The 121,896-nt window shown below is 42.1% G+C and overlaps 1 protein-coding gene across 4 annotated transcripts; it reads left to right on the top strand.

The window, feature by feature from the left end:
* The first annotated feature begins 7,632 nt into the window (after positions 1-7,632).
* On the top strand, positions 7,633-109,726 carry PHF21B (PHD finger protein 21B). 4 transcript variants are annotated; one of them, XM_073567673.1, is made up of 13 exons: positions 7,633-8,316; positions 41,965-42,258; positions 81,674-81,766; positions 86,736-87,080; positions 87,685-87,807; positions 88,143-88,194; positions 90,973-91,049; positions 95,170-95,221; positions 100,077-100,099; positions 101,929-102,087; positions 106,525-106,597; positions 106,915-107,018; positions 108,221-109,726. In XM_073567673.1, the coding sequence occupies exons 1-13, from the start codon at positions 8,299-8,301 to the stop codon at positions 108,443-108,445; spliced, it is 1,638 nt and encodes a 545-aa protein (XP_073423774.1). In that variant the 5' UTR covers positions 7,633-8,298; the 3' UTR covers positions 108,446-109,726. The 4 variants fall into 4 exon arrangements, with proteins under 4 accessions (XP_073423774.1, XP_073423773.1, XP_073423775.1 ...); XM_073567672.1 differs by lacking the exon at positions 7,633-8,316 and adding an exon at positions 8,345-8,565; XM_073567675.1 differs by lacking the exon at positions 7,633-8,316 and adding an exon at positions 41,461-41,844.
* The last annotated feature ends 12,170 nt before the right edge of the window (positions 109,727-121,896 follow it).

Below are 121,896 nucleotides of genomic sequence, written 5' to 3' on the forward strand. Positions count from 1 at the left end.
GAGAGGGTAGAGCAGGTCGTGTGGTGGTTCAGTAAACCGAGGATCATTGCAGGCTGTAGGCTTGTCGGAACAGGTGGTTGCCATAAAAGAAGGGGGGGCCAAACACATTTCTTGCACAGGGGCTCCAAGCTGTCAAAGTCCGCCCCTGATATATATATATATATATATATATATATATATATATATTATTTTTCCTCATTCTACTCTTTTTCTTGCAGTTTTTAGCCAGTTTAAAAAGTTGTAAAAAAAAAAGTTTCTTGGATTTTTTTTAGTTTATGAAGCTTTTCGAGCCAAAGTCAGAATATTTCCCACCTTTTATGAATCCACCTCTGGATTTGGCTCAAAATAACTCCAGCAAAAATTACAGCCAAATGGTACTGATAGTCCTGCAACTTGGCTTTTCTTTTCCCCATCTATTTAGATAAACGTTGCATATTTTACATTATATAATTGATTTGTGACTTATTTTACGTGTTATTATTTTTTAAACTTTTAGTTATTATACATTGAAAGCATTTATTATACTATTTTTTTACTTAATTGTTTCTTTATGTTTTTTTTTATAATTTTTTTTCCTGTACGGCTAATTCTTCAGACACTTTCACACGCTGGTATTTTGGCATAAAAACAGGAGTGGGTCCAAAATTCCCATTATGTCCTTGTCTCTGCGTACTTTCCTTTCCTGTTTTTTTTTGGCATACAAATTGTAATGCAGAATCCTGCCGGGTGAAAGTGGCCTTAATTTGAGCCCTAGATTTGATGGCGTGGGGTACAGAACATCTCTTCCCTGCAGCTTCCATCTAAACGGATGAAAAGAGTACGGGCCGAAGCGCGTTAGCTCTTCGGACAATAGGGACGTCCGTGACCCTCTTAGGGGCCAAGTTTTTGCAGCCAGAGAGAAAAAGGCTCTCTGGCTTTTCTTCCTGAATCCATTGTGACCGCAGTGCATGCTGAAAAGTAGTAATTCTCTCACTGGTGGAGGGGGGGAGGTGGGGATATTGAAGTAGTAGTTACTTGCAGTACGCATGACAGATGGGAGGTCGCTCACAGTGTTTAGCTCCAAAGTGGTCCCTAAGGCATCACGGGGGGGGGGGGGGGCAGCCATCACTGCCGTTAGATTGTGAATGTTTGCTACAAAATTGGGGAAAACAATTTCCCATCAGGCGGCTAAATCTATAGATATGAAGAGAACACGCAAAAAGGTAAAAAAGAAGAAAAAATAAATAATAAGAGAAAAATAAATATCCCAAAAACTAAAACTGTAACTCTTTTGCATTTTCACCTGTTTTATTTTCTATTTTTTCCTTAATACACGCCTAATTCTTCTTTTCATTTGCGTCCTTTTTTAAAGTCTACTGAATTTTATGTGTTAGCCTGTTTTTGTTTTTTTTTGTCTTCTGTTCGCCACTGTGTCCTTTCAATCATCCCTACAGTCATCAGATCTCTAGTCTGAATGGCTGATAACAGAGAATAATAGAGTGTCTTCATAGGCTGAAATAATGATAAAAAAGCTGATGTCAGGTGACAATGAATTCAGGGATGCACTTTTTTTTAACCCAAACACAACAATGGCACAAAGTTCTCTGCTGTCCTGTTTTTTTGTCTTATGTTCGCCACTGTGTCCTTGCAATCATCCCTACAGTCAGCAGATCTCTAATCTGAATGGCTGATAACAGAGAATAATAGAGTGCCTTCATAGGCTGAAATAATGATAAAAAAGCTGATGACAGGTGACAATGGCTTCAGGGATGCACTTTTTTTTAACCCAAACACAACAACGGCACAAAGTTCTCTCCTGTCCTATTTTTTTGTCTTATGTTCGCCACTGTGTCCTTTTGATCATCCCTACAGTCAGCAGATCTCTAGTCTGAATGGCTGATAACAGAGAATAGTGTCTTCATAGACTGAAATAATGATAAAAAAAGCTGATGACAGGTGACATTGGCTTCAGGGATGCACTTTTTTTTTAACTCAAACACAACAACAGCACAAAGTTCTCCCCTGTCCTGTTTGTTTAGCTCACAGAGGATTTCCTACGTTGGGTGCAACCCTTAGCTCAGAGAAGTATTGAGTTTCTACAAATGTTTTAGACTGGTCCAATATTCACAGTCCGGATCAGCCATGGGGCTCCTGTAGTGATGAGCAAGTGTGCTAGGATAAGGTGTTATCTGAGCATGCTCGGGTCCTAACCGAGTGTCTTCAGCGTGCTTGAAAAATACATTCAAGTCCTCGCGACTGCATGTCTCACGGCTGTTCGACAGCCGTTACACATGCATGGATTGCCTGACAAACAGATGTTGTGTCTGTCAGATAACACCTTATCCCGGCACATTCGCTCTTCACCCGTCTCCTGTCCATATATGCGACCAGTCCGGCATACTACACAAGCGCGACATCATATGTGATCCACAGATCTATGCGAATCTTGAGTCCAAGTGCAGGTCTGCGCAAGTGTCCTTTTCTCCACCCTACTTAGTGCACTAGTAAGCAAAGCGCGACTGTGCAGAACTGAGCTTCAACAAGATTAGCTGGGATATGCGGACGACGCATCATCCACATAAATCAAGCCAGGGGTACGGCAACGGCAGGGATTGAGGAGCGCCAAGAAAAGAGAAAAAACATTAATTGGACCGGACCGTGCCATATACCAGAAGTATAAAATGTATTTTTTGGCATATGCAGAGGGCGTCAAGTCAATGGATTGTGATAGTAGCGTAGCTAAAGGTGGTGTTTTTAGCTTATATTGGGAAAACCTGGTAACAAGTTCCCTTTAAGGGGGTCCTCTCTCCACTGGGAATGTCATAAATGTCTGCTTCCACCTCTGGAACCCACAATCAACTCAAAGAAACATCTGGACATCTACATTGACTTTTGCCTTCCTTTAGATACAGTGATATCAGAATGTACTCATTAGGAGTACAGCTGATGGCAGTGAAAGTGTCAGCAGCATGTGTATCATTCTCTGAGTCTCCTGCTCATCATATCAATCTCCTGTAGTCTCCTACTCAGGGTTAGTAAGACACAGGGGCTGAGCTGACCCGATCACTGCAATCATCTGTACTCCAAATGAGTACGCTCTGATATCAGCAGCTGAAGGCATTCGAAACGACTGGGGAAAAGTAGGCGTTTGGAGGCCAGTTCAATATTTTTTTTGCATGAATGAAGACAAATTCCCTAATGAAGTGATTTCCAAAGTTTGAAAACTTTTTTTATTAAAAAAAAAAAAAAATGTAGTTACTCTTTAAAGAAAATGAAACTGTTCCTTTAAATACCCAACATATCCAGCTAGACACTATTGGTTAGATTTGTAAGCCGGGATGTGACAGTATGAATTAGCTCAATACGTCTTCCAAAGAAATAAAAAAGCACAAATCTTAGGTGGATTAATAATTGAAAGAGAGTTTGGTGCCTGGATTGCTGTAAATATTATCTGTCGCTTTACAGGATTCAAGTCACATCACTCAGGCGTGTCACAAATCTTCTATTATAGTGTTGTGTCTCTTAGCAACATATCTTATTTAAAAAAAAAAAAAATTGGATGTACCTTATGAGTAACATGTCCCGCACTACAGAAGCGAGAAGAAAAGCACCAAGCATGCATAACCTCGACCCAAATGACTAAAAATTACAACAGTGCCTGCAAAAATATTGATGATTCAAAATTTGGAAAATTTAAATAAATATTTAAGTTGTTTTTTTTATATAACGTGGTGTAAATGCCGCTGTTCTCCTGAATCTGGCAATGTTTTTCTTTTGTCTGTACGCCTTTCCGTTCTTGAGATATGGCCCTCTGTTCTTAATACGTAACTATAGTTTTGTTAGCCAAGAAGGCGTGGTCCTGATATAGGCGCCCACAGAGAAGAGATGATGACCACACCCATTCCGCTAACAAAACTAAATTTGTATACAGGGGGCCATATCTCAGGATCGGAGAGGTGCAGGAACAAAAGAAAAACATTGCCGGATTCAGGAGAACAGCGGCATTTATACCAGGGGAAAAATGACATATTTATGGCAAGTGACAGGTCCTCCTTAAAGTGTCATAAACACCACCAAAATGTCCACTTCACTATATCTACCATTCTTGCGATCCCATATATTAGCAAAATGGGGACTGTGGGCAAGTATTAAGTGATTTTTATGGGAGCATCTAGCTGCGAAAGTCATGAGCCCATGTGTTATAGTCATTTGGAACAGGATGAGGCCTAGTACCAAGGGTCATACCTGCCACCTGCCCCAAATTTTCTAAGATTATCCCAATTTTTTTTCTAAATTTGAGGAGACCAAAAGTGAATGCTTTTGGGTTTGGACAGGGGTATTATTGACAGGGTCTTGGCCTTTGATGTTCTCGGGCAGGACCTATATGTCCCTATTCTGAAATCTTAGTAGATATGCTCTTTAGAGGGATTGTCCACCTTGGACAACACATTGAGACATGACCTTTCAAGCAAATTTTGAACTAACTGAGGAGGGTCCCTCTAAATTAGGACTACCTTATAAAACCAGACTCATGCATCAGGTGGACGCCTGACTACAATATAATCCTTCTCTCCCAATTTTTCTAAAAGCGGAGGTTCATATATGCCATATGAGCATCCTTTGAGGGGTTTTGGCAAGAGTGGCGCACCATACATGGCTATTTTTTGTCCTCGAAACTTGAGGGACTACAACGGACGTCATGCAGTTCCCATCTTGTGCGTCGAGAATGTGAAAACCGTTTTTCGATATCTTATTTCGATCTTGAGATATGATGTCTAGATGTTACAGGCCCAAAGCCTGAGAGAGATTCTCGGGACGACGCAACCCTACTGAATTCTGTCGCGGTCGGACTCAAATAACCAAATACAACGATATCTACTAATTATCTACCATGTTTGGTGTCAGTTACATGTATACGCTGCAAAATAGATCTATTTGGTGACTTGGATCAACGTATGGTTCCCATGACGATGACAGAACTCAGAAGTGTTGTCACCAGAACCTGGCTGTAGGCTTTGGGCCTACAACTTCTAGAGATGATATCTCAACACCAAAACTAGATATTAAAACATAGTTTTCACTTTTCTAATGTACAGTAAAGGACATTTTAATTTTTTAAAACATTTTTATTTCTAGTGGGTCTCTTTGAAGACCTCAACACTTCTTTTTAAGAGCGCTAGGGTTATGGTTTCAAGAATGTCAAACATATATATGGCTGCGTTCTTCTACAAACTGCTCCAAAATGACCCAAAGGTTGAATTTGGTATTGTAGCTCAGGCCTATTGAGGTGCATGGGACCAAACGCAACCTCTGGACAATGAGGACGCTGTTTTAGATCTTTAACTGTCCAAAGCATGAGTTGACGAACACCCACTGAAACACGAAGAACATACAAGCAAAACGTAGGAGCTGGCTGACTGAATGAGAGCCAGTGGTCTAAGACACCAGCCTAAAGGTTGAGGAACGCTTGAGTCACAACTCTAATAGACTTGAGACCCCATTATTTTCCCAAAGGGATTGTATCAAGTTATCCCACTCTCAGACCAACTACTGGGACCATCTCTATTTACAAGAAAGGGCCCGTTGGACTGAATCGGCGGGCGAGCCTTCACACCACCACTCCATTAATTTTCTATAGGATAATTTTCTATAGGACAGTTGGAGAAGGCAGATATTAATGTAGATGTTGTCAGTGGTTCACAACATTTCTGGACAAAACAATGTGATCAGATGATTGTCTCAGTAGTGCAGTCTCAGGCTTTGGGCCTGTAACTTCACGGCGTCATAACTCGGCATAGAACGATGATATCAACAAGCTTGTTTCACATTTATGAAGAACATTAAAAGACCTCTTATAAGAGTACTCTGCCAGATAGTATACCCACTTTATGTAAATTCTTTCTGTCTTCATCTCCCTGCTCATTTTAATCCTTCCTTCAGTGTGCATATTACTTTCATGCTCTTCCTCCGTACTTTGTGCAGTTCTAGGCAACCACGTCCTAAATAACTCATCTACATGGATGACCACCGCATCACTTATACTTTCCATCTTATCCTATTAACTCCCTTCCTCCGTCTTAATTCCCTTCTGTACTCCTCCTGTCAAACTTTACACATAAACTCTCCCAGCTTCGTCCCGCTTCTTTATTAATATTCATCTTCACCTAATTTTCTATTCCGGAACGTCTACTTACCTGTCACCAGGTCAAAAGTGACCAGTTTTAATCCTATTTTATGCCCTCTGCTCTCCTGAATATTCTGGTCTTTGTTTTTTAAAATTCCGCAAAAAGGTTGCAGAGATAGAGGCCTTCTTATTTAGTGCTTATTTTAATGGTCTTTGCCAAAGGGGTGGTGCTCACAGTGTAATAATGCAGAGCAGCTTATAGACACGCCCCTGAGGATCTGTGAGCCACAGCCAATTGGTAAAGTCCATAACAATTCCATCCCTTTATATGTCTGTGACAAGCTGCTCGCTGCTTTGGAATTGGTTGTGACCACCTTACCTGTTGGGACCTTGTACAGAGGCACATGTATCCTATCCTATGGCATGCCTATCCTGAAGACACCAGTATTATAAATGACATGTGGAGGATGTGGCCTGTTACAGATTTTCTTTTGGAGACAAGGAGCTTTGTTATTTCTCTGCTTTCTCCTCTTTATTCTTTTATATTTTGTTTGATCCATAGTCTAAACTTTACTTCCACTTTATTTCTGCTAGTTGTCATCTTACTGCTGACTAAGACCTTACCTACTTCTACTTCTCTCACTTTCACTGCACTCTTCTCCTTCCTTTCTCTTTTTTCTTTCTTTCTTCCTGCAGTCTTTCTATCTATCTTTTATTTGTCTCTCTCCTTTCGTTCTTTCTTTCTTTTTCTTTCTTTCTTTCTTTCTTTCTTTCTTTCTTTCTTTCTTTCTTTCTTTCTTTCTTTCTTTCTTTCTTTCTTTCTTTCTTTCTTCCTTCCATTCTCATTATGTCTCCCTGCAGTCTTTCTATACAGTATATCCTTCTTTCTATCTATCTATTTTTGTCTCTCTTTCTTTTTTTCTCAGTACCACTTTTTTTACTTTGTTTCTTACTTTCTTTTACCTATAATCCCTCTTTCTTTCTTTCTTTCTTTCTTTCTTTCTTTCTTTCTTTCTTTCTTTCTTTCTTTCTTTCTTTCTCATTATTTCTCTCTGCAGTCTTTCCATATATCCTTTCTATCTATCTATTTTTGTCTCTCTTTTCTTTTTCCTTTCTTTCTGTTTCTTTCTTTCTTTCTTTCTCAATCTCACTTTTTTCCTTACTTTCTTTTGTTATCTATGATTCCCTCTTTTTTCTTTCTTTCCTTTCTTTCCGCCGTCTTCCTCTCTATCCTTTCTTCTAATCTATCCTTCTCTCTCCGTTACTTTCTTCATTCCTCCCATCCATCCTTTCTTCCTTGCTGCTGTCTATCTATTCTACATTCCTCTCTTTCATCCCTTCTTCCTTCCTTTCCATTTTCCCTTTATTTATTCCCTTCTTCCTTCCTTACACTTTCTTCTATCTATAAATCCATCTCTCTTTCTCTCATTTCTTCTTCCATCCTTTCTTTGATCGAATGCTCGGAAAGTAAACATTCCCCGTAGTACAATGTCGTGTTCGCTCGCGGCCTCCTCCCCTTCGATGCTCGGAGTACATTGGCGTGCATCACTTTTACTTTCCGACCTCATCATATTTACTCTCTACCATCTGTCCTCCTTTTCTCATACTCCAGTATTCCTATGGTCTCCTTGAAGAACTTCATGTATTGAGTGGCGCTGCGTCACCTCTTCGCTTTTCCATCGCTAACGCTCTCCAGCGGCCACTTTGGCGTTTCGCCCCCCATTTTGCTTGCCCTTTCCCCACTCTTCCCCCTCCTTCTCCCTACCCTTCCCCTTGCTTCTCCCTTCTCCCACATCCCCCTCCCTTTCTCCCCTTTCTCTTTTTCTCCTCCCTCTCACACTACTTCTTCCTCCCCTCCCTCCTCTTTCCCTGCCCCCTCCCTCTCTTGTCTTTTGCTAGAGCAAGCAACAAGGATTTGGAAGTAATGCGGTGCTGCTGCGTGGAGATTAGGACGAGACCTGAATATTTATGAGCTGGCTTGGGGGAAACTGCCTTGCACACTCACAGTGTGTTTACTTGCTTCTTTGTTCCTCCCCATTTCCATCAAACTTGAAACACTTTCTCCTTCCTCCTCCTCTTGTGACATTACTTCTTCTTTTCTTCTTCTTTTTTTTTCTTCCTGGAATATACTTTGTTTGCGCAAGGAACCATAGAATCCATATTTTTCCTTACCTCCTTATAAACTACTTGCACGGATGAAGCAAGATCCACAGGTAAATGCGGCGGTTGTTGGGGGTTGTTTTTTCTTTTTCGCTATATTTTTTTTAGGTTCTTTCCCCTGGTTTCCTATGGTTGGTGCTTCTTGGATCGGTTGTGTTGTGATGGAGTACAGCTGTGGACTGCAAGGATGACAAACTTTATCAGCTTGGCATCTTTCATGGTTGGGATCATCATGGCCATGAACAAGGAGTAGACTTCATCTTAGTTCTTATTTTTTGTCCATGGATATTTACGGAAAAGAGGTAGGAGATACTCATCGAGATCCATCTATCACATCATTAACATCTTTCGACTCTTACCGACGGAGGGGGTTGACTCTCATCTCTCTTTCTCTTCGAGCTCTTGTCATTTTGACCACCAGAACTCTTCTAGATGGTTGTTGACTACAGTTTTTTGTCCTCCTGCATGGTATCTAGTCATGGGTTTGGTGGGTGGTGGAAAAAGAAGTTGTCTCTGCAAGAGTCCATCCAAGATGAATTATGACACATGCCTCGATGACACATTGGTAACATGATGTCGTATCGACTCATTCTCTTACTTTGTCAACACCCATCCAAAGTGTAGGATTCCGGTCGAGCGCCGTCAAGGTTGTTGAGTTCACCGTGTGCACCATTTTCTTCTCGAACCACACTCACTAGTTACATGGCTTTTCTTTGGCTTCTTTTTTTTTCTAGGCGTCCATCTTGAGTTGGTCGACATGCTTTTAGGCTAGGTGTCAAGTAAAATGGACTTTGATTAGAGGAGGCGTTGGGTGTTCATTTTCATTTATTTCACGAGCGGCTCGGCGGCGGCAGATGGGTGTTAGAAGTCCCCTTTGTTGCAGATTGCTGCGGCAGCCGATCCATTCAGCACTTTTTTTCTCCCTGTCCTCCTCCTCCTCTCTCTTTTTTACCACTCTTGAAAGTTAACTCTACGATTTCCAGAAGTAAAAACAACCAAAAGTTTACTACGCGCCTCCTTATAAGTCGTAGTAAACAGGTGCCGTTGACTAAGTAAAGTTTCATTCTATAGTCTCTAAATAGCTCTACGTGTATCGTGGCGCGTGGTGTTTCTTAGTGCACGTTTTGGTCAAATTGTGTGTGAGCCCACCCAATCTGTACACTAAGATATTATTTGTATAACAGGAGACATACTTGCATTGCCAGAAGTGTAGTTCTCTCTCCAACCCCCCCAACCACCACCACCCCCCAACCTCCTCTTCTAGCCCTCCTCCCTGGTTGTGCTGTGCCGGAAATGGGAGGGGGGAAGCAATGTGTGTTGTGTGGTCGTACGCCTTTCAGCACCATGGACAGATGCCATTGAAAAGCTTTCTTCTTCCCCTCTCAGTGTAGCGAAATGCGCAACCGTAACTTTCACGCCTCGTCTTTCGTAGGCGAATGCCCCCCAATGTCTCGCGTGTTTAGGCTCGGGGAAGAGGTAGAATGATATTTAATGTTTTGTGCCGAATTTACGCAGCTTCGATATCTCTTTACACCTCTCCAACCCTCCCCCCCCCACCCGTTCGGAATGGAATCGATCGAGCTCTTCCTTCGGAATGCAGCAGTTTCCAGCACCGAACTTAAGACAGCTCCTTCCTTCCCATCCTAATCCCCCCCCATCTTTCCATCATCTAACTGGAGGGGGTCTTCGATTTAAGCTTCTTCTCCTACTTCTGCTCGACTTTTGAAAAACGTTCGAGGGGGGTGGAATGTCCGTCAACAGCACTCTCAGTTTGGTAGTGGAAGCTTCCATTTTGTGTGCGGAAAAGGGGTGTTGTTTTTTTTTTTTTTTTCAAACATGGAGAAAAAGTCTGCAGAGTTTCAGATGGGGGATGGGGCCCCATTCATGCTGAACATTACCATTTTGATTGCTTTGATGCCATTTTTGGAGAGGGGGAGGGGGATAAAAATCCAATCCCATCACCACCACCACCTTCCTTCTCCACCTTCTACTCGCACACAACACACAAAGATGTTTAATCACCGCATGCAATTGGAAATCAGATACTGATAGCTGTTGACTTTGGTCGTTTTCGATGGTGCAGAATTTTTCATTTTCTTTTTTTTTTACCTCCTTAGTCCTTACCGCAACAATGCAAATCCGGGTCCTCACTCGCCTGTTTAGATTCTGCTTTACAAAGCACATCTGCAGTCATTTCTCCAGTGCGCGGTAGACGAGTGTGCATACTTGCTGTAGATGTTATCATACCCTCCCCCCCCAACTTCAGCATCTATCGGCGTTGCACTTTTATATTATGATGATCTGCGCTCCTTTATGATGATCGCTTACTAAAACGAGCCTATAATTGTTGAGTTTAATAAAGTTTATAGTTGCGGTTGTACTACATTAGACACAGATGGCGGTATTATTACTTCATTCATTTGTAATGCCTCTTTTTTTTATGTTAAGTTTTCTTTTTTTGCCTTCTAACCTCATATTGCGTCCATCCACCGCCATTATCTTTCGTAGTTTATGGAAACTGCTTCATAAACTGTACTTTGAGCGAGTGATTTATCACAACACATTATCATTCAGCTCATCGCTTCGGTTTTTTTTGTATTGCTTTTTGTTTTTTTTCATCGTTCTATAAATCTCATTGGCCGAGGTGTAATAACCTGACGCGCGTTGTCATCCCATCCCGCTACTGACTTAATTCTTGTCACACAACATGCAGCCCGGTTAAATATGGAGCTGGTTGATGAAGGGGCTGCAGCATGGTGGGGGGATACGGACCACAGCTGCTTGTTTGCTTTACATATTGCCTCGCCGATATTACCTTGCCCTTTTGTTTTTTTTCCTTTTTTCTTACGCTTCCTTTTTTTTAATGCAGTTAGTTGCCGAGGACTGCAGTCGCTTTTTAATGGTGATCGATGTGGATAAAGTTTATAAAACATCTTTATTAGTCAATCCCATGATTCCTCTGCCCGGCTTCCCTCATTCTAGCGCAAGTTTTCCAGGTTTATTATTGGGCGTTTATTGCCTTTTTTTATGCCGCCAGGTGCCTTTCTCTAGTATACGATGGTGATAACGTATTGATCTTTTTCATTTCTACGGTTTACTTTAGTCCTACGTTGGTTTACTATGTGCTTAGAGGGGCTTTTCAGACCCTTAAAATCGGGCTGAATATCTGAATGATGCACTGTCCAGTATTGCTTAAAGGAAAATCTCCTTTTAATCATATAACTTAGGTTGGATGATGACCTTCTATAAGCATGCACAATACTGCACAGTTCCTATATAATACTGGTATATGGCGTCAAAAGTAGTCACGCAACACAGTGCCAAATTATCATTAACCTATGGCGCCCAAATAACAGGCCATACAGTGTAGAAATACAGTCATAACATGTGCAAATAGCCATGCTATGTAGTCGCTAATTAATAGTATTATACAATGCTCAAATAGTGCCGTAAAGCCAATAAATACATCTACAATACAGCGTTCAGTCTCCAATATCATACATGACCCAAATGGACATGGCATACAAAGACCAAATGGTGCTACACAGAGTAAAAATACCCATAATACCATAATGACCAGTATTATACAGTGCCACAATAATGGCGCCATACAGTGCTCAAATAGTCCCACACTGTGTCCAATGGCCATACCTTACCATGTCACTGTACGCCCAAGTAACAGGGACATTCTGTGCTCAAATAATGCTACAAATACCGTACGTGATCTAATTACCAGTATTATACGGCGCCACAATAACTGCGCCATACAGTACCCAAATAGTGCCGTATAGTGTACAAATATACACACCAGGCAGTGTTTAAACACCAGTACCATACATATACAAATGAAAACAACATACAGTGTCCAAACAGTGCCGTAACTAGTACAAATACTCTGAACAGTCTCTCTGATTACCAGTCTCATACAGTGCCCTAATAATACTGCCACACCGTGCGTTGTATAAATACTCTGATTGCCAGTATTTTAAAGCGCCCAAGTAATAGCGACATACTGTGCCCAAATTGTGCTGCACAGAGTACAAATATCCATATGGTACAATGTCTATTCAATTTTATTATACAGAGGCCAAATAATGAAGCCATACAGTGCTCAAATAACAGTGCAAAAGTGTCGTAAACTGTACAGATACTCACACCAGTGTCTAATTACAAGTTAAATACGGTGCTCCAATAATGATGCCATGCAGAGTTCTATTAGTGCCAGAGTACATACAAATACACCAGCATCTAATTACCAATTTTATAAATAGCAGTGCCATACAGTGCTCTCATAGTGCCATACAGTCTACTGAAAGTCGTGCTAGTTTATTTACAATTACAAATATTACACTGTGCCCAAGTAGGTGTGACATACTGCGCCCAAATAATGCTACATAGAGTGTCATTATTCATACTATGTGTTGTCTCATGTCCGTTATTATACAGTGCCCAAATAACAAAGCCATACAGTGCCCAAATAACGAAGCCATACAGTGCCCAAATAACGAAGCCATACAGTGCCCAAATAATGAAGCCATACTGTGCCCAAATAATGAAGCCATACAGTGCCCAAATAATGAATCCATACAGTGCCCAATAAATAATGCCATACAGTGCCCAAATAAAGATGCCATACAGTGCCCAAATAATGAAGCCATACAGTCTCCAAATTATAAAGCCATGCAGTGCCAAAATAATGAAGCCATACAGTGCCCAATATATAATGCCATACAGTGCCCAAATAATGAAGCCATACAGTGCCCAAATAATGAAGCCATACAGTGCCCAATAAATAATGCCATACAGTGCCCAAATAAAGATGCCATACAGTGCCCAAATAATGAAGCCATACAGTGTCCAAATTATAAAGCCATGCAGTGCTAAAATAATGAAGCCATACAGTGCCAAAATAATGAAGCCATACAGTGCCCAATAAATAATGCCATACAGTGCCCAAATAATTATGCCATACAGTGCCCAAATAATGAAGCCATACAGTGTCCAAATTATAAAGCCATACAGTGCCAAATAATGAAGCCATACAGTGCCCAAATAATAAAGCCATACAGTGCCCAAAAAATAATGCCATACAGAGCCCAAATAATGATGCCATACAGTGCCCAAATAATGATGCCATACAGTGCCCAAATAATGAAGCCATACTGTGCCCAAATAATGAAGCCATAATGTGCCCAAATAATGAAGCCATACAGAGCCCAAATAATGATGCCATACAGTGCCCAAATAATGAAGCCATACTGTGCCCAAATAATAAAGCCATACAGTGCCCAAATAATGAAGCCATACAGTGTCCAAATTATAAAGCCATGCAGTGCCAAAATAATGAAGCCATACAGTGCCCAATAAATAATGCCATACAGTGCCCAAATAATGAAGCCATACAGTGCCCAATAAATAATGCCATACAGTGCCCAAATAAAGATGCCATACAGCGCCCAAATAATGAAGCCATACAGTGTCCAAATTATAAAGCCATGCCGTGCCAAAATAATGAAGCCATACAGTGCCAAAATAATGAAGCCATACAGTGCCCAATAAATAATGCCATACAGTGCCCAAATAATTATGCCATACAGTGCCCAAATAATGAAGCCATACAGTGTCCAAATTATAAAGCCATACAGTGCCAAATAATGAAGCCATACAGTGCCCAAATAATAAAGCCATACAGTGCCCAAAAAATAATGCCATACAGAGCCCAAATAATGATGCTATACAGTGCCCAAATAATGAAGCCATACTGTGCCCAAATAATGAAGCCATACTGTGCCCAAATAATGAAGCCATACAGAGCCCAAATAATGATGCCATACAGTGCCCAAATAATGAAGCCATACTGTGCCCAAATAATGAAGCCATACTGTGCCCAAATAATGAAGCCATACGGTGTCCAAATAATAAAGCCATACTGTGCCCAAATAATGAAGCCATACGGTGTCCAAATAATAAAGCCATACAGTGCCAAAATAATGAAGCCATACTGTGCCCAAATAGTGTCATATGGTATACACATATTGCAACCAGTGTTAAATTACAAGTTTTACACAGTGACTCATCAATTATGCCTTACAGAGCCCTAATAGCGCCAAACAATGTACAAATACCCATACCAATGTTGATTGCCAGGTAAAAAAAGAAAATTTTTTCAGCTCACCCCAAAGAAGACAGCTATAAGTCCGATCGGTGCACGGAATGTGGAAACAGGATCCCTCTGCAGCAAAGCGTAATATGGAAAAAAATTCCAGCATCCAGATCAGTAATTAGATTAAAAAATTTTTTATTCCTTTATTCCAAAATTTAAAAAAATCATAAGATTCTCCATCATGATAAGAGACGCATCAGGACGTGTAGTTGGACGCGTTTCGGACAAAAAAAACAGTCCTTATTCTAAGGTCTTAGAATAAGGACTGTTTTTTTGTCCGAAACGCGTCCAACTACACGTCCTGATGCGTCTCTTATCATGATGGAGAATCTTATGATTTTTTTAAATTTTGGAATAAAGGAATAAAAAATTTTTTAATCTAATTACTGATCTGGATGCTGGAATTTTTTTCAATGTTGATTGCCAGTATCACACAGTGCCCAAACAATGATGGTATACGGCATCATGCCATACAGTAAATAAATACTACCTCAATACAGTGCACAAATAATAGCAACATACAGAACCTAAATGTGAACATAAACTGCCAAAACAACAATACCAATTACCAGCCAAATAATAATGCCAAACAGCACCCATTTAATAATGTCATACATGATCCATATAACAGCGCAATGTAATGCACAAATAACAATGCCAAGGGTGCGCTAATATGAATTACAAGCAGTGCCCTAATAGCAATGCAAGAAAAATCCAAATAACACTGCCAAACAATACTCTAATACCACTGCCAAATAGTGCCCAAATAAAAATGCAATGTAATGCCGAAATAACAGTGCCAAAGAGCACCAAAATAACAATGCCAAACAGTGGCCAATTAACAATGCAATGTAATGCCCAAATAACAATTCCAAACTGTGCACCAATAGGAGTGGAATGCCCAAATAACAATGCCAAAAACTGCCCACATAACAATGCCAAAAAGTACCGAAATAATGCCAAACAATACCCAAACAACATTGCCAAACAGTACCCAAACAGCAATACCTATCATCATGCAAATAGGGCCATCGAGTGTACAAATACCCATACCAGCGTCCGACTACCAGTATCATACCGTACATAATTACTACCGCAATACAGTGCACAAATAATAAGTAACATACAGAATCTAAATGTGAACAGAACACATAATGCCAAAACATCAATACCAATTACCACCCAAATAATAGCACCCAAGCAACAATGCCATAGGAAGTACATAAATAACGGGGTGCGGGGATCAGTGTGACCAAATAAAATGGCCACTGACGTATGTAATAGACGACTGATATCCATGTGACTGCTCCTGCCAGTGATTGGCTGCAGCAGTCATGTGAAGGACCAGTAAGATGATCGGTAGAGAAGATACTGCTTTGCACTAGGTTAGTCGCCAAAACTTTACACATCCTACCCCAATTATCCCTCCTAAGCCCCCAATTACATAAGCTTGGAAACCGAGTTGTTACAATAATCTCCCCCTAAAAGTCCATTTTTGGGTTTTGATGGAGTTACCCTTTAAGTCTTTGGAGCTGCTATTTCCCTATTATGTATTGCTTCTGTACATGTGGCCATTGCATTATGGCACACCCAAAATTTGCAAAAAAATCCTAATGAATTCTGGGCAGTCCTGGCCAAAATGGGCAGGGTTCATATAAACTGTCCCCCAAGCTGATTGACGTTCCCATATAAGGTTAAATTAAGGTTAATGCGGGACTTAAAGTGTTATTTCCTTCTTCATAAAAGGGACATTGTTGGATAGAGTTCAGAAAATTAAGCACTTTTGCAATTTACTGCTTCATAAAACTTTCAACCGTTCTTGAGCTATTAACGCTTTTCTTTTGTTTACATTTGGTTGCCTTGGAAACCGACTACCTCTTCTAGACAGCAGAACATGCACAATGCACAGAGCTCACAAGCTAGTCAGCAGCGGGGGTCAGACTCCTCGGCAACGTGCTACAACCAAAAGAAAAATGCTAATATCTCAAGAACGGATGAAAATTTTAATAAGCAGTAAATTGCAAAAGTGATTGTTTTTACAAGCTCTATCCAACACAATATTCCATCAATGAAGAAGAAAACTAACCCTTTAAGTGTCTCTATTCTGCCATCAGTGTTGGTAATTATATATATGCCTAGAGGGAGACAATTATTATTATTATTATTATTATTATTTATTGTTATAGCGCCATTTATTCCATGGCGCTTTACATGTGAGGAGGGGTATACATAAAAACAAGTACAATAATCTTAAACAATACAAGTCATAACTGGTACAGGAGGAGAGAGGACCCTGCCCGCGAGGGCTCACAATCTTCAAGGGATGGGTGATAATACAGTAGGCGAGGGTAGAGCTGGTCGTGCAGCGGTTTGGTCGATCGGTGGTTACTGCAGGTTATAGGCTTGTCGGAAGAGGTGGGTCTTCAGGCTCTTTTTGAAGGTTTCGATGGTAGGTGAGAGTCTGATATGTTGTGGTAGAGAGTTCCAGAGTAGGGGTGATGCGCGAGAGAAATCTTGTATGCGATTGTGGGAAGAGGAGATAAGAGGGGAGTAGAGAAGGAGATCTTGTGAGGATCGGAGGTTGCGTGCAGGAAAGTACCGGGAGACGAGGTCACAGATGTATGGAGGAGACAAGTTGTGGATGGCTTTGTATGTCATGGTTAGGGTTTTGTAATGGAGTCTCTGGGCAATTGGGAGCCAGTGAAGGGATTGACAGAGGGGAGAAGCTGGGGAATAGCGGGGGGACAGGTGGATTAGTCGGGCAGCAGAGTTTAGAATAGATTGGAGGGGTGCGAGAGTGTTTGAGGGGAGGCCACAGAGCATGAGGTTGCAGTAGTCAAGGCGAGAGATGATGAGGGCATGGACTAGGGTTTTTGCAGATTCTTGGGTGAGGAATGAACGGATGCGTGAAATATTTTTGAGTTGAAGTCGGCAGGAAGTGGAAAGGGTTTGGATATGTGGTTTGAAGGAGAGATCAGCGTCAAGGGTTACTCCGAGGCAGCGAGCTTGTGGGACTGGGGAGAGTGGGCAGTCATTTACTGTAATTAAACCTCAAGGATCTTTTGACTTGACTTAAAGGGGGTTTGTATCCTAAACTGGCACCTGATACCATTATAACGATGGATACAGTTTCTTTCAGTTTCACAAAACTTTCTAGGTATCAATAAAAAAATATTAATAGTATAGGAGGATGTGGCAGAGGGGTAGTAGGGTATTTTGAGACATGGTTTGCTTTGGGGTGGGTTTGACAAAATATGGATTTTTTTAATACTTCCTATATATTTCATCCTCACTAGACCTTAGATTGCCCCAAATGCATCCCAGAATCCAAATTATTCCACAACTCAGACCAAGCCCCAGAATCCAGACCCCCAATATGTAAATGCCAGATCCGACCCAAACATTCAGACACCAAATCTCACAATTCAACCTCAAAATTCAGATCCCAGACCAAACTCCAGAAATCAGAGCCTAAAATCAAGACTCCAATTTTCAGATAACAGATCTGACCCTAAATTTCAAGCCAAAGGCCAAACGCTAGAAATGAAACCCTAGAATCAAGACCCCAAATTTCAGATGCCAGATCTGACCCTAAAGTTCAGACTCCAGGATATAATCCCAGAAATCATACCCCGGACCAATCCCCGGAAATCATACCCCGGACCAAACCCCAGAAATCATACCCTGGACCAAACCCCAGAAATCATACCCCGGACCAAACCCCAGAAATCATACCCCGGACCAAATCCCAGAAATCATACCCCGGACCAAACCCCAGAAATCATACCCCGGACCAAACCCCAGAAATCATACCCTGGACCAAACCCCAGAAATCATACCCCGGACCAAACCCCAGAAATCATACCCTAGAGCAAACACCAGAAATCATACCCTGGACCAAGCCCCAGAAATCATACCCTGGACCAAACCCCAGAAATCAGACCCTAAAATCAAAATCTCAAATTTCAGATGCCTGATCTGACCCTAAAATTCAGGCAACTAGATAAAACCACAGAAATCAGACACCAGACGAATCCCCATACCTCAGACTCAAATTTCCGGATTCCAATATTTAAATAGAAGACCTGACCACAAAATTCAGACCCCAAGCCAAACCCCAGAAAGCAGATCCTAGACCAAACCCCAGAAAGTTGACCCCAGACCAAACCCCAGAAATCATACCCCAGACCAAACCTCAGAAATCATACCCCGGACCAAACCCTAGAAATCAGACTCCAGACCAAACCTCAGAAAGCCAAAACCCAGACTAAGCCCCAGAAATCATACCCCCGGACCAAGCTCCAGAAATCGTACCCCAGACCAAACCACAGAAATCATACCCCAGACCAAACCCCAGAAATCATACCCCGGACCAAACCCCAGAAAGCTGACCCCAGACCAAGCCCCAGAAATCATAACCCGGGCCAAACCCCAGAAATCATAGCCCGGGCCAAACTCCAGAAATCATACCCTGGACCAATCCCCAGAAATCATACCCCAGACCAAACCCCAGAAATCATACCCCGGACCAAACTATAGAAATCAGACTCCAGACCAAACCTCAGAAAGCCAAAACCCAGACCAAGCCCCAGAAATCATACCCCGGACCAAGCTCCAGAAATCGTACCCCAGACCAAACCCCAGAAATCATACCCCAGACCAAACCCCAAAAATCATACCCCAGACCAAACCCCAGAAAGCGGACCCCAGACCAAGCCCCAGAAATCATACCCCGGACCAAGCTCCAGAAATCGTACCCCAGACCAAACCCCAGAAATCATACCCCAGACCAAACCCCAAAAATCATACCCCAAACCAAACCCCAGAAAGCGGACCCCAGACCAAGCCCCAGAAATCATAGCCCGGGGCCAAACCCCAGAAATCATAGCCCGGGCCAAACTCCAGAAATCATACCCTGGACCAAACCCCAGAAATCAGACTCCAGACCAAGCCCCATAATTCCATTTCCAGACTAGATCCATTCAGTTAAACCCCAGACCAACCCCCAATATTTGGTCCTCGTTAAATCAATATTCAGACCCCAGATTGTACCTTAATATGCAGATCCCGGCTCAGGCCAGGCTTCTTTTTGATCCCCCACAATGGTACATACTGCTATATAGTGTCAAAATATCATGCACATATACTACTAAATAGTGATCAAATATTGCTGCCAAACTATGAACACATAACAGCGACATACAGTGCTCAAATATACTGTACAATCTGCCTACATTGTAATACCCAGAAGAAAAAGTTGCCATACACTTCATGTATAATAATAACATACAGTGTGAAAATAACAGTACCATAAGATCCACATGCATAGTACTGCTGTACAATGAATACACAGCTGAGTCATACAGAGCCCAAATAATAGGATACATTTGGCCGGATAATACCGCCATATAGTGAACACATACTAATGCCGCAATACTACTGCTATATGGGAAATATATGCTATATTGCGGCACATTTCAGTAAATTCAATCACCTTTGGAAAGTGTCATTCTTATGATGCTATAGGTAGTCTGCCCATAGGACAATATTGAAATTAGCGCCATATTGCAGCACTATTTTACATCCTCTGTGCTGCAGTTGACACTTTATAGAAAGCTCCGTGGCCTTACCTCAACAAGCTTTTATTTCTTCACCTCTTAAAGAGTCACCAGCATGAAATAGAACAACACATCATCACAAATTACTTGTTAGGTGCCAGATTATTAAATATTCTAGATTATTATTATTAACATTGGTAGCAAAGCCAATTAAAATTTCACATTAAAAAATTTGTTTTAGGACATATTGGTTATCAGTTTTTCAAGAAATGCGCCATTCTTTGTCCCATCAGTAGTTTACACATTTTTTTATCCTCTGTCCTCCTTGGTTTTTCTGGGGCAGGATGTGGACAAAATCAGTCTCCTTCTCCCTCTGGTAGCTGACAGTATAGTTCCTTCCTTCAGTCTCCTTCTCCCTCTGGCAGCTGACTAGAGTTCCTTCCTTCAGTCTCCTTTTCCCTCTAGTAGGTGACTATGGTCTTTATTTTATTTTATTTTTACTGTGAAACGAACAACAAATAGGACAAAATAACTGAAAATTTAAGTGTGCATAAGTATTCACCCCCTTACAGTCAGTAGTTTGTAGAGACTCCTTTTGCGGCGCTTGCAGCTGCAAGTCGCTTTGGATACGTCTCTATGAGCTTTCCATATCTGGCGGATAGGATTTTTTAAGGCAAAACTGCTCCCTCTTCCTTAAGTTAGATGGCTTCCTCTGGTGAACAGCAATCTTCAAGTCTGACCACAGATTCTCAGTTGAATTAAGGTCTAGGCTTTGACTGGGCCACTCCAAAACATTTACATGTTTTCCCTTAAACCACTCAAGTGTTGCTTTAGCAGTATGCTTTGGGTCATTCTCTTGTTTGAAAGTGAACCTCCGTCCCAGTCTCAAATCAATGAGATACTGAAACAGGTATTGTTCAAGAATATCCATGTATTTTGCACAATCCATCCCTCAACTCTGACCATTTCCATTGTCCCTGCTGCCGAAAACATCCCCAAAGCATGATGCTGCCACCACCATGTTTCACTGTGGGGATGGTGTACGTGGGGTAATGAACTGTGTTTGTTTGGCACCAGACATAGCATTTAACTTGTTGGCCAAAAAATTCAATTTTGGTTTCATCTGACCACAGCATCTTCCTCCATACATTTGGAGAGTCTCCCACATGTCTTTTGGCAAACTCAAAACAAGCCTTACAATTTTTGTGTGTAAGTAAAGGCTTTTTTCTGCCCTTTCTTCCATAAAGGCCACCTCTATGGAGTGTACGGCTTATTGTGATCATATGGACGATACTCTAGACTCTGCTTGGGAACTTAGCAGCTCCTTCAGGGTTACCTTTGGTCTCTGTGCAGCTTCTCTTATTTATGCCCTCTTTGCCCGGGCTGAGAGTTTTGGTGGGCGTCCTCTCTGACTTGTACTTCTCAACAACTTTGTCCCTGACGATTTTGGAGATCTCCTTGGTCTTCATGTTGTTGTTTGGAGTTGCCTTGGTCTTCATGTTGTTGTTTGGAGATTTCCTCGGTCTTCATGGTGTTGTTTGGAGATCTCCTGGTATTCATGGTGTTGTTTGGAGATCTCCTCGGTCTTCATGGTGTTTGGAGATCTCCTGGTATTCATGGTATTGTTTGGAGATCTCCTTGGTCTTCATGGTGTTTGGAGATCTCCTTGGTCTTCATGTTGTTGTTTGGAGATCTCCTTGGTGTTCATGTTGTTGTTTGGAGATCTCCTTGGTCTTCATGGTGTTGTTTGGCGATCTCCTGGTATTCATGGTGTTGTTTGAAGATCTCCTTGGTCTTCATGGTGTTGTTTGGAGATCTCCTTGGTCTTCATGGTGTTTGGAGATCTCCTTGGTGTTCATGTTGTTGTTTGGAGATCTCCTTGGTCTTTATGGTATTGTTTGGAGATCTCCTGGTATTCATGGTGTTGTCTGAAGATCTCCTTGGTCTTCATGGTAGTCTTTCGTCAGTGATTTCTCTTGCTTAATGGTGTTGCAGCCTCTGTGGCCTTTCAGAAGAAGGTAAAGTGTATTTACTGACCGATATGTGTCACTTAGGTTGCACACAGGTGGACGTCCTGTCACTAAGCATGTAACTTATGAAGGGAATTGCTTGCATCAGAAATTTCTAGGGGTTTTATAACGAAAGGAGTGAATACAAATGCACATGCAATTTTTTAGTTATTTGACCCCATAAATTTAGTTTATGCTGATAGTTTTCTCACTTTACTAACTTAGACTATTTAGTGCTTATGCATCACTCACAAATAATAGGATTACAAAAATATTTAAACACAGCCAAGTCAGGGGTTGAATACTTTCGCAAGCCACTCTATCTATCTATCATGGAGTTCCTAGAATCGCTACTTCAAAAAAGTGCATCATTCCTGGAGTTCCCCTCTAAGCCAGTCCCATCCACCTCTCTGGCAGAGCCGCTGCCTCTGTACTATCTCTCATATTATGGTGGTTGCATACTGGCGCTCCGGACGTATGGATCCGGTTAATAGTGCATGAAGCTGCACCTGGCTGCCGGGGACTCGCGACGCCTCCAGCAAAGACTGAGAGATGACTATTTATGAGCGACCTCCATGCAAAGTGTTGTACTTATGATCTTTAATCGCTCGTCTCCTGCAGATTAATCATCACACTACGGCATTATTATTACTGCACATCAATGTCCTCATAGCGATAGATTTTACAGTAAACTTACAGGAAAAATACTACAACTAGAGGGGAGCATGAAATGGGTAACGGGCCCTTTGGTTCCCTGCATATTGTACTTTGATGTGGTCTGTGGTCATAAATCAGCAGAGAGGAGCTCAGAAAAAAGAAAGACAGAGAAGAGTTGCAAGATGTCTGTCATAATAGCAGGCTGACTGACAGATTCTCAGTTAACTTATTCTGCAGCTGTGGAGCTCAGAGATGATATTAGACAAACATTGCTAAATTTTTAATGAAACCCAAATGCAAAAATATTTGATTGCCCAAAATACATGCATTTATGTATAAAAGGAATAAAAATTGGCGGAAACTGAAACACCCTATTTCAGTGTTCCAAAATTAAAACCTATCTACTAGTTAGGTGATAATTTTTAGATCGGTGTAGGTGCCCTACTACTGAGAGATCTCCAGAAAGAGGGACTTTTGTGTTCTGGCCTCCCGGTTGTGAAGAGTCTATGGCACTGCCGAAGATAGCAGGCACTGCTCTCCTATAGGAAATGAGTGGCAAGCACATGTATGATTTTCCACTTCATCCAACTCCTATTGGCTGTGGTTTTGTGGCTAGGGGAGGACAGGGGACATATATCCCTGATCCCTCAAGAGTGGGTGTTTTGGTGAAGAAACCTGTAGAAGTCTAAAAATTATCCCCTATCATATGTCCTTGATGATGATCCCACAAGCATCAGTGTTTTTGTGATGAAACCTATAGAAGTCTAAAAATTATCCCCTATCATATATCCCTGATCCCACAAGTGTGAGTGTTTTTGTGATGAAACCTATAGAAGTCTAAAAATTATCACCCATCTAGTGGGTAGGTGATCATTTTTATAGACCAAAATGACACTTTAAATTAGTATTCCTATCTTAAACATTTGTGGTATATCCATCGTACCTCCGGAGGCTCCAACTATTTGGAGAACTAGGGTCAAGTGCCAAACAAAATGCTTCTGCCGATTAGTGAGCATATATAGGCCATATAATGCCATCATATAGTGCCCAAGTAATACTATATGCAGTAGCCATACTCAGACCACATCCTAAATGCTCATCAACATCTTGGATGGTAAAATTGAGATGTTTAAGCTCCTCCCCCATGACTGTCCAAACCTGAATGGGAATGCCCTCTTTTGAGTGGAATTCGTTAAACTTGACCCCTTTTGAAAGAAGCATGCCCTATTGGCAGTTAAATTCAGGCCTGAAGAAATCATGTTAATATTGCCATATAACACCCACTTAATACCGCTACACTTCTCCCAAATAATACCACCATACACCACAAAATAAAAGCACATTGATCCTCGAGGGCTCCCTAGTGAGGTCATATGAATTTATGTAACTTGGTTCTCATCTTAGCATGACTTCCTTCCCCTTCCTCGCTCTTATCTTAGCATTAGCCCGGTGTTTATGATGCCTACGCTATGAAGATGCTTAGTCTGTTATGACCTACTTCATTATTTCTGATTATGTCTGTGTTTCGCCGTAATACTGCTGATGCCACTTACAGCTAAATACGACCTCTTTAGACCATTGAAATATAATATGCACGTATTCTGCACACTCATCACCTTGGGCCGTGTAATGTATATTACTTTACGTCTGCCTTGCCAGGTCTAATTCTTCTAAACGACTGCGGCTTACGATGCACATGGTGGCGGTATTATCACAATTAATGGCTGAAAAAAACAACAACTCGCATTCGGCCTGTTGATTTCCCACCATGCGTGGAAACCGCTGCCTGCCATCGAGCGCACTCATACTTTTTTCCTCTAGTTTGTCCCTTTCTCCATCAAGCACTGTAAAGAACGTAAATGTTTAAAGACAACCTGTCAAAAACATGTTTTTTTTTATTTCTTCTTTCAACCTGCTGTAAAAGCCACTGTTCTCCTGAATCCTGTGATGTTTTTCTTTTCTTCCTGCGCCTTTCCATTCCTGAGATATTGTCCCTTCTTCCCTGTATATAAATCTAGTCTTTTTAGCCAATTGGGCGAAGTTCTCAACACTTCCTCATGGGCGTGTCAATGAGGACTGCGCCTAGTTGGCTAAAAATACTAGCTTTATACACAGGGCCATATCTCAGGAACAGAGAGTCACAGGAATAAAAGAAGCATATCACAAGATTCAGAAAAACAGGAGCATTTATACTGGGTTAAAAAATTACATATTTATGGCAAGTGTCATGTTCCCTTTAAGAAAGTGCTTAAAGGGTTATTTCTATCTTGGTGGATCCCAAAATTGGGCTCTGAAATCTGTATTTTAAGTGGGGAAATGGACGTACATTCGCCACTACTCCATTCACACTATTCCATGGCCAAATTCTTGGGATTGGTGGGGGGTCCAATTTGCGCTAAAACCCAATTTTTTATTTTTAAAACTTTATTAATCTTGTTTTTGTAGCACAAAGCTGTCTCACTACACAAAAGACTGCACGGAACGGCTCCCATTCTTATCCACCTCCTGCCATACATAAACATGGTCACGTGACTAATTTAATGGAGGAGCGGGCGGTATTTTATCAATGGCAGGTCATACATTAAATCCTTGACTTCAATGAAGAGGAAGCGCTCTATAGCATTGCTGCGTAATAGACTCCTCTATAGGAACGGGAATAAAGGATCATCTCAGGGACGAGCTCAATTTATTCCAGCAGGAAGCCATCACAAACAAACCGCCTGTTACATATTTAGCAGCCAATTAAGTGTATAAAAAAAAGTAAGTGAACCCCAGTTTTCTTTCAGAATGAGGATCCCTATATTCTGTCTTGACTTCCCAAATATCTGGCAGCTTTGTCGAACAAATGTCCTTTAATGAACTTCTGTAATAGCTTGTAGCTTAGCAACGCATTTTATTACATTGCAGATCGGTTGAAAGTGTTTGCAGATGGAGTTACACAGTCATTTATTCACCCTCTTTTGTGTTTTTTTTTTACATCCCTCCTCTCTGTCCTCCTCTCTTGGCAGAATATACTCTATAGAGACTTGAATTAAAAGAGAAAACATCTTTCTAATCTTAAAGGGGCTCAATCACCAGGTTAAAAAAGACTAGTTTTTGCTCTTAATTTATTCTCACTACTCCCCTGAGTATTTTGTTTTTTGTTTTTTTTAAAACCATCATACGGTTCCAGAGATATGGGCTTTTTATTTAGTTCTATTTTTTAATGGTCGTCACCTATAGGGGCGTGGCTCACTTGGTAATTATGCAGAGCAGTCTAAAGACACGCCCCACAGAATCCTCTGTGCCACACCCCCTTGATAAAGATTGTAAAAACTTGTACTAAACAAAAAGGCCCATATCTCGGAAACCGTATGGCGGATTTACAAAAGAAAAACATTGGAATACTCAGAGGATTGGCGGGAATGAAATAAGAACAAAAACTCCCCACTTTTGACCCAGTGGCAAATCCCCTTTAATAAGAGTCTATTCACACCTGAACATGACCCGATTTCCACTTTTTCGATTTCGACAAAAATCTCATGCCTTACACCTTACAAGTAATCTTAGCTTCCTTAGCATCACCTACACACAGGTTATCAGCACTAATGACCAGATGAAGCCGATGTTTTTATACTGTATGTATTTGAGACTAAAGTGGCGTAGTAGCAAGGAAAGAAGATACACATTACAGTAATACAGTTGATAAATTGGCACATGGCCGTGTAGATGCAGATGAATGTCCGACCATAGGAATTGTCACTTTGGATGTGAAAGGAGTAGAAAACAACATGCAGCATATTTTCGATAAGTAGATTTACACAGCTCTGAAAGAGTTTAATGACAAAGTCAGCTCTGCTAAATTTGCATTTTCTTTTTCGCTTGCTGGTTCGTTAACAATTGCTCACGTAAAACAGTGGTACGGGAAGTGCTGTGTGCCCGCTCCACGCCAGGAGATGGCAGGGTTGATCCAGTATTGCAGACATAGGCTGGTAGTATTGTATATATCGTTTTCCGTGCAGGGAGGTCCGGACCGAGCTGTAAGTCTTCACTCCTCTCCTTACTCTGTGCTCGCTTTCATTACAGCCTGGGATAAATATTACTGGATGGCGTTGGATGGCGTTGATTTCCTCCTAAATAGGAGGTTTTAGAGAGTCTATAAAGCTTTCCACGCCGGCCTAACAAGTCTGAGTATTACAATGTTCTGGATTTATCGCCTATCTATCGATCTCTCTGGAAAGGGCTAGCGATAGATTGAATCCTTGTACAATCTTTCCGTGATATTTGGGTGGAGAAGGCACGTTCGTGGGCTTGTCTAGCACCACATCTCACAACTCTTGATTTTCGTAAACAAGTGTTAACATGCAATTAAATCATCTCCGATCAGCAAATATGGGGGTCAGCAAATCAGGAGTTGTCACAGGTCATCACTTTATAGGGTGTCCTCGTGACCTATAGGGGGGTATCTGAGCAAATAAACAAGAGCAGATAGATAGGACCCTTTTAATGTAAAAACAAATGTCCTATAAGGTGCCAAGTACAAAACACAACCCCCAACTTAGTTTGCTTTATAAAGGGGGTACTTAATGACAACTAGTTGGAACCTATATGGGCTCCTTATAACTTCACTCAAACCCAAAATCTACATGTGCTACCACCAGTAACTAAAAAACTGCCTCGATAAATAGTAAAACAAATCAGCATCTGAAGTGTTAAAGGGAACCTGTAACCCCCCCAGGCGTTTTTAAGTAAAAGAGCCACCTTCCACCGCAGAAATAATCGTTTTTAAAATAGGTAAAAAATACTTGAATTTTGACCGGGGGGCAGATCTTTCCCCCTCTGACACAGACGCCTCATATCCATCACTCATTTCTTCCTTGAGTCTTTTCTCCGCCTCCTCAGCGTTCTTTTGAAATCCTGGCGCCTGCGCTATACTATATCTTCTTGGGCATGCGCAGTTAGCACTGCCCGTGTTGTCACATCACATCCTGGCCTTTCTTTCACGCCAGCGTGGACGCGCAGCCAGAGATCCCGCCCCGCAGTCGCTTATGATTTATTCACACTGCGGGGCTGGGAATCTTGGGCATGCGCAGTTCTCTGTGGCTCTCATTCTACTCATCCCATACAACTCTATTTTTATGAAGGGAGTTGGTAACTTTTGGTTTTTGGGTATCATGGGTATCATAAATAGTTGTATTATATTTGGGAAAACCTGATGACAACCCTTGTTGCCGCAGATTGGTATTTTCTCAAGTAATTCAGATTAATTTCTGCTGCATAAGTACACAAAATCCAAGATTTACTGTTTATACTACATTTATGCCATTTTATTCTAATTTTCCACCTGTTCCTCTGCCATAAGCTATCTTGACTTGATCTCATGCTTCTGCCTACTTGTCCTGGGGCCAAAGCTGACATAAATCAATCTCCTGCTCAACATTTCAGGCATTATTTTTACTATTACTGGGCTTTATTAAACTAGTGATTGTGGTAGTTTTGGTTATTTTTGGTTAATGGTGGTAGGAAATGTAATTATGATGCAGTCAGATTAGATTTTGGGTTTGCTGAAGTTCCTTTGTTGGGAGATAAAGGGGTGACTAGGAGCCCATGGATGTTCCAAGTAGTTGAAGATATGGAACTCCTTTATAAAACAAATTAAGTTGGGATTGTGTGTACTTTACTTGGACATTTGGTATAATATCAAAGGGGGGTCCTGTCTATGCGTTCTTCTTTATCAACTCAGATAACCCCAATAGGCCAAGAGGATACCCCTTAGAGAGGTCACCTGTGAAAACTACTGATCTGCTGACCCACATATTTGCTGGCTGGAGGTACGGTAATTTAATTGCCTGTTTGCATTGACTCCATGATTATCGTGAAGCAAAGATTAAAAAATGCATGATGATCCTGCAGGGTAAATGAATTGTGAGGCATGGCCCTACACAAGCCGAAGACTTGCATTCTCCACACAAATGCTGAAAAAACCATTGCAAGCCCTCTCCAAATAGAGAAGAGCCTACAAACCTTCCCCAACCATTAGATCTAGAAGGCTCTGCAAAGGTCAGTAGTCGCCATAGTTTAGGATCTTGGTTTCAAATTGTACTTGGGTTGTCACACTGGTATACTCCAGGAGCCAAAGTTGTGTGTCTTGGCTTTCTTTAGAAGTGGGAGCTTTGGTTGCAGGGGAATTGAGGAACGTTATGACCATACACAAACCACTATGCCTTGAAGAAGTACTTCCCAAAAAAATTCCTTGTGACAAACTAATGTGCAAAACAGGGAATTAAACAATCAGAGATGTGCAACATTTCATGACGTGAACATGGGGCCAAAATTAAGAAAGTTCCTTAGCATTTTTCCTGGTTGGAAGCCCGGGCATCAAGAGGTGTGTGTTCAAAATTTAGGTATGTGTTAATGTACTGTCAATTTTAGTAATTTAAGGCACGATCCCTCTGTAGCTCATTTCTTGGGTCAAGAGGATGGATGGAGTCACTCATAGACAGCCATTGGGCTAACCTTCACACACAAAGAACTAAACCTCCAGGTATAATATACTTGTCCACTACCAATCGCCCGGTTCTGACCACTGATAAAAACAGATATTAGATCTTAGTCAAAGCACATAGTTTTCTCCATGAAGTTGGTTGACAGACTGGGCTAGTTTTGGGAGTTTTAAATGAAACATGACCTGTACATTATCTTACCATTACTGGTTCCATACAGAAGACCATTACAGCTTAAAAATGGTTGGACACTGGGCTACCTTGTAAGTTCTTTCACGCCATCTTGTTCGAAGAGAGAAAGGACAGAGGTTAGGTAATTCGGTAGACATCATCTTTGTAGTGTTGACGTAAAAGTCCTTGAGTCAAAAGAGGACATGATTTGAGGGCAGTCTTGCTAAACAGAACCAAATATATACAAATCCCATAAAATCAATAAGGACTACAAGATTTTCTATGACAAATCTTGAAAATTTTAAAATAAAAGCCTTTGGATGCAGAGAACCCCATAGAGTAGACCAGAACATCTTAAAGAATGGTTTAGATACTGCCTTCTTGACCAACCTTGATGGTAATGGTCTTGCTTTGTAATTTCTTTCATGCCATCTTGTTCAAAGAGAGGTTAGGTCAGTAGGTAGAGATCATCTATGTAGCGTTGACGTGAAGACCTTTGGTTCCACCAGAAGACATGATTTGAGGGCCCTCCTGCTAAACAAATCAAATGTATGCAAAGCCCATAAAATCAACAAGAACAGTAGCAATGAAAAAAAATCTAGAACTATGGTAACATTTGTTTTTCCAAGCTAAATATAGCCGAGCAGGTTGAGTATTTTCTGAGATGGCTTACACTTTTTTTTTCCACTGCCGGAATGAATTGATTCTGTGTTCTCTCCAGGGAGATCTATAGTAACATAGGATATGTTTCCATTCATTCTAAGTATTACATAAAAATGCCTTCAAGAGCACATCTTTTTCCAAGGCATCATGTAGCTGGCTTGATCATAGCAATATTTGGTCTGAAGGAGTAAATACGTTTTGTAGATTTTATTTTAAAGAATGAAGAAAATGGAGGTTCACGTAGAGAAGACAATCTCACCATGATGTCATCAACGTCTGAGATTTACTACGTTGCCATGGATCAGGTCTCAGGATTGGTCTCTTATGACCTTGTATGTTGAGCGTGAGGTCCTTCCCTACATTCTACCAATCATAAACTGATCATCTGATATCTCCTTACCTTCTAAATGATTCCCTTTACTTGGATTTTTTTTTACATTCATAGTAAAGAATATTCTCAAAGGAGATCTCTTGACACGATCAGAAGATCCAACCTGTGATGGTTCAAGATCTCAGACCCTTGTTCTCCTCAGGATTGGTCTCTTATGACCTTGTATGTTGAGCGTTAGGTGCTTCCCTACTTTCTACCAATCATAACTGATCATCTGATATTTCCTTACCTCCTAAATGATTCCCTTTACTTGGATTTTTTTTACATTCACAGTAAAGAATAATCTCAAAGGAGATCTCTTGACACGATCAGAAGATCCAACCTGTGATGGTTCTAGATCTCAGAACCTTGTTCTCCTTTTTGGAAAATCCCTACTTTGTTAGATGGTGCCCAAAGTGTTTCCCTCTGTTGGAACTTCAAACTGTCAGATGGAATCTTTGGGGAAATATTGCCATAAATGTTCAGTTTCCCTGCAGCATCCCCACAGGTGAAATGGAGCATTACCCAATATTTATTAAAAACAATGAGTTGTTCTATGTAATGCAAGATAAGACAGGTCCTCCTGAGTGAGAGATGCTCTTGACAACTAAGAGATGAGGACTTTGAACAGCGGACTTCCTTCTATGAAAAAAAGGTTTTCAGAGATCCTAAAAAGTTTGGGTAATAGTAGTTAATGGTGTGAAATACCAAAAAAGCTCATCTATTGACGATGACTAAGCTACACTCGCCTACTTCAGGACTGTGGGTGTGGTTTACGTAGAGTAGAGAGAGACATCACATAAGTCAAAATATCCCTCAATCTAGGAAGGATAGTGTTTCTCTTCGTGTCTCTTCATTCCTTGTTGGAGAGAAGGTCCACTGAGCAATCTCTCTCCAAACTTATGTTATTGTTGTGGTGCCACCCAATAATAAAAGAGAGTGGGCTAGATTGAAAGGGTTGTCCAAGCTAGGGGTTCACAAGTCTGAAGTCACTCTATGTGATATCAAGCTTGTGATTCCTTACAGCGTGCATAGTGCGCACTATCTGGATTCTCGGGTGGCGACAATGGGAGCGGACGGGCACGTGACTGTTTAATATACAATTTGTATACATGTTGTTGCGTGCCGACTAAACGTGCGTGGCCTCGCTCAACTCAAGTGAATTCAGCGAGGCTGGACACGTCCAGTCAGAATGTGGCTGGAAGTATGCAAATTGCATACTTGCGGTCACATGACCGCCTGATCATCGGAGAATCCTGACTGTGTATACTGTGCATGCTATGAGTATAACACTTGACTTAAGTTCCAAACATGGACAATCCTTTTAAGTTGGGGCCATTGCTACCCAGGGGTCTTCACCTCTGTGCTACCATTGACGCTGCCTTAAAATTACTATGTAGATGGAGAACAGCTTCACAGGTGAGTCAAGAATATGTATGAATATGGATCTAGCATCAAAAGTATCGGCATATCATTTTTGAAACCTTCAGAGGCCGTAATTAATTAGTATCTAAGCCGCCCGGCATTGATCTCAGAAGATGTGATGGTATCTCAGTGAGATAGACAGATTACGGAATAGATGGTCTTTTGTCACCTGTGATAGGACATTGTTTTCTAGAATCATTGACATCTTGTGAAAACAAAAGCAGCAACTCTCGTTGTGCCGCTCAGTAATGAAGGCACTCGATAAAAGAAGACAATATTGATTTGCAGGATTTTGTTGAGATGTAGTTACAGTAGCTTCCAGATCTTTCTTCTTTGACAATAATGAAAATTGTAATTAAAGGAGATGTTCAACTTTAGGCCTAGATTTTGGTCCAAGCTAAGTAGAATTTGAAGCCTCCAGAATGGACCAAGTGGATTTAACTTCTCCATAACAATATTGATACCATAAGTGACTTGGTGTCACTCTCATGATCTCCTGGTATCCCAACATACCACTTTCACTTGCTCTAATTTTGGGAAATCTATCTCATCATGAATGGCAAATTGTTGACTGCAAACTAATGATGACATAACGGAAGAAATTCGGATCTTGAAAAGTTCTTTTTATGTGGTTCTTGTATATTTTATGACTCACTACAACAAGCCAGAGGTGCCACTCTTCCCATGAAAATTTGTTCAAAATTTGAAGCAAATTTTCATGTAAACTTCTGGAGGACAACAAGATAGTTATGAGTCTGGGGGTACCGCTTCTCATTATGGAGACCACAAACTGGTGTAGACAGTCAATGCTCCCAGGGGGAAGAAAAAAGTTATAACAATTGGTTCTGAGTCAGAAAAAAACGAGAATGCTGCTCCTGTAAGTGTTTGACCCTTTAAAGTGCTTGTCCATGGGACTGGTGAGAACTTCTAAGGATCAAAGTGTTGGGTCCATGGCTGATCCCAATGAAAGGGCTTTGGCTATTCCCAACACTTAAAAACTTTGGCTTTGTAACGAGGGAATTTTTTAGCTCAATTCTCGGGAGCAGTGAGTTTCCCAGTCCATGGACGATAATCCCGTGGATAGATTAAAACTTGCCCAGTTGGGCCACCCTTAAAGAACAACATGGCTATGGATATCAGCGAAACCAGAGTCTTCTGCAAAAGAAAAACACAACGAACGTGTCTGCCGATGGGAATTCCCTTCATTTGGTTTGGCTTCTATCCCATATTTATAAAATTATAGAATTTTGAGTCAAAATTCCTTTGTTGCCCAAATGACAGTATGCCCCACCACCCCACCCATTGTTGCCTTGTGGCAGATGATTCCAACAGCATGTTGTTGACTGGTCAAACTACACAAATATCAATATGTAATTTTATTTTATTCACTTATTATGTTTATTAAGTTTTCTATTAATTTTCTATTACGATAATTGCATCTTGTATGTTTCTATGAGAGGCTATTAATCCTACAGATTTAGGATTGAAGGATCTGCTTTATTAGGGCAATTTACTGGTGCACTTTAAAGTTATCGGGGCAGTGCCGGTGATGTTCTGGTTTACATTGTGTCGCCTTGTGTTTTATGCTTTGTGTTTGTTGTTTTTTTGTTCTGTTAATTACATGCTCACACAACTAAAGGGATTGTGTGCTTGCTTCCATATGCATCTCAAGTACCAATTTATAGCCAGATAAATCCCTTCTATTCTGCCTGAGCCTATGGGCCCACTTGATTCGGAGGAATAATAATGGTCGCATCACACACGTTCTTGAAGGGTTTTGCTAAAGTCGGCCACAGACTTTGGATTTTAGTGGATCCTATCACATGCTGTCTATCAATGTTATAGGCTAAGTAGTAATGTTTATGTCCCACTCTTGGCCCCATTAAGGAGTGCATTAAATTATGCATGGGAATGCCCCCAAAATTAGCAGAACCGCCCCCCTTGCTCCAGGGCTTAAAGCGGTATTCCCATCTCCAAGATCTTATCCCAATATCTACTAGGTGTAATAATAATAATATTAGCCAATACCGCCAATTAGAAATGTAGTATAGTTCTTCTGATTAGCTACATCGCTTACCCCATATGCAGGCCATTGCAGTAGCTTATATATCCATGGTTATGACCACTCAGCTAGTTAGTTGTCAGTGGTCTTAACCATAGATATCTACTCATATAATGACCCTTAGTTGTTGGTGATCGTAACCATGGATATCTAAACTACTGCAATGCCTTGCACATGGGGTAAGCAACATAGCTAATCAGAAGAACTGTACGTCATTTCTAATAGCTATTAGTATTATACCTACTACATATTGGGATAGGATTTTGGAGATGGGAATACCCCTTTAAATTAACCCCATCCCTTTTTGTCATGGAGCAGTCTTGAATTTTCCAGGAATGTTTTTGAAAAATCAAGAAAATCCTGGAAATCTCAGGATTATTCGAAACTATGCTACGAATTCTGATGCGTCACTTTAATATGTCCTTTTTTGGGGGCGCAAACCGTTGAGGTTTGAAAACTTAAAGTGTAACTGTCATTCAAATGTTATTAGTCATGTCATCGAATGCTACAGGGTAAATTTCATAGAAGTTTTGGGGGAAAGAGGGTGACAACAATGAGGCCACCATTACTAGTCCTTATAGTGGTTGTCACTCAACTTTTCGAATAGTTAAAAAGTCCCATCCCAATCATTGGCGTTTTCGCAGGATAGGCCATAAATGTCTAGTAGATGTAGATCCCACCTCTAGAGAACGGGATCCTGACGAAAGGAGGCACCGCATATGTGTTTGGAAATTTTTGGAACTCTTATAGAAGTCAATGGAGAGAGTCACGCATGCGCAGTCTCCACCCCATTCCTGGTGACATGACATAGGACCAACGTTTTTGAGAGAGGTGCAGGTCCTAAAGGTTGGCATGTATCTACATCATAGCCTGTGCTGTGAGTCATATAGGACCTCCTGTTCTGGAAGATTAGGAGTGTGGTGGTGTCAGGCAGCTGCTGTAAAGCACCTCATTTTTATCGTTGCTTGTACGCCATGATTGTCTTTCTATGTATGACTGCATTGCTAGACATGTTTGAAGAACAGGATGCTTTTCCCAGAGCTTCGAATACATATGGTAAAATCTGGCATACTGAGGAGATGACAGCGAACAAAATTATTACTAAGTAAAGCAAAAAAAAAAAAAATTCTATATTATTCTTTCTCTCTATTAGGGTTAAAGTGACATTTGTAATTTTTCACAATTCCTGAATTACAAGTTAGAGCCTGGAAAGATTGTGGTCGACCGGTGTGTAATCAGGCGTGGAGCTCTCCTGCTGTTGTGTAAAATGTGCCCATCGCTGGGTAATGATCAAAAAATACATCTACTTACTCGTACAAAAAAAAAACAATAAAAAAAAATAATGTTGCCCAATTAGACTGGGGTAATGTAGACTTACAGATATTTCAATTATTATTATTTTTTTACCAACTGTTTAGCAATTTGTGAGACTAATGGAGCACGTACATCTACAGTAAGGTTATTATGAGTGTCGCTAAAAAGATGTAAAGCAAAAAAAAGATAATAGCAAAGAAACATATAGCTCATAACAACAATTCTAAAATGAAAAGAAAAATTTATGACATTTGTATACTTTGATGAAAAAGATTTTATACTGTCTAATATTGCTTAACTGTTCACAATAACATGTCCAAACAATGCCCAAACTGTACCTGTGTGTATATATTTGTGCATGTATATTTATGTGTGTGTGTATAAGTGTGTGTGTACATATATTAGTGTGTGTAAATATTAGTGGTGTATATAGAGTCCGATGGGCCCTGGTGCAAAATTAGGACCTGGGCCCCCAGGTCAAATGTATAGACTCTTGTAGCATTCAAAATCCTATAAAGACGTGTTTGCCCTCCCCCATGATTATGTAATAATTTTCCTCCTCCTGGGCCCCATCCTGGTGTATATGTCCCTCATCCTGGTATATATGTCCCCATCCTGGTATATATGTCCCCCCATCCTGGTATATATGTCCCCCATCCTGGTATATATGTCCCTCATCCTGGTATATATGTCCCCCATCCTGGTATATATGTCCCCCATCCTGGTATATATGTCCCCCATCCTGGTATATATGTCCCCCATCCTGGTATATATGTCTCCCATCCTGGTATATACTGTATGTCCCTCATCCTGGTGTATATGTCCCCATCCTGGTATATATGTCCCCCCATCCTGGTATATATGTCCCCCATCCTGGTATATATGTCCCCCATCCTGGTATATATGTCCCTCATCCTGGTATATATGTCCCCCATCCTGGTATATATATGTCCCTCATCCTGGTATATATGTCCCCCATCCTGGTATATATGTCCACCATCCTGGTATATATGTCCCCCATCCTGGTATATATGTCCACCATCCTGGTATATATGTCCCCCATCCTGGTATATACAGTGGGGCAAAAAAGTATTTAGTCAGTCAGCAATAGTGCAAGTTCCACCACTTAAAAAGATGAGAGGCGTCTGTAATTTACATCATAGGTAGACCTCAACTATGGGAGTCAAAAAGAAAAAAAAATCCAGAAAATCACATTGTCTGTTTTTTTTTCATTTTATTTGCATATTATGGTGGAAAATAAGTATTTGGTCAGAAACAAGCAATCAAGATTTCTGGCTCTCACAGACCTGTAACTTCTTCTTTAAGAGTCTCCTCTTTCCTCCACTCATTACCTGTAGTAATGGCACCTGTTTAAACTTATTATCAGTATAAAAAGACACCTGTGCACACCCTCAAACAGTCTGACTCCAAACTCCACTATGGTGAAGACCAAAGAGCTGTCAAAGGACACCAGAAACAAAATTGTAGCCCTGCACCAGGCTGGGAAGACTGAATCTGCAATAGCCAACCAGCTTGGAGTGAAGAAATCAACTGTGGGAGCAATAATTAGAAAATGGAAGACATACAAAACCACTGATAATCTCCCTCGATCTGGTGCTCCACGCAAAATCCCACCCCGTGGGGTCAGAATGATCACAAGAACGGTGAGCAAAAATCCCAGAACCACACGGGGGGACCTAGTGAATGAACTGCAGAGAGCTGGGACCAATGTAACAAGGCCTACCATAAGTAACACACTACGCCACCATTGACTCAGATCCTGCAGTGCCAGACATGTCCCACTGCTTAAGCCTGTACATGTCCGGGCCCGTCTGAAGTTTGCTAGAGAGCATTTGGATGATCCAGAGGAGTTTTGGGAGAATGTCCTATGGTCTGATGAAACCAAACTGGAACTGTTTGGTAGAAACACAACTTGTCGTGTTTGGAGGAAAAAGAATACTGAGTTGCATCCATCAAACACCATACCTACTGTAAAGCATGGTGGTGGAAACATCATGCTTTGGGGCTGTTTCTCTGCAAAGGGGCCAGGACGACTGATCCGGGTACATGAAAGAATGAATGGGGCCATGTAGCGTGAGATTTTGAGTGCAAACCTCCTTCCATCAGCAAGGGCATTGAAGATGAAACGTGGCTGGGTCTTTCAACATGACAATGATCCAAAGCACACTGCCAGGGCAACGAAGGAGTGGCTTCGTAAGAAGCATTTCAAGGTCCTGGAGTGGCCTAGCCAGTCTCCAGATCTCAACCCTATAGAAAACCTTTGGAGGGAGTTGAAAGTCCGTGTTGCCAAGCGAAAAGCCAAAAACATCACTGCTCTAGAGGAGATCTGCATGGAGGAATGGGCCAACATACCAACAACAGTGTGTGGCAACCTTGTGAAGACTTACAGAAAACGTTTGACCTCTGTCATTGCCAACAAAGGATATATCACAAAGTATTGAGATGAAATTTTGTTTCTGACCAAATACTTATTTTCCACCATAATATGCAAATAAAATGAAAAAAAAACAGACAATGTGATTTTCTGGATTTTTTTTTCTCAGTTTGTCTCCCATAGTTGAGGTCTACCTATGATGTAAATTACAGACGCCTCTCATCTTTTTAAGTGGTGGAACTTGCACTATTGCTGACTGACTAAATACTTTTTTGCCCCACTGTATATCCCCCATCCTGGTATATATGTCCCCCATCCTGGTATACATGTCCCTCATTCTGGTATATATGTCCCCATCCTGGTATATATGTCCCCCATCCTGGAATATATGTCCCCCATCCTGGAATATATGTCCCCCATCCTGGTATATATATCCCCCATCCTGGTATATATGTCCCCCATCCTGGTATATATGTCCCCTATCCTATATATGTCCCCCATCCTGGTATACATGTCCCTCATCCTGGTATATATGTCCCCCATCCTGGTATATATGTCCCCCATCCTGTTATATATGTCCCCCATCCTGGTATATATGTCCCCCATCCTGGTATATATGTCCCTCATCCTGGTATGTATGTCCCCATCCTGGTATACATGTCCCTCATCCTGGTATATATGTCCCCATCCTGGTATATATGTCCCCCATCCTGGTATATATATATCCCCCATCCTGGTATATATGTCCCCTATCCTGGTATATATCCCCCATCCTGGTATATATGCCCCCCATCCTGGTATATATCCCCCATCCTGGTATGTATGTCCCTTATCCTGGTATATATATCCCTCTTCCTGGTATACTGTATATGTCCCCCATCCTGGTCCCTTTCCTGGTATACATGTCCCCCATCCTGGTATATATACCCCATCCTGGAATACATGTCCCCCATCCTGGTATATATGTCCCCCATCCTGATATATATATACCCCATCCTGGTATATATGTCCCCCATCCTGATATATATATACCCCATCCTGGAATACATGTCCCCATCCTGGTATATATATCCCCCATCCTGGTATATATGTCCCCCATCCTGGTATATATCCCCCATCCTGGTATATATGTCCCCTATCCTGGTATGTATGTCCCCTATCCTGGTATATATATATATCCCTCTTCCTGGTATACTGTATATGTCCCCCATCCTGGGCTCTTTCCTGGTATACATGTCCCCCATCCTGGTATATATATCACCCATCCTGATATATATCCATCCTGGAATACATGTCCCCCATCCTGGTATATATATATATCCCCCATCCTGATATATATATACCCCATCCTGGAATACATGTCCCCATCCTGGTATATATATCCCCCATCCTGATATATATATACCCCATCCTGGAATACATGTCCCCATCCTGGTATATATATCCCCCATCCTGGTATATATGTCCCCTATCCTGGTATGTATGTCCCATATCCTGGTATATATATATCCCTCTTCCTGGTATACTGTATATGTCCCCCATCCTGGGCTCTTTCCTGGTATACATGTCCCCCATCCTGGTATATATATCACCCATCCTGATATATATCCATCCTGGAATACATGTCCCCCATCCTGGTATATATATCACCCATCCTGGTATATATGTCCCCATCCTGGTATACACTGTATATGTCCCCCATCCTGATATATATACCCCATCCTGGAATACATGTCCCCCATCCTGGTATATATGTCCCCAATCCTGGGGCCCATCCTGGTATTATCTATCTATCTATTATCCTGGGCCCCTTCCTGGTATATATGTCCCCCATTCTGGTATATGTCCCTGTTATGTCCCTTTATAAAGAATAATAAAAAATTCTACTCAGTTTCCTCCGATCCCAACAGATCCTGCGGCGTCCTGTTTTGCAGTCGGCGCAGAGGCCAGCAGCAGACATTGGTGTGCCTGCTATGTTGACACATGACATCACTGACATGCGACACTCCAATGTCAGCTGTTGGCCCCTGATTGGCCAAGGACGCACATCCATCTGAATTTGGCTCTTGGGTCAGCAGGCTCCCCTTCTGCACGGGCCCGATCGTGGTCGCACCCTCTGCGATTGCGGTCAGCACCTCTGTTGTATATATATATATTTATATATGTGTGTGTGTGTGTATATATACACTGCTCAAAACAATAAAGGGAACACTTAAACAACAGAATATAACTCCAAGTAAATCAAACTGTCCACTTAGGAAGCAACACTGACTGACAATCAATTTCACATGCTGCTGTGCAAATGGAATAGACAACAGATGGAAATTATTGGCAATTATCAAGACACCCTCAATAAAGGAGTGGTTCTGCCGGTGGGACCACAGACCACATCTCAGTACCAATGCTTTCTGGCTGATGTTTTGGTCACTTTTGAATGTTGGTTGTGATTTCACACTCGTGGTAGCATGAGACGGACTCTACATCCCACACAAGTGGCTCAGGTAGTGCAGCTCATCCAGGATGGCACATCAATGCGAGCTGTGGAAGAAGGTTTGTTGTGTCTGTCATCGTAGTGTCCAGAGGCTGGAGGCGCTACCAGGAGGACAGGCCAGTACACCAGGAGACATGGAGGGGGCTGTAGGAGGGCAACAACCCAGCAGCAGGACCGCTACCTCCGCCTTTGTGCATGGAAGAGCACTGCCAGAGCCCTGCAAAATGACCTCCAGCAGGACACAAATGTGCATGTGTCTGCACAAACGGTTAGAAACCGACTCCATGAGGATGGTCTAAGGGCCCGACGTCCACAGATGGGGGTTGTGCTCACAGCCCAACACCGTGCAGGACGTTTGGCATTTGCCACAGGACACCAGGATTTGCAAATACGCCACTGGCGCCCTGTGCTCTTCACAGATGAAAGCAGGTTCACACTGAGCACATGTCACAGACGTGACAGAGTCTGGAGACGCCGTGGAGAGCGATCTGCCTGCCTGCAACATCCTTCACAATGACCGGTTTGACAGTGGGTCAGTAATAGTGTGGTGTGGCATTTCTTTGGCATCAGCCAGAAAGCATTGGTACTGAGATGTGGTCTGTGGTCCCCACCGGCAGAACCACTCCTTTATTGAGGGTGTCTTGATAATTGCCAATAATTTCCATCTATTATCTATTCCATTTGCACAACAGCATGTGAAATTGATTGTCAATCAGTGTTGCTTCCTAAGTGGACAGTTTGATTTCACAGAAGTTTGATTTACTTGGAGTTATATTCTGTTCCCTTTATTTTTTTGAGCAGTGTACATATGTGCATATATATATATATATATATATATATATATATATATAATCAATTAGATTTGTAGAAAAATGTAATTTGTGTAGATAATACAATCCAATCATGATTATAAAGCTCCAGTTTCCAGGAAAAATGTAAACAAAAAATATTTTAAAAACCACAAAACAAAGCAAATAAACTCATTTTGAAAATGAAAAAAAACCCAAAACAAAACAAAAAAAAAACAATGAAAAATGAAAACTCAAACACAGAACATGATGCGAAAAGCCTGATAGTAAAGTAAAATAATACAATTTCCTAAAATGTAACAACGAAGAACATTCAATAATGCGCTAATGTAATAATAGTAAATAATTCACATAGTTCAAAAAAGTGAGATAGTGCACTAAAATAATAAAAGCGACGACTATAATAAGCAGTAAAATAATACGATCCCATGAATTAGAATCATCAAATCGCATTATACACCAAAATAATGAGTCGTAGATATAGTAATAAAGTAAAATAATGCGATAAAAAACCTAACAACATAAAATAAAATGATAAAATATAAAAATAAAATAAAGAAAGCAACATAAAAAAATATATATATTTTTTTTAAAGTTCTAGAATTTTGAATTCTCGACGCCACTAATATCCAGGCGTGAAATGAGAATAAAAGTTTTTTTTTTATTCTGAAATCATTGGCACAGCAGGGAGAAGGAGGCTTCAGACTGTGAGGCTCGTGCTCTCGACAGGCGGCTCAGCTGGAATCACGCAGGAACACGAACCCTTGTGGTTAGGAGTAAACGCTGCGCTGTTCATGTAGGGGGATCAGAGCGGCTGCCCTAAATGTGCCCGGCTGGGGACGTTTCATCGGGGGGGACGCTGCTGTGGGATGCGGGGTGGCCTCCTCCTGTGTGGGCTGCGCTTCCTCAATCCCCCGTCTTCTGCGCGGAGCATGTAAAGCCTAATGAAATATCGGAGGCAGATGGTGCATGCTGAGACGTGCAGTGACATGTCCCCTTTGTGCCGGCTCCGGTAGGTGGTGCGGAAGGAGGTGCGTGTAGACGTGGAGGAGGGCGCTGTTCTTTTTTTTTTTTTATGGCTACTTGAACTCACCCCTTATTTTTTTTTTACCCTTTTCTTTTTTCCCGGCAGAAGCTGGCGGTCCGGAGCTGTCCTGTGGAAAGTGCCAAGCCCATCCCGCTCATCAAGGCACCACCAAACAGTCAGGGGGGCATCTCCATCTCAGTGGTCCCGGCCAAAGCACCCGTCACGATGGTGACTGCACACCTCAACGGCCAGAAAACAGCTACGGCCTCAGCACCGTCATCGGCCAACAGCGCCGGACCCCCGCAGACCGCCCCCATTAACCTACAGACAACCAGCAAATTGGTGGGGGGCACCTTAAACATGGCAGCGAGGAGAGTCTCGGAGATGCCCCGTGCCCAGGTAAGTGACGCTAAGATCTAATATTTGGGGGGAGTGGTGGTCTGTGGGCGCTTCTTTTATGTTGTGCAGGTAAATGCAGTCTTTTGTTCGCTGTTATCAGCCATGGCAGGCTGGGGGCTGCCTGCCGTGTTCATCAGCGGGATGAGTTATAGAAGCCCCCGTGATCGCTGCCAGTGCGAGAGTCAGAAGAAAGGAGGCAGAGTGCCATCCACCTCCGCACAGGAGCCTGTATGCAGCTGCCGGATGTAGCAGAGCCGGGCTGGTCGTGTTCTCATCCCGTGGTGATGTTACGTCTGATCCGCGTGTGTCAGGGTATGAGACTCATATCCCGCGCTATCCCCACCGAATATACATTACACCGAGTCACCACTAGAGGTCACAGGAGAGCGAGGAAGCGCTGCAGCATCCACGGAAAGAATCTATTATCTATCTATTATCTATTATCTATCTATTATCTATCTATTATTTATCTATCTATCTATTATCTATCTATTATCTATCTATTATCAATCTATCTATTATCTATATATTTATTTATATATCTATGTATCTATATATCTATCTATCTATTATCTATCTTTCATCTATTATCTATATATCATCTATATATCTATTATCTATCTATTATCCATTATCTATCTATTATTTATCTATCTCTTATCTATCATCTATCTATTTATCTATCTATCATCTATCTATCTATCTATTATCTATCTATCATCTATCTATTATCTATCTATCTATTATCTATAATCTATCTATTATCTATCATCTATCTATCTTCTATCTATCTGTCTATCTATTATCTATCATCTATCTATTATCTATCTATCTATTATCTATCATCTATCTATCTTCTATCTATTATCTATCTATCTATTATCTGTAATCTATCTATTATCTATCTATCATCTATTATCTATCTATTATCTATCATCTATGTATCTATCTATATCTATCTATCTATTATCCATTATCTATCTATCTATTATCTGTCATCTATCTATCTATTATCTATCTATCTATCTATCTATCTACAATGCTTCTCACCATTATTGGCGTCCCTTCATTTTTTTCATAGACTTTACAATATCTTCAGAAATAAATGGAAATGTACCATGGTTATATCCTCAGGATTTTTTAATTATCGGTCCAAAGTAATACAGCAATAACATATTGTTTTTCATCTTACATGTTGCAATTTTAAAGAAGACACAGAATAAGCAGCATGTGCTGCCATAATGACTCCCCTAATTAATACTTGGTTGTTCACCATTTGGCATTGATGACGGCCTCCAGACGTTTCTTGTAGCCATCTATAAGCTTCTCGCACTTCTCAGCTGGGCTTTTCTCCCACTCTTCCTTTGCAGCTTGTTCAGGCTCTTGAACCTTTGCAGGGCTCTTTTTCCCAATTGCAGATTTCACCCCAAAGATTTTCAATGGGATTGAGGTCAGGACTCATTGTTGGCCATTTTAAAACAGTCCATTATTTCTTTTTCAACCATTTCTGTGTACTTTTGGATGTGTGCTTTGGGTGATTGTCTTGCTGGAGGACCCATAATCTTCGACTCAAATCAAGTTTTCTTACACTGTGTTGGACATTTTGCTCTACAATCTCTTGATAATCCTCTGATTTCATGATTCCTGTGATACGGTGAGGGCCTCCAGGACCGGAAGCAGCAAAGCAACCCTACAGCATTATGGATCCTCCACCATGCATAGCTGTTGGTAGGGTGTTCTTTTCCTTATAAGCTTCATTACGCCTTCTGTAAATAAACTATTGCTTTGCATTACCAAAAAGCTGTACTTTTGTTTCATCTGTCCACAGAACATTTTCTCAGAATGATTGTTCTTTGTCAAGGTACTCTTTGGCAAAAGTCAGTCGTTCCGTTTTATGTCTTTTCCTCACCAATGGTTTCTTTCTTGGCCTTTGCTCATAAAGCTCTGCTTGATTTAGAGTGTGGCATGTGGTACTTGTTGAAACCATGACCACAGACTGTTGCAGGTTGGCCCTCAGGACTTTGGATGTTTAACAAGTTGTTTTTTCCAGCATTAGCACCAACCTTTGAAGACATCTCTTGTCAATTTTCCTCTTTCCCCCAGGTCCAAGGAAGGTTCTTGAAGGTTCCATGCTTGGCAAACTTCTTAATAACATTGTGCACTGTTGAAACTGGGATACCAGTGTCTTTGGAGATGGCCTTATACCCTTTGGAATTCTTGATTTTGCTAATATTAGCAGTTCTGATGTCCTCAGACAGCTCCTTTGTCTTTACCTTTGTGACAAACCAACAAGGCCTACTATATGGCTTTTTAAAACACTGAAGTCATCATTCATTGGCTAATTCATGTCACATGGGCTCCGACAATTAATCACAGGTGATTCTCATTTGTGATTTACCACATGCAAGTCAAAATGTATTTCCATACAAATTTAATGTAAAGAGGCCAATACCAGTATACTATCCATCTATTATCTATCTATCTATTCATCTATTATCTATCTATTATCTATCTATTATGTATCTATCTATCTATTATCTATCTATTGTCTATCTATCTATCTATTATCTATCTATCTATTTAACTATTATCTATCTACCCATATATTATCTATCTCTCTATCTATTTATCTATCTATTATCTATCCATCTATTGTCTATTATCTATCTATTATCTATCTATTATCTAACTATCTATTATATATTGTCTATCTATTATCTATCTATCTATCTATTATCTATCTATCTACTGTATCTATCTATCTATTATCTATCTATTCATCTATTATCTATCTATCTATTATGTATCTATCTATTATCTATCTATCTATCTATCTATCTATCTATTATCTATCTATCTATTGTCTATCTATCTATCTATCTATTATCTATCTATCTATTTATCCATTATCTATCTACCTATATATTATCTATCTCTCTATCTATTTATCTATCTATTATCTATCCATCTATTGTCTATTATCTATGTATCATCTATTATCTAACTATCTATTATCTATTGTCTATCTATCTATTATCTATCTATTATCTATCTATCTATTATCTATCTACTGTATCTATCTATCTATTATCTATCTATTCATCTATTATCTATCTATTATCTATCTATCTATTATCTATCTATCTATTATGTATCTATCTATCTATCTATCTATTATCTATCTATCTATCTATCTATTATCTATCTACCTATATATTATCTATCTATCTATCTATCTATCTACCTATATATTATCTATCTATCTATCTCTCTATCTATTTACAGTATCTATCTATTATCTATCCATCTATTGTCTATTATCTATTATCTATGTATCATCTATTATCTATCTATAATCTCTCTGTCTATCTATCTATACACAGTTTCTTTCTTTCTTTCTGTCATATCTATATATCTATCTATCTATCTCTTCTTTCTTTGACAGGTAGTGATTGAGAGCTGATATTGGTTTCCTATTTGGTGACATGACATGAGTGATTTACCTATGGAGGATGTCGGGGGGGGGGGGGATGTGAGGGGCTGACATCCTCGATCACTAAACGATTCAGTGGAGCAGAGCCGGGCTTGTGAACATTAAACAGCTCCATGATTCATATTTTGGCTGTGGACCATCGAATCCATATTTTAAAGGGTTCTGCCAAGTAGAGAATCCTGCCTGTTTCTGAGCAGATTGTACGACCATAAAATCCTGTGCAGAACAAGACTGTTTAATTAAATTAGCAATTAGCAAATGTTACTTCCAATCACTGCTGGGTTTGAAGTTTGCAGTTATGGGAACTGCGGCGTCACCTTCTCACTTTCATCATCTCCTGAACTTGGATCTTATTTGAGGTCCTGCTGTATTGTGGTCTCTCCTGGGTCTTGTGTGAGGTTACATTCATTAAGAAATGCAAGAAAAAACCTTTACACTAGAAATGGAATGCACTGAGATCTACAGTATCTATCAATCTATCTATCTATTCTGTATCTATCTATCTATTATCTATCTATTATTTATCTATCTATTATCTATCTGTTATCTTTTTATCTATTTATTATCTATCTATTATCTATCTGTTATCTTTTTATCTATTTATTATCTAGCTGTTTTCTATCTATTATTTATCCATCATTTATCTATCTACAGTCATCTGGAATTTTGGACCATTCTTCTGTTGTAAACTGCTCCAGGTTTCTGATATTTGAAGGCACCTTCTCCCAACAGCAACTTTAAGATTTCTCCACAGGTGATCAATGGGATTTAGATCCGGACTCATTGCTGCCACATCAGACCTCTCCAGCACTTTGTTTCCATCCACTTCTGAGGACTTCTTGAAGTATGTTTGGGGTCATTTCCTGCTGGAAGACCCACGTTCTAGGATGCAAACCCAACTTTCTGACACTGGGCACTACATTGCGATCCAAAATCATTTGGTAATCTTCAGATTTCATGATGCCTTGCACACTGTCAAGGCACCTAGTAGCAGAGGCAGCAAAACAACCCCAAAACATATTTGAAACTCCACCATATTTGACTGTAGGTATGGTGATCTTTTCTTTGTAGGCCTCATTTGTTTTTGGTAAACAATAGAATGATGTGCTTTATCAAAAAGCAATATCTTGGTCTCATCTGTCCACAAGACGCTTTCCCAGAAAGTTTTTGGCTTACTCATGTACATTTTGGCAAACTACAGTCTAGCTTTTTATGCCTTTGTGTCAGCAGTGGGGTCCTATTGGGTCTCCTGCCATAGCGCTTCCTTTCATTCAAATGTCAACGAATAGATTGCGCTGACACTGATGCCCCTGAGCCTACAGGACAGCTTAAATTTCTTTGGAATTTGATTGGGACTGCTTATCCACCATCCGGACTATCCTGTGTTGCAACCTTTCAGCAGTTTTTCTCCGCCGTCCACTTCCAGGGTTGCAAACTTCCTGATTATGTTGTGCATCATAGACAAAGGTACATCAAGATTTCTGGAGATGGACTTGTAGTTTTTATATTGTTGATATTTTTCAAGAATTTTGGTTCTCAAGTCCTCAGACAGTTCTCTCCTCCTATTTCCATACTCTGTGCTTAGTGCAGCACACACAGACACACAATGCAAAGATTGAGTCAACTTCTTCCCTTTCTATTTGGTTTCAGGTGTGATTTTCATAATGCCCACACCAGTTTCTTGCCACAGGTGAGTTTGAACGAGCATCACATGACTGAAAGAAAGTTGTTTACCCACAAACTAAAGAAAGTTTGTGTGTTTTCACCTGTCAGTTTTCAGTGTTGTGCTATTATTTGATATCAAGGAGGTTTTCTCAAACATCTCCAACTTTTGTGGCGACGTTAGGGTTTGTGGATTCCACAGATCCAGACACTCCACCTTGGGACTCCATGGTTAGCACAGAGTGCTTAGAAGGAGTTAAATCTTTGCTGGACTTGGCTTGCTGATTGCCAGTGGTCACATGCTGCAGGAGAACCAGCAGTGTCTGCTCCTTCCCTATGTAATCTGGCTCCACTGATCAGGTAATGCCAGCAATAGTTCTCCATCCTCGTTTTGAGAGTTGGACACATCCTGGTTATTAGTGGTTATAATAATAATAATAATAAATTTTATTTTTATAGCGCCGACATATTCCGCAGCACTTTACATTTCAGAGGGGATTTGTACAGACAATAGACATTACAGCATAACAATAATCACATACAGTAGATTATAACAAATAACAAGAGGAGTGAGGGCCCTGCTCGCAAGCTTACAGTCTATGAGGAAAGAGGTAGACACGAAAGGTGGGTGGTAACAGTTGCTCTGATTGTATGGACCAGCCATAATGTTAAGTGTGTAACAGTACAGACACAGAGGGCTAATGGATGCATAAAGCATGTGGGAGCATGATGCTGGGAACCTGGTTATGGTAAAACTTTTGGCTCTGCCACACAGGGATAGGTTAGGTTAATGTGTTGAGGCGATAGGCCAGTCTGAATAAATGCGTTTTCAGGACACGCTTAAAATTGTGGGGATTGGGGACTAATCGTATTGACCTGGGAAGTGCATTCCAAAGAATTGGCGCGGCACGTGTAAAGTCTTGGAGACGGGAGTGGGAGGTTCTGACTATTGAGGATACTAACCTCAGGTCATCAGCAGAACGGAGGGCGCGGGTAGGGTGGTATACTGAAACAAGGGAGGAGATGTAGGGTGGTGCTGAGCCATGGAGGGCTTTGTGGGTGAGGGTAATAAGTTTATACTGAATTCTGGAGTGGATGGGTAGCCAGTGTAATGACTGGCACAAGGTAGAGTCATCGGTGTAACGATTGGTGAGGAATATGATCCTGGCTGCAGCATTCAAGACAGATTGGAGAGGGGAGAGTTTGGTAAGAGGGAGACCGATTAGAAGAGAGTTACAATAGTCGAGACGAGAATAAATAAGAGAAACAGTAAGAGTTTTTGCAGAGTCAAAAGTAAGAAAAGGTCGAATTCTAGAAATGTTTTTGAGGTGCAGATGACAAGAGCGAGCCAGTGATCAAATGTGGGGGGCAAAGGAAAGCTCGGAATCAAGTATGATCCCAAGACAGCGGGCATGTTGCTGGGGAGTAATAGTGGAACCACACACAGAAATAGCAATGTCGGGTATAGGTACATTAGTAGCGGGAGGAAACACCAGGAGTTCAGTCTTTGACAGGTTCAGTTTCAGATATAGTGAGGACATGATATTAGACACAGCGTTTAGACAATCGCCAGTGTTTTCTAGAAAGGCTGGCGTGATGTCAGGAGAAGAAGCGTATAATTGGGTGTCATCAGCATAGAGATGGTACTGGAAACCAAATCTACTGATTGTTTGACCAATAGGGGCAGTGTACAAGGAGAAGAGGAGGGGGCCTAGAACCGATCCTTGAGGAACCCCAACAGTAAGGGGAAGGTGAGAGGAGGAGGAACCGGCAAAAGAAACAGTAAAGGAGCGGTCGGAGAGATAGGAGGAGAACCAGGAGAGAACGGTGTCCTTGAGGCCAATGGAATGGAGCATAGTGAGGAGGAGCTGATGATCCACAGTGTCGAATGCTGCAGAGAGATCCAAGAGAATTAGCATGGAGTAATGACCATTTGATTTAGCTGTTAGCAGATCATTAGAGACTTTAGTGAGGGCAGTTTCAGTGGAGTGTAAAGAGCGGAAACCGGATTGGAGAGGGTCGAGAACAGAGTTTTCTGAGAGATAGCGGATAAGACGGGAGTGGACCAGGCGTTCCAGGAGTTTAGAGATGAAGGGAAGATTAGAGACAGGTCTATAGTTAGCGGCACAGTTTTGGTCGAGGGATGGTTTTTTAAGTAGTGGATGTATGATGGCATGCTTAAATGAGGAGGGAAAAATACCAGAAGAGAGAGAGAGGTTAAATATTTTAGTTAGGTGAGGGGTGACAGCAGGGGAAAGGGACTGGAGGAGATGTGACGGAAATGGGTCACTGGTGCAAGTAGTTGGGCGAGAAGATGCAAGGAGCCTGCTTACTTCTTCTTCTGTGACTGGTTCAAAATCAGAGAGTGAGTTAGATGCAGTGGGGGAGGGAGGACAGTGCATGGTATGAGTCGATTTGGAGATAATTTCCTGTCGGATCTGGTCAATTTTTTCTTTGAAGTAATTGGCCAGATCGTCAGCTCGGAGCTCCGTGGTTGGGGCCTGTACTCTTGGATTGAGTAGAGAATGAAAAGTGTCAAAGAGACGTTTCGGGTTATTGGACAGTGAGGTGATGAGGGTGTTGAAATAGGTTTGTTTGGAGAGGTGAAGGGCAGTGTTGTATGTTCTAAGCATAAACTTAAAATGGATGAAATCTTCGTGTAGATTGGATTTTCTCCATAGACGTTCGGCGCACCTGGAGCACCGCTGCAGAAAACGTGTTTGCACCGTGTGCCAGGGTTGTCGCCGTCTGTGTTGTGGTGTTCTATTTATAGGGGGTGCAAATTCATCCAGGGCACTTTGAAGTGTTTCATTGTAATGCTTCAATGCAGAATCAGGACAGGAGAGGGAGGAGATAGGGGCCAATGAAGACTGCAAGTTCTTCAGAAGTTTCTGGGTGTTAATGGCCTGTATGTTTCTATAAGTCTGGACAGTGGGGGTGACCTGAGCAGCCTGGCAGTTCTTTATAGAGAATGAAAGAAGATTGTGGTCAGAGAGCGGGAGAGGGGAGTTTGCAAAATCATCCACTGCACAAAGCCGAGAGAAGACCAAGTCGAGGGAGTTTCCGTCTTCATGCGTTGGAGAATTAGTAAGCTGCGAAAGGCCAAATGAGGAGGTTAGAGATAAAAGGTGAGTAGCAGATGGGAGAGGGGAAGAGCAATGGGGATGTTGAAATCTCCCATGATGAGGGTAGGGATGTCACAGGAGAGAAAATGTGGAAGCCAAGTGGCAAAATGATCCAGGAACTGATGGGAGGGGCCGGGAGGACGATACACCACCGCCACTTGCATGGAGAAGGGGGTGTAGAGTCTGACGGCATGGACCTCAAAAGAAGGGAAGACAAGTGAGGGTACTTAAGGGATAACCTGAAAGGTACATTTTGGTGATAGGAGCAGACCAACGCCTCCACCAGCTCTATTGTCTGATCTTGGGGTATGAGAGAAGTGTAGCCCCCCGTATGAAAGAGCAGCAGCAGCGGTAGTATCTGACTGCTGGATCCAGGTTTCAGTAAGAGCCAGGAGGTTAAGAGAATTAGAAAGGAAGAAGTCATGAATGAAGGAGAGTTTGTTACACACTGAGCGAGAATTCCAAAGTGCACAATTAAGAGAGACAGATGGCATGCAGGGAATATTAATAAGATTAGAGGGGTTTCTGAGTGTAGCAGTGGGGGGGTTTGACTTTCTATAACATGGGGGACCAGGGTTGGGAGCAATGTCTCCTGCAACTATGAGAAGGAGGATAGAAAGAGTGAAGTTGTTGCAAGAGGTGTTTGGTTAACCCTTTACTTTTCCCCTAGTTGTCTTTATTTTACTTTGTTGCCTTTTGGGCTCTACCATTTCCTTGAGAGAGTGTTGTGTGATTGTGCTTCCGTTTCTGCCCCTGCCTGTCTTGTTATGTGTTTCCTCATACACTCGCTGTACAGCCTAGTGCTGCTTAGGAGCATAGGAAGGAACGAGGCCCAGGCATCTCCACCATCAGGGGTAATCCTGGGACAAGGATAGCCAGGGACCCCTAGCCTGAGGATCAGTATAGATGCACATCTATTATCCTACAGTTACACCATAGGATGAATTAAAAAAATCTTTTTGTGGCCACTAGGTGGCGCTCCACGCATAAATCTGTATGGAGTGAGCTCTCTCTAGAGGCTGCCGTAGGAAGACAGAATTTTACAATTTCACTGTAAGGTTGTATGAAGGGAAGCAGGGGGGTTGGAACTCTGTATCTCTAGTTGTAGAAAGTGTATCCTTATTATCTGTCGTGGGCACCAGCGAGCTTGGAAATCATCTATAAAGAACCTGAGTACTTGCACTTCTTCGCACCATGATAAGATATTCCCTATAGGGATTCTTTCATTTTATTTTTCTGGATCCCCCTACAGTTTCTCATTGTGAAATAGTGAGTCTTACAGGCCAAGCTATGCTCCCTGGGAAAAGGTATGCAAATTAGCTCTCCTCTGGAAGGAAGAAATCTGCCTCTCCAGTGCCACCTATAGGCAGAAAACCAGTAGGTAATTTTCTGATCTATTGACGCCCTATGGCGCAAAATGAGGAATTCAGCTCTTCTGCATCTGTCACTAAGTATGGAGAAGTAGAGATGAGCTCCGTCTTGTCTCGTGCTATTCACTCATTCAGCATAATTTAATGAAGAAGATGGATCCGAGCTGCCTAAGACACTTCTTTTTTTTTAAGGTTGCGTAGAAAACAAGGCCTCCACAGATTACAGAAAGCTTCGTCGGAACAGACAAGACGGCACTTAATTACGAGCTTTTCATTAACATGACTAATGACATTTGGAGTCGATATTCTCCAGGCATCGGGACATTCTATTTCCATGATTGTGCTCTTTTGGAGTCTTGAAGAACAAAGAAAATACTGTAGGTTTGACGCTTGATGATTCTAAGGAACTTCCACCCTAATATTAGTCCTCGGAAATTCCCCAAAATATCCAGGAAGATGAAGATTTGGCTCTTCCGTTCAGTACCTTCATCCAATAATCAGAGTGAGGAGCTTCCTTTGGATGCCCATGGATGACACGCACTGCCTATTCAATTAAAGGACTTGTCCAGACTAGAAAAATGTCTTGAAGACAGCTCAGATTGGGTTAAAATCGTAAAAACAAATAAAATTCACTTTACTGGTCCCCTACAATTCCCTCTCAATACTTCCCCTGCCTTTCTCAGTACTGGATGCTTACAATACCTTATCTCTAGGTATCAGGTACATACAGTTGTGTCACAACTAAGCTCCTCCCTGATAATAAAAGGCTTATGCAGTGCCTCCGCAGGAAAAGTTAAGTATTACAACAGTGGCTTCCTTTCAGATGCCTCCCAGTCACCTGCATGGCTCTTTACTTCCTTCTGCAATGATGAGTTCCCAACAAGGACTGGTGACTACTGCAGTCAATCACTGGCCACGTCAGTGATCCACTAAAGCCAGTGATTTAGGATACTGTTGGTGCATCATGAAGTTCAGAGACGTCTTAAGGACTAGGAATTTTCTAAATGAAAAAAAATTTGCAATACTTAGTTTCTCTTGTGGTGGCGCTGCAAAGAAATAGATTATCTGCTGCCACTGACCATTACATGTCACACACTGAGAAACCTGCTCTAAGCCTTGGCGAGGGGCGTGTCCTTCTGTCCTCTGAGTGCTGCTGCCTGCTTGTGATTGGTCATCATCATAGAGGGGAGAAGAAGTACACGCCCCCCTCCAGTGAAATCTGTCTGATAACACCCACTTGGACCTAAAAAAGTTAACTCTTTAGGTGTTACTTACATTCAGTGCTTATATTTCCTCGACTATGAGGCAAAATTAACTGTGCAGACACGATTATATCGTGCCCTGTTCAACATGAAAAAAATTGGTGAAAGGTCTTCTTTAAATGATAAACAAAGGGAAATACTTAATTTCTCCTGGGGTGGCACTGCAAACAAATAGATTATCTGCTGCCACTGATCATTACATGTCACACATTGAGAAACCTGCTCTAAACTTATCGGGGGGGCGTGTTCTTCTTTCCTCTGAGTGCTACTGCCTGCTTGTGATTGCTCAGCATCATACAGGGGAGAAGAAGTACACGCCCTCTTCCAGTGAAAGCTGTCTGATAACACCCACTTGGACTTAAAAAAAAGTTAACTCATTAGGTGTCACATACTTTCAGTGTTAATATTTCTGCAACTATGAGGCGAAATTAATCGTGCAGACACTATTACATCGTGCCCTGTTCAACATGAAAAAAAAATTGGTGAAAGGTCTTCTTTAAATGATAAAAAAGGGAAATACTTAATTTCTCCTCGGGTGGCACTGCAGGGGAATTGAAAACTTGCTGGCAGAGTTTTCCACTGATTGTAGCTAATTAGCAACAGAGCTTACATAACATTATGCAGCTGATACCTAGAGAAAAGGTACTGTGATACATATATTGGCATAGGAAATGTAGGCCAACCGCGGGGACTCAAACATAATTTTCGAGCACGCCGAAGACACTCAGTCAGCACTCGAGCATGCTCAGATAACACCTTATCCGAGCACGCTCGCTCATCATTAATACCGTGATTATGATATTAGCGTGGGAAAACACGTCATGGAAATAACAGCCGCTGGTTCTTAAAATGTAGAAACTATATTGTTACAGTGAATACTGAGAGCATATGACAACCCTATGTAATGGCTGAAATTTCCCTTTAATTCTACACGTACACAGTTCATATGGAGCCCCTGCTAAATTTGCGACCATTTTTTTTCTACAAGGCGGATTCTTATTTTACAGGAAAATGCGATTCCTTTCAACGAGAAATGCTTTTAGTAGAACTTATAAATTATTTGACATTTATTTAAAAGAAGTACGGTAAAAAAAAACCAAAAAAAAAAAAACAAGCACTTATCTAACGTCTCGGGATTTTTTCTTTTTTTGTAATAAAAACTTTAATTTTCGGAAATGAAAGTATTTGGAGGGACGCCAGCTCTCTTAGTTAAATTTGTTCTGTAAAATGCCAATCATTAATAACAAGAGAATATGAACAATTCCAGGAGAACGGCGCCAGCTCCTATCCCGGTTTCCTACGATTCCTGCAGCGGTAAGCAAATCCTTGAAGTGTTTTGTAATATTGCGCAATTACTAAGTTGTATTATATAGCTGTCCGCTGTTCCCTAAGGCTTGTTGTATAACGGATAGGAATAGCACATGAGACAAGGTCATACTATAATACTGCAGAGCGTAAAGCGGAGAAATGGGGCAGATGACATTGTATCGCACTATATGGCGCTATTTATTTATACATTGTAAATAATATTAATAATTGTATCACTAATAGTCACTATTAACTTTATATAAGAGAAATAGAGGCACTATTTATCTGGGCGCTGTATGGCTGGATGATGGCAGGTCTGTGTTGCACACTTGTACACTGAACATTGACATTATCTGGGCATGGTATGTACCATTTATCTGGGCACAGTATAGCTGGACAGTGGCAGGTATGTGCTGTACACTGACATTATCTAGGCAAAGTACTGTATGTACTATTTATCTGGGCGCTGTACGGCTGGATGGTGGCAGGTCTGTGCGGTACACTGAACACTGACATTATCTGGACAAAGTATGTACTATTTATCTGAGCACTGTATGGCAGGACGGTAGCAGGTTTGTGCGGTACACTGGACACTGACATTATCTGGACAAAGTATGTACTATTTATCTGAGCACTGTATGGCTGGATGGTGGCAGGTTTGTGCGGTACAGTGGACACTGACATTATCTGGACAAAGTATGTACTATTTATCTGAGCACTGTATGGCAGGACGGTAGCAGGTTTGTGCGGTACACTGGACACTGACATTATCTGGACAAAGTATGTACTATTTATCTGAGCACTGTATGGCTGGATGGTGGCAGGTTTGTGCGGTACACTGGACACTGACATTATCTGGACAAAGTATGTACTATTTATCTGAGCACTGTATGGCTGGATGGTGGCAGGTTTGTGCGGTACACTGGACACTGACATTATCTGGACAAAGTATGTACTATTTATCTGAGCACTGTATGGCAGGACGGTAGCAGGTTTGTGCGGTACACTGGACACTGACATTATCTGGACAAAGTATGTACTATTTATCTGAGCACTGTATGGCAGGACGGTAGCAGGTTTGTGCGGTACACTGGACACTGACATTAGCTGGACAAAGTATGTACTATTTATCTGAGCACTGTATGGCTGGATGGTGGCAGGTTTGTGCGGTACACTGGACACTGACATTATCTGGGCAAAGTGTGTACTGTTTATCTGAGCGCTGTATGCCGGCATGGTTGGAGGTCTGTGCTGTACACTGAACACTCACATTATCTGGACAAAGTGTGTACTATTTATCTGAGCACTGTATGGCTGGATGGTGGCAGGTTTGTGCGGTACACTGGACACTGACATTATCTGGACAAAGTATGTACTATTTATCTGAGCACTGTATGGCTGGATGGTGGCAGGTTTGTGCGGTACACTGGACACTGACATTATCTGGGCAAAGTGTGTACTGTTTATCTGAGCGCTGTATGCCGGCATGGTTGGAGGTCTGTGCTGTACACTGAACACTCACATTATCTGGACAAAGTATGTACTATCTATCTGGGCGCTGTATGGCTGGATGGTGACAGGTTTGTGCTGTATACTGTGTAGGGATTCGACTCGCTCAGGAGCCACGGGAGTCTATCAGGAGGCACGTTCCTTTAAAAGTTCATAGGGTTTATTGCTTCATAACCCATAAAGCAGTACACGACACAATGAATAGCCTTTAGCTCAGGCAAAAGCAAGCATAAGTGTCCATGATTTCAGGCTCAGTCCTGGAGCCTCAGCAAACACAGGAGGCTTATCCCTCCTCACATACAGCCAATATCCACAGGCCTCACCGGGTCAGCAGCCTCAGCACGTGGTCTTTAGGAAGGTAGCACACCTTCCTCCACCTAGGCCTGCCGGGACCTTCCACATGGCCCAACCAGATCCATGCGCTCTCTCTCATGTGACCTACTCTGGTTACCTTATATGGTTCGTAGCCACGCCCACCGGGTCACATGGCCATGACCTCATCACAGGTCCTACAAGCATTCATACACTCTATTAAGGCGTTATAGACACCGCCCCTAGGTAGGTTTGTAGGTAACTCTCGCTGACACAGTGTAGCAACAGCTCAGCAGTGCCTCTGCTGATCAACACAAATGTTCAAGCTTCCATCCCAAGGCCACCTACCTTGGGATACATAACGGTCATTCAGCATCCTACACCCATTACCACAATGGATATGCCTGTAGGCCCGTGTCCTGGGACACCCACACAGCGCCCCCTAACGGACATAGTGGTCACTACACCACAACTGAAAACTGACATTATCTGGGCAAAGTATGTACTATTTATCTGGGCACAGTATGGCTGGATGGTGGCAGGTGTGTGCTGTACACTGAACACTGACATTATCTGGGCAAAGTATGTACTATTTATCTGGGCACTGTATGGCTGGATGGTGGCAGGTTTGTGCTGTACACTGAACACTGACATTATCTGGGCAAAGTATGTACTATTTATCTGGGCACTGTATGGCTGGATGGTGGCAGGTGTGTGCTGTACACTGAACACTGACATTATCTGGGCAAAGTATGTACTATTTATCTGGGCACTGTATGGCTGGATGGTAGCAGGTTTGTGCTGTACACTGAAAACTGACAGTATCTGGGCAAAGTATGTACTATTTATCTGGGCGCTGTATGGCTGGATGGTAGCAGGTGTGTGTTGTACACTGAACACTGACATCTAGGCAAAGTATGTAGTACTATTTATCTGGGCACTGTATGGCTGAATGGTGGCAGGTTTGTGCTGTACACTGAAAACTGACATTATCTGGGCAAAGTATGTACTATTTATCTGGGCGCTGTATGGCTGGATGGTAGCAGGTTTGTGCTGTACACTGAAAACTGACATTATCTGGGCAAAGTATGTACTATTTATCTGGGCGCTGTATGGCTGGATGGTAGCAGGTTTGTGCTGTACACTGAAAACTGACATTATCTGGGCAAAGTATGTACTATTTATCTGGGCGCTGTATGGCTGGATGGTAGCAGGTTTGTGCTGTACACTGAAAACTGACATTATCTGGGCAAAGTATGTACTATTTATCTGGGCGCTGTATGGCTGGATGGTAGCAGGTTTGTGCTGTACACTGAAAACTGACAGTATCTGGGCAAAGTATGTACTATTTATCTGGGCGCTGTATGGCTGGATGGTAGCAGGTGTGTGCTGTACACTGAACACTGACATCTAGGCAAAGTATGTACTATTTATCTGGGCGCTGTATGGCTGGATGTTCACAAGTCTGTGCTGTACACTGGACAATGACATTATCTGGGCGAAATAGTCTTTACTGTTTATCTGGGCACTGCAAGGCACATTTATTTGGACACTGTATATAATATTCACTGATTGTATATAGTCAGTGATGTAGACACTAAATTACCAATGAATGTTATGTGTTGGATGGGGTTGAGGTCTGGACTCTGCGTTCGGTCATGTTCTTCCACCAAACTCCCCCAACCATGTCTGTATGGACCTTGTGCACTGGGGACAGCCATGGGCGACAGTAAAGGGTCTTCCCCAAACTGTTCCAATAAAGTCAGAGGCTACAATTGTCCACAATGTCTTGTACTGAGGCATTAAGATTTCCCTTCACTAGACTTAAGGGACAGAGGCCGACCCCTCCGGGGGCAGTGGGGCCAGATTTTATACACCGGGGGCAATGGGGCCAGATGTTATACACCGGGGGCTATGGGGCCAGATGTTATACACCGGGGGCAATGGGGCCAGATGTTATACACCAGGGGTAATGGGGCCAGATGTTATACACCGGGGGCAATGGGGCCAGATGTTATACACCGGGGGCAATGGGGCCAGATGTTATATACCGGGGGCAATGGGGCCAGATGTTATACACCGGGGGCAATGGGGCCAGATGTTATACACCGGGGGCAATGGGGCCAGATGTTATACACCGGGGGCAATGGGGCCAGATGTTATACACCGGGGGCAATGGGGCCGGATGTTATACACCGGGGGCTATGGGGCCAGATGTTATACACCGGGGGCAATGGAGCCAGATGTTATACACCAGGGGTAATGGGGCCAGATGTTATACACCGGGGGCAATGGGGCCAGATGTTATACACCGGGGGCAATGGGGCCAGATGTTATACACCGGGGGCAATGGGGCCAGATGTTATACACCGGGGGCAATGGGGCCAGATGTTATACACCGGGGGCAATGGGGCCAGATGTTATACACCGGGGGCAATGGGGCCAGATGTTATACACCGGGGGCAATGGGGTCAGATGTTATACACCGGGGGCAATGGGGCCAGATGCTATACACCGGGGGCAATGGGGCCGGATGTTATACACCAGGGGCAATGGGACCAGATGTTATACACCGGGACAATAGGACTCATAGTGTTTTCTAAGATTTTTGATTGAGGTAAATAATAAAAGAGCAGCATAAAACGCATAGTAACTGTAACGTGTGAAGACAATCTGAAGGGAAGAAATGAATTCAATGATTATGAGGTGTGTCCCAATACTTTGCCAATATAATGCATACAAGATATCCTGACACTTATTGGTTATTCTGTATTGTGTCACAGTCATGCACCACAGGGCACTATATGGCATTATCTATGTAATGTATTTATCTGGGCACTGTTTATATTATTTTTATGGGCGCTTAATGATATTATGTAGGGCAGCACGGTGGCTCAGTGGTCAGCACTGTTGCTTTGCAGAGCTGGGGTCCTGGATTGAAATTCTACCAAGGAGGACAACATCTGCAAGGACTTTGCATGTTCTCCCCAAGTTTGCGTGCGTTTCCTCCAGGTATTCCGTTTCCCTACAACACTCCAAAGACATATTAATAGGGAATTTAGATTGTGAGCCCCAACATGGATGTAATGAGAATGTCTGTAAAGTGCTGTGGAATATGATGACTCGGGAAAATAAAAATAAACCTGAGCACCGTATGATATTATCTACAGTAGGTAATGTATATATTAATTATTATCTGGCCACCGTATGATATTATCTCGACAGTGTGTGTACTATTTATCTGGGCACTGCTTGCAATTATCTTATATACAGTACTGTACTGTATATACAATATATTATGCACACATATATATATATATATTGTTTATCTGGCACTCTATGAAATTATCTGAATATTTGGTGTATTTATCTGGGCAGTGTTTGATAATATATAGGCGATGAATATATTATTTATCAGAACATTATATGATATTATGTAGGCAATGTGTGTACTATTTATCTTGGCACTGCTGGATATTACGTAGACAATGTTTATATTTATATGGGCACTGTATTCTCAGAACACTATATGATATTATATAGGCAACATGGGCACTTCTTACCTAGACACAGTATGATATTATCTAAGCTATGTATATATTATTTATCTGTGCACCGTATGATATTATCTAGGCAATGTAAATATTATTTATCAGGGTACTATATGATATTATGTAGACAATGTGTGTCCTATTTATCTGAATATGCAAATTGTCTCTTCAGAGAGGAAGAGGACTAGAACTCTAGTGCCACCTATTGGAAGTAGCGATCCTAAAAGTCAGTGTCGACCCTTTAACGAGCCTTGTTACATGACTTAGGACATGGCTTGGCTTTTATCCTAAGTCATGTAACAAGGCTCGTTAAAGGGTTGACATTGACTTTTAGGATCGCTACTTCCAATACGTGGCACTAGAGTTCTAGTCCTCTTCCTCTCTGAAGAGACAATTTGCATAATTAGCATATTTCCCAGAGGAGCATTGCGGCTTTGTCTCCTCATCTCGACATGCTTAGGCTAGTTTCACATTAGCGTTTTTTTGCGCAGCGCATAAAAAGTGCAAAGAAAAACGCAAAACAAACGCGGTTTTTTAGCGTCATGCGTACGCTGATGCGTCAAAAAAAACGCAGCGTTGCTTGCGTTTTACATGCGTTTGCGTTTTTTTATGCGCATGCGTTTTTAGGTTTGACATTTTTTCCATTGTCTAAACCACATTCCAGACTTGTTTACCTCAAAAACGCATGTGCAAAAAAACGCAAGCGTGCGCAAGACCATGCGAACGCATGCGTTCCCATAGACTTCAATGTGTTGTTTTTGCGCATTCCGTGCGCATGCGGTTTTTTTTTGACGAGACAGAGCGGACCAAAAAATGCAACATGTTGCGCCTGGCGCAAAAGACAAAAAAACGCATGCGCACGAAAACGCAAGTGTGCGCAAGACCATGCGCACGTCATGTTAAACATAGCGCAAAACAAAAGCGCTAATGTGAAACCAGCCTTAGCATGTCATTCTCCGCAAGGAGAAATTATACTTCTTGGATACTATTTATCTGGACACTGTTGAAATATTATCTTGGCTATATATATTATTTATCTGGGCTCTGTATGATATTATCTAAACAATGTGCGTACTAATTATCTGGACACTTTATGATATTATGTAGGCAATGTATATATTATTTATCTGGGCTCTGTATGATATTATATAGACAATGTGCGTACTAATTATCTGGACACTTTATGATATTATGTAGGCAATGTATATATTATTTATCTGGGCTCTGTATGATATTATATAGACAATGTGCGTACTAATTATCTGGACACTTTATGATATTATGTAGGCAATGTATATATTATTTATCTGGGCTCTGTATGATATTATATAGACAATGTGCGTACTAATTATCTGGACACTTTATGATATTATGTAGGCAATGTATAGATTATTTATCTGGGCTCTGTATGATATTATATAGACAATGTGCGTACTATTTATCTGGACACTTTATGATATTATGTAGGCAATGTATATATTATTTATCTGGGCTCTGTATGATATTATATAGACAATGTGCGTACTAATTATCTGGACACTTTATGATATTATGTAGGCAATGTATAGATTATTTATCTGGTCACCATGTGATATTATATAGACAATGTGCGTACTATTTATCTGGACACTGCATGATATTATCTACGGAATGTATAACTGATTTATTAGGGCACTATATGATAATTCTAGGCATTACAGTATATGCAATACTTATCTGGGCGCCATATGGCACCATTTATTTGAACAAAGTACATTATATTCTTAGGACACAATCACGAGATTTCGTCACAACCTGTATGGCGTTATCTGGGCATTGTGTTCGGTATGTATCTGGGCTCTGGGCAGCACTATTTATCATAACACTGAATCAATAATTTTAGAGATGATATTTTTTTGCGCCTTAGCTGAAGCATATGGCATCCATCACTGCAGTAATATCAATGCTAATATACAATATTCCCTTGCTAGATATTTCAGCGATAAGCAGATTCTTAATGTGAAATACTATTGGTAGGGATAGATGTGTTTTCTCATTTCTTTGGTAGTTGCCATGTGATGACACATACCGATCAGCAACGCCGTTCGGGACTCTCATCTAATAGCGGGAACGTCAAATTGCTTGTATCACCAGATAAATGAATGTATTACACAACCTACCAATTCTTACAAGAACTGTGTAATGCATCATGTCTCCTGTGGTGGCGCTGCAGGAGAATTGATTTCATACGTCTTCAGAGATTGCGGCAAAATGTCCTGTGATTAGCTCATTTTTAGTGTCCCCCTCTAAAGTGCGCCTTCTGTATAACCTGGCTGGGAGTCCCACTGATTATGAGGTTAAAAAAGGTGGAGCTTGGTGGAGATGTCATTAACATAGAACTATTCAAATTTATTTAAAGGGTTATTCCCATCTTCATATGTGGATATTATCAAATAGTGCCTGAAAAAAATAAGCATTTTTGCAATTTACTGCTTGTTAAAATTTTCAGCCGTTCTCGAGATATCAACACTTTTCTTTTGTTTACAGTTCGTTACCATGGAGACCGACCACCGCTGCTATCTAGCATGTAAGCACCTCGCTGAAGCTGGCCGTGAATTGGGAGGTAACAGCCCTCTCCAACGATCCTGGTCATCTTCAAAACGACGCCTACAAGTTCCGTTGAAAAGAGCTTTACAGCTCTGGACGTATTTGGCTGTCTAGCAGCGGTGGTCGGTCTCCAAGGCAATGAGATGTCAACAAAAGAAAAGTGTTAATATCTCAAGAATGGCTGAAAATTTTAACAAGCGGTAAATTGCAAATGTGCTTCTTTTTGCAAGCTCTATCCAACAGTACCCATTCCTGAAGATGGAGATAACCCTTTAAGTATGCCATTAACTAGGTTTTTACGAATTGAACTGATAGTTAGATGTCCATTGATGACATTTTGTATAGCAAACGGGTAAAATGTTTGTTTTTAGTAGGTTGAGGGTGATAAGAAGCTGCCAAACCTCAGGAATGTACGGCTTATTCTTTGGGGATGACATAAGCTATGATTGGGGTGGAAAAAAACAGCTTTACTTACTTACAGGCAGCCATTTTGTATTCATGAAGCTAGTTTTATCATTTAACACATAGCGAAGGGACAGATTGAATCCTCATTTACTCCAGGCTACAAAATGGCTGCCCTGTTTTGTGTAGGTGACAGGCCGACTATATAAATGATATAACGGGTCTGTTCAGCTGTCCGGGCCTTATAGCGAAAGTGACGATGACGCCTGACTAATGAGTAGGGTTTATGGACTCAGCCGTGCACAGCTGCTTGTTCTCGTCCCTTTAAGAGAGTGACCGCATTCAATTTGTCAATCCCACGTGGGCCCGGATTTGTGAGCGAGGCTTTACAGCGCCATAAAGCAATATACAGCATCGCAATGCCGCTCGTTACCCGTTGTTCTCTTATCTGGGGAAAAAACATGGACTGCATTAACCAGCCATGATTGTTTTCTATTTGGAGAGTGACCGCCACATGAATTATTTGCAGCAGAATACGCTCCCTCATGAGCTGCAGTTCCCCCTACTCTGCCATTAAATTTTAATTTCAGGCTTTTACAAGTTTTCCACACAAGATTTGTACACATACAGATGTAGAATAGCTCAGTTTGTCACTGTTCATGCATCTCATTGATTAAAAAAACATGGCTGATTTTTTTTTTTTTTTTTTTTTGTAGGAAACAGTGCCACCCTTGACTATGAGGTTCTGCATGGCATTGCAGCTCAGCTCCATTCACGATTAAGCCGTGATACAAAAAATATGGCTGCTTTCCTTCAGAAACAACACTATCCCCGATCTGGAGATATTGTTTCTGAAAGCAAGCAGCCATATTTTTTTTTTTTACAACCCCTGTAAGATAACGAAGGAGGTTTTTTCTGCACTCCTGTGTAATATCTTTAGCGATAGACTTTAATGTAACATCTGGGTGCAGCGTTTTGGGCCAAATTAAGTAAAAACTGCATCCTGTAATAGCAAAACAGTAACTAGGCCTCAATTATCAAAAGTGTTGCCCCTAGCAACCAATCAGAGTGCAGCTTTCATTTCTTAAACAGCTCTGAAAAAATGAAAGCTGCACAGTGATTGGTTGCTATGGTGGAATTGATATATATATTGTGGCACAAATCACAATTTTGAGGACAGAATGTAAGTTTTGAAGGGGATATTGTTACTACTTCGGCATAGAGTATTATTTTGTGATACCAAATATTATTTTTGAGGATATAATATTAATTTTGTGCTAATTTTCCAACTACGGAACTTTACCTTACATTTTTTTACTTTATTTTTTTAACTTACATTTCATGGTGAGCTGTTTAGGGGGCTTTCACACTGTGCTTTGTCCCATGTTCAGTGGTCCCATTAGGGCTTACGTCTGAACCCTCCTCTGAACGGGATTTGGGCATATGCGCCTTAGGAGCCATTGACTACAATGGTGCAGACAGAGTCAACATGCATCATTTTTGGGGTGTATGCGCCTACTAGAGGTGGACCCCCTGACACGGTGCGCTTTGTCTGAGTGTCAGTCTCCAGTAGGCATATACGCCAGAAAGCAATGCACATCAGAGCACACGTTGCCTCTGTTGGCACCATTATGGTCAACGGGTCCGCCGGTGCAAACCACCCATTCCCGTTTTTCGGGGTGTTCGGACGTAAGGATCACTGAACTTGGGGAATGCAATGTGAAAGGGTCCTTACTATAATACTGAGCAAAAGTTTTGGGCAGGTGTGGAAAAAATGCTGCGCACTAAGAATGCTTTCAAAAATAGAAGTGTGAATAGGCTTTTATCAATTAAGAAAATGCAAAGTGATTGAACAAAAGAAAATCAGTATTTGGTCACCGCCTTTTACCTTCATCGCTTTTTCTAGGTACTTATACTCAGTTTTTGAAGGCAATTGACAGGAGGTTGTTCCAAATATCTTGGAGAACTGACCCCAAATCTTCTGTGGATGTCGCTTGTGCAAATCCTTTTGCTTCTTCATGTGATTACAGCGTCACTCTGTGTCACATCCTCCTGGAAGATCTGCGGTTAGAAGATCACTGCGTATTGTGATTCGCAGATCTTCCATTTAGCCTGTGTTATAACCCATATTAAATGGATTTGGTTTCCTTTGGTGCTGAAGAGGTTAACAACCCTTTTTATGCTGGTCAGAAACTTGCAGCTTCATTTTCAGCTGCTTCTGATCTGGTCATTACCTCTCCCTATAAAACCTGGCCAGATCTTCTCTGTCTTTTCAGTGAAAGCTTTGCTTCCTATCTCTTTGGAGCCGCTGTGATGAATTGGAGATCGTTGTTGCTACTGGAGATTGGTGTGTGCTGTTTTTGGGTGTATGCTTTCCTCATTGTCCTATTCCCATTTGTTGGTACATTCCTATCCTTCCGTATATACCTCTTTACCCTTGGTGAGTAATTGTATGTTTGTTGCTTTCGGTTATCCCTGTTTTGTCTTTGTGTCTTGTTTACTTTACATTTCTGTCCAATGCCTCATGGGGTTTAACAGGAGCATAGTAAGGTCAGAGACTCAGGCCTCTCTACCTTCAAGAGTACCCCCGGGACAGGGATAGCTAGGGTCCCAGTTCCAGGGACAATTTGAGGCTCCCCTTCCTTACCGAAGACTGTCACAGCGTTGCACTCAGACAGACTGGATGATGTGAGTTCAGGGCTCTGTGGGGGCCGTATCATCTCTTCCATGGCTCCTTTTTCTTAATGCCATTGGTTGGATCTCTGGGGTCATTATCACGCTGCAGAATACATTCAGAGCCTCCCTTATGATATTACATAATAAGTATCTACCTGTATTTCTCATCATTGAAGACTCCATTAATCCTGAGCAAATCTCCAACACCTTTTGCTGATATTCAGCCGCAAACTCGCAGGACCCTCCACCGTATGTCACTCATTATTGTGCCACTCTTCAGCTCATTCATGAACAAACTTTCTTCTGTTACAACCAGATTTTTCACAATTTGACTCCTTTTGTCCCCCCCCCCCCAGTTTCTATATTTACATGCATAGTCGAGTCTCTTGTCCTTATTTCCATGTGGAAGGTATGAGCTTTTGGCTGCAATTCTTCCAAGGAGAACACTTCTGGACAGACTTCTCCAATCAGTAGATGGTTGTAGATGTGTCTCAGTGGTTGCTGCCAGGTCTGAGTTGATGGCACTGCTGGACATCTACCAATTTTGAAGGGAAATAAGCATGATGTGTCTTTAATCTCCTGCACTGTTTCCTTTGCCGACCACAACGTCTACGGTCTTCATTTCTTCCCATTTCTCCTCAACGCTTATATTTGCAGTCAGATACTATGTAATACTACCAGGGAGGCGTCTGATGGGCTCCAAATTTATTTTGCAGCAGAATATAGACCCCCAAACATACAATGTCATTAAGAACAATCTTCCGCCTAAAGAAGAACGTGGAGCCCTAGAAGTGATGATCCGACCCCCAAAGAGCCTTGATCTCACATCATCCAGTCTGTATTAGATCACATGAAAAGACGGAAGGATTTGCACAAGCCTCATATACAGAAGATCTGGGGTCAGGTCTCCAAGATGTTTGGAACAACCTCCTGCCGAGTTCCTTCAAACCTGTGTGTGAGTGACAACTACCTAGAAGAACCGATGAAGAAAAAGGGCGGTCACCAAATATTGATGTGACTTAGGTTTCTTTTTTGTTTTTTTGTTCACTCACTTTGCATTTTGGTAAATGAACTATTAGCACTTTTATTTTTGAAAAACTTCTCACTCTGCAGCATTTTTTCTGCACCTGCCTAAAACTTTTGCACGGTACTGTGTATCAGAGCTCATTTGCAATTATTAGTGATGGAGTTTTGTGACGCAGAATATGATGATTTTGTGGCATAGATTTTTTGTGCCATTTGCAATCATGGCCTCATTTATTAGCACAGGACAGCTTGGTTTACAAAATAATTGCGTCCATCAATAAAGCGAGGCGTGCATCATGGCTGCTTGCAGCATGGAAGGGACAGGCTCGACTTTGCTGCATTTCACTTCTGAAATCAGCACCCCCCCAGCCAACCCCCTCCTGGATTTCTGTCTTTTGTAAGAACACATCACATAATTTTGTATTCTGTATTGAGCATTGTTGCGCACAACGAGGTCTAAAATCTGGGGGGTACCTGGCATATGTCGCCTAGTATTGTAGCTTCAGCTCAAGGTTAAACACAACATTCAGGGAGAAAAATGAATGTTGAAATGACTTTAGTAAATATCCATTCATATTACCCATTGTCGTCCCGGCGGTTGCCATGGTATTCCGGCTCTGCTACTTTACAACTCTCACGTCTTTAATATTGAATAAACAAGAGCGGAGAAGGGAGAAAAAAAGCGAGAGAAAAGAATTTCATGTAGAACACGCCGCTATTGTGACAGCCGAAGCGCGGCTAATATGTTGTCACTTTACTGGAGGAACGCGCAGAAATCTATATGGAAACATTGCAGAGAGTGAGCGCCACTACAGTCATAAAGACAATATATCACCCTCCGCACCCACAACACGCCGCGGCCGCACCGCCATTAACTTTCAATATAAGTCATTTAAGACTCAGTAGATTCATTTCTGCCCTTTACTTGTCTTTGAACACGACAGATGTCATAAGATAAAATTATGGATGGATATTTGGAATGAACTAATCTTAAATGCCATCTATCTATTTATCTATCTATCTATTATCTATCTATCTATTATCTATCTATATATTATCTATATCTATCTATTATCTATCTATCTATCTATCTATTATCTATTATCCATTATCTATCTATTATCTATCTATCTATTATATATCTATTATCTATTTATTAGCTATCTATTATCTATCTATCTATTATCTATCTATCTATCTATCTATCAAACTATCTATTCATCCATCTTCATCCATTTATTTCCCATTTCCCATGTGTCTCTCATATTTATCATACTTCCATCCATCAATGTAGAAATGAGCGGATAGATCCGCAGAGTTTCAAATTTGTTAAAATTCACTGTTTCACATGAATTCAAACACTCCGTTGGGTAAGGGTATGTGCACACGCTGCGGATTCCGCAGCGTTTCCACAGCGTTTTTGGCCACTGCGGACCCGCAGCAGTTTTAGCTGCTGTATACAGTACCATTCAAATGAATGGTAAAAAAAAAAACGCTGTGTAGACGCTGCGGAAAAATTCGCGCGGATTTGCTGCGGTTTTGAAACCGCAGAAAGAAGTGACATGTCAATTCTTTCTGCGGAATCTGCAGCGGGTTCCTATCTCCACCATTGTGGAGATGGTGAATCCGCAGGACCAAACCGCAGTCAAAACCGCAGATAATCCACAGGTCTTTTGACCTGCGGTTTATCTGCGGTTTTTGCAAAATCCGTGCGGATTAATCCGCAGCGGATTCCGCAGCGTCTGCACACACCCTAAGATTCGAATCGCAGTTCCCACCCCTCAAAAAAATTGCCGGGCACCATTTTCCACACTGTTCAACCATCAATGAGTGGGCTAGTGTCTTTTTGCATGGTCACGAGGGCCTTTCCATAATACCCTGCAGCTAAGACATCTTGCACATTCATACCTTGTATAGTGGTGGTCAGTACCTGGGCCATCACAGATCGGCAGTTCCCAGTGCAGCAAAGTCATTTTCAATCTCCACAGTCACTTGGTAAAACTCTCTATTCTGCAGACTGTAAGCTCTTATGATCACTGGGGTCCTCTCTCTCTCCTATAGAGCGTAAGCTCTTATGGTCAGTGGGGTCCTCTCTCCTGTAGAGTATAAGCTATTAGGTCAGCGGGGTCCTCTCTCTCTCCTGTAGAGTGTAAGCTCTTATGGTCAGCGGGATCCTCTCTCTCCTGTAGAGTGTAAGGTCTTATGGTCAATGGGGTCCTCTCTCTCCTGTAGAGTGTAAGCTCTTATGGTCAGCGGGGTCCTTTCTCTTCTGTAGAGTGTAAGCTCTTATGGTCAGTGGGGTCCTCTCTCTCCTGTAGAGTGTAAGCTCTTATGGTCAGTGGGGTCCTCTCTCTCTCTCTCTCTCTCTCTCTCTCTCTCTCCTGTAGAGTGTAAGTTCTTATGGTCAGCTGGGTCCTCTCTCTCCTGTAGAGTGTAAGTTCTTAAGGTCAACGGGGTCTTCTCTGTCTCCTGTAGAGTGTAAGCTCTTATGGTAAACAGGGTCTTCTCTGTCTCCTGTAGAGTGTAAGTGGGTCGCCCTCCCAGGGCCGTGGGGTACTCGGTGCCGGGCCGGTATCAGTGGGATGTGTCACAGCAACAGTGACCCGGATCGTGGCCCTGGGCGCCCAAGTAATGGGGAAATTGTGTATGGTGGAATAGTTCGTGACGCCACCTGTGGTGTTCGGCAAGTGAGATGTTAGGCCGACGCTGCTTGCAGATCTTCTGGGGCTGGTGATGGGTTGCAGCTAAGATGGTGAAGCTCCCCGCAGGTGGAGCTGTAGCCCCAGGGCAGTGTAGATGTAGGGGAAGAGGAGAGGCGTAGGCGGTGTAGAAGCTGGTACCCAGATGTAGCGGTGCTGAGTGTGTTGGCGCAAGAATCAATGGAGGACACCAGGGCTTGTAGTTCCAAAGCTTTACTCACAGTCTGTAGTACACACACAGGTGCCTGCCTCCATGCCATGTCCTCCGGGTCAGGGACTCAGCCAACCTCCAGGCAAGATGGAAAGCTCCCTTCCAACGCTCCGCCAACATGTGCCTTTCTGAACGTCTCCTCTATAGCGCCTTTTAGTGTGAAGATCTCCTAGTACTGAGTTACACTGGAGTTCCTCCTAACTGATGTTCCCAAGAACTCTACTTGTACGGCAGACAGCTGTAACCTGCTTCGGGGACTCCTTACTCCTGAGTCCCAGCTCTCTATCCGTGTTGCTGTTGTGCCCCCAAGTCTTAGATGGGAGTAGTGCATTTACAGCTAACTACTCCACCGGTGTCTGCTGCAGAACCATTAGTGTCCATACAACCTCAGGGACCGGGCCCCGGCCTTGCGCTTAGAACTTCTAGGCAGGGTTCTCTCCTAACCCACGTCCTCTGTGTTCTCTTATTCTCCCACGTTCCGTACTTGTCTTTCGTTCCTATGGAAGCTCAGGCTTCAGTTCAGTGTCTGTCTCCTTCTTTCCTTTCCCGTGCCAGCAGACCCGGGTCACTCAGGCCTGCTGCAGCACTCCTTCCTCCATCCCTCTCTCAGGGATCTTCTTTCCTCACTCCTCTCTGAGTGACTCTCTGACTGACTGACTGCTGACTCACTGACCTCAATCCTAAATCTTCCCACTCTTTTATGTATTCTAACTCCACCCACCTCTCAGCACGTTTCGTGTTCCAAGCAGGGAGCCACCAAAGGTGCTCTGCTACACTCTAAGCAAGAGCCGCAATGTGGCTTTGCTGAACTACCCTGTTGTGTGGGGTGTGAGTGTTGGAGCGTGGTCAGGAGTTCCCACCTCACCTGGATGGTGGGGCACCACACCTTAGGAGAAGGTGCAGTACCTCTGTGGCGACTGAGCCTCAGGGGAGCCACATAAGCTCTTATGGTCAGTGAGGTCCTCTATCTCCTGTAGAATGTAAGCTCTTACGGTCAGAAGGGTCCTCTCTCTCGTAGAGTGTCAGCTGTTATGGTCAGCGGGGTCCTCTCTCTCTCCTGTAGAGTGTAAGCTCTTATGGTCAGTGAGGTCCTCTATCTCCTGTAGAGTGTAAGCTCTTATGGTCAGTGGGGTCCTCTCTCTCCTGTAGAGTATAAGCTATTAGGTCAGCGGGGTCCTCTCTCTCTCTCCTGTAGAGTGTAAGCTTTTATGATCAGTGGGGTCCTCTCTCTCTTTTAGAGTGTAAGCTCTTATGGTCAGTGGGGTCCTCTCTCTCTTGTAGAGTGTAAGCTCTTATGGTCAGTGGGGTCCTCTCTCTCTTGTTGCGTGTAAGCTGTTGTGGGGTCAGTGGAGTCCTCTCTCTCCTGTAGAGTATAAGCTCTTATGGTCAGTGGGGTCCTCTCTCTACTGTAGAGTGTAAGCTCTTATGGTCAGTGGGGTCCTCTCTCTCTTGTAGAGTGTAGGCTCTTATGGTCAGTGGGGTCCTCTCTCTCTTGTAGAGTGTAAACTCTTATGGTCAGTGGGGTCCTCTCTCTCTTGTAGAGTGTAAGCTGTTGTGGGGTCAGCGGGGTTCTCTCTCTCCTGTAGAGTATAAGCTCTTATGGTCAGTGGGGTCCTCTCTCTACTGTAGAGTGTAAGCTTAGATGGTAAGCGGGGTCCTCGCTCTCCTGTAGAGTGTAAGCTCTTATGTTCAGTGAGTTTCTCTCTCTCCTGTAGAGTGTAAGCTCTTATGGTCAGTGGGGTCCTCTCTCTCCTGTAGAGTGTAAGCTCTTATGGTCAGTGGGGTCTTCTCTCTCTTGTAGAGTGTAAGCTGTTGTGGGGTCAGTGGGGTTCTCTCTCTCCTGTAGAGTATAAGCTCTTATGGTCAGTGGGGTCCTCTCTCTACTGTAGAGTGTAAGCTTAGATGGTAAGCGGGGTCCTCGCTCTCCTGTAGAGCGTAAGCTCTTATGGTCAGTGAGTTTCTCTCTCTCCTGTAGAGTGTAAGCTCTTATGGTCAGTGGGGTCCTCTCTCTCCTGTAGAGTGTAAGCTCTTATGGTTAGTGGGGTCCTCTCTCTCCTGTAGAGTATAAGCTATTAGGTCAGCGGGGTCCTCTCTCTCTCCTGTAGAGTGTAAGCTTTTCTGATCAGTGGGGTTCTCTCTCTCCTATAGAGTGTAAGTTCTTATGGTCAGTGGGGTCTTCTCTCTCCTGTAGAGTGTAAGTTCTTAAAGTCAGCGGGGTCCTCTCTCTCCTGTAGAGTATAAGCTCTTATGGTCAGCAGGTTCTTCTCTGTCTCCTGTGGAGTGTAAGCTCTTATAGTCAGAAGGGTCCTCTCTCTCCTGTAGAGTGTAAGCTCTTATGGTCAACAGGGTCTTCTCTGTCTCCTGTAGAGTGTAAGCTCTTATGGTCAGAAGGGTCCTCTCTCTCCTGTAGAGTGTAAGCTCTTATGGTCAACAGGGTCTTCTCTGTCTCCTGTAGAGTGTAAGCTCTTATGGTCAACAGGGTCTTCTCTCTCTCCTGTAGAGTGTAAGCTCTTATGGTCAGTGGGGTCCTCTCTCTCCTGTAGAGTGTAAGCTTTTATGGTCAGTGGGGTCCTCTCTCTCCTGTAGAGTGTAAGTTTTTGTGATCAGTGGGGTCCTCTCTCTCCTGTAGAGTATAAGCTCTTATGGTCAGTGGGGTCCTCTCTCTACTGTAGAGTGTAAGCTTAGATGGTAAGCGGCGTCCTCTCTCTCCTGTAGAGTATAAGCTCTTATGGTCAGTGGGGTCCTCTCTCTACTGTAGAGTGTAAGCTTAGATGGTAAGCGGGGTCCTCGCTCTCCTGTAGAGTGTAAGCTCTTATGGTCAGTGGGGTCCTCCCTCTCCTGTAGAGTGTAAGCTCTTATGGTTAGTGGGGTCCTCTCTCTCCTGTAGAGTGTAAGCTCTTATGGTCAGTGGGGTCCTCTCTCTCCTGTAGAGTGTAAGCTCTTATGGTTAGTTGGGTCCTCTCTCTCCTGTAGAGTATAAGCTATTAGGTCAGCGGGGTCCTCTCTCTCTCTCCTGTAGAGTGTAAGCTTTTATGGTCAGTGGGGTCCTCTCTCTCCTGTAGAGTATAAGCTCTTATGGTCAGTGGGGTCCTCTCTCTACTGTAGAGTGTAAGCTTAGATGGTAAGCGGGGTCCTCGCTCTCCTGTAGAGTGTAAGCTCTTATGGTCAGTGGGGTCCTCTCTCTCCTGTAGAGTGTAAGCTCTTATGGTTAGTGGGGTCCTCTCTCTCCTGTAGAGTATAAGCTATTAGGTCAGCGGGGTCCTCTCTCTCTCTCCTGTAGAGTGTAAGCTTTTATGGTCAGTGGGGTCCTCTCTCTCTCCTGTAGAGTGTAAGATCTTAAGGTCAGCGGGGTCCTCTCTCTCCTGTAGAGTGTAAGCTCTTATGGTCAGTGGGGTCCTCTCTCTCTTGTAGAGTGTAAGCTCTTATGGTCAGTGGGGTCCTCTCTCTCTCTTGTAGAGTGTAAACTCTTATGGTCAGTGCGGTCCTCTCTCTCTTGTAGAGTGTAAGCTCTTATGGTCAGTGGGGTCCTCTCTCTCTCTTGTAGAGTGTAAACTCTTATGGTCAGTGGGGTCCTCTCTCTCTTGTAGAGTGTAAGCTGTTGTGGGGTCAGTGGGGTCCTCTCTCTCCTGTAGAGTATAAGCTCTTATGGTCAGTGGGGTCCTCTCTCTCTTGTAGAGTGTAAGCTCTTATGGTCAGTGAGTTTCTCTCTCTCCTGTAGAGTGTAAGCTCTTATGGTCAGTGGGGTCCTCTCTCTCCTGTAGAGTGTAAGCTCTTATGGTTAGTGGGGTCCTCTCTCTCCTGTAGAGTATAAGCTATTAGGTCAGCGGGGTCCTCTCTCTCTCCTGTAGAGTGTAAGCTTTTATGATCAGTGGGGTTCACTCTCTCCTTTAGAGTGTAAGTTCTTAAGGTCAGCGGGGTCCTCTCTCTCCTGTAGAGTGTAAGCTCTTATGGTCAACAGGGTCTTCTCTGTCTCCTGTAGAGTGTAAGCTCTTATGGTCAACAGGGTCTTCTCTCTCTCCTGTAGAGTGTAAGCTCTTATGGTCAGTGGGGTCCTCTCTCTCCTGTAGAGTGTAAGCTTTTATGGTCAGCGGGGTCCTCTCTCTCCTGTAGAGTATAAGCTCTTATGGTCAGCAGGTTCTTCTCTGTCTCCTGTAGAGTGTAAGCTCTTATGGTCAACAGGGTCTTCTCTGTCTCCTGTAGAGTGTAAGCTCTTATGGTCAGAAGGGTCCTCTCTCTCCTGTAGAGTGTAAGCTCTTATGGTCAACAGGGTCTTCTCTGTCTCCTGTAGAGTGTAAGCTCTTATGGTCAACAGGGTCTTCTCTCTCTCCTGTAGAGTGTAAGCTCTTATTGTCAGTGGGGTCCTCTCTCTCCTGTAGAGTGTAAGCTTTTATGGTCAGTGGGGTCCTCTCTCTCCTGTAGAGTGTAAGTTTTTGTGATCAGTGGGGTCCTCTCTCTCTCCTGTAGAGTGTAAGCTTTTATGATCAGTGGGGTCCTCTCTCTCCTGTAGAGTATAAGCTCTTATGGTCAGTGGGGTCCTCTCTCTACTGTAGAGTGTAAGCTTAGATGGTAAGCGGGGTCCTCGCTCTCCTGTAGAGTGTAAGCTCTTATGGTCAGTGAGTTCCTCTCTCTTCTGTAGAGTGTAAGCTCTTATGGTCAGTGGGGTCCTCTCTCTCCTGTAGAGTGTAAGCTCTTATGGTCAGTGGGGTCCTCTCTCTCCTGTAGAGTGTAAGCTCTTATGGTTAGTGGGGTCCTCTCTCTCCTGTAGAGTATAAGCTATTAGGTCAGCGGGGTCCTCTCTCTCTCTCCTGTAGAGTGTAAGCTTTTATGGTCAGTGGGGTCCTCTCTCTCCTGTAGAGTATAAGCTCTTATGGTCAGTGGGGTCCTCTCTCTACTGTAGAGTGTAAGCTTAGATGGTAAGCGGGGTCCTCGCTCTCCTGTAGAGTGTAAGCTCTTATGGTCAGTGGGGTCCTCTCTCTCCTGTAGAGTGTAAGCTCTTATGGTTAGTGGGGTCCTCTCTCTCCTGTAGAGTATAAGCTATTAGGTCAGCGGGGTCCTCTCTCTCTCCTGTAGAGTGTAAGCTTTTATGATCAGTGGGGTTCACTCTCTCCTATAGAGTGTAAGTTCTTAAGGTCAGCGGGGTCCTCTCTCTCCTGTAGAGTATAAGCTCTTATGGTCAACAGGTTCTTCTCTGTCTCCTGTAGAGTGTAAGCTCTTATGGTCAGTGAGGTCCTCTATCTCCTGTAGCGTGTAAGCTCTTATGGTCAGAAGGGTCCTCTCTCTCCTGTAGAGTGTAAGCTCTTATGGTCAACAGGGTCTTCTCTGTCTCATGTAGAGTGTAAGCTCTTATGGTCAGAAGGGTCCTCTCTCCTGTAGAGTGTAAGCTCTTATGGTCAGTGGGGTCCTCTCTCTCTCCTGTAGAGTGTAAGCTCTTATGGTCAGTGGGGTCCTCTCTCCTGTAGCGTGTAAGCTCTTATGGTCAGCGGGGTCCTTTCTCTTCTGTAGAGTGTAAGCTCTTATGGTCAGTGGGGTCCTCTCTCTCCTGTAGAGTGTAAGCTCTTATGGTCAGCGGGGTCCTTTCTCTTCTGTAGAATGTAAGCTCTTATGGTCAGTGGGGTCCTCTCTCTCCTGTAGAGTGTAAGTTTTTATGATCAGTGGGGTCCTCTCTCTCCTGTAGAGTGTAAGCTCTTATGGTCAGTGGGGTCCTTTCTCTTCTGTAGAGTGTAAGCTCTTATGGTCAGTGGGGTCCTCTCTCTCCTGTAGAGTGTAAGCTCTTATGGTCAGCGGGGTCCTCTCTCTCTTGTAGAGTGTAAGCTCTTATGGTCAGTGGGTTCCTCTCTCTCTTGTAGAGTGTAATCTCTTATGGTCAGTGGGGTCCTCTCTCTCTTGTAGAGTGTAAACTCTTATGGTCAGTGGGGTCCTCTCTCTCTTGTAGAGTGTAAACTCTTATGGTCAGTGGGGTCCTCTCTCTCTTCTGTAGAGTGTAAGCTCTTATGGTCAGTGGGGTCCTCTCTCTCCTGTAGAGTGTAAGCTCTTATAGTCAGTGGGGTCCTCTCTCTCCTGTAGAGTGTATGCTCTTATGGTCAGTGGGGTCCTCTCTCTCCTGTAGAGTGTAAGCTCTTATGGTCAGTGGAGTCCTCTCTCTCTCCTGTAGAGTATAAGCTCTTATGGTCAGTGGGGTCCTCTCTCTCCTGTAGAGTGTAAGCTCTTATGGTCAGCGGGGTCCTCTCTCTCTCCTGTAGAGTGTAAGCTCTTATGGTCAGCGGGGTCCTCTCTCTCTCCTATAGAGTGTAAGCTCTTATGGTCAGCGGGGTCCTCTCTCTCTCCTGTAGAGTGTAAGCTCTTATGGTCAGTGGGTTCCTCTCTCTCTCCTGTAGAGTGTAAGCTCTTATGGTCAGCGGGGTCCTTTCTCTCTCCTGTAGAGTGTAAGCTCTTATGGTCAACAGGGTCTTCTCTGTCTCCTGTAGAGTGTAAGCTCTTATGGTCAGCTGGGTCCTCTATCTCCTGTAGAGTGTAAGCTCTTATGGTCAGCGGGGTCCTCTCTCTCTCCTGTAGAGTGTAAGCTCTTATGGTCAGCGGGGTGCTTTCTCTCTCCTGTAGAGTGTAAGCTCTTATGGTCAGTGGGGTCCTCTCTCTCCTGTAGGGTGTAAGCTCTTATGGTCAGCGGGGTCCTCTCTCTCTCCTGTAGAGTGTAAGCTCTTATGGTCAGCGGGGGTCCTTTCTCTCTCCTGTAGAGTGTAATCTCTTATGGTCAGCGGGGGTCCTTTCTCTCTCCTGTAGAGTGTGAGCTCTTATGGTCAGCAGGGTCCTCTCTCTCTCCTGTAGAGTGTAAGCTCTTATGGTCAGCGGGGTCCTTTCTCTCTCCTGTAGAGTGTAAGCTCTTATGGTCAGTGGGGTCCTCTCTCTCTTGTAGAGTGTAAACTCTTATGGTCAGTGGGGTCCTCTCTCTCCTGTAGAGTGTAATCTCTTATGGTCAGCGGGGTGCTTTCTCTCTCCTGTAGAGTGTAAGCGCTTATGGTCAACAGGGTCTTCTCTGTCTCCTGTAGAATGGAAGCTCTTGTGGTCAGCAGAAGCTTTACCCATCTCTTATCCATCTACCGTTTTCTGTCTACCGATCCATTCATTCACTGGTATATTAGGCCGCACTACGGGGTTCCCAGGGGTTATAAAAGTCCTGCTGTTCTAGACCCCATTGAGTGAATAGTATGGACCCTTTAGACAAACGTGCCATTGTTTCTAGAAAATAAAGTCAGATCCTCTTCACTACATCCCCATAAGTTATAGGCCTCACAACATGCATAGAACTGTCTGTTTGAATATTCGTATTCCCATCTCAGGGACGCAGCGACTTTTATCAGAATGCTAATATTTCCAGTGCAGAAATGACTACATGAATACCCACAGTATTTACACGACTTCTCCGCGCGCTGAAAGCTCGGGACACATCAAGATCAGTAAAAGAACCTTGACTGCGGCTTTCAAGATTCCTTTCCCTTTGAGAGAGCAAAATAGATGAGATCAATAAAGCCGAGCGTTGTGTATCTGCATTACTGCCTCCTTTTTATTAAGATACTTTAAGCAGTGATTGTAGTCATATAAGACTAATTTCTCCGCTCGGCTCCTACAGTAACCTTTCACAGTTATTGTTCCTGCCGCTCTCAATTTACTCATTTAAAGGCCAGGCCTAGTCTTTTTTTTTTTTTATCCTTTTCTTAACATGATTTTCAAAGCAAAATTACCATAAAAATTTTCAGGGAATCGGTAAATGCGGCTTCTGATCTCAAATATCTGTGCGAACGCTTTACCCAGAACAGGCTTCCATTTTTTTCATTTCTCATGATCCGTTAAAGATAATAACGGTTTTATCTGTTTTGTCCGCTATTATTTCTAAAGAAGCGACATATACGGCGGTGCCGTGCACAGGATCAAACCCTGGGCCTATATCATACAAGGCAAAAAAAACCTAACCGGTAGCAGATGCGTTGTGTGAGTTGCCAGCACCCAGGGTACGGCAAGTATTCTGTGGCCCTAAATCAGTGGCCCCTTCCACCAGTTCAGTATTAAACCCCTTATCTACTAAGCACATGTATTGTATTTGCGGCTTTAAGTCTCCTCATCTCGACATGCTTAGCATGTCATTCTCCGCAACGAGAAATGATACTTCTTGGATATCGGTCAGATGCCTCTCTCACAGCCAAGCCAGATCTCACACTTTGCACTGATGAGGGGCAGTACCCCGAAACACAGTGTCTGCAAATTGAGATTCTGGTTTTGGCTTTTATCCTAAGTCATGTAACAAGGCTCGTTAAAGGGTCGACATTGACTTTTAGGATTGCTACTTCCAATAGGTGGCACTAGAGTTCTAGTCCTCTTCCTCTCTGAAGAGACAATTTGCATAATTAGCATATTTCACAGAGGAGCATTGCAGCTTTAAGTCTCCTCATCTCGACATGCTTAGCATGTCATTCTCCGCAACGAGAAATGATACTTCTTGGATATCGGTCAGATGCCTCTCTCACAGCCAAGCCAGATCTCACACTTTGCACTGATGAGGGGCAGTACCCCGAAACACAGTGTCTGCAAATTGAGATTCTGGTTTTGGCTTTTATCCTAAGTCATGTAACAAGGCTCGTTAAAGGGTCGACATTGACTTTTAGGATTGCTACTTCCAATAGGTGGCACTAGAGTTCTAGTCCTCTTCCTCTCTGAAGAGACAATTTGCATAATTAGCATATTTCACAGAGGAGCATTGCAGCTTTAAGTCTCCTCATCTCGACATGCTTAGCATGTCATTCTCTGCAAGGAGAAATTATACTTCTTGGATATAAGAAATACTTATGTAATTATCGTTCGCATTTTGATCCTCTAGTTTTTTTTCCGCTGAAATCCTACATACACAAACTAACATAAAAAACAAGAATATACCTGTAGTAAGTAAAGAAATAAATAGTAATAATACATGTAAAAAACATATAAAGTACTTAGTAATACTATTTTGATAAAAAAACGTGTAAAAGCCGTCCGGCCATGACAATGTGTACCCAATCTGGAAAGTCCTAGACCTACTATTAAACCTCACCTTGCCTCAACTGACCTCAGTATAGATGGGGGCAGAGCAGGACCCAAACCCGACTGTTCACAAACCTGCCCATGGCAAACTACATATATGAAATGCCTAGCTCATAAAGGGAGGCGTCACACAAAGTACAAGAAACTATAGAAAAACCAAATAAATGAGCCGGAACGTATGTTGGTATAAGTGCAGGAGCACGTTCACTCTATGGCCATTTAAGATAAAAACAATAAGACCAAATACCGTGTAGTAAGTAGATATATAGTAATAGTACATGTAGCTATCATAGGGTACGTAGTTGGCACTATTTTGATCAAAAAAACATAAAAGCCATCCCACCACGACAAGGTGTACCCAATCGGGACGGTCTTATCTCTAGTAAATCTAGTGAAATCCAACATAAAATGTAAAAAAATAAAAGTTCTGCATTGCTAGAAAGTTTTTTTTCTACTTTATATTTGTTTTATTACATTTTATGTAACTATTTTATTACCTTAGCCTTCACCCTAGCCATAACCTTAGTTCTAGACCTAGTTAGGGTAAAAAAGAGGATGTAAAAACGAAGCATTTGTTACAATGTTAGTGCGGGGTTATTTTTTTCAGGGGGCACCTTATTAAATTTAAATGATAATAACTGGTAACACCTCTATATACAGTAGATAACACAGGATACCCCATTCACAATAGATGATGTCACAACTTACCTCCTCCCCCTCCTGTACAATGACTGATAACACCTCTATATACAGTAGATATCACAGGTTTCACCATTCACAATAGGTGATGTCACAGCTCACCTCCCCCTCCTCCTGTACAATGACTGATAACACCTCTATATACAGTAGATAACACAGGATACCCCATTTACAATAGATGATGTCACAACTTACCTCCTCCCCCTCCTGTACAATGACTGATAACACCTCTATATACAGTAGATATCACAGGTTTCACCATTCACAATAGGTACCGTCACAGCTCACCTCCCCCTCCTCCTGTACAATGACTGATAACACCTCTATATACAATAGATAACACAGGATCCACCATTCACAATAGGTGATGTCACAGCTCACCTCCTTCTGTACAATGACTGATGACACCTCTATATACAGTAGTTAACACAGAATCCACCATGCACAATAGGTGATGTCACGGCTCACATCCTCCTACTCCTATACAATGACTGATGACACCTCTATATATAGTATAACACAGTATCCACCATTAACATTAGGTTATATTACAGCTCACCTCGTCCTCCTGTACAATAACTGATAACACTTTTATGTACAGAAGATAACACAGGATCCACGATTCGCAATAGGTGATGTCACAGCTCACCTCCTCCTGTACAATGATAACACCTCTATATACAGTAGATAACAGGATCCACCATTCACAATAGGTGATGTCACAGCTCACCTCCTACCCCTCCTTTACAAATAACTGATAACTTCTCTATATACAGTAGATATCGCTGGATCGATCATTCGAAATAGGTGGTGTCACAGCTCCCCTATTCCCCCTCCCTTCACAATGACCTTTGCACACGCTCATGCTTCAATACAGCAGATAGGGGAGGAGTCTGGTCATTGTGGCTAATGTACATGTGTATTTCCTGAACAACAGGAAGTTAGCATCTGAAATCTCCCCAGTCGCCCTGTGAGAATTGCAAGATATCTCATTTTTCATACAAATTGTGATATGGTGAAAATCAAGCAAAAAAAATAATAATGCATTCAACAAAAAAAACCTTATTTAAATACTAGATCATTTTCTGACCGCACATTCCTCTTAATGGGGTCATCCGTATTCAAGGCTATAAGGTTTTGAAAAAATAGCAGTTTTCAAGTATCATAGGCTACTTTCACACTAGCGTTTTTTTGCGCTGCAGCAGTCCAAACGCATACAGAAAACGCATCAAGCGTTTTGCATGCATTTGCTTATTTTATGCGCATGCGTTTTAACCAGTTTGTAGCCATGGGAATTCTTAAAACGCAGCGTTCCCATAGACTGTAATGTGATATATTTGCGCATTCCGTGCGCATGCGTTTTTTTGACACAGGTTGGGCACACAAAAAATGCAACAGGGTGTGTCCGGCGCGCCTAGGCGCACACTGCAAAAAACCGCATGCGCACAAAAGCTTACAAACGCTTACAAACGCTATACCATGCGCACCCATAATAAACATAGGGGCGCACTGCGCATGCGCATGTACGCGCACGATGCGCAGCGCAAAAAACCGCTAGTGTGAAACCAGCCTTATAGATTATATTGTCAGGACCAAGAAATCAGTCTTCAATTTACTCCAGGCCATGCCCTGACCAGAGGAAACTATAATTAGGCATTTCCCACCTTTTTCTGGGAATCCTGGCTGGCTCGCTATTTTTGTGACCTTTGGGAGGAATGTGTACGTGTCCACTGTAACATCACCGCTGCTGTTATCAGTAGATATAGACGCAGCAGGAGCCTCCGTATTCATGGACAAAACTACAGTTTGGCCTATTTATCAAAAATGTCAGTGGTTTTTGCAATTGTGCAGTGATGTCCTGTGGCTGACATTTCTAAGCTCTGCAAATGGAGGCTAAAAACATTAATGTACCGGAGTCTGACGAAATCCCTAACATCATTACCCTCCCCACCTCTTAGAGACGAAAAAAGGTAATCTATTACTTTTTCATCCATGAAATTTCTATTGCATCTACAATTCCAGGAGCATCCTCAAACTCCCGGCTGAGGAATAATTGGTTTTATAAAGTGAAAAGGGTATTGAAAGTGGTCGACTGTTTTAGAAAACACATTATGAAATCCCTTTTAGGGAATTCTGGAGTTATTACGTGAGGTTCAGCGACCTCATTTATTGCCCAGATAGGCTACAAAGAGAGTGTTTTGCATTGGAGGACTCAGTGTAATACTTCATTTTTCCTGTGGGGGTGCTGCAAGAAAATGACACACTTTGTATTAGAATCAAAAACAGATCACAACTGATTCCTGGATGTCCGTGATAACATAGCAATAATTTTTTAACTCTGGAAGCCCCTTTAACAATCGTTATATTTCTAAGGTTGTATTTTGCTTCTTTGTAGTATTTCCAAATTTAGGAAAACTTTGACTGATGAAATGTTCTCTCTTGTTTTTTTTTTTTACAGACATTGGGCACCATAACTGCAGTGCCAATTAAAGTCCCTCAGGTCAGCTCCTTGCACAGATTGGCAGGACATGGACCAGCAGTGCTACCTCAGGTAAATACATTACTCATTTATTGTCTTAGTTTACTTTTTTTTATTGAAGTGATCTCTTAATGCCAGGGAGATCAACTTTATCTTTGATATACCCAAACTATCAAGTATCAAGTCAGTTCAATAGGCTGGCATGTCCTGTTTTCTGTAGATAATGTATTAGCTTTGCTGTATGGACTGGAACAGAATTAGCAGAGCCATGTCATTTTCATTATAGAGTGGTTGAGTTATCAATAATTCTGTTCATTGTTGAAGGGTGTTCATAAAGCAGGGCGGCAATGCTATATACAAGGATAAGGCTTTGTACACAGCTCCCCATGTGTTAGACTCACCAGGTGAGGTGGATCCTCCAAGCCCACATGGGCCACGGGCATTGGTGCAGCAGCTAGGAGTACGCGGAACATGGACAGCTGAGGGATTGGAAAGCGCAGGTAGACAGGTGGAATGCTGCAAACCATAGGCAAGAAGGCAGGATGCTAGAAACGGCTGGCAGGCGGGAGAAGTCCTGGAAGCTACAGACAGGTAGGCGGATGACGTCCAGAAAACCCCAGGCAGGCTGGCGGGATGCGGAGAACTGCATGCAGGCGGGAGACATTCAAGAGATCGCAGGCAAGCAGATGGGATACCAGAAACTGCTGGCAGGCGGTAGACATCCAGGAGACCACAGACAGGTAGGCAGACGACATCCAGGAGACAACAGGCAGGCCGGCAAGACGCATGGGACTGCATGCAGGTGGGAGACATCCAGGAGACCGCAAGCAGGTGGAAGACATCCAAGAGATCGCATGCAGGCAGATGGGATTCCAGAAACTGCTGTCAGGTGGTAGACATCCAGGAGACCACAGACAGGTAGGCACGACATCCGATAGACCAAAGCCAGGTAGGAGACATCCAAGAGACCACAGGCAGGTGGGAGATATTCATGAGACTGCAGGCAGGTGGGATACCAGAAACTGCTGGCAGGTGGTAGACATCGAGGAGACCACAGACAGGTAGGCACGACGTCTGATAGACCGCAGGCAGGTGGGAGACATCCAAAAGACCACAGGCAGGTGGGAGACATTCATGACACTGCAGGCAGATGGGACACCAGAAACTGCTGGCAGGCGGGAGACGTCCAGGAGACCACATACAGCAGCTGAACAGATTGAGGTGTATAGAGCAAGCCAGCGTCTTAGCAATACTAAACTCTTAATATCAAGACGTTTCCCTAGAGTGTTCCTTTAATTAATTGCAAATTTCTATTTTTTGCCTATTTTTAAACCAGCTTCAAGGTGGAGTTTCCCTTTAAGTCTAATTCTGATCATTGTTTCTAAGCCAAAATAAAAAGCACAGATATGATGAATTTGTTAAGTTCTTGGCCACTACAAGCTTTTCTTTCCCATCCAAATGATATTCCTGAGATGAGAGATTATCTTCTCATTGGTTCACTGTCAGCACGAGCTGCGGCACAGAGGTGAAGCGCTAAACTCCCCCCCATCCCTGTATAATTGCTAGGTGTATTCCGTTAGAATTCAAATTAACGCGTACAGACAATTATTACTTTCGCTCCTCGTTTAAGCAGTCAGCCACTTATTCAGATTCACAAGGACAGGAGCTGCAAGCATTTTAATGACAAGCTTGCCAACACTGCAAATGTCTCGAACAAAGACAGTACCTTAATCAAGAATTAACAACTTAAGACCAATGCGGCAATAACTAGCAACCGCAGCGCCGAACCATGGATTAGCCATTAGTATTTCGTCGTTGAGTAGTAATTAGTATTAAAGAAATTAATATTATAGAAAAGAATATTCATTTCGGAGTAGGGATGAGCAAATTGACTAAAGGTAAATTGGATTTTTTTTTTACGAGTTCCCTTTAAAGGGGTTGTCCGGGGCTTTAACATTGATGGCCTACCCTTAGAATAAGTCATCACTGTTTGATCAGTGGGGGTGTGACACCCGGTACCCCCACTGGTAAGCCGTTCCTGGTGTTGGCGGTAGCCGGAACTGCTTAATTACAGATCTGCAGAGCACAGCTCGATCGATGGAAAAGTGACCGCAGCTGGGTACTGCACGTCCACCCCGTATTGATTTGAATAAGGGGCGGATGTTCAGTACCCCGTCGCAGTTGACAGATCTGCACTTTCCAGCTCCATAACTGAGCAGTTCCGGCTGCTCTCGACACAAAAGAACAGCTGATCGGATGTGTCACACCCCCATCGATCAGACATTGATATCCTAGCATAAGGATCCTATTGATTGAATAGGAGGCAGATGTGTAGTACCCTGTGCCGGCCACGACAAGTAGACGGAGCAGCTCGGCAAGTGAGTATTTCCGGCAGGCGGCCGATAACAGCTGAACGGCAGGGGTCCTGGTTGTCAGACTCTTCCGATCTGACATTGATGACCTATAAATAAGTCATCAATGTAAAAGTAGTGGACAACCTCTTTAATATAAAAATTAGAAATATTGCAATTCTCATATCAGCCACTTGGGGCTTTTTTTAGACTCCAACTTCCTGTTATTAAAGGAAATACACATGTACATTAGCAGCAATAAACTGACTCCTCCCCTATCTTTTGCATTGAAGCACCTAATGTGCGTGTACAAAGATCATTGCGAAGGGAAGGGGAGCAGAGTCAGGTGAGACATCGCCTATAGTCATCATGTGTTATCATCTGTGAAAATTCATTGTAATCCCTGAAATCTCTCCACAAAAGGACAGAAAGTACGATTCTAAAATATGCCAAGTGTCCAGTGGGAAATTTCCAATATTAATAATTTTGCTTTTTTTCATACAATTCATGATAAGAAAAAAAACAAATCTAATGTTTGTATTTTTTAAACAAAAACCTGATTAAAAAAATGAGTCTTTTTCTGATGACAGATTCCCTTTGAATCAAATCTTTTTCTGGCTGTAGGGCAACTGGCGGCAGCAGGAGCTCTCCCTCATTGTTTCGCCTGCAGTAGGAAGACACCTTGTGCACTAAGCCCCACCCATTTAGTAAAGCCATACCCCTAGCGATCTATGTAAAAATGGATAAAATAAGAAAAAAATAATAATTTCCGTGCCTTCTGCAAGATTTGAACAAAATTACAGACAAACAACATGGAGGCCTTTTTCTTCAGTTTACATTTCTCAGTTATTTCTAGGCCCGCTGTTCCTTTAATTATACCGCGGAGACTAAATATCCTAAATTCTGTTTATTACTTATAGATGTTGGTTTTTCGTATTCCGCATCCCGGTGTCCTATAAAAGTCCTGTTGGTAAATCTGTAAATTATAATGGACGACTGATTTTATTTTTCATTTTATGCTCCAGGATTACCCCCTATGAGGAATTATTTTCCAAGGTTATTCTGCTTAGTGTTTAACGATCACTTTTTTCTATGTTTGGTACTAAATGATATTTGGCCACATGTTTATGTTTCACGCTCAGTATTTGAACAATTTTTTACTATCATTTGCAGAAAATTACTATTTTCATGCCAAACGTACATTTTGCCCTTAATTTGAGGAAAATAATTACCTTTAGTTAAATTCAGAAACATTTTCAGCTATTGTAGATTACAAGTGACTATTTGTAGCTATTATGGCATGCTGAGACTTACAGTACAAGTCGTGTCTTTCATGCATTGCTATATTGTGTGTAGAATGTTTTTGCTTTCTTAAATAAGACTGGTTACCAGGTCAAAATTGTCCATTTTTTCCCCTTCCTTTATTCCCGCTGTTCTACTGAGTATTCCACTTTTTCATTTTTTCAAATCCACCACACGGTTTCAAAGATATGAGCCTTTTTATTTAGAGTGTTCAACGTTGCACGGGATCCTCTGGGGCGTGTCTTTATGATCTTCTGCATAATTACCCAGTAAGCTACTCCCCGTAGTAAAAACCATAAAAATTATCACTAAATAAAAATTTAGTGTAGCAAATTATAAAAAGAACAGAAAAAAACTGAATTAAATGAAGGAGCAGTGGGAATAAAATAACAAAAAAATGGCCATTTTTGTCCGGGTGACGTCCTCTTTAACACCTTACCTTAAAGGATTAAAAGATAAGCCTTCCTTTTTCCAGAAACAGTGATGTTGAATCCCTCGTAGGTGGTGCCCAGGATATAGCAGTTTAGATCTATTTTCTAAAATTGGGATGAAGTGCAATACCAGACACAATCCATGGACAAAGGTTGCACTATTTCTGGAAAAAGGAACCTAAAAACAATCCCTTTAAATAGAACTTATCACCAGGTAGAATGTGTCCAGTTTTTGCTGTTATTTTATTCCCACTGCTCCCCTGAGTATTCTCTTTTTTAAAAAAAATCTGCCGCATAGTATCAGGGATTTGGGTCTATTTATTTATGTCTACTTTTTATGGTCTTTTCGAAGGAGGCGTGGCTCACAGGTAATAATGCAGAGCAGTCTGTAGACACGCCCCCGAGGATCCTATAAACCACACCCTCTTAGTAAAGATTATAAAAATGATCACAAAATAAAGAGGCTCCTTGGAGCCATAAGGCGAATTAAAAAAAAAAAAACAACAAAGCAGAATACTCAGGGGAGCAGTGGGAATGAAATAAGAGCAAAAACTGGACCCTTTTGATTTGGTGACAGGTCATAAATAAAAATTTGTGAGTGTTTTTGGCTTTTTAACATAAGAGAAGTAGATATAACTCAAACCAGTCCTCTGTTCTGGTGGAACACATATAGATTAAAACAAGGGTGAGGGCATGACAACCATGTCAATTCTAGAAGCAATAGAATGAAACTGAAAGGGAGAAGATACAGATTAGATATTAGAAAAACATTTTTGACAATGAGGGTGATCGATGAGCGGAACATGATGCCATGAAAGATGGTGAGTTCTCCTTCAATGGAAGTCTCCAAACAGAGACTGGATCGACATATGTCTTGGACCCTGGGGGTCCCTTCCAACTCTACCATTCTATGATTAAACATTTTACAAATAATGGTGTTTTGGTGTTTTATCACAGGTTAGGCCAAAGACTCTGATTCCAGAAAGCCTTCCCATCTCCCCCTGCAGAGACCAGACTTTGAAACAACCCCCTACATTTCAGAAGGCCACAGTGGTCAGTATCAAAAACCCCAGTCCAGCCCTTCCCACTGCCAACAATACCGTCAGCCGCCTCCAGGCATCCAAAGGCCAATTTCAGAGTTCATCGGAAACAACAATTTCTTCGCCTCTAAGCAGCGGAGGTGTGGCCTACGCCATTATATCCACCTCGCCGAGCAATGCAAACCCCATTAACACCAGCAACGTTTCTGTGGTGAATGACAGCATCAAAGTTCAACCTCTCCTAATCAGCGCCGACAGCAAGGTAGGTTCAAAGAGTTGGTCCCCTTTCCTCCCTGTCATGTTTTATCCAGTTCCCTTTGCCAATGGGTGGCAATAACTTGTGTAGGACACCCCTGTCATGGTACATTTGTCCAAGAATGCAGAGGCCAAAAAAGTCTAGATCATTTATGATTGTGTGGCAAAGCCAGGTCCATTAGAATCTTTTTCATGGGACCTCCATTGCCCTCAACTATTTTTGATGAGGACTTATGAAGGGGAACTATCCCACGACATGTTAGCTGAGCTTTCCTTTCATGTTCCTCAGCTTGCATTTTCAGCATTGCCACATATATGAGTTACTAAGTATGGTCTTTGATTGAGATCTTCAGGCCAACCTTCAACTAGATCGAGTCTACTACTATGAGTTCTGGACATCTTTTGAGTGGCCATAGGTTGCTTGAGTAATGGGTGGGAAATAAACCAGTACTTCTTCATCTCCCTCAAAGCTCTTGAAATATGAGCCATTGGCCAATTAACAGCCCATCTTTCTCCACTTTGGGCTTCCTTAAGTGGAGCTCACGTAATGTCTAAAGTTGATTTTCATAAACAAAGATGAGGAATCCAAGAAGGTATCATATGTGTTTTAGGTAATCATCATACAACCTCAAGTTCAGAGCCAACCAGAGATCAAGACTGAGATTCAGAAACCTTGTGCAGAACCTCCTCAGAGACCCCCAGCTGCCAAAAAGAAAAAAGAGGAAAATCCTGAGGTAAGGTTTAGGCTTGGTTCTCAGTGTTAAGAGACCTTGATTTGGCTTTTTGATCAGGACCACATCTCTGGCGTGTCTATTTCTCTGGGGGACCTGCCATATCTGTGCATAGATAGTCCATTAATATACAAGGTAACTTTGTAATGCTTCATTTCACCAGTGGTGGCGCTGCAGGGTAATCTAACTCTTGTTGACAGATTCCTCCTCAGATTAAAACAGGTTCCTTCCCCAGCTGTGGGATTTTAGTCTTTGTTTTAGTCTTTTTTTTTAAAGAAGATTGTTCAGGCATTCATTTGTATTAGCGTCAGTCTTTAATAACCTTTTTTTCTCCCCAGAAAATTGCCTTCATGGTATCACTAGGCCTTGTTACGACAGAACATCTTGAAGGTGGGTAATAATTTACAATATTTTACTTTTTTTTAAATAATTTATTAGCTCTCTTTAAAAAAAAAATCAGGTGACCATCGATATGACCACACAATTGCCAATCTTAATATTGGCACTTTAGGGACATTTTAGCCCGCCCAATTCCACCTAAGGGCACCTCCAACTCCACCCAGTATCTCCCTTTTATGGGTAGGTTTTGTGTAAACCCAACCCCTTTCTGATCGGGACTTACCAAAATTTGATGGAACTCTTATTTGTTTTTAAATCATGGCAGTCCCACCAAATCTGGGGGTGTTGGCAAGTATGTGACCACCATCACCATCACATGGATATCAATGCAGTTTTCCGAGACCTGGTTAAAAGAGATATGGACAGTCATCCTAGAGAAGAATATATTTTACCGTATAGCCAGATATCGCTACTCACATACCTGCTGAAGAACATGTGTATGCAAAAAGCCGAAAGCGACAAACGTTAAATGAGTTAAAGGGGTTGACCACCACTAAAAAAATCATACTCACCTCACCAATTCTCTGCTACTCATCTTCCAGGGCTGCCAGGGTCCCTAACTGGTTTTTGTGCTTCCTCTTCGAGGTGAACAGACATGTGACAACTGCAGCCAATCATTGGTTGCAGTGGTGCCCAGTGATTGGCTGTAGCAGTCACATGTCTGCTGTAAAGACTGGCCATATGACCAAGGTGTCATCACTGTGGCCATAAACTCATGAGGCAGGAAGAGGAAGCATGGAAGACTAGCGGGGAATGTGTGCAGTGGTAGAAGAGGATGGATCAGTAGGATAAGTATGATATATTTTATTTTTCACCGTTTCAAACCATTTTTGAAAAACTCAAAAAATCCCCTTCAAGTTAACAGACTGAGGCGCTGAGGCTTGCGACACGCGGAATGTGTGGTCTTCCTAACGGTCGAAGTCTAAGAAATCAGATAAGCTCAGCCGTCATTGTCCTGAGATGTAAACCCGATACTGGATGTAACGCTGAGTATCTAGGCACACAAGAAAAGTCATCCAGTACGTAGTAGATACCTGTAAACGGCTAATGCCATTCCCCATCTGCTGCAGACGGAGCGAGAGACAGCGTGGATCATTACCTGGAGAGCCATTAATGACAACTTTACACACTTTTAATGAACGTTACTCTTCAAACTAAAAAGAAAACAGGAAAAAAACAATGCGAAACGCGTTAATCTGCAGTAAATGGTATTAACTCCCAGCGCATTCCTCCAGCGGCAGCTGCAAAGTGACATCTGCATTCCCTTCGTAATAGAAATTATCCACCATTTCCATTAGTAGCTCTTTAGCTCCATGTTCTCCTAATACAGCAGATACATCCCCCAATCTCCCAATATAATACACTCTTTACCACGCTTCAGTTCATTAGCATAATGTGTACGCATATATCAATCCTTTCTCGCATTCGTTCCAGGTTTGATGCATTTGCTCATTTAGAATTTTTTTGCTGAGGGTTCAACTTTTTTTTTTCCATTTTCCCTGTATGAAATCATGAGGCTTTATCACACTGATTACTTGTGGACAGGGGCGTAGCTATAGGGGGTGCATAAATAGCTGTGGCACCTTGGATACGATGAGGGGGCCTCAAGGCCTTTCCGTCACATAAGAATGGACTGGTAATCTGTACGGTACAAGGTATGCCGTGATTGGTGGGGGTGGAAGAAGGAGCGTTCCTCTTTGTCGCCATCTACTGGATAATGCCGGAGCTGCTATACGTAGTGGGGGAAGGGAGGTGACAACAGCTCGGGGCACGTTTGTTATGTTTAAGCCTGACCTGACAACTTCTTTCAATATCATTACTGCACTCAGGTAACATAATAGGTGGTAACAGGGTCCCGATTTTGGTGACATTTTTGCCATCTTTGTCTGCATTTTTATTGAATTTCTTATTTGCCCCTTTTTAGTTATTTTTGTGTGTGCATTTTTTAACTTCTTTTCTTATCTATATTTTTATTGAATTTCTTTTTTTGCCCTTTTTAGTTATTTTTAAGTGTACTTTTTATTTACTTCTTTTTCATCTATTATTTTTTTCTCATTTTCTTTTTTCCTCTTTTAGTGTATTTTTTATTTACTTCTTTTTTAATCTATGTTTTTATTGAATTTCTTTTTTGCCTTTTTATTTATTTTTTTGTCTATTTTTTACTTCCTCCTTTTTTATCTACTTTTTTGTGGTAATTTTCATTTGCTTCTTTTTTTATTTATTGTATTTTTCTTTTGATCTTTTTTGTCTCTTTATATTTATCTTGTCCTTTTTATTACGGTAGTTTTCTTTTCTGTTTATGTTTTTCTTGTCTTTTTTAGTTGTTGACTAGTTATGTTTTTCTTATCTTTTTTTTAGTCATTTTCTTTTCTTTTTATGTTTTTCTTGTCTTCTTTGGTCGTTTTCTTTTCTTTTTTATGTTCTTCTTGTCTTTTTTGATCGTTTTCTTTTCTTTTTATGTTCTTCTTGTCTTTTCTGGTCGTTTTCTTTTCTATTTATGTTCTTCTTGTCTATTTTAGTTGTTTTCTTTTCTATTTATGCTTTTTTCTTGTCTTTTCTATTTTGCTTGTGGGCATTATAAGCCTCTCTCCTATATACAGGCCCTCTGCTACTATTTTCAATTTAACGCTGACCCGATCCGGCCACTTCAACTTCCTTTTTTTTTTTTCCCTTCAAAGCATCGCATTTATTACCAAGAAGTGTAACATCTATCCCTGCCCTTGACTTCTTATAGAGAATACTAATGTAAATGTGTTTCCACGGTTACAGAGATCCAAAGCAAACGTCACGAGAGGAAGAGGAGAAGTACGGCCAATCCGACCTACAGCGGCCTCCTGGAACCAGAGGTACGGCCCGACCTCTACCGTCGTAACAATGAAAACTTTATTCGTCCCAGTTTACTTAGATCGAGGGGGGTGGGGGCGAATAGATTAAATGTATTCAGTGCAATCTTCGGCCGGTGATGGTATAGTGGGGGGCGGGGAGGGAAGTGGATTGTATGATCCGCTCATGCATATTCAGAGCCCCGAGCAAAAGGAAAAAAAACGGGGGAGGGGGACAGGGACTTTTGACATTTGGAAAATGAATTGGCAAATGAAAGGAAGCCAATGTAATTGCTTTGTGTTTTGTGACAGTCAGCTGTGATGTATAACGTTCGGCGTAGTTTATATTCCGTACCAGAAGGATTACTGCACGCAGCAATTTTACCCCCCCCCTCCTCGAAATGCTGAATAATCAGATTAAACAGTTCTATCAGAAGGGACGGAGGATCAAAACTTGTGTGCGCTACAAAAAAAAAAAAAAACATAAAATCATTGATGAGTAAGCAGCGAGAAGTGCTGAGCCGGCAAACGAGCGAGGGGTCTGGAGACATTACTGAGGAAATGGAGATGATTTCCTTACACTCTATAGATATAGGCTGAGCTCTAAGGCTAGGTTCACACGCTGCGGTTTTTTTTTACTCGACTTTTCCATCAGCCGTTAGATCAGTTTTTTTGTCTTTTTTTTTTTTTTTGCAGTTTTTCTTTTTTTCAAAAATTTGCTTTAACAAAAATCTTGTTGAGTCTTTTTTTTTTTTTATTATTATTATTCATTATTTCCAAAAACGTTTAAAATCCCATTGAATTCAGTCAGGTTTTTGGGGTTTTTTTCCCCCCCCCAAACAATAAAAAAAAAAAAATATATGTAAAAATAACAATTCTCATAAATTCTGTCTGTTTTGTGTTTCTCCCCAAAAAATATAGAATAAAAATAAAATAAATGAAAAAAACAGATCCCATAACTTCAGTCTTTTTTGTGTTTTTTCCCCCAAAGAATTTAAAAAGGTAATACATGAAAACAATTCCAGTAAATTGACATTTTTTTTGTTTCCTCCCCCATACATTGAAAAAAATACGGTAAATGAAAAAAAAAATAACAAATTCCATAAGTTCAGCCATTTTTTTTGTGTTATTTTCCCAAACCATTTAAAAATATAAATACATTTTAAAAAATCCCATTAAGTTCAGTAATTTTCTTGTATTTTCTTTTCCCCAAAAACATTTAAAAAAATAAGTAACATATTTTTCGGATTATAAGGGTGTGTGCACACGCTGCGGTTTCTGGTGCGGGTCCGTACAGTACCATTATTCCCTATGGGAAAAAAACGCAGTGCAGACGGTGCGGATTTTTCCGCGTGGTTTTGAAACCGCAGAAAAAATTGACATGTCAATTCTTTCTGCAGATTCCACTGCGGTTTGCCATCTCCTCCATTGTGGAGATGAAAAACCACAGGGCAAAACCGCAGAGCAATCCGCTGGTAAAACCAAAGGTCTTTTGACCTGCAGGTTTACCTGCGGATTTTACAAAATCCGCGCGGCCAAATCCGCACCCCATTCCGCAGCGTGTGCACGTAGCCTTAGATGCACCCCAAATGTTGAGGAGAAAAATAGGAAAAATGTATTTTTAATAAAATGGTGGTGCTTCTTATAATCCATGCGTCTTATTGCTTACCAGGGGGTGGTGGCTGCGGTGAAGTGGGGTCCCAGGGTCGCTGCTGGACGAGACAGGAGTGGAGTAATGCTGCAGGCTGGGATGAGGGGTTGTTCCGATGTGTAGTGCGCCGCTGCGGGTGTCCGGTGCTGCTTTGGATGTCCAGCGCTGTTGCGGGTATCCGGCGCTGCTGCCCGGAGCTGCTGTGGGTCTCTCCGATGCTGCAGGTGTGCGGCGGTGCTACGGGGGTGTCCGGCGGTACTGCCCAGTGCTGCTGCAGGGGTGTCTGGCTGTGCTACGGGGATCTCCAGTGCTGTCGGGGCTCTGCCAACATTTTGTGAAAGGCCAGAGCCCCCCCGCAGTTCCATGGTTTCCTATGCAGTGGACTCCAGAAAAATGGCCACCGGGCGCAGCGCATGCGCAGATGGAGATCTCAGCATCAAGATCTCGGGAGATGAGTTCTCAGCACTGACATCTCATCTCCCAAGATCTTGGTACCAAGATCTCCATCTGCGCATGCGCCGCCCCCGGCTGCCATTTTCTCAGAGTCCACCACACAGGAAACCATGGAACTGCCGAGGCTATGGCCTTTCACAAAATGTCGGCAGAGCTCCGGCAGCACTGGAGACCCCCGCATCAGCACAGGAAACCCTCCACATCAGCACCGGACACCCGCAGCGCTGCCGGGCACCCTCTCATCCCAGCCTGCGGCCTGCAGCAACGGTACCGATAAGGTATATACTTTATGCATTATAAGACGCACCCCCAATTTCCCCCCAAATTTGGGGGGCAAAAAGTGTGTCTTATAATCCAAAAAATACGGAAAATGAAAAAATTCCCATAAATTCCATCATTCTGAAATAAATGAAAAAAAAAAACATTTCTATTGAGCTCAGTCATTTTTTTTTCCCAAAAAAATATTTATAAAGATAATTAAAAAAAACTAATCCTATTGAGTTCAGTAATATCTTTTTACTGTATTTTTCCCCTTCCAAAACATTCAGGCTAGGGTCACATCACTGTATTATCTCTCATCCGAGAGAGTCGGGCCAATCATGCTATTATCATATTTTAATCCGAATTTCTCCATCTTCTCCATTCTGACAGTTCGTGATTAGTGGTGAGCGAGCGCACTCGGGTAAGGTGTTATCTGAGCATGCTTGGGTGCTAACTGAGTGTCTTTGGCGTCGCCGAAAAACATGTTCAAGTCCCTGCGGCTGCATGTCTCACGGCTGTTCATGGCCTAACAACATACAATCCCTGCATGTGTTGTGTCTGTCGAACAGCCGCGAGACATGCAGCCGCCGGGACGCAAACATATTTTTCAAGCATGCCGAAGTTACTCGGTTAGCACCCGAGCATGCTCAGATAAGGAAAGTCCATGTACGACGTTGAGCACCGGATAATGAATTTCAAGTTCGGGTCCACTCATCTCCATTACTGGGCCTTGTGACATCATAATGTGCATCTCGCCACTACATCAGGACGTTGAGGGGCCTAATAAATTCCAAAATGCCAAAGAAGACTGCCCTGGTTCAGCTGTCATGGCAGCCCAAATCTTTGGCTGGCTTGTTCAATGACTAGTTAGATTATACTAGTCATTAGCACTCTTCATGGGGGCCTACCAGTGGATTTTCCTGTTCTCCAGTCGGCCAGTCCGAGCCTGCATACATGTATTATATATATATATATATATATATATATATATATATATATATATACATAGAACATAGCAATCCTGCAGCAAAAATCCCATGTACTATAGCATAACCGTATATATTTAGTAAGAATTCATCAAATCAGGAAAAGTGTGTTGGCTTTGTAAGTATAAGTTGTGCAATTGTCGACACAATTTTGCAGTGCCTTTTTTTGTAAAATAGAATGAAAAAGCAAAAAAATTTAAAAAGCAAACATTTTATATATAAAAAAAATGCTAGAAAATGTCCTAAATAATGTGACAAAACCGACACGTGATGAATGCATGCTTGTTCCTCCTTCACACGATAAAGATTTCATTTTTATTTTTTTGCTTTCTTTAACTTTTAGTTTTTGGTATTCAATTCATCGATATATACTTTATAGATTTATATATTTCTTTATTTCTGCTCCCTTTTTAATTCACTTTTGATTTTGGATGCATCCGTACTGCTGCGCTTTTGTGAATAAAGCCTAAAACTGAAAATTCTAGTGACTTTTGAAAGGAATGTTTCTTTGGTCATTTTTTTTTTTGAGGTTTTTGCAATTTTGCTTTTTTTTTTTTACCAAAATTTTGATTGCCTGTAAGCATTTTCTGAAAAAGTGAGAGTGATAAATGGAAACTAGATAAGGGATGTGCTTTACGTTAAAATAATTTTAATTAGTTATCTTTGCTTTTCTAAGTTTTTTTTTTTAGTTATTATGTGTTTTAAACGATTAATATTTGTTGGAATTAGTTATTGAGTGAAATGCCAGATGTCTTTGTGTCTGTGTCTCATGGCGCTCTTATTGTGTCTTCAGCGGAAACGCCTTGCTTCAAACTATTTGAGTAACCCGTTCTTATCAGGGAAAGGTAAGTTGCCACCTGCTATATATGTCCAGTTAAAAACTATGTGCAGTTGGCGTCACCGTATTTCCAGTTTTTTCTTCTTTTCAGGTCATGTATTAGAGGGTTAAAAAAAAAAATAGGACCATACGGTGACTATGCTGTGACCATAGATTTCAAATTGTATCATCTGTTGCCAAAAAGTACCATAAAGTGCCCAAATAAGAGTACCACATGGTGCACCTTCATATATTCCCAAAATTATGGCAGTAAAAAAAACCTGTGGATCATGTAGACCACAGGGAATTTGCCCCTTTTGCTCTCGCCATACACCAGCCTTGCTGATGGAGTACCGACCAGTGTCTCCCTTCATTATAGTTCCCTCCATCCCTTCCTGAAAAGGGTTACCAGCAGAAGAATCCAACAAATAAGATTAGGAGGCCTTACATGCCATAAATGTCTTCTAAATGGGGTTCCACCACGTGTACCCACGACTGCTTGGACAACGAGGCTTGGTATGCACTTTTATGGAATAGAAAGGTGGCATCCCATCCTTTGCTCTCTCCATTCATTTCTATCGGAGCTTTAAAAATTTAGGATGAAAAGACCCAGAGATTATGTTGTCCAGGGCCACGTGAAGACCAAGTCTTATCATAGTCATCTTGTGCAAGACTGTTTCTTGGAGGACTCAGCATGGTCGAGCATCACATGGATGGGAACTGTGTAACGATGCATGATACTTTTGGAGGTGATAAACACTCTTATATTATATGTCATGGGACTACGAAAAATTAGCTGATCTTCAGGGAAAGAGACATTTTGAGCAGAAAAAGAGGTTCTCAAAAGTGGAAGAACTCTTTTAAAAGGGTTGTCCGGCCTTAGGGACTTGTAAATCCTCACTTCATTTGCACTAAGGATTCTCCAGTGCTGGCGCTTGGCGCTGTGGGTGCATGATCACAAGTTTGCGAATTGCATACTTTCGACCACAGTCCGACTAGATGCGTCCGGCCTCGCTCAATGCACTTGGATTCAACGAGGCCGCGCATGTCTAGTTGGTATGTGACCGCATGTATGCATATCACATGCTATCGGTACAAGTCCGCCAGTACCAAAGAATCTTCACAGGTCGCATTGGGCTCTATCTGAGGATTCAAACTTTTTTTAGCCTAAAGCCAGGCAACTCATTTAAGGACGCAACCCTAAATAATAGAATTGGGCAAAAAGATTTGTGTTCAGTCCAGTTCTCTGTGGCAGCAAGGCCAGGGCAGTCCTCACTTCTGAGGCCTGCATTTTAGATGATTTAGACATTTACTAACCCCTGCAACATCATTACATGCATAGAACTGCAATGCCATGACTACAGAGTTACCCAAGATTCCGGCCGCAGAAGTGAAGACTGTGCTGTGTTGGACTGGGCTTGATGCCAAACGAGGGCAGAGCAAACCTTTTTGTTCAACCGTATTAAATATTTAACTCTCCCTACAAACTATCCCTATAAATGATTTTGATTTGTGTGGACATCACGGGGATGTTTTCCTGCACAAATATGGATTCTGTGGATTTATCAGGACCACCGATAGTCTCCGAGCACCTTGTAGATCCTCCATCATCTCATCTTTTGGCTGACAGATCTCATAACAGTTTTCCTAGCAAACATAAAACAGGCTATTGGGTTTTATTAACTAATATCCCTGAGTTATTAGGAGCCTCATCTTAGGGCTGAGATCTATGATTAATGTGCCTCGAGCTGTTTTCTATGAGGAAATTGATTAGTTGCTAATCAGAAAAGAGAACATCTTCAGGTAATTTATATTAGCAGTTGAATGTCATCGAAAGTCAACACCTCATGTCTTCGGAGGAATGACCTTGTACAGTCCTCTATAGCATTACTCAGCGGAAAGGTCCTCGTTAGTGCACAATGTGCCGAAAATTATAGCCCAAGAAGGGACCACAATGCCTGCACCACCCACAGGTCTCTTGACCCAAACTTAGAGTCTCATGAGACTGTATATTCAAGTCAGGAGACCCATCGGTAGTGCTGAGACCATGAAAAACCGACGTGTAAATTCAGCCTAACAGTAACTCTTTTTAACCCCAGTTTTTGGGACTGGGACAGATTAAATTTGGCAGATTATAGCTCATTTGCCCTAGCCGTCGCTCATTTCCTTGTCTCTAAACAACATACATTACCTAATCACAAATTTTGGACAAATGCATGATGACCCCTGAGATTCCAATTTCTGGGACCACCAATCACAAGAATGTGGATCCCAATGTCCTCTACGTGAATTAAGAGTTAATGAGCATGTGCGACCTTCTCCTGTAAAAGAATGTCCATAAGAGTGGTGGTCGCACATGCTCAGTAACACTTTATTTACATTGCGGGATTTGGGCCTCCTGTTTTCAGGATTGTTGGGAGTCTCAGCAATCTTACTTTTTTATGGAAAGGGGGTATACAGTCAAGGCCAAAAAATGTTGGCACCCTTGAAATTATTCCAGAAAATGTAGTATTTCTTCCTGAAAATTATTGCAATGACACATGTTTTGTTATGCACATGTTTATTTCCTTTGTGTGTATTGGAGGAGCAACACAAAAAAGAGGAAAAAAGGCAAATTGGATATAATTTCACACAAAACCCTCAATATGGGCCGAACAAAATTGTTATTACCTTTCCAAGAATGTAGGTAAACAACTTTGTTTCAAGCATGTGATGCTCGTTCTAACTCACATGTTGCATGTAACAGGTGTGGTCAATATGAAAATCACACCTGAAACCAGATAAAAAGGGGAGAAGTTGACTTAGTGGGTCTGTGTGGGCTACACTAAGCATGCAGAACAGAAACAGGAGAAGAAAACTGTCTGAGGACTGGAAAAACCAAAATTGCTGAAAAAGATCAACTATCTCAAGCTTAAAAGTCCATCTCCAGAGATCTTGATGTTCCCTTGTCCGCAATGCACAACACAATCAAGAAGATTACAACTCATGGCACTGTAGCTAATCTCCTTATGCACAGACAACAGAGAAAAATTGATGAAAGGTTGCAAAGTTGGATATTCTGGACCGTAGATAAGCAGCCCCAATGAAGTTCCAAAGGAATCCAAGCTGTCCTGCAGCCTCAGAGTGCATCAGTGTCAGCGCCAACTATCGACATTTGAATGAAATGCTATGGCAGGAGATCCAGGAGGACCCCACTGCTGACACAGGCATAAAAAAGCTAGTTTGCCAAAATGTACGTGAGTAAACCAAACTCCTTTTGGGAAAGCATCTTGTGGACAGATGAGACCAATATAGAGCTTTTTGATAGAACACATTATACTTCTGATTACAGAAAATGAAATTAGGCTTACAATGCAAAGAACATAGCACCTACAGTCAAAGATGGTGGAGGTTCAAAGATGTTTTGAGGTTGTCTCGCTGCCTCAGGCACTGGATGCCTTGATTGTGTGCAACATACTTCAAGAATCCCCCATAAATGGATCGAAACAAAGCGCTGGAGGGCTCTGAAGTGGCACCAATGGGTCTGGATCTAAATCCCATTGAACACCTGTGGAGCGATCTTAAAATTGCTGTTGGGAGAAGGTGCCTTCAGATATGAGAGACCTGGAGCAGTTTGCAAAAGAAGAGTTCTTCAGAATTCCAAATGAGATGTGTAAGAAGCTTGTTGCTGGTTATAGGAAGCGATTGATTGCAGTTATTTATTCCAAAGGGTATGCAACCAAATATTAAGTTGAGGGTGCCAACAATTAAGTCCGGCCCATTTTTGTCATTTTTTCCAAAATTATGTCCAATTTGCCAATTTTCTCTGTTTTTTTTTTTTTTGTGTTGTTCCACATATGTAATTTGTAATAATTTTCTGGGAGAAATACTTAATTTTCTGGAACAATTTCAAGGGTGCCAAAACTTTCAGCCACGACTGTATATTGTTTTTGGGTTACTTTCATGTGTGCTAATTATACATTAATTCCAAGTAAGTTTTACATTTACAACCCATTGGCACTAGGCATTACATGGTCCTAGCATCTGAGCACCATCCATTTTAACAGCAAAGGTTATCTTTGAAAACTACTGTAAAATAAAAAATGTGGTCCATAGCAAATGCTAGATTAAATTTGTGGCCATGGAAACGAAGTCATAATTCATTTGTGACCATAGCAACAAAGAAGTTCAGGTTCTACCCATAGAAACCAACCGCATTCAAATTTTGCCCATAGCAACTAGTCAAATTTAATTTTTATCCATAGCAACCAGCTATATTTAAGTTAGGACCAGAGCAACTAGTTTTTTTAAAGGTGTATCCATAGAAACCAGTCATATTACATTTCGAGGGCATCCCATCTGGATTGTAAATACCTTAGCACTTTATTTAATATGGCCGACATCATTACCACCACCCCTTCGTAACCGTATGTCCCCAACCTGGCCCAGTTGTCTTTCCAGCAGTTACCGCCCTTACGGTGATGAGGAGCTCGTCTTCAGCTTCCTTCAGGAGTCTCCAAACCGGTTATCTGCTGGGTAATGGACATAAGTAGTGCAGATCCAACAGACTCTCAATAAAGGAATTTTATTTATTAATACTCACAAACAATTTAAAATCACCCATTGAATAAAGGTAGAGACATATTGCAAAGATTTTGTGCGCTGGTCCACAAGCTCGAACCTAAGTTCCGCCTTCTCCTCAGGCTTCTTCTGGAGGTATCCATTTTCCATATTACATATGGGACAGATTACCATTTACCATTTGGCATGGACACATGAAAGACTAATCCCACCATAATTAATGCTTGTTAAGTTTACTTGTATGTGCACATCCACTCTAATTAACTTAATTTATATTAATAAGTTTGACCACTAACCTATTTCTGCCCTTCTTTATGTGCTAGCAATTTCGGAGTCCTATTGGAAGGTATGTCGGCATGGCGCTTCTTTCATCACCACGTTAAACCATGTAACCCAATGGAAAATGTAACCATATTGTCATTAAAGTCTAATTCAAGTCTTGATCCAAATGCAAGGAATCTGGAGAGTGATTCACATTTTAAATAAACCATCGTGAAAATAATGAGTCATCCCTAATTATTACTCCAGATCTCCCACAGTAATGTACTGAGAGCAAAAAGTCAAGATTGAATACGACTGATTTAATCTAAGCCCTTAAATTAGTGTCATGGCCCAAATATTGCACGTTACTGCTTTAGACTATGTTCAGATAAAACAGGTTGCACAAAAAGTGCACTGGGGTGCAGTCTATGACATAGCCAATTTCTAAAAGAGAAAGGCCCACAAAATTCTATTAGACAAAGGACCTAGAAATTTGCTTCTGGGCTACCTGCCTTTTGTCCTGTCTGGAATATCTCAGGTTTGATTGTTTTTGGCAACTGCCCAAAAATTATCCTAGAAAAATTATTTACTCTGACATTTAGTGCGTGCTCTCTCCAAATAGAGAAGGTCATTGACATTGCTTGACCTTCATTATCCATAAGGCCACTCAAAACCAGTAATTTCTCTCTTACAACCAAGTCTTGAGTAAAGATTTTGTATCCAGGGGTAAAATCGACTTTCAGCTAAGCTTTCTTTAAAGGCTGGAGAAGTTGTGGCTATCCCATAAGGGCAACCATTTCTAAAAGAGAAGGGACCCCAAAATTTTATTATACAAAAGGCCTTGCAATGATCAAGAAATTTTCTTCTGGGCTTTGTCCTGTCTAGAATATCTCAGGTTTCATTGTTTTCAGCAACTGCACAATTCACCGTAAAACGGCCCAAAAATTATCCTAGAAAAGTTATTTACTCTGAAATTTAGTTCGTGCTCTCTCCAAATGGTGAAAGTCCTTGACCTTGCTTGATCTTCATTATCCATAAGTCCATTCAAAACAAGTAATTTCTCTCTTACAACCGAGTCTTGGGTAAAGACTTTCTTTAAAGGCTGGAGAAGTTGTGGCTGTCCCAGATGGGTGAGCCATGTGTTGGAGGATGGTGAGAGAGACCTAAAAACTACACATCCTTCAAAAGTATCAACAGGAACATCTCACAAAAGCACACTGTATTGCCAAGCTGCTCTTTTAAATCTGAGATCCAGATGGAAAGTTTATGAATTCAGTGAATTTTTTTGGGCATGGAAAATGGTGAAGAAATCATTTCACAGGGTCATTGATTCATGTGGGCGCACGTATGTCTTTTCAAAAAAATGTTTCTTCATACTATTAGTTTATATTTTATGTTTCTATTTTGTTTTTCATAATCTGGCATTAACTCAACAACTAATGTTTTACACTCATTAGCATTTCACACCCAATACAAAGAAAAAAATAATTTAATTATCCAAAATGTGGCCTAAATTCATCACTTGAATTTTCCCGAAATTGACCACGTCATTTAAGATTGGGCAACATTCGTCATGACACATCTGACACAACCTTCTTGGTGTTTGGAGGGCTTGACACTCCTTGCTTTATAACTACAGTCTTGCCTGTCATCCATTATAGAAGGTTAATCTGTAGTTGGAAAAGTCTTTGTATAGATTCACATTGGTTGCACCTTAAGTTTCTACAATATCGGATGTTTATTTCCTCTTTTCAAAATTTGGGGACTATCTCATTTTCTTCCCAATTTTTGGGGTCTAAACATGGATGACCAAAGAATATGGTCATTATTGTTAATAGAAAGGTCATTGACTGACTGAGACAATCATTAATTTGCAGGTCAATGTTAAAATATTTTTTGGCTTTCCTTTTTCAGGGTGAGATCATTCATGACAAACACTGCTCAGCGTGCAAACGTGGTAATAATTTACAACCATGTGAAACGTGCCCAAGAGCTTACCATTTAGACTGCTTAGTTTCACCAGTGAAAATAGCACCCAAAGGAGTCTGGATGTGTCCAAAGTGCCAACAGAAGGTGAGAAGAACTCAAAATTAGTGTTCATGAAATTTTTCGTTTAAGCTACCCCAACCTTTTTTGTTTTGTCCTGTCTATAACGTCTCAGGTTTCAATGTTTATGACAACATAAAGTTGCTTGAAAATTTCAAAAAAATCGGATATTTGCAAGCACTCTTCAAATGGACAACGTCTGCGACATTGTTTGACTTTTCCGAGCCAAAAGGTCACACGAGGATCTAACATGAAGATTACAATTGTTTGCCCTGGGAAGTGTTCGACTATCACGTCCCTCCAGGGTTCATCAATGAGGTTGTTCCTCAAGAGAAAGGATGAGTTTCACCTGTACAAAAATTCTTAGTTGGTCACTGGCATGTGCTAACAAAACGGTGTTTCCAACTAGTGATAAGCGAATATACTCATTGCTCGGGTTTTCCCGAGCATGCTCGGGTGATCTCCGAGTATTTTGGTGTGCTCGGAGATTTAGTGTTTGTCGAGGCAAGCGTATGATTTGCGGCTGCTAGACAGCCTGAATACATGCGTGGAATTCCTAACAAAACAGGTAATCCCCACATGTATTCAGACTGTCTAGCAGCCGCAAATCATGCAGCTGCCTCAACAAAACTAAATCTTCGAGTACGCCAAAAATACTCGGAGATCAACCGAGCGTGCTCGGGAAAACCTGAGCAATGGGTATACTCGCTCATCACTATTTCCAACCAATTGCATTGTCATATATGAGTTGACTCTTCTGTCTTGACACAAGCTCAAAGTTGGCCAATTGTGAAGTTTCTTTGACCCTTTGAGGTAGCTTCATAACGCCAACATTGGTCTTTAGGCCTCTTTCACACTTCCGTTTTTGACCATCAGTCAAAATCCGCCAGTTTTTGAAAAAAACGGATCCGCAATTTTCTTTGGTGGATCCGTTTTTGTCCCCATTGAGTTGCATTACCGGCGGATCTTGACGGATGGCCATCCGTTGGATCCGTTTTTTTGCGGATCCGCCAAAATGTTTGCGTCCGCCGGCATGCCTGGACGGACCCTGCAACGTTTTTTTGCCTGTAGGATCCGCATTTTACAGTGCGCATGCCTGGAGAAAGGAAGTCAGCCGGGGATTTAACCCTGAAATCCTTTCTGGCGGAGGAAAAAAACATTCTCTCTCTCTCTCTCCTTCCCAGACTGCGGTTCCTTTAAAATTCTGCATTCAACGGTTCCATAAAAAAAATGGACTGCGGTTCCTTTAAAATTCTGCATTCATAGAATCATAGAATCATAGAATCGTAGAGTTGGAAGGGACCTCCTGGGCCATCTGGTCCAACCCCCTGCTCAAAGCAGGATTCGCTAAATCATCCCAGTTAGATGTCTGTCCAGCCTCTGTTTGAAGACTTCCATTGAAGGAGAACTCACCACTTCTCGTGGCAGCCTGTTCCACTCATTGATCACTCTAACTGTCAAAAAGTTTTTTCTAATATCTAATCTGTGTCTCCTCCCATTCAGCTTCATCCCATTGCTTCTAGTCTTTCCTTGTGCAAATGAGAATAAAGTTGATCCTTCTACAATGTGACAGCCCTTTAGATATTTGTAGACAGCTATTAAGTCTCCTCTCAGTCTTCTCTTTTGCAAACTAAACATTCCCAAATCCTGCAACCTTTCCTCATAAGACAGGGTTTGCAGACCGGTCACCATTCTGGTCGCTCTTTTCTGAACTTGCTCCAGTTTGTTGATGTCTTTTTTAAAATGTGGTGCCCAAAATTGGACACAATATTCCAGATGAGGTCTGACCAAAGAGGAGTAGAGGGAAATAATTACTTCACGTGATCTAGACTGTATGCTTCTGTTAATACATCCTAGAACTGCATTTGCCTTTTTTGCTGCTGCATCACACTGTTGACTCATATTCAGTCTGCGATCTATTAGTATACCCAAGTCTTTTTCACATGTGCTGTCACTTAGCCCTATTCCTCCCATTCTATATATGCTTTTTTCATTTTTATTGCCCAGATGTAGTACTTTGCATTTCTCCCTGTTAAAAACCATTCTGTTAGTTGCTGCCCACTTCTCCAGTTTATTTAAATCTTTTTGAATCCTCTCTCTCTCTTCTCTAGTATTAGCTATCCCTCCTAGCTTTGTGTCATCAGCAAATTTAATCAGTTTACCCTCAATTCCTTCATCTAAATCGTTGATAAAGATGTTGAACAATACAGGGCCCAGGACAGAGCCCTGTGGTACCCCACTTGAGACATTCTTCCAACTGGATGTGCAGCCATTTACGACCACTCTTTGGGTCCGATCACTAAGCCAGTTATGAATCCACCTAACAGTTGCCTTGTCCATTCCATACTTAGTCATTTTTTCAATAAGGATTGTATGAGAGACTTTGTCAAATGCTTTGCTGAAGTCAAGATATACTATATCTACAGCATTTCCTTGATCCACCCAATCAGTAATACCATCATAGAAGGAAATTAAATTAGTCTGACATGACTTATTAGTTACAAACCCATGCTGACTCTGTTTAATCACTTCATTCTTATCCAGGTATTGACATACATGTTGTTTAATAATTTGTTCAAAGATCTTTCCTGGTATAGAAGTCAGACTCACCGGCCTATAGTTGCCTGGGTCCACCTTCTTCCCCTTTTTGAAGATAGGAACAACATTTGCTCTTCTCCAGTCTTCTGGCACTTCTCCTGTTCTCCAAGAATTTTCAAAGATTATGGAGAGGGGTTCAAAAATTTCTTCTGCTATCTCCTTCAGTACTCTGGGGTGTAATTCATCTGGACCTGGAGACTTGAATACATTTAGGTTAGCTAAGTGTTTCCCCACTATCTTTCTGTTTATAGATATCCTGGATTCTTCTATTCCCTTAATAGGACAGTGAATAGCAGTTGATGTTACATTTCCTTTCTGAGAGAAAACAGATGCAAAATAGGAATTTAAAAGTTCAGCCTTCTCAACATCCTGTCTTACCATTTCATCATTTTCATCCTGTAAAAATCCTATAGCATCTTTGACTTTTCTTTTACTTTTGACATATCCCCAAAATCCTTTATTATTGCTTTTGACATCTCTTGCAAGCCTCAATTCATTTTCAGCTTTAGCTAATCTGATTTGTGCCTTGCAGGTTCTGCAGACAGCATTATATTCTTCTTTAGATATGCCTCCTTCTTTCCATTTTATAAACATTTTTTGCTTCCTTTTTAGCATGTGCTTAAGTTCTGTGTTCATCCATCCTGGTTTCCTTAAATGCTTCCTATTCTTCCCTCTTTTCGGAATTGTTAACAACTGTGCTTTGAGAATTTCATTTTTCAAGATTTCCCATCCTTCCTGGACATTTTTGTCTTTAAGGATATCCAGCCATTGGATCCCTCCAATTCTCTTTCTGAATCCCTTAAAATCTGCCTTTCTGAAATCTAACCTTGACGTCTGAGTCTTCACAGGTCTTCCGCCTCTAGTTATCCAAAATTCTAAAATAGCATGGTCGCTACCTCCTAGGGTCCCAGCCACTTTTACCTCCTCAACCATTTCCTCCCTGTTTATAAGGATTAGATCCAAGGTAGCAGTTCCCCTTGTTTTCTCCTTTACCTTTTGGAAGATAAAGTTGTCAGCAAGAGAGGATAAGAATTTCCTTGACCTGTTAGTTTTGCCTGAGAGAGATTCCCAACAAATGTCTGGATAGTTGAAATCTCCCATGACAACTATGTCATATTTTTTGGAGAACTTGGCCATTTGATGCATAAAGAGTTCATCCATATCTTCAGCTTGCACAGGCGGCCTGTAGTAAATGCCTACAATGGTGTCCTTTCCATTGTTCTGTCCTTGTATTCTTACCCAAACAGTTTCCACAGAACTCCCAGTCTCTGAAGCTTCAATCTCTGTGCAGATATACGCATTTCTAACATACAATGCGACACCCCCTCCTCGTTTATCAAGTCTGTTTCTTGCAAATAAGTTGTATCCTTCTAGTCTTGTATTCCAATCATGTGTATTGTCCCACCAAGTTTCAGTGATTCCAATGACATCATATTTCTTTTCCTGTGTTAGTAGTTCCAATTCTCCTTGTTTGTTGCCCATGCTTTGTGCATTAGTATAGAAACATTTTAGTTTGTGATTGGTTTCTCTTTCTCCAATATTTTTTTAATTAGATTCTTTCGTCTTTGTTCTTCCTTTCCACTTCTAATAGCAGAGTTCTCAGTAGCATTTGTCAGGTGTATGGCTTTTTCTGGTCTTTTACGTCCCTTCCCATGTTGTTCTAGTGGGAACGGTTCCGTAAAAAAAAACGGTCCGTTGGGATCCGTTTGCATCAGTTACAAACGGATCCGCTTTCCGCCATTTTGGCGGATTTTAACTGACAAGAAAAAACGAAGTGTGAAAGAGGCCTTACAGTTGAGAATAAAAATGTCTAATTATTGTTTTACTTTTTAGTTCAACTTTTTCTTTTTTCTTATTTACTTATAGGTATTAAAGAAAGAAACGGTGCCGTGGAGCGGGGCCCTCACTATTGTTCAGTCTTATGTGACACATAAATCAGGTGGGGACCACTTTGCTGTGGCCAGATTAAAAATGGAGGCCCAACAGAGATGGAAATTGTCACAGTTGTTTATATTCATTGACTTTTGCTAAGGAGGTAGTCTCAAATCTGAGGCTGAACAGCAAAACTACGAGGCGAGGACAATTCGTTGCATGACAGTGCCTAAGTTTTGCAATATATTGAGAGCTACAGTTTGGAAAGCACAAATCGAAGACTAATATGGTCAATTTTGACCTTTTACACCATATTTTTGCCAACCCATTACCCCAATACAGACAGATTTCACACCCACCTGATTCCTTTTTATTGTTTTACAGTGAAAGAGGAGGAGAAGAGAAAACTATTGAAGAAAGGCAACGAATTAAAAAATGAACAGAGACAGCTCGAAGATCAAGAGAGACTTCTAAACAACGCTATAAAGGTCAGTGCTCATCTACAGATATATTACTCATCAGGATAGGACCATGTCCTGGATAATTCCAGATTTAGATTTTGAGATAATAGACATTTAAAACCTTGATTATTTAGTCATAGATGTTACAAATAACATTTTTATTCCTGGAGGACCTGGCACATCCTTTAATTGTATGCAAAACCCATTGATTACAGTGAATATTCTGTAATTTTTTGCTTCTCCCATGGTGGTGCCACAAAAAAATTGAATGATTACTGCCAGATTCCATTACAACTGGTCACTGGAAATTTGTATAGCTTTTATTATATATTATTACATATTTTTATATAATAAAAGTTGAGGAATTAATTAAGATATGTCTTTCATCTGCTGCACTAAGTTTCCTTGACCGACCACAGCGTCTATGGTCCTCAACATTGCCCATTTATTGGCGCTTCTGCAAAATAGCTTGAACCGCACATATGGAGCCACCCAGTCTGTATTGAATTATTTTCATGGGAGAAACCTGGCTGATGCAGTATAACTACCTTGTGTCTTGTTACTTTGCTCAGTCTCCCTATGATCTGCGACATGAAACCGTCTTCCACAACCTCACCTTTGTGGCAGAGTGTATCTGTTCCTCAAACAGTTTTAATTCTCCTACACAGCTGTTTCAATTAATGACCATGTTTCAACCTAAATACGAAAATGATGATCATTATCACCCCTTGTCTAAATTGATTGCTCATAAGCTTGACTATAATATGACAAAATCCCTGACCATGAAAGTATACCTAGAAGAAACTGATGAGAGATGAATTTTGGATGTATTATTTTTTTTTTTCATAGCATAAAGAGTGAAATATAATTTAAAAAGCAAGGGTGAAAGACAAAAAGAGGGAAACAATTATTTTACTTTTTTTTTCAGATTTTTCCCTCTTTTTCCACCCGTCTCAGGCTGGACTGGGTTTGATGTTATACTATTGTTTTTTTTTTTAGGTCTAGTACTGATACTTTTTTATGGGTGATGAAAATCTGACTTCTGAAGAAAGAAGTAGACGGAGTCTTGCTTATTACCAGACCCGTGGATACAGTATAATATTTACTAGAGCGAGGCCAATGGGGGATTTTTTAATTTTTTTTCACCCATCCACATTCATCCCATCCTTTCATGCAAAGAGCCAGTTTTCAATATAACCATCATATTTTATTCTTTCCCCATGTGACAGAAATGCTTAGAGCGAAAGAATAGCTTACTGGCCCAGCAGAGAGGAACTCAGTCATCTTTGGAACGTCTGAAAACTCTCATTAGACTGATTCAGAGCGAACAGATGCTTCAGGTTACCATGACGACCACCGCCACCGCTTCGTTGCTGACGGTCCCCTGGATCAAACCTTCATCTGCCACCCCTACCATTCACAAAGGCCTGCAGCATTCACAGAGTAACAATTGACAAGGGCAGATGGAACAATAACTTTTAAGCAAATTTTGCCAAGAAGGAAGAAGGAACAGTCTGGTTTTTGCGTGTTTTTTTCTACAAGTGCATAAGCATCATCGATGTACAAAGAAAAAAAACAAAAAATACTCGTAATGGACAAACATGGCGGCAACAGCAGTGATTTCTGCAACACGTGCTGACAACTTCAAAGAGGGGTTTTTTTTCCACTTAATTTTTACTACGGCCTTAAAAAAAAAATTAAAAAATGGAAAACAAACAAAAAAAAGATTAAAAACTTTTTTTTAAAAAGGCCAAATTAACGACCATAAAAACGGCCAATAGGCCTAAAAATTATCCTTTCATTTATTTGGCGAGAGGATCAAAATATCGTAGAGTTATAGAGCAGAAGGGAATCATAACTCTATTTTGGAAAAAAAAAGTGAACGAATCAGAAAAAAAAAACCTTGACTTTTTTTGGGATAATTTTTGGACTATTTCTAACCCTTTTCAAATCAAATCTGCTGCACATATTCAGGTGTTTATTTTTTGGTGGGGCTATCGGAAAGGATGTCAGTAAATACTCAGAGCCTTCAAACAAATGCTGATTTTTTTAAATTTATTTTTTATCTGTATTTTTTTTTCTTCCTCCCAGTATTATTACTGTCAAGGTCCGCAGCTATATTTAAGGTTATAAAAAAAATTGTATAAACTTAGCATTTCTAGTGGGACATTGAAGTATTTTCATGCTTATGCTTGTGTATATGCGTGCCGAACTATTGAACAAAGTACGACTGTACGACGCCTTCATTTTTTTCGCAGGTTCTTTGTACTTATTTTGCTATCAATGTATTTCCTCATTGAGATTTTCTCATTTTTTATTTGTTTCCCAAAAAAAGGTGATAAAGTGGGTAACTCAGTTAATTTACACTTTGGTTAAAAAAAAAAAATAATAATAAAAAAAAATTTTTTTTATAATTTTTTTTTTATTATTTTGATTTTTTTGTCTTTATTTTTGCCAGTACAGACAATATGCCAAAAAAAACTTAACCTTTTTGTACTGCATTTTTATTGTAAAATATGTAATGTGAAAGGAACAATATGCTTTTTTATTTTATGCTTGCAGAAGTATCTGCTATATGGTACAGGAAAAAAAACTGCCTCAAGTGGAGTTTCACATATCTGATATATCATGTTTTTTTTTGTTTTTTTTTAAATTTATGATTTTTTTTAAGTTAGCATATGCAGGGGGTGAAATATGCATTGGATACGTCACCAATTTTCTAAGTAAATATATTTCTAAAGGTGCTATTGATATGAAATTCTCACCAGATGTCGGTAACAACCCATCCAATCCACACAGGCAAAGAAATCAAACCATCGATGTCGATAAATTAAGTTCTGTGTATTAATGAAAAATGACACAGGGAAAAAGTATAGAATACGCTTACTGAAATGTATTTGATACTTCATTCAAAAGCCTTTGTTGATGACAGCTTCAAAATACCTCCTATATGGAGAAACTAGTCGCAGGCATTGCTCAGGTGTGATTTCGTCCCTTTCTTTCACACAAGCACTCTTCAAATCCTGTAGGTTCTGTGGACTCCTTCTATGATCTCTGGGCTTTAGTTTCTTCTATAAATGTTCTATTGGATTCAGGTCCGGTGATTGGCTCGGCCATTCTAGCAGCTTTATTTTCTTTCTCTGAAACCAGTTGAGAGTTTCCTTGGCTGTGTGTTTGGGATCATTGTCTTGCTGAAATGTCCACCCTCGTTTCATTTTCATCATCCTAGTGGATGTTAGCAGATTTTTATCATAGAATCGTACAGTTGGAAGGGACCTCCTGGGCCATCTGGTCCAACCCCCTGCTCAAAGCAGGATTCGCTAAATCATCCCAGTCAGATGTCTGTCCAGCCTCTGTTTGAAGACTTCCATTGAAGGTGAACTCACCACTTCTCGTGGCAGCCTGTTCCACTCATTGATCACTCTAACTGTCAAAAAGTTTTTTCTAATATCTAATCTGTGTCTCCTCCCATTCCCATCATGAATGTTTTGGTATATTTGTCCAGTCACCCTTCCTTCAATTATATGACGCTTCCAGTGCCGTATGCTGAAAAACAGCCCCACACCATAATGTTCTCACCTCAAAAATTCACTGTAGGTATGATGTTTTTGGAGGGTGATATACAGTGCCTTTTGGCCTCCAAAAATGGTGTGTATTATGGCATCCAAATAGTTCAATTTTGGTCTCATCTAACCTGACTATATTCTCCCAGTATTTCACAGGCTTGTCTAAATGTTGGTGAGCAAACTTAAAACCCTCTTGAACATGCTTTTTGTTCAGCAGTGGAGTCTTGCGTGGTGAGCCTACATACAGGCCTTGGAGGTTGAGTGTATTACTTATACGTAGTTTTCTTTGTAACCATTGTACTTGCTGATTTCAGGTCTTTCTGTAGCTCTCCACAAGTGGTCTTTGGCTCTTGGACAACTCTTCTGATAAGTATTTTCACTCCTCTATCTGAAATCTTGCAGGGAGCACATGGTTGTGGCTGATTTATGGTGAAATTATGTTCTTTCCACTTCTGTATTATGGCCCCAACAGTGCTCACTGGAGCTTTCAGTAGTTTAAAAATTCTTCTGTACCCAATGCCTTCAGTATGTTTTGCAACAATAAGGTTGTGAAGGTCTTGAGACAGCTCACTGGTTTTAGCCACCATGTGCTGTTTCTTGTGTGGCACCTTGGTAATTTGACGCCTTTTTATAGGTCATCAGTTGAACCAGGTGATATTATATTTGACTAAGTATCAGGATTGCTTTGTAATTACTGATAGATTTTAGCCGGTGTCAGGACTTTCCGTGGCTTTTTGCACCTCTCTTTCTTCATGTGTTCAATACTTTTTCCCTGTGTCATATCCCATTATTACATATAATTTATGGACATGTATGGTATAATTTCTTTGTCTGTGTGGATTGGATGAGTTATTACCCTCATCTGGTGAGAATTTCATGTCAATAGTACCTTTAGGGATACATATACTTAGAAAATTGATGACATGTTCAATGCTTATTTCACCCACTCTACATGGAGAAATGGGCTCAGGGGAGACATCATGTTTTAAAAAAAATTCAGCTTCTAAGTAAATTACAATGAATTCATCTATTTATTTCATTAGCTAGTCTTCCTGATACGACAGTTGTCTGCTTAGCCAAAGTGGTTGCTCCTGTATTAGAAAAACTTGTCTGCTTGCTCCCAAAACAGTGACACCTCTTGTCATATGTAGTGTTGCAGCTTATCCGTATTCGTTTCAATGAAGCCGAGCTGCAGTACCAAACACAATCTGTGGCCATGGGTGGCACTGTTAATGGAAAAAAAGTTATATTCTGGTCAACTTTTTATAACTTTTTGGGACCTAAAATACACACAAACCATTGTTTCTTTATCAATTTGAAATTGAATGTGGTGTATGATACCTTTTTGTTATATATCGAGTACCTTTAAAAAAATGGTTTTACTACAATTTTACCATTTATTTTATTTACCCAAGCTATGGTAACGTTACTCGAAAAGTTGGCTGTTACTTACCAGTGTTAGAAGTTGTTTTTTTTTTATTTATTTATTTTTTTACATTTTTTTTTATTTTATATAAAGTGGTTTATAATATGGTATGTACATTTTTGCTCATGTCTACGTGTAAATTTTTTTTTATTAATTTTTTTATGGATTTTGAGATACATGCTTCAACATAGGCTGCTTATAACATATCACACTAATCTCATATTGAGAGAATTTTTGCATTTAAAAAAAAAAAGAAAAACTACATAAAACCGGGCAGCTACGCTGTACATCTGCATATCACACGGTTGTGAATGTCTTACGGAAAAAAATAAATAAAATAAAAAAAAAAAAAAAAAAAAAAAAAAGGGGTTGACCACCATTCTCACAACTCCGGGAGAAACTGTGCAGTACTATACAAATCTATTTTAATACACTTAACCATGGGTTGACCAAGATTTTCTATTCTTTTACTGATGAACAAAAATAAAAACAAAATTGACTTAACAAAAAAAAAAAACATAAAAAAAACCACAAGTTGCTATACATTGGTTGTTTTATGCCGATTTCCGCATTCAGATACGGCTTGCAATGTAGTTTTTTAGGTTAAAAAGGTTTTTTTTAAGTTATTTTTCTTCTTGAATACAATTGACGACGTGCAGATAGGGCAAAAAAAATAAAATAAAATAAAAATAATATGTGAGCGGATGTACGGAGAAAATGTATTGGACTGTTAAAAGTAGTATTATTTATTTTGTTTTAATTTAAAGGGACAGTCCATTTAGTGTGCATAGAAAAAAAAATAAACAAAAAAGTGTTCGTCCTAAATATTCTGATGTAGTTTTAACTTATCTATGATGCATTAAAACTTGATTGACAATTTAATGGTGTTTTTGATTATATGATATCATGTAATGGTCCATTATACCTCTGTGCCAGAGAGAAAAATGCAGCGCCATGCATAGGCAGAATGCAGCGTCACACAAAGTACAGCTCTGCCAGAATGTGACCCAAAACACATGCATTAGCTCATTCATTTCAATAACAAAAATGTGTAATACTTAATTTCCCCTCTGGAGGCACTGCTAGGAAACCAAACACTTGTTGTCTGGTTCATCAAAAGATTAGCGACGATCATTAAGATTCTCAGCAGGGACATCCAGTGAACAGCTTAGTTTCAGTAGACCCTTTTGGCTGGCATGATATGGACCCATACATTTACTCTTAGCGTCCCTCCTGTACTGCAGTATGATATAAGGTTTGGCCAAACATACTTTTCAAAACCTTCTCTGATTGAGAAAAGTACAAGTATCTTGAATCAAAGGGGTTGTCCACTGACCAACTTGAGTAGTGGACCACCCCTTTAAGAATAAAATCAGTGTTTTTATCAAGGGAAAACATAGAGGAGAGGAAACCGGTAGGGACATAAATGTAGTGAGTGCCAAAGTTGTAGTTGCACCCAGGCCTTGGAAATTAAGGGATGTGCAAAAGGTCCCTTTGGCCCATAAGAGAAGACCAATACTATTAAAGACCCTGAACTGCTAGAAAGGAGACTGCTGGGGTATATGTCCTGGTTCTAGGTTCCCAGAGGTTTCTCCAGGCCAGGGTAAAAGAAATCGATTTTGACCTTTAGGGTACTTAGGACACTTAGTGGAGTCTTAAAATGAATCGATTATTATCTTAAGCATACTTTGAAAATTCAGATGAGTCTTAATAGGAATCAATTTTGATTTCTATGGTACTTAGGCTACTTACAGGAGTATTAAATACTATCGATTTTGACCTTTAGGGTGCTTAGGATACTTAGGGCAGTTTTAAAATGTATCAATTTTGATCTTAAGGGTTGTTACAAAGTCACTGGTAAAGTACTAGAAGGTAGATACAGTATGTGTCACTATGCTTAATGGTGTCAGTGATGTGAAACCCAGAGTATTTTCCTCCAGCACACTAAGTGTTGTAAAGATTAAGCTAAGTTTCATAAATGGGCTGATTTTTATGTGGACATCCATAGAGTGAGTGGGAGAACGTCCACCTTATCTCCACCTGCAGAGCAGGCACCACCATGTGCTGACAGGACCTGTGTGATGTCACAGTCATGTGTTCAGTCACGTGGGGGAGGAGTCACATAGTGTGGTGCTTAAATAGCTGTCTTTGTTCAGCAGGACTGGAGGGAAGATCACCAGTGGTTTGTGTCCTGAGGATGAAAGACTGAACCTGTGTTTCTGCAGAGTGGGCTGCTACCCGCAAACGTATGGACTCTGTTACAGCATTTTCTTTTCTTTGCTGTTTTCCAAGTTTTGCCTGAAGGCCTGTGTTTACTTTCCCCTTCTTGTTGGTTTATGCTGCCATATAATAAACCAACTGAAGATTTAAAGAGACAGTGTTCCTGTTTTCTTCCTCCCTATACCTCCAAGTGAGGTGAACTACCACAGGGTACTTAATAAGAATCAGTTTTGTTTGTTAGGGTACTTAGGCTACTTACAGGAGTCTGAAATAATATTGATTTTGACCTTCAGGGTGCTTAGGATACTTAGGGCAGTTTTAAAATGAATCAATTTTGATTGTAAGGGTACTTAGGATACTTGGGTGAGTCTTAATAGGAATCTTGTTTTGAGAAACTGTGCCAGGGTATATACATCCCATGAAAGAAAAGAGTCATGGATGTGGAGGACAGTGAGCTAGATATTGAGTTATGATAATGGTATGGTCCACATGCTTAGGTTGTAGAAAGTAAATGGAAAAAGGTGTAAAGCTTCTAACAATACGATTTAGGCGCACTTTGATGGCAGCTACAAGCAATGCACACATCTGTTTCCTTTTGTCAAGGGTAGTGTTTCGGGGGAGACATTCCCTTCCCTACATTTTTTTTTTCCGCCAGACCAGCAAAGACCAAAGGATGAAAAAAAAGACAGCTGTGAGCGAGTCGATGCCTGTGTGTATTCATTAAAATAATCTCTATAAAACCAAAGCCTTTTTTTATAATGAAAATCCAGAAAACATTTGTAATGTTAACCTAAAAAAACCCCCCCAAAAAACCTCTGCACTCGGCTGACAGCAGCCAATTACATCGCCCGGCAGGGGGCCTCAATAATTAATGTGGATTCATGAAGATGTAGACTTACGCTGGGCTTTAATCTCTCAAAATATTTTCAATTTCTTTTTTTCCTATGCTCAGGAGGGGTCACTTTCTTTTTAATAGTCTCGGATCTAACATTCTGGTTACAGCGAGGAACTTCAAAATTAATTGTCGAAAAGCTTTATTACAGGAACGGGAGAGAGAAAATTTTTGGAGCTGCTGATTTTATTGCTTTGACCCCTAATGAACTTTTTATCATTGTTTCGGGAGAAGGGTTTTATTAAAAAAAAAAAATCCCGGTTGCTTTCAAAGTGGAATCAATCTTAAATGAAAAAAAAAGATAAAAAAAAAAAGCAACAACACAATCAGCTCATTGGGATTCACTCTGAAAATTGAATTTCAAAAGGACCAATTTTCTGCCCTGTTTATCATTCAATTTCCAGGCTTTGCTGGAAGACTGTTGTATAATTTTTAGGCTGGGGCATGTGCTGCGATGCCAGATGAAAGAGTGGTGCGTGGCGTAGGACGTGACTTTCATTCTAGGCCATGTAGAATCTCACTGTATAGAATCTCGGGGTTTCACCGTATGATGTTCCAGCATAAGTTCTGCGACCTATCGGACCTGAAAGAGATGAGGTTTAAATAGATTTGAAGATTAAAATTGGTTCGGGCTACAATAGACAAGGAACTAGCCTAAAATTTGCCATCTATTTGGGGGTTCGGGAGATCTCCATTCTTTCTGTGAGAGTAGGCAAGGATGACTTGAAAAAACACATTACTGGCTTATCCATAGGGTAGGCTGTCAATTTGTGATCCGTGGAAATCTGATTTATTACTCCACATATAGCTGTGCCACATATTAGATCAAAATTGATTCATTTTAAGACTCCCCAAGTATCCTAAATACCCTAAAGATCAAACCGATCCTTTGTTAACAACTCCCCTAAGTACACTAAAGATCAAAATCAATTCATTTTTAAGTCTCCCTAAAGTATCCTCAATACTCTAAAGGACAAAATCGATACATTTTAAGACTCCTGTAAGTATGATAAGTATACTAAAAATCAAAATTGATTCCTATTAAGACTCACCCAAGTATCCTAAGTACCCTAAGGCTCAAAATTGATGTCTTTTAAAACTCCACTTGTAATGCTGATGAGAAACTAAGTCAGAGAGTGGACCCTCTGGATCGCGGATCCGGAGCCCCTGGGCCGAGCACGCCAGGTGATGACCGACCCCTATACAGGGATCGTTTGGGGCAGGACCACAGAGGACGGAGGCGCGACAGCCGGAACCAAGAGGGACGGCTCCACGGACAAAAGGCCTGGGGAGGCAGCGGACTGATATACAAGCAGGGACGGGGAGTACAGGAAAAGACACAATACGGAAATGGCAAGAGAAAGAACCAGGGCGAACTGGAGACAGAGGACGGGCACAGGGAATGGAAAGGAAGCAGGGCCTGGGCAGACTGAGGAGAGCAAGGGAACGACACTGAGGACGGCAGGGAAATAAGGCAGAGAAAGGTAAGGCTACAGGAGAACAGTAGCGGCCAGAGGGTGCAGAGAACTACATAATCATCAGGCGTCCTCCTAACAGCGAGGACGCCTGAAATAGACCAACCCCCGGAAGTGCGTCCACCAGTCCCGCCCCTCAGCGCCGCCCACCGCTGGAGAGAGAGAGCGGGAGGAGGCGTGCACGAGACAGGGGGCGGGAGCAAGGAGCCGCCGTGAGGAAGAGTGGACGACGGGCGCGCGCCCGGACGGGAGCGCGCAGGTAAGGAAACGCTGCGGCGCGCGCTGCTACAGAAGGGGCATCGGCGGACATAGCCGCCGATGTCACAGTACCCCTCTCCTTAAGTCCTCCCTTACTGAGATTGGCCAAAAACTTTTTCAGAATCCGGGGAGCGTTGATATTCTCCCGAGGCTCCCAGGACCTTTCCTCGGGACCAAAACCCACCCAATCGATAAGAAAAAAGGTCTTACCCCGGACTCTTTTTATAGCCAAGATGTCCTTGACCTTGAAGACGTTGTCCGAGATAACAGGTGAAGGAGGGACGATGGAAGCTGGTTGGAACCGATTCAGGACTACAGGTTTCAAGAGCGAGACATGGAAAGCGTTGGGAACCCGGAGCGAAGCAGGCAACCTCAGTTTGTAAGCCACTTCATTAATACGTCCAATCACTTCAAACGGCCCAATGTACCGAGGACTCAGCTTATAAGAGGGAACTCTCAGACGGATATGTCGAGTTGAAAGCCAGACTTTGTCACCTGGATGGTACGGAGGCACGTCCTTCCGTCTTTTGTCTGCATGTTTTTTGATTCGGTTGTTGGCACCCTTGAGCGCGTCCCTGGTCTCTCTCCAAATCTGCGAGAATTCTTTAGCAAGAGAATCGGCTGCGGGTACTCCTGTAGACGTAGAGAAAGGTAATGGAATACCTGGGTTTTGACCGGTTACCACAAGAAAAGGTGACTTGGTGGTAGATTCGCTGGGATGATTATTGTGCGAGAATTCAGCCCAAGGTAAGAGCGCGACCCAATTGTCCTGATGGGCGTTGGCGAAGTGACGTAGGTAGGTGGTTAACACTTGATTAATTCGCTCCACTTGCCCGTTGGTCTGAGGATGGTATGCGGAAGAGAAGTCGAGAGATGTACCCATAAGCCGGCAGAGAGCCCTCCAGAAGCGGGAGGTGAACTGGACCCCCCGATCTGACAGAATCCGCTGAGGAAGACCATGCAGCCTGAAGACCTGGTGGATGAAGATCTCGGCCAACTTCGGGGCGGACGGTAGTCCCGGTAAGGGAATGAAGTGGGCCATTTTTGAAAAACGATCTGCTACGACTAAGATGGTGGTACATCCGGCTGAGCGGGGTAAATCAGTTACAAAATCCATGGCGATCTGCTGCCAGGGAACCTCAGGAACTGGCAATGGGTGAAGAAGACCGGCGGGCAAAGTCCTAGCCACCTTGTTCTGGGCACAGATTGTGCACGAGGCAACATAGTCCATCACATCCTGGCGAAGCGTGGGCCACCAGTAATACCGGGACAGCAGCAAGAGAGTCTTTTTAGTCCCAACGTGTCCAGCAATTTTGGAGGAATGCCCCCAGTCCAACACCTCAGTACGTCTGCCTTGAGGGACGAAAGTCTTGCCGGGCGGAGGAATAGCAAAATTCACAGGGGCCACAGTGATCATTTTAGTAGGCTCAATAATATAGGATGGGGCTTCATCCCTCTCCGATGACTGTAACGACCTGGAAAGGGCATCGGCCTTGATGTTCCTATTACCAGGTCGAAAGTGAAGTTGGAAGTCAAAGCGGGAGAAATACAGGGCCCACCTGGCTTGCCGGGCATTGAGTCTTTGGGCAGACTGCAGGTAAGCCAGGTTCTTGTGGTCCGTGAGGATGGTAAAGGGATGTACAGCCCCCTCAAGTAAATACCGCCATTCCGCCAAGGCCATCTTAATGGCCAGTAATTCTCGGTCTCCAATGGAGTAGTTGCACTCCGCAGGTGAAAAGACTTTAGAAAAGAAGCCGCAAGGAACCAGCCGTCCAGATGAAGCCTGCTGGGACAGGACCGCTCCAGCTCCAGTGGAGGAGGCATCCACTTCCAGGACGAAGGGCCTGCTGGTCACAGGCCGATGCAAAATGGGTGCTGACGCAAAAGAACGTTTTCAGAGCTTGGAAAGCGTCTTCAGCTTCAGGGGACCAGCTGTTGGGCTTCGTTCCCTTGCGGGTCAAGGCCGTGATGGGTTTGGTAACCGTAGAAAAATGAGGCACAAACTGACGGTAATAATTTGCGAACCCAAGAAACCGCTGGATGGCCTTAATCCCCACTGGACGGGGCCACTTGAGTACCGCACTGAGTTTTTCGGGATCCATCTTTAGACCGGAATCGGTGATGACATATCCCAAGAAGGGCAGAGACGACTGCTCAAAAAGGCATTTCTCAATCTTGGCGTAGAGTTGGTTCTCTCGAAGGCGGTCCAAGACCAAGCGTACGCTCTTGCGATGGGAGGACAAGTCGGGCGAGAAAACGAGAATGTCGTCAAGATAGATGACCACACAGGAATAGAGTAGATCCCGGAATACCTCGTTGATAAATTCTTGAAACACAGCGGGGGCATTGCAAAGGCCGAATGGCATGACTAGGTATTCATAATGCCCGTCACGGGTATTGAAGGCCGTTTTCCACTCATCCCCAGCACGGATCCGGACCAAATTGTAGGCTCCCCGCAGATCTAACTTCGTGAAGATCCGGGCTCCTCTCAGCCGGTCGAAGAGCTCCGGAATCAATGGAAGGGGTAACGATTTTTAACGGTGATTTTGTTTAGACCCCGGTAATCAATGCAAGGCCGCAGTGATCCGTCTTTCTTCCGGACGAAGAAGAAGCCCGCGCCCGCAGGAGAGGAGGACTTCCGGATAAACCCCTTGGACAGATTTTCATGGATATATTCCGTCATGGCAGAGGTCTCGGCAGGAGAAAGAGGTTAAGTTCTACCTCTGGGAGGAACCGCTCCAGGAATCAGGTCGATGGGGCAGTCATAGGACCGGTGCGGAGGCAGGGAGTCCGCCTCCTTCTTGCAGAAAACATCAGCGTAGGCGTGGTATGGAACAGGAAGGCCGGGGAGGTCCGTTGGCCTAAGCTGAGGATGGGAACGAACCAGGGTACGTAAACAGGTTGCATGGCAGGTATGCCCCCAGCGCAGGATCTCTCCGGAGCGCCAGTTGATGACTGGCTCATGCCGCCTAAGCCAAGGTAGTCCCAAGAGAATGGCATGGGATAATTGAGGCAGGACATAGAAGGCAATCTTCTCAGAATGAAGTGCGCCAATTTGTAGCTTTACTTCAATGGTAACCGTGGTGATGAGCCCAGGAAGAGGTTTGCCATCCACGGAGGTGATTGCTCGAGGGTTACTTAAGACGACCACGGGAATCTGGAGTTTGTCAACCTCCTCCTGGCGGATGAAGTTGCCTGCAGCGCCCGAGTCCACATATGCCTCCACAGAGCTACGCCCCCGACCTGTAATAAGCAGAGCTGAAAGAGTAAGTGGGAGAGAGGGGGTCTGATCACCTAGGGGGCCCTCTCCTACCTGGCCTAGGCGGATGCGTTTCCCGGTCTCTCAGGACAAGTGCGTACGAAGTGATTGGCCCCTCCACAATATAGACAGAGTCCCTTAGTCATCCTCTCCTTACGCCGTTGTTCGGACAGCTTGATGCGATCCACCTGCATAGGCTCGGGAGCAGTGTTACTAGGGAGAGCAACAGTGCGCGGAATGGGAGCTTGGTATAACCTAAAGGACCTCCTCTCCCTGGCCGACTCCCTAGCGCGTTCCTGAAACGCAGGTCAATACGAGCAGCCAGGGAGATGAGATCCTCCAGGGTGGTAGGAAGGTCACGCCCGGCCAACTCGTCTTTGATTTTACTAGAAAGACCTCTCCAAAAGGCACCAACCAGGGCTTCGTTATTCCAGCCCAGCTCCGAGGACAAGGTCCGGAAACGGATGGCGTATTGCCCTACAGTTAGGGACCCCTGGCAGAGGTTAAAAAGGGCCTCTGTAGAGGAAGCAAGGCGTCCGGGTTCATCAAAAACCTTACGGAATGTTTCCAAAAAACTCTGGATGTTAGTCACCACCGGGTCATCCCTCTCCCACAACGGATTCACCCAAGCCAACGCCTCCCCCTCTAGATGGGAGATTATAAAGGCCACCTTAGCACGATCCGTGGGGTATTGTTGGGGCAGAAGATCAAAGTGCAACCTGCACTGGTTTAAAAATCCCCTACACAATTTTGGGACCCCAGAGTACCTAGGCGGCTTACCAAGATGGGGAGGAGGGAAAGAGACAGCGTCCCGGGCTTGGGTAGAAGCGGCCGCAGAGGACTGCAAAGACAGCAGCCGATCATCCACGGACGCCATATACCCCAAAATGTGAGATTGAGCATCGCGCTGCTGTGCGAGCTCCTGCTGGAGACTGACTAAGAGAGGTGCATGCGCTGGGTCAGCGGTTTGCAGGGCGGAGAGCCGGGTGTCCATGGACTTCATGAATGACATGATACGGGTCTGATTCTCTCTTAGGAAAAGCAGTTCCTTTTGAGTGGCAGCCGCGGCACCGGCGGGGTCCATGGCCTGATGATACTGTAATGCTGATGAGAAACTAAGTCAGAGAGTGGACCCTCTGGATCGCGGATCCGGAGCCCCTGGGCCGAGCACGCCAGGTGATGACCGACCCCTATACAGGGATCGTTTGGGGCAGGACCACAGAGGACGGAGGCGCGACAGCCGGAACCAAGAGGGACGGCTCCACGGACAAAAGGCCTGGGGAGGCAGCGGACTGATATACAAGCAGGGACGGGGAGTACAGGAAAAGACACAATACGGAAATGGCAAGGGAAAGAACCAGGGCGAACTGGAGACAGAGGACGGGCACAGGGAATGGAAAGGAAGCAGGGCCTGGGCAGACTGAGGAGAGCAAGGGAACGACACTGAGGACGGCAGGGAAATAAGGCAGAGAAAGGTAAGGCTACAGGAGAACAGTAGCGGCCAGAGGGTGCAGAGAACTACACAATCATCAGGCGTCCTCCTAACAGCGAGGACGCCTGAAATAGACCAACCCCCGGAAGTGCGTCCCCCAGTCCAGCCCCTCAGCGCCGCCCATCGCTGGAGAGAGAGAGCGGGAGGAGGCGTGCACGAGACAGGGGGCGGGAGCCAGGAGCCGCCGTGAGGGAGAGTGGACGACGGGCGCGCACCCGGACGGGAGCGCGCAGGTAAGGAAACGCTGCGGCGCGCGCTGCTACAGAAGGGGCATCGGCGGACATAGCCGCCGATGTCACACCACTAAGTTTCTTAAC

This window comes from Dendrobates tinctorius, unplaced genomic scaffold (assembly GCF_039654945.1).
Source record: "Dendrobates tinctorius isolate UK_male_01 unplaced genomic scaffold, ASM3965494v1 ptg000020l, whole genome shotgun sequence".
Classification (NCBI taxonomy): domain Eukaryota; kingdom Metazoa; phylum Chordata; class Amphibia; order Anura; family Dendrobatidae; genus Dendrobates; species Dendrobates tinctorius.

Coding starts and splice junctions, on each gene's coding strand:
- PHF21B (XM_073567672.1), top strand. CDS start 8,545: ATGGATATTTACGGAAAAGAG. Junction 42,259..81,673: donor CGGAGATGCCCCGTGCCCAG/GTAAGTGACGCT, acceptor TTTTTTTTACAG/ACATTGGGCACCATAACTGC. Junction 100,100..101,928: donor TTTCGGAGTCCTATTGGAAG/GTATGTCGGCAT, acceptor TTCCTTTTTCAG/GGTGAGATCATTCATGACAA.